The 144179-nt window shown below is 40.3% G+C and overlaps 1 protein-coding gene across 5 annotated transcripts; it reads left to right on the top strand.

Moving 5' to 3' along the window:
* Window positions 1-29244: 29244 nt before the first annotated feature.
* On the top strand, window positions 29245-81024 carry LOC308558353 (cyclin-Y-like protein 1). 5 transcript variants are annotated; one of them, XM_081139969.1, is made up of 12 exons: window positions 29245-29394; window positions 31190-31285; window positions 33681-33873; window positions 45327-45401; window positions 46702-46736; window positions 52734-52834; window positions 55958-55993; window positions 58345-58396; window positions 59245-59364; window positions 62722-62888; window positions 73687-73849; window positions 80929-81024. In XM_081139969.1, the coding sequence occupies exons 4-12, from the start codon at window positions 45395-45397 to the stop codon at window positions 80977-80979; spliced, it is 732 nt and encodes a 243-aa protein (XP_080996095.1). In that variant the 5' UTR covers window positions 29245-29394; window positions 31190-31285; window positions 33681-33873; window positions 45327-45394; the 3' UTR covers window positions 80980-81024. The 5 variants fall into 5 exon arrangements, with proteins under 5 accessions (XP_080996095.1, XP_080996091.1, XP_080996094.1 ...); XM_081139965.1 differs by lacking the exon at window positions 80929-81024 and adding an exon at window positions 75001-76308; XM_081139968.1 differs by lacking the exon at window positions 80929-81024 and adding an exon at window positions 75001-76308 and having other exon boundaries at window positions 33681-33779.
* Window positions 81025-144179: the final 63155 nt, after the last annotated feature.

Here is a 144179-nt window from a genome sequence, read left to right on the forward strand (position 1 = left end):
GTGTAAAGCTGAAACTGGCTTCTCAGTAAATTATTGTTAAGAATGGAAATAAAGAAGAATACCAAAAAATGAAAATAAATCAAAAAATGAAAAATGAAACTAACAGTTTAATTTTAGAGGCTGGGAGGAATTAGTAACTGTACTCTCAGTTCAGGTCATAGCCCAGCTTTGAATACTGAAACAGAAAATACCCAGAAAATGGTGACAATGTGCTTCAGGTCTTTCCCGCTACCATCCCAAGGTTCAGCTATTTAGAGTCTTCCACAATGAGATCTAGCAATTGTACCTTTCTACCTACATTTCTCCACTCTTACCCTCACTCTCATAGCCTCCCCAACCACCAACTCTTCCCATCCTTGCAGGAAAAGGTCATGATTTAGCAGGAAGCAAATGTCATAGTAGGGAAATTCATATTCAAATTGATTAGCCAAAGTAACATTCTGAAGGCAGCTGAAAAAAAATACTCCTAGTATAACTGAATACTAGAAACTGACGTTTCATATATACTACCAGAGTCCCTAAGAACCAGGGAGATGGACAGTTCTGCTTATGTGAAACAAAAGAGGGGAAAAAATGGTTTGGAAACTATAGAATTGACCAGAACTTGCAAGGAAGGGATATCCATGTGCCATTGGAACTGACAAACTATGTGATCTACAAGAAAATTCTGCGTCAAAGAGTGAAATTGTTTGGCAGCCCCATAGAATGCAGAAAGATATATCCATTGAGAAACAGTAATAGGATGTGAGGATAGTCTGGGAATAAAACAACATGGTGGGGGAGCGGGCTAAAATAAAACAAAAAGGGAAATGAATGCAGGGATGCCCAAAATAAAAAAAAGTGAAAAGCAAAATTCAGGTTGCAGAAAATCAAAACAGTAATGTACAGAACAGCTATTCCAAATGCAATGGTTAAAAATAAGTGAGTATAATGAAAGGAAGTGCAGGAGATGAGAAGGGCAGATACAACAGGCCGACAGACAGGGGGCAGGAGGGGTAGAGGGGACAGTTGCTTCCCAGCGAAAGGGGCCTGGCTGCCCGCAGGAAGCCACTGTTCTGCTGTCTCATCCAACCATTAAGATTAAGGGGTAAAGCACAGGGAATATAGTCAATAGTATTACGATAACTCTGTTTGGCTCCAGTTTGAGCACTGGAAACATCCAGGGGAACACTATGTAAAGTATATGATTGTCTAGCCACTAAGCTGTACACCTGAAACCAATATAAAATAAAATTGAGAGAGAGAAAAAGGTTTAGAGGACCAGGCTCTCACCTTGATGGGAAATTTGGGGAAGGGGATAGTAAATTCACCTCATTGTGGTATTATAATCTAATGCCTTGGACAGGTAACCCTGAGTAATAAATATTTGAATGCAGGAACTAAAATAACAATATGGAGAGGCCATATTGGGCTAGGGAATGCAGCTTCATTTTGGGACTTTAGTTAAGCACGTGACTTGGCAATTTGTGGAGACTTTTCTGAGCCATGGGCCTGATTTTTACACTTGTGGATCTATACTTTTAATATCTTTAGCACAGTCCCATAGAGCCTTTAACATGTTGAGGTCACTGAATCTGTAGTAGTTTGGTGCACAGACAGGGACTGCTATATAGATGCAGAGTTGTATTTGCCAAACCATAAATCTGTGACTCATGGGTGTCACCTCCCTCAAGCTATATTGAAGGCCACAGCAAACATTCAGGCTCTGGAAGCAGCATGAGGGTCAGTCAGGGTCCTGGACACAGTGTGGCCTGAGCAGACGTTGGCCACTTGGGTACCAACAAGCAAATGCCAGCCATGGTGGCTTCAACCCAGCACCAAGTAGCTCTGGGGCGGAGGCTGCTGCAGCCTGGACTTGAAGTTCACAGGTACACTTGACCTGCTATTACAAATCTGAGTGAGCCAGGATTAGATGTTTCCAGGTGGGGGTGGGCCCAACAATATTTACTGTAAGGCAGCTGAGTTCTAGGTGTACCATGAAACATTAGTGAAGTTCTAGGTTGCAAATGTTAGTGTTGGTTTCTGAGGGATCTGGGATTGCTGAGCAGATGAGTGGGGAACTGATGGTAACAAAGACAAACATGGAAAGCATCACAATGTCTTTTACAAACAAGGATACCCTTGTGCTATAGACTGAATGTTTGCGCCTCCCCTAAGTCCATATGTTGAAACCCTAATCCCCAATGTGATGGGTTGGGACGTGGGGCTTCTGGGAAGTGATGAGGCCAGGAGGGTGCAGGTCCTCCTGCGTGGGATTGGTGCACTTTTAAAGGGCACCCCAGAGAGACCCCGCACCACCCTCTGCCACAGCAAGAAGATGTCCATCTGCACATGAAGCAGGAGGCAGGTCCTCACCAGGCACAGGCTCTGCCCACACCTTGATCTTGGACTTCCAGCCTCCAGAACTGTGGGAAATAAATTCCTGCTGTTTGTAAGCCACCCAATATGTCATATTCTGTTGTAGAACCCTGACCTGACTATTAATATAATTTAACATATGAGTGAAGGAAAATAATAAGATCAATCTAATAAATAGTGAAAAGCAATAGATAACAGTAAAATTCATTTCTATGAACACTTTTAGTAAACTTGAATTAGAAAGTCAGTTTCTCAAAAAAGATAAATATCTGCCTGAAGGACCTTTAATAAAGATGATGAAGACACTTCCCATGGAAATCTTACTTCCCTACATATTCATAGAAATGGAAGGTAAAGTATATATTTTAAAAACTCAAAAGACTGTTACCCTCAAAAACATGTAGCAATTGAGGCGAAGATTGAGGAGCAACTCATCTCATTTCAAGGAGCAAAAAAAAAAATGGCCAACGGCTGCCTGAAACTCAGCTCCCGGTGGGAACAGGATCTGAAAGTGCCTCTGCAGAGAAGACAGAAGTCTCTGCGCAGAAGGATTTCAAATAATTTCCATAGACACGCTGCCCTCAAGCAGGGAGAGGAACTGCCCCTCCTGGAGTGTGGGCCGCACGCGGGGAGCTCCTTCCAAGGAGCACAGCACACAAGGGGCGAAAGGCTAACTTACGGTGACGAAACCTGGCCAGGTGACCAAGGTCAGCAGTGATAAGTCGTGTTCGTAGTATGTGCCCTTTATATAATGTGACGAAAATAGCACATTGCCTCTGCAGTCTTCCTCCCCAAACCCATAGCTCACTCCAATCACCAGGAAAACAGCAAACAGTCCTAACTGAGGGGCGTTCCACAGAATCCCTGACAGCGCCCCTCAAAATTGTCAAAAACCAGGAAAGAATGAGAATCTAGCAATCTAGAGGACAGGATTGAATGTAATGCGGTATCTTGGATGGGATCCTGAACAGAAAAGGCATATTAGGTAAAAATGAAGCAACTGTAAATAAACTGTATTTTATTAATAATCCTGCATCATATCTGTTCATTAGCTCCTTGGAGTGCATCCCACATGTAAATAATACGTAAACGGGGTGTCAGGTATATGGAACCTCTATTATGTTTGCCATTTTTCTGCAAATCTAAATTTATTCTAAAATAAAAGTGATCCTACATTTTGGGACAACTGTCCCAAATCATGACCAAATTATTTGATGACCAAATAATAAAAATAAACAGTGCTCCCCACCTGCCATAACAAACTGGTACTAGTTCCCAGGAATTAAAGAGTTAAATGTAGAAATTGAAATTACATTTTATTAGAATAAAATACACATGGATATATATATATATATATATATATATATATATATATATATGGAAAATATTTTCTAAAGATAAAACTAAAAGTAATAAAAAGATGAACTTATAAATATTAATAAATGTAACCATATAAATAATTAAATTGATGTATATATGAAATTATAACATGCAAATTTTAAATATTTGCCATATAAATGCAACATGTTAGTTTCTTTAATATACTATACACTTTTGTGAATCAGTAAGAATAAAAAAATATATCCAAATAGAAAAATGGGCAAATATCAGAGCACAGAGGTACAATGTACCAAAAAAGATATGCAAGTGACCACTACGTATACACTGACAATTACCATCATATGTAATCAAAGACATTTTAATTAAGAGAGAAGGGAAAATATTCCCATTTTGTTAGCAAGGATAAAAAGCATAACACCAGCCACTGTTAGCAGAGGCGTGAGGAGGCGCTATTCCCATACACTGTATGAACACAGTTAAGGTTTTCACAAGCATTATCTATGTGAAAGAGAATTATCTCTAGTTTTAATTAGTAAAAATACATGACTAAACCAAGTTGCAGAGCTAGTTCTGTACCAAATTCTTAACATCTAAATGGTTAAAATCTGTTAGAAAAGACTGCTACTGAGATTTTTACCAGTTTCCTTTAAATAACAATGCTAAGTATCTGGTTAAGGAAGGTAATTGCTTTCAAGTACATATGCCTCCCAACAAACACAAAAATTAACTAACATTTGTACTATGTGTTTTCTTCCAAAACTACTGTGGGCTTCAGGTTTTCCTTCTGTTTCTGTTATCAAATAAATTTGCCAGAAAAATCAAAATACTTGACATAGCAAAGGCTCACAAGTTTGCATTGCTGAATGAAAGGGTGGGTGGGTGGATGGATGGATGGATGGATGGATGGATGGATGGATGGAAGGACGGACGGACGGATGGATGGACGGAGGGATGAATAAATGGACATATGAATTAATAAATCAAACATGTTTCTTAAAAACCTGTGTGTTACTAGCATCACTCAAAGTCATTTTCTTCTAATCGTAGCATCATAATTATTAAGCCACAGATAACTGAAAACTCTTATCAACAAAAAGACAATAAAAAAGGCAGAAGCAAAACCTTAGAGTTAATTTCATTATAAAAATAATTTTAACAGTTACAATTTCTCAAACTAAATGAAAATATATTCTTAAAAGAGAAATTAATAGCTGTGCTTTGCATTAAACACTAAAGTCTTCTATGATAATAGTACAGATATTTTGTTTAAATGTAAAGGCTTTAAAATTATTTGAGTAGAGTTCCAAATATATTTACATAAATCTCTAAATTGATTTACATCTCAGTTCATAATATATCTAAACATAATATGACAGGTTTTGAATATTTTGATGAATGTTTCATATATTAAAGAAATTTAAAGTTTACTTTAGAATAAACAGTCAATACTTTCCAAAATAGACCATAAAGACTACACAGACATCCTTTTGATCCTCATGAGTATACTTTATTTGTCCTTGAAAAAAAAATATCCAATGTACCTTTCAGAATGATTTATTAGATGTTATTGTTATGGTGTTCAATATTGTTCAATACCGAACTACTATACTGATTACCACTCTCCACTCAGCTTTAGTTCTATCATGTGCTTTTATTTACCTCCTGAGGCAAAAACATTTTAATTGGTTTAGAGAAGCTTGAACTCTCCTTTATCAATGACAGATTTTATCAAAATGGAACTAACCCAGGAGCTGCAGTCCCAGCGCACAAAAACCATCATCCACTTTGGGACTCTGAGGCATAAGACTTATAAACCCACAGTGAGAAAGAAAGCCCCTTTAAAATATCAGGACTTTTTTAAAGATATGCATATAGATATATGTACACACATACACGTGCACATATATATGAATGCATATAGGTGTATTTAGTACTCAGGTATAATTTTTCAGAAATGTTAAGAAACATCAAATATGTTGGAATGTCTACAAAAGTCTTTAACATATCAAAAATGGTTTATGATTCTAACTTAGGGAAAGTAAATGAAATGACTTAATGTTTCTCCTATCTTGTGTTTTTAATTATCTACATATTAAATGTATAGAACACTGCAGTCAATTTTGAAATAATTTACAGTTACGGTAAATCCTGATAACTGCATAAACTTAGGAAAATGGTGCCTTATTTTAATAGGTTTATATTTCTTTAAGTATTCATTTCACAATGTTTCATTATTTATGAAAAATGGCACAAGAAATAATTTGCTTATTGCACAGAAATTGTATTTATTTAATAGATTTTAGTCCCATAGGATTTCACTACTCCAAAAACTAAACTTAAACTGATTTGCACCGAGGCAAATATTAATCATATTGCACGTGCAAAACAAATACTAACCAGTGACAGACACCCACTTTTGTGCTGTCACTTTATATAATTTTATTGTGATAAGAACACTTAACATGAGATCTATCCTCTTAACAAATTTTAGGTATATGCTGCAATATTATCAAAAGAATAAAAGATAAGTGTTGGCGAGGATGTGGAGAAATTGGAAGCTTTGTGCGCTGTTGGGAGGAATGCGAAATGGTGCAGCCACCATGGAAACAGTCTGGAGGCTCCTCAAGTAATAAAATAGAACTGCCGGGGGATCCAGCAATCCTGCTTTGGGGTATTTATCCAAAAGAATTAAATTCAGAATCTCAAAGAGATATTAGTACTTCCCTGGTCATGTTAATTGCAACACTGTTCACAACAGCGAAGATGTAGAAACAACCGAAATGTCCATTTAATTATGGGCTGTCACTCTTGTCAAGCAAGGTGGCACGAAACAGAACCGCTAGACACAGAAGGGCCAGGAGAGATAAAGCGACCTTCTCTCCACATTTCCAACCTCTCTCTACATTTCCAGCCTCTCTCTACATTTCCACCCTCTCCCTACATTTCCAACCTCTCTCTACATTTCCACCCTCTCCCTACATTTCCATTGCAAAGAGGCATTGCCTTTCCTCGCACTGAATTCTAGTGCCATTGGTAAGCTATAAATAAACCTAGAGGGCACTCTGTGCACTGGAAAGGGCAAATGGGTTGTTTAAAGTGGGTAGTAGCTGCTGCCCTGTCAGTAAATTCTCTTAGTTTATCCCTCGTGCAACTCTTTCCTAATTCTTATTAAGCACTAATTTTTATTGCTCTCTCCATTATGGATTTGACTGGGTTTTTTTTTCAATCTCTCTATTCCAAGCTGAGCAAAAGCCCTTGAGAACTACAGACATTGATCTTAATGTTTCCCCTGCAAAGCTAGAATGTTTACTTGCACAGAAAGTTCATTCTAAAGTCACCTCCTATTACCTAGTTGTGTTACAAGTAACACTGAATTATTTCAGTGAGTTGGTGGAAGAAAGTATTCTCTTCTAAAAGGCAAACTTGCGGAATAGGTAGAAATGTAGGGTCGCCTCTGTAACGTAATATGAATGATACAAAAATGTGTTTCACTTCCAACACATAAATCCAGGGCATTCACATATCATCCCCATGCACTGAATATAGGCATGTACCCAGAGACTGCTTTACTTTGCATTAATAGATATTCTTTGTTAAAAGCGCCCGGCCGGGCGTGGCTCAGCGGTTGAGCGTCGGCCTGGAATCCAGGCGATCGGGGTTCGATTCCCGGTCAGGGCACATGCCTGGGTTGGGGGGTCCATCTATGACGCTCTCATCATTGATGTTTCTATCTCTCTCTCTCCCTCTCCTTTCCTCTCTCTGAAATCAATAAAGATATATTTAAAAAAAAATAATAAAAGCAAAAAAATTTCTGTGAAAGCACACTTTCATGGACAAACCAATCAAGTATTTACAGGCTGCCTTCTCTCTGCTCAGCTATGCACTTGAGCCGTATGAAAGATGCAGACAAAATGTAAAATGCCGTTCCTGCTCTTTAGCAGTAGCTAATAATTTGGTTGGAAAAATCAAGATGAACCCATGAAACAACATCAAAAAAGGTCATATTACTTGAACTCCTAACCCAACCCTCCCAACCAGGGGTCAGCAAACCTTTTCTGCAAAAAGGCAGATAGTAAATATTTTAGGCTTTGAGAACCTAAGGTCTCTGTCAAGACGGCTCATCTCTGCCATCGTAGCAGGAAAGTAGCCAGAGATAATACTCAATGATGAGTATGCCTGTGTTCCGATAAAACTTTATTTATAAAACACTTGGTGAGCTGGAAGTGGTCTGCCAAGGTAGTTCACTGCCCCTAAGTCCACTTAATAAATGTGCTTACACTGTGTTAATAATGACTTGGGAAGATCAAGCTATTTCTATCTCTTTATTTTTCATTAAAATATATTTGACATACAACATTGTATAAACTTAAGGCATACATTATGTTAATTTAATACATTTATATACTGTAATATGATTGCCACTGTAGTGATAATTAGCGCTTCCATCACATGCATGATTATTCTTTCTTTTTAGTGGTTGAAACAAGTTCTAGTCTCTTAGCATGTTCAATGATTATCATACAGTATTTTTGTCTATATTCACTATACTGGACATGATCTCTAGGGCTGATTTACTACTCATTGCACATCTGAATCCTTAAACAACACGTATGACTTATCCCCCCTACTACTTACCTCATGGCAACCACCATTCTACTCTGTTTCCATGAATTTGGCTTTTTTAGATTCCACATATAAATGATGTCCTAGAGGACTTGCATTTCTCTGTCTGACTTCACATAAAGTGCTCAAGATCCATCCATGTCGTTGCAAATGGCAGGATGTCCTTTCTGATGGCTGAATAATGTTCACATATATGTGATGTGTGTGTGTGTGTACGTGTGATCGTCATTCATTTATTTGCTGATGGGCACTTGGGTTGTTTCCGTATCTTGGCTATTGTGAATAAAGTTTCAATAAGCATGGGGGTGCATATAGCTTTTTGAGATCCTGACTTCCTTTCCTTTGGGTATATACCCAGAAATGGAGCTGCTGAATCGTATGGTAGACCTATTTTTAATTTTTTGAGGACTCTCCATATTGTTTTCCATAGTGCTTGAACCAATTTACATTGCCCCCCAATAGTGTACAAGGGTTCCCTTTTCCCCACATCCTTGCCAACACTTATCTCTTGTCTTTTTGATGGGCATTCTAATAAGAGGCCATGATATCTCATGATGTTTTCCTTTGCATTTCCTTGATGATTATGATGTTGTGCATCTTTTCATATACATTGTGACTATTTGAATGTCTTCTTTGGGAAAATGTCCATTTAGTTACTCTATTTTTTAACTAGATTGTTTATTTTTTTGCTATTGGATTATATGAGACCTCTAAGTATTTTTGGACACTGACCCCTATCTGATATATGGTTTGCAAAAATTTTCTCCCATTCTGTAGGTTGCCTTTCCATTTCAACAATTGTTTCTTTTTGCTGTACAGAAGCGTTTAAGTTTGATGTACTTCCATTTGTTGATTTTTGCTTTGGTTGTTTGTGCTATCGGTGTCATATCAAAAAAATTATTGCCAATACCAGTGTCGAAGAATTTCTTCCTATGTCTTCTTCTAAGAGTTTCATGGTAGTGGGTATTAAGTCTTTGATACATTTTGCATTAATTTTTGTGAGTAGTGTAAGATAGTGGTTCAGTTTCATTGTTCCAGATGTATTTATCCTGTTTTCCCAACACTGTTGGTTAAAGAGACTATCATTTCTCCATTTGTTATTCTTGTCTCTGTTTTTGAATATTGTTAATCACATACATGGAGATTTAATTCTGGGCTCTCTATTCTGTTCCACTGGTCTGTCTATTTTTGTGCCAGTACCATACTGTTTTATTACTCCAGCTTTTTAGTACAGTTTGAAATCAGGAAGTGTGGTATCTCCACCTTTGTTCTTTTTCCTCGGGATTGCTTCAGCTCTTTGGGGTCTTTTGTGGTTCCACATAACTTTTAGAATTTGATTCTATTTTCGTGATGAATTACTTTAGTATTTTGATGGAGTTGTGTCAAATCTATAGATGGCTTTGGGTAGGAAAAACATTATAACAACATTTTTTCTGATCCCTGAACATGGGATGTCTTTCCACTTTCTTATGTCTTCTTTGATTTGTCTCAGCAAAGTCTTGTAGTTTTCATTGAACAGATCTTTCACTTCCTTGGTTAAATTTATTCCTAGGCTTTATTGTTTTTGATGCTTTCGTGAATGAGATCGTTCTCTTTGTTTCTTTTTCAGGTGTTTCATTATTGGTGTATAGAAATGCAACTGATTTCTGTATGTTGATTTTTATATCCTGCAACTTTACCGAAATTGTTGATTAGTTCCAATAGTTTTTTGTTTACCTTTGGGAATTTCTATATAGAAAATCATATCATCTACAAACAGTACCAATTTTCTTTTTTTCCAAGTTGTATGCCTTTTATTTCTTTGTCTTGACTAATTGCTCTAGCTAGGACTTCCAGTCCTATAAGGCATCCTTGTCTTGTTCCGGGTCTTCAAGGAAAACCTTTCACTTTCTCTCCATGGAGTTTTTTAACTGTGGGTTTGTCATATATGGCTTTTAGCTTGCTGAGGTATGTTCTTTCTATCCTCAGTCTGTTGAAGGTTTTAATCATAAAAGGATTATTTTTCTGCATGAGCAAGATTTTTAAAATTAAGCCCATTTTATCAATTTTTTTTTAAATTTTAGGGATGTGATCTATGTGCCCTCTTCAAGAAAACTTTTCCTAACCAATGCCACAATGGAGCCATGTTAGAAGGACACAAGAGCCAATTTTAAGAGTTTTTAGCTGGCCAAACTTGTGACAGTTTTGAGCACTGAAAAAAATGAGATGATATGATTGTTGAATGTTCAATAAAACATTGAATAAATACAAATTTGTGAATCCATAATAATACCAACTAAAAAGGGGAAAAAATTAGAAAAAAACTTAATTGTTGCATTTACATTGGCTATTTGAAAATTTGGAATAAAAGGGGAAGATTAAATATATGTATCTCTGCCTTTCTAACAGGGACTGTATTTCAGAGAAACCATATGACCCGAGAGCGTGAGGGAAAGCTCCGTCTCCGTAAGAATGCCAGCTAATAATCATGGAAGAAAGGGTAAAATTAGAAAATAATCTTATTTTGCAATGCCCAATGAAATTATGTAGTTAGACAATAATTACAAATTGATTTTAAAAAGCATTACACAACGGAAAATTGAAAAATGCGTGCCAAAGTGCACCGTGTAAATTATCTCCTGGTTGTAAAGTAAAATTTTAATGTCTAGTGAAGGGACAAGGCTGCCTTCTTCCTAACGTGGTGGCCAATTTTTAGTTCCAAAGATGGTAGGACAACTGGGTATCTTGTGTTTCCAGATGCAATGCACTATGAAATATGCATCACTATGACGCTACCTAAAAATGTTTAGTATCTAATCAAGACTTGGAACTAAGTCTAGGTTACAGGAAATACGAGATATTGAGTTATAAAGTTAAATGACCTGTGAGGAAGATATGAGGCAGTGCTCAAAAGGTCAAATTCCTGTGTCATGAATTTGTTTTTGAGCAAGAGACTTAGGTATTGCAATCAGATACAATATATGGCCCTGGATTCAATAATGTTCATGAAAAAAAAATCGTGAAAAACATTGGGGAAATTTATGGATTGGCTTTTAGATGTCTATGTGGCAAAATGTTCTTGCTTTTTAAAAATGCAATTCATTTTTTTATGTGTAGGATGTTGTAACATTAATACATTGCTTTTAAATGCAACAAGGGTTAAAAAGAAAAATGCGCCCTCACTCCAACTTCCCCACACTCTCCCATGCTCCCATCCCTGGCCCACTCTCTAGCACATATTGTATTGTTTCCTCTGTGACAGTTATTAACTAGAAAGACTTGGTTGGTTGGTTGGTTGGTTGGGTGGGTGGTTGGTTGGTTGGGTGGTTGGGTGGTTGGTTGATTGCCGCTCTAACTCCTCCAGAATGTTAAGTTTTAAGAGATGTGGGATCTTGCCTTTCATATTAACAATAGTACTCTTAGACCTTAAATAATACATGGCACACATTAGATGCTTAGTAAACATTGTTAAATGTTAAAAAAAAAAAAAAAAAAGCACACTTGCACTAAATTACAATTAACATTTTATTTGTGAAAAACCTTTTGAAGATTTCCTTTGCTTAGGCCAACAAGTGGTTTCTTGTTGAAATATGTTGACAAAATTGGGCAGGGGGTGCTTTTTGAAATTAAACAAATGATTGTAATTAACATTGTGTACTACCGGTTAACAAACAAAAAGGGTAAAAGATGTGGGATTTTAATTCCGTGTTATTTGAAATCACATGTGAACAGTCTGCTGTGCGCTGCTGGAAGACACCAAGATAAACTTCCAGGAGCTGAGTGTTCTAGCACCTGTTTCTGAGCTATAACCTGTTTACACTCCCTTAATAAGAGGAAACTCAATGTTTTCAGAAAGCCAGTACATGAGAGTTCTAAACATATCCTGTTGGAATTAAATCTTCAGTCCTAAAAATAAAGCTTTCAGTGCTCAGATGAAAGAAAATTAAAACATTTTATTTTTAAAAATATGACACTGAAAATCATAATCTAAAGTAACTGTATCAGTGTGAATAAGAACATCTTTTCTATCTACAGGAGGCATATATTAAATTCAAGATTATATTTAAATTTATAGATTACAGAGACTCTTTGGCTCAAAAAGTACTAGTAATAGATTTTTGTCATATATGGACTGGATTCCAGGGAAAACTAATAATAAGACCATATGCTTATCATTTGATGACTTGACATTGAAAAATCTGCCTTAAATAAAAAAGGCCACCCAAAGAAATCCACTAGTGACATGTCTAATGGCTTATTCTGTATCTCTAACTCTAATCAAAACATGGAGAACTAGAAATAAGCATCATTGATGCTTCCATTGCAACAAAAAAGCACTGTCGCATGAATATATTTTCCAGGTTACAATTTCTTACAACCAGAATTCTGATTCACTTCTATGTTTCATTGTCATTGAAAGGGGAGATCATCAGGAGAGGAATAGAAACACACAGGGTGAGAGCTAGTCAATAATGAGAAATAAAATCAATCTGTCCCCCAAGCCATAGTAACCTCATCTATTCAACAAATATTTAGTGAGCTCTGCTACTTGCCACACACTACGTCAGGAACTGAGTACAAACAACAAAAGGAACATGGTCCTTGTTCTCAAAGGACATATATTATAGGGGAAACTTCCCTGTTCTCATAGTGTGTTCCAGCAGAAGCTACAAGAGCGGGGCAAAATATACCCTAAAGCTACACAGAAATAGATCAGGAAGTCAAGCTTTTAATAATAGTGTTTCCTTAAGAGGCACAGGGTAATCTGCTGTATAATCTGTTAACACTATGGTCCAAATGTGTGTGTCCACCTGAAATTCGCATGTTGAGATCTTAACCCCCCACTGGTGATATTACGAGGTGGGACAGTATGGATGGACCTGGAGAAAATTATGCTAAGTGAAATAAGCCAGGCAGAGAAAGACAAACATCACATAATCTCACTTATATGTGGAATCTAAAGAACTTAATAAACTGACGGACAGAATAGATTCAATGACATGGAAGCACAGATCAGACTGACGAATGTCAGAGGGATGGAGGAGGGCGGGTGGGTGGACGGGGAGAGATTAACCAAAGAATTTATATGCATATATGCACAACCCAAGCACACAGACGATGGTGGGGAGAGGGACTGGGGAGGGGAATGGGACGGGGTGGAATGGGTCATTGGGGAGTAAAAGGGACTTTTGTAATATTTTAAACAAAAATAAACAAATAAAAATAAAGAGGTGGGGCCTTTGGAATGTGATTAAGTCATGAGGCTGCAGCCCTCATGAATGGGATTAGTGCCCTCGTGAAAATGATCCCACTGAGCTCCCTAGCCCCTCCCACCATGTGAGGATACAACCAGAAGTCTGCAACCTGGAAGGGGGCCCCCATCAAAATATGACCATGCTGGCACCTTGACCTTGGACTTCCCAACTCCCAAAAATGCCAGTTGTAGTACTTTGTTATAACAGTCAAATAGACAAAAAACAGTTGGTATGTTAAATGCATGTATCATTTGGTGATTGATGAGGCCATGTAAAAGAAAATATTTATCAAAGTTTAAGGCATTACACAAATATGAGGAAAATATTAGAAAGAGTCAGTATCCAACTTATTTACTGATGTCAGTATAATTTTGATCAAAATTGAGCAGCTTAAAAATACCATACACCTAGCTAAAATACACAAATGTACCAAGATAAAATTAAGCAACTAACATACCAAGATCAAATAGAGTTTGTCCTAGGAATACAAAATACCTCAATATAATTTACTATATACCTTGCTGACCGGCTGTTTCGAGCCAGAACTTGCCCATGCGGCTGGCTACTTTCCTGTCCCGACTGGTCAGTAAGGTGTTTAAAATTACTTAAATTAATGTAAGTGCAGACACGAGTTATCTCATGATCGGTCAGCAAGGTTTAATAAAATCATCTACATGGATGCCAAAAGGTTTCTGAGGGAATTAATCATCCATTCAAAATAGAAGGAAATTATCTTGACTTGATAAAGACTATCAGAGACCAGCCCTGGCTGGGTGGCTCTGTTGGTTGGAGTGTTGTCCCCACACCAAAAATGCTGCCGGTTCAATTCCCAGTCAGGGCACATACCTGGGTTGCAGGTTCAATCCCCAGTCAGGGCACATACCTGGGTTGCAGGTTCACTCCCCAGTCGGGGCACATACCTGGGTTGCAGGTTCACTCCCCAGTCGGGGCACATACCTGGGTTGCAGGTTCACTCCCCAGTCGGGGCACATACCTGGGTTGCAGATTCAATCCCCAGTCGGAGGCATGACCAGGAGGTAGCCGATTGATGCCTCTCTAAAATCAATAAATCTCTCTCTCTTTCTTCCTCTCACTCTAAAATCAATAAAAACATATGTTTGGGTGAGGATTTTTAAAAAAAAGTATCAGAGACTAATAGCAAACTCTGTACTTTAACAGTGTCCACTCCCATGTTTCCAATATGAAAAATAGCACCTATATTCTGGCTTAATTGTGAGAACTAAATAAGTTCATGCATTTGTACCAATGCTTGATGCACAACAGTCTTTTAAACCTTTTACAGAGACACTGAAGCATGCAACATGATTATGTAGATAAGACGGAAAATTTAGCAAGGTTTCAGGATGCAAGATCAATATATAAAATAAGTAGCATTGCTATATAATAGCAATAAATAATGGAAAGATAAAATATAGAAATATAATATCATTTAGAAATAGCATTTTAAAAAATGAAATATCTAGGAATCTAACAAAAATATGGCAGATCTCAAACCAGAAAACTAAAATTACTGTTGATAGAAATGAAACATCTAAATATTTTTTATTAAATTTATTGGTGTGACATTGTTTAATAGGATCACATAGGTTTCAAGTGCACATGTCTATGAAACATGATCTGTATATTGCATTGTGTGCCCACCCCCCCAAAGTCAAATCGTCTCTGTCACCATATATTTGGCTCCCGTTTACCCTTTACTACCTCCTAACCCCTTTCCTCTGGTAACCTCCATACCATTGTCTGCATCTATGAGTTTCAGTTTTATATCCTGCATATGAGTGAAATCATATGATTCTTAGGTTTTTCTGGCTGACATATTTCACTTAGCATAATAGGCTCAAGGCCCATTCATGTCCTCGCAAATGGCAGTATTTCATCTTTTCTTATGGCTGAGTAGTATCCCACAGTATATGCTCTGTACCTCATCTTCTTTATCCAATCCTCTATCAAAGGACACTTCTGGGGGCTCCATGTCTTGGCCACTGTGAATGAAAAACAGATCAAGTTGATTATATGTCTTGTTAAGGTATCTCTTCTCCCTTAATTGATTTTGGATTCAACACAATATTAATCAAAATTCCATCAGGCTTTCTTAAATAAATTAGCAAGCTGATTCTATAATTTATAGGAAAATGCAAAGACCATAGGCTAGGACAGAAACTCTTAAAGTAGTAAAACAAGAGTGGAGTAATTATGCTACCTTATTTCAAAGGAGTTATTGATATTAGTTATTCTGTTAATTAATCTAGGTTGTACCATAGGCCATAATAATAGATTAACAGATTAATGAACCAGAATAGAGAGTCCAAAATGTATCCATCCATGTAGGGTCAAGTGATTTCCTACAAAAGTGCAAAACATTTCAAAGGGGAAAGTAAAAACTTTTCAAGAAATAGTACTATAATAAATGTCACTCCATACTCAAAAGTTAATTTGAGATCAAACATACACAAAAATTTTAAAATCTAAAAATATACTAAAATAAAACATAAGATGTATTCACAAAGATAATCAAATATTTTTTAAAGTAAAAAAAAGTATTAATCATGAACAATAAGAGTATTTGGACTTCATTAAAATTAAAAACCTTTTAATAAAAAGACGCCATTAATAAAATAAGTATAGAAGCCAGGCTTGGAAAATATATGCTCAGCACATATATCTGGAAAGAAATCATACCCAGAATATCTAAGGAATTCCTACAAATCAACAGTAAAAATATGAACAACTAAAATTTTTTAACAGCAACAGAAACTCTGCAAAAATAATAAACCAGTGGCAAATAAACACAGGAGAAAGTTCTCCAAGTTCTTAATAATCAAAGATATTCAAATAAAAAAACATGAGATGCTACTACTACACACTCAACAGGATGATCCAGATTTAAAGACTAGCAACACCCTGCAATATAGGAATGTAAAATGCAATGACCACTTTGGTAATTTCCTACAACGTTAAACATTTAGCTACTCAATATCCCATCAATTTCCTCCCAGTATATTTATGCAAAGAAATCATCATCATCATCATCACCATCATCATCAGGGCAGCCTTATTCATAGTGGCCAAAATCTGGAAACAAACTATCAAAGAAGAATTAGGAAACATATTATAGTTTATTTAATTTGTACCATGGAATACTATTCAGCAATGAAAAGAAATAAACTATTGAGATATGCAACAACATACATGAATCTTGAAAATTACTGATCAATGAAAAAAGCCAGATATAAAAGAATAGATACTTTATGATTTTATTTATATTAAGTTCTAGAACAGTCACAATTAACTTTTAGGGGTAGCATTCGGGCAAAGGAGATCTTTTTAGGTGATAATAATTTTCTAGATCTTGTTTTGAGTTAACATTGTGTAAAATCATTAAACTAATACTTAAGGTCTATGTTTTTAAATTATATGCTTCGAAGTATCAGAAAATATATATAAACCAATACATACAAATATGTTCTACAGGAACATTGTGAATATATTTAATGCCACTGAATTGTACACTTATAAGCGGTAAAAATGATGAAAGTTGTCTTGTGTATATTTTATTGCAATTAAATATATTTTTAAATATACTACATATGTTACAGCAAATAGTCATGAATTTACCCAACACTGATACCTGTGGTCACAATGAAAAGTAATAGCGAAGGGTGAGGACCCAGAACCTTTACCAATAACCTGTAAGCTTCACCTTTTACCTGTAAGCATCCAACACTCTCATTCATAGACTTGTGTTTACCACGAGAAAAATGCAAAAATAATTACACGGTGAGCAACCCTGGATCTCTGCACCTTTCAAACTTTTCCGTCTAGCAACAGTCAAATATCCCAGCAGTAAACAAGCCTAAATCTGAGCCAAAACTATTTCCCCACCGTCCACCCTGCCCGTTCCCTTCCTTCGGCCCATTCCCTTCCCGCGAGCTCCCTTTACCGGCAGGACAACGTCTACAAGGAACCTCTGATTGACTCAGCCCACAGTCATCTGCAAGTTGGAGAAATGCTTTCCTAACAGCTTGGCCAGTGAGTTTTCTGGAGAAGGGAAGGATGTTTGGTGTCCCCATGAAGCTTCAAGACAGAACGAAGTCCTTGCTTTTTACTTGTGACTCTGGGGCTCCCCGGAAGGTTCCACTCTTCCACTGGCCTACACCCCTTCAGAGGCAGAAACTTGCCTCATACACCTTTTTCCTTCACGTTTCTTTTTTCTTTCCCCCTTCCTCTTCCTCTCCTTCCCCCTCCTGCTCCCCCTCTTTCTTCTTGGTTCTGATTGTGAGGCCTCCACTAAGAAGTAACACTGATTCCAGAGGGAGCAGCTGAGACGCTGAAAGGCTGAGAAACACTCCTGACAGCCCAGTAGACCAAGGGGAGAGGCACTGAGCGTGGGACCCCCACACTGGGCAGGGGGGGCTTGTTTAGGTTGGGAACCCAATGCTACGTTCTGCCTGCTGAGAGGTAGGGTGACCTGGAAGCTGGGCCCGCCCAGGAAGCACAGTTCAGCTTCAGAGCATCTCAGTCTCTGAAATTGGACTGAGATAATCCCAGATTGCTAGGGCTCTCAGGGGTGAGGCAAAAGCACACGTAAAGCCCTCTCTGGGTGAAGATAACATCATCCAGGGCCTCAAATTACTTCTATAAACAATTCTGCAACTGCAATATCCGGCACAAACTAAACAGCAGCTAAGCACCAAAAGAGTCATGAACACAGAAGAGAAATGAGCAGAAATGTCACACCACATAATCAGACCCAAAGGAACTCCAGATATGTCAATAAAACACAGATTTTAAAGTAAGAAGGAGTCCATCAAGCAAATGGTATTTCTGTGCATAAAAATCACCCTTAACAAATGACCTTAGCAGGGGGATCCTAAGAGACATGAAAAGTCAGGCAAGAGTCCGGAGGTGCTTTGTCTGTATGTCCTGTTCCCGGACTGAAGGGAGCAGCCTCGCAGGCCTTGGGGTGAGACAGCCATGGGAGTGGAGAGGGTGAAGGCCGCTAATGGGAACGGAGGAGGGGGAGTGAGATATGGACTCTCACATTGCCCACGCTCTGCTTTAGGCGATGTATCTAAAGAGGGGTACCGGTGTCTGTGTCTTTCTCTGGATACATTTCAGGATTATTGACCCAGAACTTTAAAGCTTGAAGGGTTCTCCAGGACTTGAGATAGGACAGCACTGGGAGAAATACAAGACTTACAAAATGGTTTTGGAGTTAGAACCATTGAGAAGATAGTAGTTTGGGTATCCCCCAGCATTCAGAACCCCCCATAGCACTATAAGCTTTACTCATCTGAGCATCATCATTGCCTACTTCACTGTGACCTTCATGATACCTGGAGCTACGTCTCTCTCACTGTGTTTTTCCTGGTATTGAACAGAGGCTCTCCTTAGCATAGTTTGATGTTAATTAAATTGAACTATATCAAGGTAGCCTACATGAAGTAATTCAAGCCAGTGAATAGAGTGGTATTCAATTCAACAATTATTAATAACAGCTAATACTTATATAACACTAATATATACCAAGCACTGTAGAATTTTACATATATTAAATTTTAAGGCCCATTATAATCCTATTTCATAGGTATTTAGGATCCCCATTTTACAGAAAATAAAATTGAAGCACAGAAAGACTAAGTAATTTTCCTAGGTTCAAATGACTAGTAAAGGGGGTGGAATTTGTATTTGAATGCAGGTTGTTAGGCCCCAGAGCCCAAGCTACTAACCACCACTTCCAATTCAATGGGAAAATATTAAGGATTCAATCCTAGATTTCTTCTTGCTAGATGATTCCCATTATACTAGACTGTCTCTGACTCTGAATCTTGTTCTCATTGCAAAAGGCTCATCTTACATATTTGTATTTGCTCTAAAGCTATTTACTTAGAAGGCTAAGCATTGTATTTATATTTAAAGCATACAGAAGTGTTGTGCTGAATCAAAGTGCGCTGTTACCTAAATGAGTTGCTTTTTAGTAAAAACAAGTCAGTTCCATCTTAACCAACTGTAACAAAACCAGCTAAACTGGTGATACTTTCTCACTCCATGAAGTTTTACTAAAAGCATGTTTGATTGGTTTTCCAGCTATACTAAATTAATTTTTGAAAGGATTTCAGATTTTCCTAATTTAAATGTGGTGTATTTTGCAATTACAGGACACAATGTGTGCAATGACATACAGTTTACTCTGTCATTTTGTAAGTGGTCTAGTGACTTTTAAACGGTCTAGTGACTTTTAAACCACTGGTCTCAGTCAAGAATCCACTGCTTAGAGTGGGTGTTTTCCTGTTTGAAGGCTATTGGAATGTTTGTCGGAATACTAAACTGTATTTTCTATTCTACACATACATATTTTTAAAGACATTAATTTGCTATGTCAGCATGTCAATTTCAGGTAAGTATCAAATATATGCTTCATATCTGTGCTTTGATCAAATCAATATGTATAAAACCTTTTATTCTCAAATTTATTTGGACATCAATATTCTTTTTAGCCAGATTTGTTACCTACTTGAGTTTAATACAGAACATAAAGAGAATTTTCACAAAACTAAACCACCATTTACTCAAATTTAACCTGAAGGATGTATACTAAGGCACTATAATATTTGAAAAAATTGCATGTTGCGAGCACTGCACAGTGAAACCAGTTGAAGAAATCTCTCCACATTACTAAGACTGATACAAAAGGAAAGCATTTTAGTGAACTGAGAAATGTATTCCTTTATGCGATGAAATATCTCATTCGTGCAACTGTGGCCCTGAACTCTATACGAGGTGGACAGAGATGAAGAGCAGTGCCATCTGTGGGACTCAGCTCGCCCATATTCCAGCTAATATTGTACAAGCAAAGGCTTTCATGGGCTCATCATTTCTTGTCACCCATTGCAGTTCCTCAAGGTCAAGATTGCTTTAATTGCAAGTAAATAAAATCAAATACAAGTCAAGCATGACTACAGTAGGCATTTGCTTGCTGACTTTATGGCTTTCTTTAAGCAGTGTGCATGTTCCACAGAGATAGTACCTGCATTATCATAAACAGTGATTACTGTACCCCAGTACCTTCCATTCAGCCTCCAGAGCCACTCTCCATCCCTCACCATGGATACGATGGGAAGTCAGCCTGTAAGGACCACGGCGACGTGTTTGCCTGCTCCATGCCTTGCCGTTGGGTTGGCCATTTGGGAGCCCTGCAGATGAAAGGGACAGGGGAGTTGCCTCGGGATGGTCGTATCCCTGGACAGATGGCATGGTTTTCCCCAAAACACATGATTTTCTCCTTGTAATTTCCAGCACCTCTATCTCCACCCTTCCCTTTGATCCTGGGGGTGGCCACATCCCTGCTGATATTAGCCCCAAGGTGCTGCCCTATCTCTTGAAATTTCTCTGCACCCCGCCCACACCTTGTCTATAGGCCTTTCATGAAACATACACCCTCCCAGCGAATTACCCCAATCTGAGTGTGCTGTCAGATTCTACTGGGGGGTCCTGATTTATAAAATTAAAATAAGAAAATATATTTTGTCCGGCCAGGCATGGCTCAGGGGTTGAGCATAGACCTAGGATCCAGGCGACTGGGGTTTGATTCCCAGTCAGGGTGCATGCCCGGGTTGAGGGCCTGATCCCCAGTCGGGGGCGTGCAGGAGGCAGCCGATCAATGACTCTCTCATCATTGATGTTTCTATCTCTCTCTCCCTCTCCTTTCTTCTCTCTGAAATCAATAAAAATATTTTTTAAAAAAATAAATAAAATACATATATATACATATACACATACACACACACACACACACACACATATATATATTAAGCTCTCCAATGATAAGAAAGAGTCCCTGCCTCTAAGGCTCTCAGATGGATAAGTTGATAATTGTACTGTCTTGTCACAAGTATGATTATGAATAAGAGAAAGGGTATTATACAGACTCAGTCTGGAAATACAAGTGAAAGTTTCTTGTCAATATAGAGACTTTGTTTTTTTTTAAGATGGAAGAAACTGAATCATTTTATGACTTACAGGGAAGGAGCAAATTCCAGGAAGAGATGCCAGAGTAAGAACAAAATTAAGGTGTCATAAGCTAATTGTGTATCTTTTTGAAAAAAAAAAATAAAGAAGATGTTTACTTGGATGATGGAGGGTGGAGTGTTTTAAGTTATTAAAATCAGTTTAAGTGCAGCAATCAAGAAAGACTGTATCTCAACCTCAGTATTTATTATCACTCAGCCATCTGTGACCAATAGTCCACACGGAATTGTTCCAAATTTATTCCCCAATATTAAATCTATGATAGAAACAAAAAACTGGCACCTTTTCAGTAGGTGAGCATCTGGACTCATTTTGAACAGGTAAGAACCAGATACCTGATATTTTAAATCTCAGTGACCATAAGGACCAATGTGAAAATATATTATTCTACTGTAATAAAGTGGAAAGAATTAAGTGAGTAAGCTGGGGAAATGCTGACTGGTTAGAAGACCAAAGGCCTAAAAATGGCAGAATACAATTTTGAAGATTTACTAGTAAAACAGCAAGCGGGGGGTGGGGGGGGTGGGGGAATGTTTAATTTAGGGTTCATCATCCTCAATAATTTAGATAGAAAGATCAGTCATTTAAAAAACTTTCTTGAAAATGCATTCTAAATTTTAATGTCTGCAAGTTAGACAATATACATATGGCAAAGGGGTGGAGTAGACCTCATTTTCAGAGAGCAAAATATTATTATAGGAAAATCTTTAACTATAGCCTCCCTCAGATCAAGGAACTAGGAGGGTGAGGATTTATCAGAAGCACCAGTTTGAGTCTACTGGCAGCAGCCCTGAACTGGGAAATCTACCCAAATGTCCACTTTTCCATGGGCCCTTAGTGCTTCCTCCCAACCCACCATAGAGGTCAGTGCAGATGGTCCTGTCGTGAATTACCTTAAAAACTACTTTGTAACAAACAGTGATGACTGTGGCCTATCTCCCATTCACCCTTCAGATCCACTCTTTTTAAAAATTAATTTATTTTTATTTATTCATTTATTTATTTTTAATTTTTATTAAATTTATTGGGGTGAAATTGGTTAATAAAATTATATAGGTTTCAAGTGTACAATTCTATGATATACATCATCTGTGTGTTGCAAGTGTGCCTTAATTGTTACCTATAAAAGGGAGAGAAGAAAGAGATCCGTCTGCCCAGGCCACAGAATAGAAGCCAAGCAGCCTCCAGGCTGCTCCCCCCCGGAGTGCACTAGAGACCGGCTGGGTCCCCCTCCCAAGGTCTTATGTTGAAACCTAATCTCCAATGTGATGGTGTTTGGAGGTGAGGCCTTTGGGAGGTGATTAGGTCATGAGGGTGGAACCCATAGGAGTAAGATCAATGAGCTTTTAAGAAGAGACCCCAGAGAACTCTCTTGGTCTTCTGCCATGTGAGGACACGGCGAGAGAAAGGACGCCTATGAACCTGGGAACAGGCCCCCACCAGAATCTGTAGGTGCCTTGATCTTGGACTTTCAGCCTCCAGAACTGTGAGAAATACATATCTGTTCCTTTTTTTTTTTTTTTAAATCCTCACCTGAAGATATATTTATTGATTTTTAGAGACAGAGAGAAAGAAATGTTGATGAGAGAGAGAAACATCAATCAGTTGCCTCCCACACTCACCCTGACCTGGGATCGAACACAAAACCTGGGAATGTGCCCTGAGCAGGAATCGAACCCCCAACCTTCTTGGTGTATGGGATGAAGATTCAACCAACTGAGCCACCTGGCCAGGGCATGTCTGTTCTTTGTAAGCCACCCAGTCCATAGTATTGTGTTCTAGCAGCCTAAACTCTTACAGAGCGCCCTAACTCCGAGGTCACGCTCGCAGGAGGGCTGGGGATTCAGATGCCAGGGGAAGAGGGATCTCAAGGGCCAGAGGTGAAGGGTCCCATGTGAGAAGGCAAATCCTGGGCCAGTGGCGCCTGATGACCAAGGGCAGAAGCAGGCCAGCCAGGGGTGCTCCTGGGGTCACTTCTGACTTCGCCGTCAGGAGCTGAGAACATCCCTTCTTCCCTCAAAATGCAATGGGATTATCTGCACATTTACCTTTGTATGACTTTCTATGCTAAGTAAAGCCTGTGACATTTTTAAGGTCATAACCATATACACAACCATAACCCAAATCCATTCTAGAGAGAGTGTACCAATTTTCACTCCCACCAGCAGTTTATGAAGTGTTGCCAACTGTGAGTAGTATCCTTTTTTAAAAATTATAGCTAATAGGTAAATTATTGTATCCTATTATTATTATAATTGTGTAAATCTAATAAGATTAAAATTGTTTTTGATTTACAGTCACTTGTAAGGCTGTGAGTGTGTCAGTGTTTGTGTGTGAATCAGTTTTTTTACACTTTTGTTCTTTTTAATTGGGTCTATCAGTATAATATCATTTCTTTACAAACCAATGTCATGCCATGCTGAGTATAGCGAAACTTAGTCATTAGGTTGTTCAACAAATTACTTTCAGCTGTTTTAGGAGGTTTAGAGAATGCACAATATTTACATTTTGACAGAGGAAAATTATGAATGTTTCCTCTTTCCTTTCTAGGTTAATAAGTCAAAAGACGTAAGAAATTTGTATAGAACTACCCTAAGTTTACTTTAAGGTAACCAGTTTAAAAATATTTTAGAATAAGTATACAAAATTTACTTACTCCAAAAAAGACTGTACCTACACAGCACTTTTCTTTCCTTTTCAAAGGCAAAGTATGGGAATAAATTCATTGTTCTAAACAATGAGTAGTATTGCTACTGTCTTTTTATAATTTATGTCAACACAATACTTTTTCCTTCCTTGTAAGGGATCCACAATCATTTTGTATTAAATTTTCTTAACCATATAATGTTTCTGAACAAGTGAAAAAGATATTTTAAGACACTTAAATATCTTTCAAATGTTCCCTCCAATTTTTACTGTTAAATCCTGAAGTTTCTGATTAGTACAATGTTCTTTCTTACAACTATTTCTTTAGAAGGAATAAAATTCACTGTGAACACATTAGTGCAGTGCTAATGTACATAATTTCAAAGCCATTGCTGTGTTCAAAATAATAGACTTTCATACTATAACAACTTAGCCACATGAGACATTCTGACCCTTTCATTCACCGAGCAACCCCTATGAGCTGACACTGTGGTCTGTGGTTATAAACAATAATGAGATAAAAATTCTACAATCAAAGTGCGTATGATTAGAGTTATCAGGTTTAGCAAAAAAAAAAAAAAGCGCAATTAAATATCAATTCCCGATAAACAATCTGGAGTACAAGTATGTCCCAAATATTTCATGGGACATATTTATACTAAAAAATAAAAAATAAATAAAAAAATAGTAGTTCATCAGAAATTGAAATAGCACTGGACGGACAGTATTGTATCTGGAAAGACAATTGTGACATAACAGAAGAGTGGAAAAAGCCACTTTCTTGTAACAAATATCAGCAGCCGTGTCAGTGCCATAAACCAGGAACTGGACCGCGCTGCACAAGCTGAGAGGTGGGAGAGCAGAGGACTCACTGAAGAGGGTTTCTAAACTGGGTCTCAGGCAAGCACGTCAGAGTTAGACAGATGACAATCACTGATGTTCCAGAAAGGAGGGAAAGTATGAGTAAAAATGAGTGGGAACAAAAGGGCCCAAAATACCCTGGTACTGTGGTTCATTTGGACTGGCAAAGAAGTTTATACTGGGAGACATGTAAAAAGGAGTTCCATCAACAACGTATGTAGAAGTTCCAAGTGATAGATTATGAAGGAAATACAGCATTACAATTTTAGGATAATAATTAGAAATTTTAGGGTATAATAGTTCAGTAAGTCATTGAAGTTAGTGGTATTTCTGGCAGGAAGGAAAAAAAAGACTATAGCAAGAGTAATGGCTCCCTCTACTGTTTGAAAGCAGAAAAATCCTCAGTTGATATCAAAGATAAATATAACGGTTTAGACAAAGGCTGAACATTTCATTATAAAATATCTGGTAATATTGGCAATATCTTGGAATATCTTCATTTAAGCTAACAGGTTTTTTTTCTTTTTTACTATATACTACAATTCATAAACAAATCAGTGACAAAGTACTCAAAAAGTTGGGAGATTCAAGACATTAAATAAAAAAATAGTAAATTGCTTAAAGAAAGCTCACCAAAGGTCTTTCATCCTTACTACAATGGTCTTTTCTACATAATCTGACTTAAAATCAGAGAAAACAGTAAATCTGTGATTAGGTGCATGTTCTAACTACCTAGAAGATAGCGGTGCATAAATAAGACTCACTCTGCGAGCCTGTGAAAATTCTGTTTCTATCCCAAATCCACTAGAACACAGATGCCACGAGAGGGGCTGCCAGTCTGCACTTTAAACAACTGCCCTCAAATGATTCGGTGACGTGCTTCTCCCAGGTGTATCTTCCTAATAAACTAAAAGTCCTCGGCTGCCAACTTGTTGCGCCGACTCTTGATTACCCTCAATTAGTTAGCACCACCTGTTTAACAAAAGTGACTCGCTCCCTGTTGTCTATTAGATCAACTCCGAAAGTCCCCGGGCAGGAATTCAGGCTCTCCACCAGCAGGTCTTGTCTCATCCACTCACACCCGGATCCGAGGCCCATTCCAGCCCCGCCTCCTTCTCGAGCACCCCCACTGCCCCGCCTCTCCCTGCAGAACCATCACCCTTGCAGGAAAACGTGACTTCTGCTTTTCTTTTAGGGCTTAAGTCTCCACATCTCCTATACGGATTTCTACAGCCTCCTGTGGTCTGAACTCTCCAAATGCTACATGTTCATGTGTCAGACTTGCTCCTGAATGCCGTGTAGTATTTACTGGTTTCTGATCAATTTATAGCCCAATAAAATGTGTGGGCTTCCCTGGCACAATACATATATGGTTAGTTCACCTGAAACGCCAACACTAAAGCACTAGAAATGCCAAATAAAAATTAGTAAATATCCTTTTTAATACATCAAAGACAATACTTTTTAAAAATAAGAGAAACAGGATATTAACCAATTTTTTAAAAAAATAAAAAATACCAGGCATATTTGACACAGAACCACAGTAATTGGAAAATAAATGTACTTGCTACAGCAGAAGCTCCCAGAATATTCAAACTTTAAGGCTACTATGATCACTCCTTTGACGTAAAATTTTTGTCTGCAATTGTCTCCACTATCACAAGCTAGAACATCAAGCTATTCTGATCATATCTATTATATTCAGGACTGAATTTCAGCCAGAGCCCCACATAGAGCATGACATGTGGGATAGATACGGTAACAGCTTGTTACTTACTTTCAGATTACCAAACTGCCTTGAACTAAACACTCTTATGTTGTTTACAAGCATCAATTTGACGTGGAAGCACCAATTATCCTTTAATTAAATAAATAAACCAAAACAGACAAGCGCAAATATGCCCGCTCTATCTAACAAGGTTACGCACACTAGTTGTAGTCGTTTTCTATCTCTACAAAGCAAATTACTGCACACTTAGTGGCTTTCAACAACACCCATTTATCATCCTGCAGTTGGAGAGGTCAGAAGTCTGGGATAACATGGCTGGGTTCTCTGCTTAGGGCTGAAATCAAGGTATTAGCTGGCCCCTCTGCTTTCTGAAGGATCTACAAGAATTTATTCATGTCGTTGGCAGAATTCAGTTTTTTTGCAGTTGTAGGACTGAGGTCCCCATTTTCTTCTTAGCTGTCAGCTGAGAGCCACTTAGCTCCTGTAGGTCGCCCGGATTCCTTGGCATGTGGTCCCGTCTTTCTTCAAAAACATCAATAGTCCATTGAATGCCCCTTAAGCTTTGGATCTCTGACTTCCTTTTCTTCCACTACTCAGTGAAAACTCTGCTTTTAAAGGGTTTGTGAGATTAGATGATCAACCTTTTGCCTTATAATATATTCATAGGAGTGGTATCTCATCACATTCAAAAGTTTCACCGCACACAAAGGGGAGGCTTTACAAAGGAGAGGATCATTGGGGTTTCTTAGAATCTGCCTACAACATATATCAGTGTAGCTATACTTTGTTTTAAAAAAAGATTGAGCACATATTTATTAATTCAACAAACATTTATAGCACGCCCAACTACCTACCAGGTGCTGTTCACACAAATATAAATTAACCACGGTCCCTGCTCTCTAGGAGCTTGACTTATGAATAGATCTTTGCTGTGACGAGTAAACAGAGACTGTAGAGATTCAGCGCGGCGTAAAGGAAGGAGAGATGGGTCTGAATCTTGAGGGAGGATTAGCTGGGCAGGAGCATAAGATGATGAGATCTAGCAGCAGACAGGTCACAGAGGGCCTTGCAGGTCATGCTAAGGAAGTTTCACTTTATTCCTTAAGTGAGGTGGAGCCATTGATAGTTATTAATTAAGAGAATGATGTGAGGTTTCTCCAAACATCTGACACCCGCACTATGAAATTATCACTAGCAATAAACAGTACAATACAGCTGCAGCATACGCAGACTGACTCACTATTATTGTTACCACATTTAGAAGTGAATCCTAATGGCCTAGTGGACAAAAATGTTAGAGCAATATTCAAAGGAACCTAATTTATAACCAGATTTTCGGCTAGGCACTGGGAAACTCTGACTCAGCCTGGCAACTCCTCCATCACTATTCTGTGACAAATTTCTAATTTATCATAATTTACTATTGTTATACTTCCAAAATTCCATGACTTTTCCACCCACCCTCTGCCAGGCTTTTCAACTACCCACAAAAAAGGGTTTTCTTTTATAAACTAGAATTAAAGCTTTGCACACATTTTTTTTAAAAAACCCTGTACATTTTATACCTGCTGTTGCTTTTTGAGAAAAGGTTACAGAAACCTCAAGTAAACTTTAATGAGTCGGATTTTCAGGTCTCAGTGGATTTCTGTCAGGAAACAGTTGAGGTTTTGTAGTGAGCGCGTGGCTGGCATGAATTATCACGTAGGTGTGCCCCATTCCACAGACATCGCCCTCTTATTTTAAACAGGAGCCAAGTTACAGAGGTGGAATTGTTACACGTCACCGTTCTCTCTCTAATAACCCTAAAGAGCGAAGTATGTAGAAAGTCAAATCCCTGCGTCCTAGCTGTGGTCACCATTAAGTTTCTTCTTGTCCACAAAATACACTGTTTTCAAAAAAAGTCAGGGAAGCTGTTCTCCAAAGGAGGGAGGGGGATAGGCAGTTCCCAGGGGGGTTTCTTAGAGACTTCCTAGGAATGTCCTTGGGCATTTCTGGACACCTTGAGGACTAATCCCTCAGCACTGTCCCCCACCCCCATTGGCACCCACTAGATTGTCTCTTCCTCCCCCCCCCTCCTCCCGCGCCAAACCCTCCCCCCCACTCCCTCCCCCAGATGCGGGGAGTGTGGGCCTGGGCGGGTCCACTTGTCACCCCCCCACCATGGTGCCTGCTGGGGTGAGCCTGCGCCCCCTCCCGCTGTGCGCCCCCTGCCCCCCTGCAAACATTTAGTGCCCGCACCAGAGCCCCTGGCGCGCGCACAGGCCCCGCCCTCACTGCCCCCTCTCCGTGCGTGGAACACGCGCTTGCGCCCCGCAGCGCGCCCACCGCTCCTCCCGCAGTCGCCCCTCCCCCAGCGGCCGCGGTCGGTTGGTGACCTTAAGGGGCCCGAGCGCAGTCCCCGCCCAGCCCCGCGCGGCTGTGGGCGCCGGACGGAGGGGCCCCGGGCGGGAGCCACGCAGGGGGCCGGCTCGCAGCCCAGAGTGCGGGCTTGGTGCGGGGGAGGGGCGCTGAGCTGCACAACCTCTGACCTGAGCCTGGGGGAGACGCCGCGGGGTGAGTACAGGCGGCTGCACGGGGAGGCGGGAAGGCGCCCCCAGGAAGGGCTCCCCTTGGCCTTCCTGGGGGGGGGGCGGCGGAGAAGGGGCTCCCAGCCGCGGGGGAACCCCAGCAGCCTGCACCTGCTCCTGTGCCTGCCCGCCAAGGGCGCTGGCCAGGGCGGTTTTGCGGGCGCCCTGCCTGGGCCCCTGGGAGCTGCGGGAGCTGCACCGGGTGCTGCGGAGGAGGCGGCCCGCCCGCCCCACTCCCTCCTGCAGGGGGGCTGGGGCGCGGGAAGGGGGGCTTGGAAAACCCGCTGCCCGGGGCGCCCCAGGCAGGGACCAGCTGGGCCTGTGCCTCTGCCTGGAGACCTGCTTTCGCATCCCTGCCAAGTCCAGGTCCCTCAGGGTCGCCCCACACGCCCAGCCAGGCCGGCTTCAGGAATCGGGTAACTCTTGTTCCCGTTCATCCCACCTAATGAACGTTCCTCTCCATCAGCAACAACACAGGTACAAAGTCCTTGAGAAGTAGGACAGCTGCTGCCCTGAGTGCACCTCCCAGCGCCAGCTCCGCTGGTGGGGGCGCCGGCCTCTCACAGGCAGGGTTCTAGTAGCTCCTGTTCTGTGCTTGAGGCTGCCAAGAGCCTTTTCTTCCTGGGACAGTATCAGCAAGAAATTCAGTCCGCTAAGCACACTTCAGTTAGAAACAAAGCTTTGCCTGAGCGGGTTTGGATTAAAGTCGAAGAAGCCTATGCAAATAAGCAATAAATAAGACGAATCTCCGAGTAAAAGAGTTGGACACAAGTGTGGAGGGAAAAGCCCTGGGGAGATTCATAACATGAGCCATGGCACCACCTGCACCCAGAGCGCCTGGCAGCCCAGGGGTCCTCACAGTCCCACCTTGGGGAGCAGGCCCAGAGCGGCTCAGGAGGAAGGTCTCCACTTAGGGAGAAGCATAAGCACATGGAGACAAGGCCATGCCTGTGACTGATTGTCGGGGTCATCTGTAGGCACCTACCTTACGCACACAAGTTTATTGAGTTATTAGTAATAACAGGCAACTTATGGTATAAAACAAGATTTTAGCCATTTCTCTGTTCAAAGGGAGGAAAAATTGGCAAGAGTAAACATTGACTTGTTTTGCTGGATGGATCGGGGTCCCCAAGACCCCAGGTTTGCTGATTCCTTAGCAGATTCTTGGCTTTGATTTATTACAGGGAAAGGACAAGGCAAAATTTGCAAAGGCTCCAGGGGAGAAGTCCCGGGGTATCAGGCGTTGGCTCCCAAGGTCACCTCTCAGGGGAGCACTTAACTCCCAGCACCCAGTTCTGGGGCACCTGAAATGCTGCCAGCAGGACTCAGTGCCCTGAGATTTTGTTGGGGGCCCATCCTCTGGGCATCCCATACCAGCATACAGCCAAGTTCCAGAGCCACAAGGAAAGCCCGTGTTTCATACAAACCGCATTGTACAAACCATTAAGGCACAGGGGGCCCCTCTTAACTAAATGTGGTGGGAACCTTCTGGAAATCTAAGTTCCTAGGTGCCTTTTGGGCCAGCCTCTGGGATGGCCTTCCGAGGACAGGATGGCTGCCTTACAAGTCTGGCCTGGTTATTTCCAGGGTGTTGGGGACGGAGGAGGTTAAACCTGTTACTCAAGTCAGTTTTTCTGTAGATTTTCTTTCTGTTGTTCTGTGTAGAATCAAAAGGTGGCTAATTTTTCTCTCTCACAGCTGGGTTTTTCCAAACATAAAATTAATTAACTTAATCATTTATTTAATTTATTTTTTGAAATATGTTTTTATTTATTTTACAGAGAGGAAGAGAAAGGGAGAGAAATAAACTTCGATGTGAGAAATATGAATCAGTTGCTTCTGTACACGCCTCAGTTGGGATCTAATCTGCAACCTGGGTATGTGCCCTGAGCAGGAATTGACCCAGCGACCTTTTGGTGCATGGGACTACACTCAACCAACTGAGCCACAGAAGCCAGGGCGACTTAGTTATTTATTGAGCACTGTGTGCCAGTACCTCATGTAGGCTCAGGAAATTCAGCTGGAGCAAGACAACTACTCAACTTTGAAATTTCAGTTTTTAACTGAGGCGGGTTATTTCTTTTTTTTTTTTCCAATTTATCTTTATTGTTGGAAGTATTACACATCTACCATTTTTCCCCCCATTGATCCCGTCCCCCCTATACCCCTCCCCAGGCCTTTACCCTGCTATTGTCTGACTCCAAGGGTTATGCAGCTATGTATATAAATTCTTATGTTAGTCTCTCCCCAGTCTCCCTCCTCCATCTGTTTTCCATCTAAGATTCTTCAGTTTACTCCATACTTCCATGTCTCTGAATCTATTTTATTTATTGGTTTATTTTGTACAGTAGATTCCACATGAGTAAGATCATGTGACACTTGTCTTTCTCTGACTGGCTTACCTCACTTAGCATAATACTCTCCAGATCCCACCATGCTGTCTCAAAGGAGATCCTTCATTTTTACAGCTGCATAGTGTTCTGTGGTGTAAATGTCCCAGAAGATACTTGATAGGATTTCAGTATTTTTCAACTTGTAGAGACTTGTTTGGTATTCTAACATATGGTCTATCTTTGAGAATGTCCCATGTGTACTAGAGGAGAATGCATATTCTTCAGCTTTAGCGTGACGTGTCCTGTAAATATCAATTAAATCCATCTGATTCAGTGTGTCCTTTAGAGTCACTGTTTCCTTGTTGATTTTTTCTCTGGAAGACCTATCCAGTAAAGTCAGTGGGGTGTCAGATTCCCCTACTATGACTGTATTGCTTTTGACCTCTCTTTTAAAGTCTTCTAGAAATTTTTTAGGTTTTTTTCCAGCCTGTGTGACTCGTTGGTTCTTAGTTGGGTGTCAAGTAGACAGCATTTATTTGGGTCTTGTTTTCTTATCCATTCATCTACCCTGTGTCTTTTGCTTGGAACATTTATTCCACTTATATTTGTTATTATTGATAGGTACTTATCTATTGCCATATTATTTCTTTATGCCTGTGGTTTTCATTATCTGTTTCAACTTCTTATTACGACAGTCACTTTAACATTTCTTGCGGTGCTGGTTTGATGGGGATAAATTCCTTTAGCCTTTTTTTGTCTGGGAAGCTCTTTATTTCACTATCTATTTTGAATGATAGCCTTGCTGGGTAGAGTATTCTTGGTATGAGATCCTTGTTTTGCATTACCTTGAATACTTGATGATATGGAGTTCAGAATACTGATTATAATGATGCTCAACAGCATGAAAAAAGATATAGAGACTATGAAGGAAATTAAGAATGACATAGTAGAAATAAATTTTAAAAAATTGGAAGCAATGAACAGCAGATTAGGGGAAGCTGAGGATCAGATCAGCGAATTAGAAGACAGGGTGGAAAAAAATCACTCAGGTAGAGAACCAAAAAGAAAACACAATTAAAAAACAGGAATATAGTTTAAGAGAGCTGTGAAACAACATGAAATGTAACAATATTTGCATCATAGTGGTGCCAGAAGAAGTTGAATGTAAGCAAAGATTAGACAACCTGTTTGAAGAAATAATGGCAGAAAGTTTTTCTAACCAATGAAGGAAACAGTCACACAAGTTCAAGAGGCACAGAGAGTCCCAAGCAAGAAGAACCCAAAGAGGCCCACACCCAAACACATCATAATTAAAACGCCAAAAATCCAAGGCAAAGAGAGAATCTTAGAGGCAGCAAGAGAAAACAAGTTGTTACCTACAAAGGAGCTCCCATAAGGCTGTCAGCTGCTTTCTCATCATAAACTCTACAGGCCAGCAGGTTATTTCTTTTAAAGGGGGTATATTAAAGCCAGCTAGCCAGCTAGCCAGCTAGATACCATTAAATATGTGAACTCACCACAGAGACAAAGGGCATTTTTTTCTTCTGGTATTTATTTAATAAACTTAAATAACACTTAATAACACTTAAACTTAAATAACACCTAAAAAGAAATGAAAGGAAAAAGGAAATGAAAAAGGAGGAAATGAAAAAGGAAAGGAGAGGGGAGGGGAGGGGAGGAGAGGGAGAGGGAAGGAGGGGAGGGGAGGGGAGAGGAGAGGGAGGACCCTCCTCTAACACTGCAAGCCTGTCTTAGAACTGGTCTCATAAAATGCCCCGAGATTTGGGACTGTAATCACAGTGGATATTTGGGGCTGAAACTGACCTGTCCAATAACTATTAATGCCCTAATGGTATGCCAAACTAACACCCTTATTATTTTTTTCAGAGCATCACATCAAATAAATTAAAATTCTCATGTCAATTGACTCACTTGGCAGAAAGAAACCTGCACACTGTGAGAAGAGAGAAGATGGGAGAAGAGTTCAGAAGCCTTGGAAAGAGACAGGTGGAAGAGGCACCGGACAGTATACTAAAATGTGAATATCAACACCATCGACTGCCCCACTTCCTAACAAATCCAGATTATAATTTTCTCAATTTGGGAATGAGAGCTGTTCCACATCAAATCAGGTATAGTAATTAGCATTTTTGTTTCCGTATGCCTTAGAGAATATGATGATGATCAGCTCAGCTCAGGAAAAATGTGCATACTACTTGCACACAAAATCCTCTTCTGTAAGGACCACTAGTTATAATGCTCATTAGTTATAATACTATTAGTCAGAATTCCCATATTCTCTGTAATCCTGATCACTTAACTGCTGGAAAATCTTTCTTATGTGTAATGTAGTTTCATTCTATACCTTAAGCCTCTTCCACTGTTTCTGTACTGTTTGCTTCAGAAAAGATTATTACATACCTGCTTGTATAAAATTTTCACATATGCTTACAGAGGGCTATGAAATTTTATCATGATTATTCCTGAAGTTGAAACTTTTCTAATCTTTTCTTACAGATTGTGGCATAGAGTGCTAGTTACTTTCCAATAATCAGTTCTCCCTTCTGTGTTACTCAGTTATATGATTACATTTTTCGAGCCTCTCTTGCAGCTAGGTGTGACCATGTGACTAGACTTTAAGCCAGTAATATGTAAGCACTGTGCTATGTGGATATTCTGAAAAAAATGTCCCTTATCATTTTGCCTTGCTGTCTGGAATGAAGACAAAATAGCTGGAGATCAATAACCATCCTGAGCCATGAGTTTGAGGTGTGATGGGCAACACTGTGTGTTGACCCTTCTACTAGAAATAAATTTTATGAGAATAGGCACCTTGTTTACCTTGGTCAAAGCAACATCCCCAGCACCTAAAAATGCGTGTAGTATGTGGTATAGGTTCAAGTATTGAATGGATATTGAATGAGTGAATGAATGAATTCACACCATACCATGTAAAACACTGATTCATAAAGTCCTCCCAGGGGATATTCAATCATCAGCAGCAAAAGCAAGGTCTCCGTTTCTGTCACAAAATCAAACTTTGCCATAAATCACATCACTCCTATTAGCTTCCCTTTGCTCTCCCAGATTTGCTACTGTTATAGAAGGAGAGGATTTTTTCTTACTGTTCTGCAATGTTTTCTTCAACCAAAATATTTTAAAATCTACTTTCCTAATAATTTTTTCTATTATTTTTTTGGCTTAGCAAGTTTTAAAATTTTTAATATTCTAGGTCATGCATTTCTTTCTGTGTGTATCTGTTGTTAAATGCAGGCACTACTTTGTCACAATATCTTAGGTGTCCTCTCAAGTCTACAAGAGTCATCCAGAATGGTATCTAATGACATTCCTAGGACATTAGACAAAAATATTATCACCATGGAATACGGTCACTAGGTCCTAAGGATTTAACTCCATGTTGTTTCCTGAAACTGAACTTCATTGAGCCCTTTCCCACTCCACTGTGGTCCCCACATTTTAATACATTGCTTGTTCTTGTCACCAAACCTTACATATATCTTTTAAACTATTAAATATTAATAATCTCTGCTTGCTTGATTTTTGACCTCAGTTTTCCCTCCTGCTGTCCTTTTAATAAAGGGGAACACTCCCTCTGCTCCTTTTTTGTTTTCTTTTTTGGCACCTATGTGATGTAAATGTTCACACTTTTTTCAATTACATGTCATTTTTGTCCTAATTTTTTTCTCTACTCTTCTCCAAAAGTTGGTGCTATTCCCGTTAATTATTTGGGGAAAATAATTAGCCTGCTTTTCTATTTCTGTGAGATCTATTTATGGTAGAGCCCCTTGGTTTTCCTCAAAGTTCTTTTGAACCCACCCAGCTTTGAGGAAAGATATTATTTGGGTTTTGTTGGATACTTTCAGCTTTTCTGAAGTACACACTTCTCGACACCTCACCCTCTCCTTCCCAGGGGCTTTCCCTGTAGGAGCCTATTAAAATAAAGACAGAGGTCATCCGATGAGCTCTTCCTAAGTCTCTCCTCTACTAGAAATGTCTCTGTGGCCGCACAGGTCATGCTCCTTCCTGGCCTCTCCGTCCTTCCAGAGCTCGTCCATCCCTGCTCTGGGTGCATCCCTCCTGCTCACAGGGGCCTTGCTCCCTTCATTCCCCCGGCTCCTCTAACTTCTGTTTTTTTCTCCATTGCCTCTTATCCTTTAACATATAAATATACTTGTATTTTTCATCTAAAATTAAAAATAGCAGTGTAGAGGAAAATAGTAGTGTATTTCCTTCTAACTACTGCCACATCTCTCTTCCCAGCCAAATGTTGGGGAAGAGAAGCCCTCAGTTGCTGTCTTCACTTCCTCGCTTCCTGTTCACTTCTTCACCTTGATGCTGTAGGCAATGGCCTTTGTAGCTTTCCTGCCCTCCTGACAGCACTGGACTTGGTTAGGAAATTATGTATGGAAGCTGAGACCTGGCCAGATCTGTGCCCTTGGTAAGGGGGTGGAGTGGGTGCAGGGCAGGGCAGGGGCATCCTGAACCACTGCCTTCCCTGTAAGGTGGGTGCCTGGAGGGAACTCTGGGCGGAATGGGTCCCTCGTAACCAGGTGACCACGGAATGTGCTCTGGTTGGCTGGTGCCAACCAGGTGAACTGCCTTCAGTTGAGAAGCAGCTGTGGAAGGAGGAGGAGCTTCGGCTGTGCTCTCTTCTTGCGGTGGCTGTGATTCTCAGCAGTTGTCTGATCTCCACACCTTTGGACTAAGTCAGGCTGCTCGCCGTCCTCACAGACTAGTCAGCTCAGTGGAGGCGGTCACAGCTGACAGCAGCGGAGGGCGGCAGCAGGGGCACAGCCAGGCCTTGAGCCCTGCCCAGGGCCTGGCAGCCCAGTGGCCCCTGTGCTGTACAGGGCTTTGCGATTTTTGGGAGTTGGGGGGTGGGACTGTTGAGTGAAGGGTCCTCATGGGGAACAAACTGTCCTGCTGCTGCCTGAAGCCCAATGCCAGCCCCAAGCTGGGCCAGCACTCTGGGTGGTGGCCTTGGGAATATGAGACTCCTGTGTATGGGGGGGGCTCCAGGAACTCAGTGGCAGAACCACCAGCCACGGCTGCCATGGAACTTGACGACTTAGATTTCCTGTTCTGTGATGGCCACCCTATCCTGCGCCTCAGTGACGTGGAAAAGCCCGATGGTAAGGAGGTGGCGGGTGTCTACTGCTCTCAGAAGTACCTCTGTCCTGTGCTGACCCCAGGGTCCCCTAGCAGAGAGCCACCCCCTCAGGCTCCTTGCCTGGAGGCCGCTTTCATGGAGCTGGCTCTTCCTGGTGTCCCCACCCCTTATTCCCTTCCCGTCCTGTCTGGCCAGTTTCCTTCCCTGTTCACTACCCAAACCCCCCAGTTCGTACTCCCAACCCAGCCTGAGACACTCCAGGCCTTGGCCCTTCCTGTTTATGCCTCTGTTTAATGTCTCTTGGGCCTCTGTGAAGACTTTTGGGTATATTTTCTCCTTTTTGTCAGTGAAAACTTGAATACCCCAACTTCAGAGTATCCATCCCATCTCCCTCTCCTTACTTATCCATAAGGTACTTAAGTGAAGGAACCAGGTAGGGGCTGGGGATACCCTGGCTCCCACCTGTTAAGATAGTTGATACTCAGGACAGTTCACCTGCAAAGATGTTAGAGTTGATTATTTCAATTCAAAATAGACAACTGACATGGACTCTATGTGGTTTTCAGTTGCCTGCCTAGAAGCTGCTTTATTCCTCCCAACTGTAATTTGAATACAGAGGGAAATGGTGGGAGAGGGACTTGAAATTACTGAGTGATGTGTAATATGCTGCCAGTGCTACAGAGAATAGTTGTTTGTTTGGTTGTTTTTTTACACAAAGGAGAACCCTCTCAGTCTGATTATTTTAATATATTCACTTCGACACAAATATTTCTTCAGTCTTACTTCAGTGACTTAGCAGAAATCACTTTCATATTGCCTGTTCTAAGGAGGGGTGGGGGTTCACAAGAGTGTTGGTCAAAAGTTTCAAAGGAGAAGAACACATAGGTTTAGACTAATTTGTAACAAAGTCTTGGGGGTTAAGACATCAGAGCGTGCACAAGAATGTTCGTCTCCATGGCTCCCTCTAGGTCCTCTCCCCTCCTGCAGGGAGATTCCTGTCTAACTATAAGACTGTTCAGGTGACAGTTCTAAAGACCAGGTGCCTAAAGGGGTTGGGGACGAGGCAGGGGAGGGGGAGGGAGAAGAAGTGCTTGTGTAAAATAAGCCTGGGTATCAGTGTAGCTAATGGAGACTGTGGTTTTGAAGTAGAAAACATTCACAAAGATGTTAAAACCCCACTGGTTCATTTGCTTCATGTAAATGCCAGAGATTATTTCATAGAGCAAATGTACTATAGCTCTTACTCTATTTAATTTAAACTTTAGTTGAGCTTTTAATTTCTTTAAATGTTAGAATAATTAACCGTGTGAATTCACCCAGATGGTGCACATGGCTTTGTAACTGAAAAGTACTCGCTTTTCAGAATATTCAAATATTGTGAAGTAAATTAACAAGTTATGTGAATTAATTAAGTGTACCTTTAAACACATAGCAAGTAAGTACCTGTGAAAACTTCTGCTCGCTCTGCTTGGCGCTGCCAGGTAAGCCCCTGAGTGATTTTATAAACCAGTTAGTGTATGGGTAGTGTTGGATGAGAGGCTAAAGAGGACCTTGATTTAATTCTTTTAAGGTGTACAACTCCCTTCCATGTATATCTCCTTTGGCCCTTCTAACTGCAAATAAGGCCCGTGTATACTCTCCCTCCATTGCTGCCGAGGAAACCGAGACTTAGACTGTGAAGTGACTGTGGCACAGCTGCTGAGCAGAAGAGGCTGACATGCAGGTGGAAATGTGCCAAATTCAGTTTCTGTGGTGCTTACAAACTCTTTAGATTGCAGCTTATATTTCATATTTCTCCATAAAGTGAGCCCATTTTAACTTCCTCCCGTCGTGATTACTCCTGCTTGAAATCACTGTATACAACTCAGAAGCAACGGCTGCTCCCCCTGTGTCTATAAACTCATCACAGTGGGTAAGGGTCAAAGTAGAAGTCACGGGGGAGCAGGAATTTCCCCGGGTGTGAGTTGATGTGTTTTAGGGAGTGTGTTCCGACGGCCTCGGATGGAAGCCGACAGAGCTCTGGACGCAGAGGGACCTTGGGAGAAGCTGGTGAGAGGGCAGGTCAAAGACCAGGGAGTGAGCACAAGCCTGTAGTGAGTAATGTAAACCAGAGAAGCTGGAAATACAGGGTTCAAAGTATAGAATTGCCTTTTATATTGAATGTGATAGTTGTTTTATTTCAACTTGTTTTTCATTTGGGGCCACATTCAATAACGTGATGTGAGAAACCTCAATTTCAGCATTTGCCTGTTACTAAGTTTCCATAGAAACAAGGTGAAAATAGCAAATGTAAAGTCCAAGGACACTGAAAGTTTGCTTTTAATGTCTTTATTTCAGACAATTTCATATTAATTTCCCTGGAAATAGGAAATACCTACTTAGATGTAAAACATTCTGGCTTTTCTGTGATGGAGAATTGAACCATGTGCCCCTTACACAGAATCACGCTTGAATGATGCTCTGCCTTGTTCTTCTGGAACAGAAGGTGGTTTCTTGAAGTCATTTCCAGGGGATATTCTTAAGAGCCTAGTACAGATTTCAGACAGACTTAAAAGAATTTGTGTAGCACCTTGCCTTTATCTAACAGTATATTGAATATAACTGATGGTGGCCTCAGTAACACAAGAAAGACACTAAGGTCCTGTCATCCAGTGTTGTTATTACTCACCAACTGCTCACACAGCCTTTCGTGTCCTGACCTCATGAGCTTTGCTAATTTGCTGGCTCAAGGTGCTCTCTCAGGGGACCCTTCCTCCCGCTGCCCCTGAGGGGTGCGTAGGAAGGAACTGGCAATACTATGAGGAAAAACCTCTGGGCAGCAGATCTTCACTCTTTCCAGGAGCTATTTTAAACCCTCTTTTTTTCGTGACAATATTAATAAGCATTTGATGTAAAAGACTGGAAAATACAGAAAAGTCGCTGGCTTATGCTGAGAACACCCAGAACGTTTATTAATATTTCGGTGTTTATTCTTTCTGAACCTTTCTTACACATAAAATACAACATTTGATTTTACAAAAATGCAGTCACTGTTTGTGTGCTGCTTTATAGCTCTTTGGTGTAAAGAGAAGTAATGACATAAAGCCCCTGGACCTGTGCCTGACCCCTGGAGAGTGCACTAGGCTGTATTTCCAGTCAACTGCGTGGAGCTCTGCTGCAGGCCTTTTCATAACTGTCCCTGTACGTTCAGATGGTTGGAGCATCACTCAGGTGCCCAGTCTTTAGGATGGGCCATGGTCCAAAGTTGAACTGTACACAGTCCCATTATAATGCTTTATTTTGGGGACCCAGATAAAAACAGATGCATTGTACTGACCTGTAAACAGATGATATACTTTCATATAACTAAATTAGGATGTCATTTTGCACTTAAGGTATTTTAACAGTAAATGTTCTTATCCCAAATTAACGTCACCGTTGGTTTTTCAGTGGACAGCAGAACTCTTTTAGGTTTTTTGTGGGTTTTGTGTCTCTAATTCTGAGTAACTACTACTCTAAGATCTGAAAGAAGTGCTGATCTTAGATGACAAATCTAAAGATTGCATTTGGTAAAATCGTAAGAGTTATAAGAGAATTGGGAGAAACTTAATTGACTTGGGGTACACTGAAATAGATATTTACTGGACACCATTCCAGATGCAGGACAAACAGTGACAGTCAAGGCCAGGCTCCCACCCTAGGTTTCTACATTCTAGAGGATCCTAGGCGCAGAGAGCACATGGACAGTCAAGAAAGTCAAGGTTAAAGACGGCTGCTCTCTTTAGTGACATTGAGCCGGTCTGAAAATGAGGGAGCCCTGTGAACACGCTCCATGCAGTTCCTCAGGTGGGGGTGCGCAGAGTGCAGGCCACGAACAGGCACGGGGGGGGGGGGGGGGCTGCGGAGACTGACGGGCGCCGGGAGGAGGAAGGCGGTGCATTCAGACCTGCATGCCCGTGGGCCTTGACAAAAAATACGAATTTTAGTCTAGTAATGGGAAGCCACTGGAGGATTATATGTAGGGAAATGATGCTAATTGTATAAAGAGAGAGGAACAGCGAGGGAGAGAAAGAGAAGCTCCAGGGTGAGAAGGGGGGATGCAGGGGTGTCAGGTAGACGGCGGGCAGAGTAGCGCAGGGGAGTCAACCGTGGATTGAACAGAAAGTGTAAGGGCCTAAAATGGGCTGAGTTAAGGAAATTAAGTAAATCTAAATGTAGTGACACAATAGGAATGACAAGTCACAGAGAAATAAACTGGTACGTCCCCACTTTAGACTACTATGGAGCTATAAAAAATAAAATATCTCTTTCCTGCTATGTGGTGATCTCCAGGATAAGTTACATGGAAAAGGAAGGAGAGGACATCCAGTGATGTACATGACAAAGCAGGGGAAATATGTATTTGCTTATTTAAAAAAATGCTGAGAGAAATTCCTGCTAATTGTGTGACTTTGGTTCCTTTCCCTTCAACAGGCAGCCAAGGCTCACATTTACTTAAGATGACGTGGGGGTGCTGGTTAATGAGCGGGCACTTCATACACTTCCTGTGAAATGATGCTAAATGTTCATATTTTGCTTTTGAATTTATGAAAGCTTTTTTGTCATTTCTTGGTGCTCTATATATAGTACATGAATTCCTCTTGCATTTCATTTCACCCTTACAGTGTTTTGAGTTCAGTAATATAGGAATTATATCTGTTTTACATGTGAGAAGACAGGCTCTGAGTGGTATAAATTCAGTTTTCCGAGGTTTGAACATCAGGCTTGATGGAGCAGGAATGTGAATTTCAGATGGATGGACACAGGGGTAGGACTGATAGAGTGACATGTCATGTGATCAGCTTTGGGGATACTACCTTTTTTCACACACCCTTTTTCTAGTGTATTAGAGTAATTAAACTTCAGGGTTAAAACAGTAACATTATATAATTTGAGATGAAATGGAGGTAAATTGTTACTCAGGAATGTTCCTAAAAGTCCAAGACACTGCGCAAAGTACCTTTAAAAATACATAATGGAAGAACGGTGAACTTCACTGTGGGAACTGTCACGTCTCAGTCACAGTCACTGACACGTGTTGAGGACTCAAACAAGGCAGCCCTGAGATCCAAGGCGAGGCCGCTGCAGAGGGGGTTTGGAAGCCAGAGCTGGGAGGGGCAGAGGCTTCCTAGGAAGCAAGGCTCAAGGAGCAGCAGCCTGGGGGACCCAGGGGCTCACCCTGTGCCCTTGGGTGGGGCAGCCAGCTCCAGGCCAGGGGGAAGGAGCCACCTGCCTGGGGGGAAAGTGCAGACTCAGAGAGAGAAAATCATTAGTGTATAATCCACTTGTTAGAGTCTAAATTTCGTGTTATGGGTCAGGAAACTAATACAATGTATAGTAAATACAATGTGTAGTTTAGGGGATAGAGCAGTGAGTACATGCAGGAACCTTAAGTGAACAGGTGCCCAGCAGTTGGCCTAGAAACTTCTGACATTTCTATTTCATTGGAATAAATTGAAATCAATATCTTTCTGAAAAATGCTGCTTAAAACCACACTATAAAATAGTGATGCAGTATTTGTCATTAGCAAAAAGTGGAAGTTATATATATATAAAATTGTTGGAGGCTATAAACAAAAAATATTTTATGAAAGGCTCATGCAAATTAATAACCTTAGGGTTCTCGGGGGCACAATACATACAGTACCTGTAAACAAAAGGCAACTCACCAAGGTAGAAATAACACTGTTAACTGTGGTCAAACCATATAATCAAAGAAATGCAAATTAGAGACACTGTGAGGTTCCTCATTCACATAACTAGGATTTCTTTAAGTATTAAAGCTGGGGTGGAAGCTAAAACTGGCATGCTTGGTGGCATTATACTCTAGTGTGCCCTCACCTGTTTTAGAAAGCAACTTAGTTGTATGTATTATGCCATAAAAACAATCAAACCTTTTGGTCTAGTCATTTTATTTTAAAGAGCTTTTCTAAGGAGATTCAAAAGATTGTTTAAAACCATGGACTTGTATGACCAAAGTTCACAGAGCAAAATCCAAGGTACTCCTTGATTCAGGACTGAAGTGAGCTAGCTTCTCAGAACTTGTCTCAGTTCTGCTCCTGTGGATTTCTCCTGAAAAGGCTTCCTCCTCATGCTGGTAAAGTCAATGCCCAGAGCTCCAGAGGCCCTAAGGCTCCTAGAGGTCAGTTCTGCCTTTCTCTGAGGTTCTTGGGAGGTGCCAGACCAGCTGGGATTGATCGGCCAGCCCTGGGGCATGTGCCTGCCCTAGAACCTGGTGTAGGGTAGGGGAAGCTTCAGCTTTTTGTTTGTTTGTTACTTGAACTAATTTTTTTTCTGAATGTTGTCCTTTCTTTTATTTCAGCCTTCTTGATTTGTATATTTTGAGCCATAGCAGCACATCTTCTTTTGTGGTGTGTGTATAAGAGAGAGAGAGAGAGAGAGAGAGAGAGAGAGATTGTGTGTGTGTGTGTGTGTGTGTGTGTGTGTGTGTGTGTGTGTGTGTGTGTGTAAGCCCGCTGCTGCTTTGATTCAAGTACATACTTTTCCTGGGCTTTCCAATGAAATTTTTAATTAAACTTTATCATGCCATAGGCCCCAATACATAACATGGCAACTTCTGCAAACATATGCTGTTAGTTTTTATTCAAATTCAGTGTATTTGCTTTATTTTTGGTAGGAAATAGTGTTGAATTCTCTCAGGAGCCGGAGGTTAGGGCTAGTCTGATAGTCTCTCCCTCTCACTTTGTGCACACCTGAGTTACTTTATTTTTCCAAATTGTTCACATGGTCTCATATTTCAAATATGTGGGGAAAATCCTTTAAAATAATTTTATGAGTTTTTCACAGCAAACTATTGAATAGAATAGTGTCTCCAAAGGCAATTTAATAAACTTGAAATTCAGGGAAGGAACTTCCTTGAAGAACAAGGCAATTGGCTCAGTTATTTAATTTCTCTGCTGACGGGACTGTCAAAGCCGACGGCTCAGATGTCTGCTAGCCAGCCAGTCCCGAATGATGTTTGGGCAACATTCTAACTGTGTTAGTCAGAGGGGAAAGTCTTCTAGGTAAATACATTTGGACATGATGTTAGACTTTATTCATTACTATAGTTTTAACATATCAGTGAGCATTTTGATTCTCCAAGAACCAGGGCTATAGTCTATTTATATCTGAGCTCCCAATGCCCTTTTAAAAAACAGGACCAGCCCAGCCGGGCATCGTTCAGCAGTTGAGCGTCGACCTAGGATCCAGGCAATCGGGGTCCGATTCCTGGTCAGGGCACGTGCCCGGGTTGCGGGCTCGATCCCCATTCGGGGGCTTGCAGGAGGCAGCCGATCAATGACTCTCTCATCATTGATGTTTCTATCTCTCTCTCTCCCTCTCCTTTCCCCTCTCTGTAATCAATAAAGATATACTTCAAAACAAAACAAACAAACAAACAAAATAGGACCATTATTATGTCATTTGGGGAATGTTGCCTTCACCATTATTCTATCAGGATCTTGGTCTCCTTTCTTACAATATTGGTTAAATGGTTTGAGGTGGACATTACTAAGGCATATCATATAGTTTGTTTTGTAAATGACAACTTTTTATTGCATTTAGTGGGGAACATTGTGTTATTAAAATTCAAGTACGTGTTTGGTATTCTTGCCTAAGTAGAAGATTATCCCACCTCGGTGCAAGGTGCGCTGCAGGGGACCTACTTTATGTGGTCTCAGCAGATTTCATGTTTGCAAGCAGCCCTATGATCAGGTCGAGAAAGAATTCTTATTGAAGCCCCAAATTAATCATGGGGCATGGAAGGAAGAAGTCAGAGTTTAGCTTTGGAAATTGAGGGCAGAATTAAAAAATCACTTTGACAAAAGTATAAAAATTCACCGTCATGAAAGTGTTCCTGTAGATTAGAGCACTGAGCTCTAATGCTGTCCTTTAAAATGCGCCACGATGAACAGCCCCAAGTAAGCCTCAGCTGACTAAGTAAGTTCATTATCTGAATGGAGTTAAAATCAGCCTACGTGTGTAAAGAACATTTTCCAAAAGCAGCTCACTTGATTTGGGCCTATTTGATGTATTAGTGGGTATCTGACACTAATTGGCCACAGCATAACTTGCTTCTTGAGACTGTTTCTGGAATTCGCTAGTCATATCAGCATAAAAGAGGGATGGTATTTCTGATTGATAAGTAGGAGGGGGAAAGCACATATATGATTCATCGATTATTTAGGTGCAAGTTAAAAAAAGTCTAAGACATAGCTTGGTTTATTCCTCATGTATAGAAAGATCCTGCAATTTTTAATTTCCCCAGTAGAGTTTTTATATTGTTGCCTTTACTAAAATTGTCTTCCTTCCATTATTTAAAAACTCTTTCCAACACCGTTTTAAGTGATTAAAATTGATGTATAGCTATTTTTTAAATTATCTATTTTTCTACTCAACTAAATCAGTATGCTTATTTCTCTTCTTCCTATACAGAGTGGTATTTACAGTTAATCCCTTCCGACCATCCAAGGGAAAGAACAATTTTCCTAAAGAAATATCAAATGGATGGTAAGTCAAGATAGGATTTAGGTCACACTTAGGTTTTTATTTGAAGAAATAAAAAAAAAATCAGTTGTTTATGTATGAGGATTGAATTTGTGATTTTGCCTTTATTTTACATAGCGCTCAACCAAATGCTCCATCCTCCCCACATCTAGAACTTTCCAGCTCCTTCCAGCTCCCTCACCTGCTGCAGGGCTGCCCGGGGGCATCAGAGCAGACAGGCCTGCGGGGCCCCAGAAGCTCAGCATCAGCAGGGAAACTAGTGTCAGCTTCCTGTGTCCTGTTTGTTTTAGGAAAAGAGTCAGAACTGTAGGATTTTATCACCTTGCTTGCCTGCTTATTTTCCTAACTGTTATGTTAAATCGTGTTTTCTTGCTTAAAAAGGCTCACAGGTTAAGCTTTTCAGTTGATTAGACAGCAGAGGCACAAGAAGGGAAGGCTCCAGTGTATCTGAATTAACGCAGCGCAGTAACAGTGGGGCTTTTTAACATGCCTTTTCATGGTACATGTGCATTTTGACTTTCTGGAGCTGATCGTTTTTGGTAGGATTGCTGTATTTCGGTTTCTTCCGGGACCATGGGCTGCTCTCATGTAGAGAGGGGGAGACAGTAAAGGAAAAGCTGCCTTCAGTCCTAGGAAGGTGCCTGTGATGCCCGCCCCACCTTCGAGGAGGCAGCGGGGGGCACAAAGTGCAGCCCAGGACCCTCTTTGGGGCTTTTAGTTTTCTTCTTTTCTTTGTTAGAGCAAAACAGTTTTGTGCATTGTAGGTGTTTAGTTAGGATAGCCACACTCATTTTACAATTTAAACTAGATGGGATCCTTTGCAAGATATTCTAGTTGGTTACCAGTCAGTGGTGCAGGATGCTTCCAGGGGCCTGGCCAGAAACTGGTTCTTGGAGCCGTCAACTGCTAGATGCTGGTGACTCAAGTAAAGTGGGTGTAAATGCAGAATTAGGAACCAGGGCTGAGCAGTGGCTCAGAGATGCAGCAGTTAAACTTGTTCATTAGCTGATTCTCACCCGGCCTAATTAGCTTTGCCTTTTCTTCAGTACATGGAGTGGCTTTGATTTGTACCTAATATAGAATCTCTCTTAGGTCAAAACAGTAAAACATAGGTCAAAGTTTTACTTTATGGCACTCCTCTTGCCAGGGGATTTAAATTATAAATTTTGGGGAAGTGATAAAAAAAAAAAAAATGGAGTGAAATTTGTCTTATTTTGCATGTTGGTATCTGTCAGGGAATCATAACTTTTGTTTCCCTGCAGCATATGTATCTGCATTGATCACTTATTCTTTTTATTCTTAGTGCGAGGAAAGAGGAGGAAGAGCTGTTCACACCACGTAAGTAAACACTTGAAAAGTTAAGTAAGAAATTAATAATCGGAATTAAAAATTGTCCGCCATGATTTTTTGAAGTTTATGATGGACCCAGTGTCATCAGCGTGGCCCTTTTTTGATAGATTTTCTAAGTCACTTCTGTTATCTTAATTATCAAACTTACATATTCAGGCTTAGTGATCCCCACCTTTTAAGGGTTTCCGACCTTTAAGTTAAATTTCAATAACATGTTTGTGATATAAAGATCTGCCTTAAATTTTTGCCTTAACTTTAATCTTGTTTTTTACAAAATAAACAACAATATACTAGCTAAGTCAATTTTTAGCACTATTTATTGACTTATTGTCATAGCAACTGAAAGCTTAGCTTTCTCAACTCCAGCATGGCCTTCTTTCCCTCCCTCTGCCCTCTCAACATGTAACATGTTTTTTATAAAATCAGAATCAATGTTTACATTATTATATTGTATAAATATTTTTTCCTGCTGAGCCATATAGTTCTGTGGCTGTGCCTCTTCCTTGTATACCCTTCATTCTTTTTCTCAAATACAGGGTTTCCCTAAAGATGTGTATGCACTTTGAATGATTATAAAGTCAGTGTTTAGTAACATACAGTTCAGTTTCAGAATTTGAAGGAATCTACAGAAAGATATAACTTTTTGGTCACTGCTTGATTTCAAACTATGACCGTTCTGGTCCAGGCACAGATGATAAAGGCAAAGCAGTGGAATCACAAACAGCAAGAATTATTTTGTGCCTTATTTTGGGCCCTCAATTTGTTGACTGTTGCTGGTTTTGTACCGTAAACTTTATCTTTTATGAATCCCCATAGAAGAAAGTCTGGTGGGTCTTTAGGGTAAGTTTTCTCTGCTCAAAGCTTAGTCTGTCTTCCCCATTACTTCAAATCAGTTAAACCTGGAAAGCAGTGGAAATTGAGTGTGTTACCAGCTGTTACAGTGTGTATACAGTTTTGGGACCCCTATGTGACTGAAACTTGAGCACTTCTCCAGGACAATCCCAACCCCTTCTTCCTAGTCACCATGACCTCACACAGCCAGATGCAGCAAGTAGGCTGGTCTCCCTGCTTTCAAAATAAATTTTTTTGTTCCTAACAATCTAGTAATTTGGCAGAGAAAGATGGCTATCAGACAGAAATACTACATTTATGCTACATTAACATCATACCTAGTAAATTTTCACTTTTGTGAGTGTGCAATTAATTTTTTGATTATATTCACTTCTTGTTTTCTAACAAATATTTTTTCCAAAAATCCTGTAACATTTGTCACAGGGCTGTCAAAAATATTTTCCATTTCCTAAACAGAGTTCCATGTTTTATTGGAAGCAATCTCCCCCCTCTTGTTATCCTAGTCTAGTAGAGACTTGCTTTCCCTAGGCCTGCTCTGTGTCTGTTTTGTGGCATATTTCTTTAAAGTCACCTGGGAGCCCACATAACTGTTCTCTTGTGTGGGGTCCCCTATGTCTTAGATCAGTGATTTTCACCCTTTTCCATCTCACGGCACACATAAACTAATTACTAAAATTCTGTGGGCCCAGCCAGCGTGCCTCAGCAGTTGAGCATCGACCTACGATCCCGCAGATCAGGGTTCGATTCCCGGTCAGGGCACATGCCCGGGTTGCAGGCTCGATCCCCAGTGGGGGGCGTGCAGCAGGCAGCCGATCAATGACTCATCATTGATGTTTCTCTCTCTCTCTCCCTCTCCCTTCCTCTCTCTGAGACATCAATGATGAGAGAGTTATTGATCAGCTGCAGCCCCCAACCTGGGCATGTGCCCTGACCAGGAATCGAACCCCGATCTCCTGAGCCACTGAGCTGCACCTGGCTGGGCAAGATATATTTTTAAAAACTAAAATAAAATTCTGTGGCACACCAAAAAATATATTTTTTGCCAACCTGACAAAACAAATAGGTATAATTTTGATTAACTCACACTGGACATCTACTGTTGTGATGGCTGTTTTCATTGTTTATTTGATAATCTCAGGGAAAAGAGATTAGTGTCTCTGCCTGAATAGTCAGGTATTGCATGTTTTAAAAATTCTTGTGGCACCACAGTGTCCTGCGCTTACACTGGTTGAAAATCGCTGTCCTAGGTGGTATGTTTTCCTCTTTCTTGTTACACTCCCTTGTTTTACTGGAGCACTTTTTCCAGGGAAAGGATACATGGACAGAAATTTTTTAGAGATCTAGCCTCTCTGAAATGCTTCCTGTTTAATAGAGTGTAGAATTCTAGATTGAAATTAATTTTTTCTGTTCTAAAAACATTTCTACTCTTTACTCACCACAGTTGCTCTTAAATCGGTTGACATTGGATGATACATTATATATTACCAATTTTAGTAATTTCCCCATCCCTTTCTTCCCTGGAAACTTTTAGAACCTCTCTATTCCTGGGATTCTGGAATTTATAATATGCTTTGGTATGCACTTTTCCATTTTATTGTGGCCTTCAAGGCTGAAGGTCTGATCTGCTTTCAGGGTATTGTTTTTGATTCTTTCATATATACTCTATTCCTTTTTTCTGGTATTCCCATTACTCAGAAGTTGGAACTCTCAGGCCAGGATTCCTGCAGGAGTCTCTAAGTTCTTCCCCTTCTTATTTCCCATTTTGTCTTTTTCTACCTTCTGGAGATTTCCTTGCCTTTATGCCCCAGCCCTTTCATAATTCTCTGTTTTGTCTATCTTGTGTTTAGTGTACAGTGTCTCTTACATCCTGTCTTTCTTTTCTAAGGCATTTCGTTCTTTTACCAAGACCATTTTTTGCCTTTCTGAGGTTAAGAATTACTTTTTTACATTTTCACTTGCTCCTGAATTTTACCAATCCCATTAATTTTCTTTTCTTTTTATGCAATAGTTTTATTTTACATAAGACAACTCATTTGCTGATACCATAGGTTCTAAGTTGCTCTATTAAAGTAATCACTCAATAAAGTGATGTTCTTAGCATGTAGATTTTAGGAAATGTTTTCAACTTTTGTTTATGAGTTCAGATGTTTTTTAGTTAAATTCATTGGGGTGACGTTGGTTAATCGGATCACATAGGTTTCAAGTGTGCATGTCTGTGATCCATGATCGGTATGTTGCACTGTGTGCCCAGCCCCCAAAGCCAAGTCACCTTCCCTCAGCATATATCTGGGCCCCTTACCCTTTACCACCCCCACACCCCTTCCCTCTGGCAACCACCATACGTTGTCTGTGTCTGTGAGTTTTCGTTTTATATCCCACACATGAGTGAAATCATGGGGCTCTTCGCTTTCTCTGACTGCCTTGTTTAGCTGAGCATCATGATACCCATGTTGTCGCAGTGGCAGTGCTTCCCTCTGCTTGTGGCCGAGAGCTGTTCCGCTGTATGTGGGCCCCGCAGCTGCTTCATCCAGACCTTTCCTGGAGGGCACTTTGTTTCCTCCCGTGCCTTGGCCACTGGGGATAATGCTGCAATGAGCAAAGGGGTGCATATATTTCTGCAAATGAATGTTTTCAAATTTTTCAGGTATGTAACCAGAAGGGGGGTTGCTCGGTCATATGGTAGCTCTATTCTTAATTTTTGAGGACACTCCCTACTGTTTTCCATGGTGGCTGGACCAGTTTATGTTTCCACCAGCAGCGAATGAGGGTTCCTTTGTCTCCACAACCTCTCCCACACTTGCTGTTACCTGTCTTGTTCATAGTCACCATCTGTTTTGCTCTGTCCTACTTGTTGGCGTCCCTCAGATGTGTGGTCGTCCCTGACCGCCTGTTGCTATCTAACTGGAAGCACTAGGAGTGAGCAGAAGTTTTGCAACTGACAGGGCTGCACTGCAAGAATTTGGGGGCGGATTCTGAGCCTGCCTTGGGTTCTGTAAGACACACTGGCTTCCTGACCTCTCTTCCCGCCACTCTCTATGGGCACCAAGGTTGTTCTTCCTCTCCTTTGTTCTTATACTGTGTATAGCTTTCTTTATGCCTTTAATTCTCAGGACATGTCTCTGAAAGGAAGGGGAGTGGAAATAGATTTGTGGTCAGTCCACAAATCTCAAATGTGTAGGTTCTAACTCAAACTTAGAACCTATATTTAAAACCAAAGTTTAAAGTTTTAATTTAATAAAATTAATACTAATCCAGAGAATATTTTTGGCTATTCTATTCTTAGCATACTACACTTTCCTACTATAGTCTTGGTTAAGAATTCTATTCAAACCATGCACTTTGCCGTATTGTCCCATTTATGTGCAACATACATGGAGCAGTTTTCATTAATGCATAAAGTGCTAGAAATTTTCAAATTAATAAAAAGTCATTAATTCTTAATATCCAAAATGTGTCTTGTGAAAAAGTAGAGAGAAAACAGTAAACTTCAGCTATTTTTTTTAATGGATTAAGATGAGACAGTGGGCACAATGGGCGGGGGCAGGATTTCAACAGGTACTTGACTTGATAGTAAGGTTTGGGTTGTCACTCCTTAGACTTCTAGGCTAATTATTTGTCTAGTCTTTGCTATTGAACTTTAAGTCTACTAAGTAACTTCTTCCCTTTCTTGCAAAGATTGTAAAAGTCCATCTGTCCTGCCATTTGTGCCGAGTGAAGGAAGATACAGCAGGATTTTTGTCTCTGTCCATTCTAGTGACCAACCAGGGGTTCAGATACCTGTGAACACTAAGTTTTCCGTAGTATTTTGGTGCTTTTGTTTTCTTTGTATTTGCATTTTTTATCTTTATCTTTGTCACTGTAGTTTATTGAGGTTGTAAGCCATCAATAGTAAGGTTTTAACCACGAAGAACAATTGTTTCAAATTTTCAAGCAAGGTGAGGGAAAAGTAACCTGGCAGCCAATATACCCAGGCTTTGCTAGGAGGCTTAATTCTGCCCCCTCTGGGGGATACTAGATACTTGATCCTGGAAGTTTGATTAGTTGGGAGGAGGCCTGGACTGATGGCAGAGTGTTCAGTGTTCCTTTGGTTGGATGAGACCAGTAGACTGTAAGTTGCTGATTTATTAAATGAACCCCACAGAGCTGTGAGCCCATGCCTAATTAAAAATTTTCAATGTTTCAGCACTAATATTTTCAAATACAGAACAATATACATTTATCGTAGAAAAAAATTTTAACTAGTGGAAAATGTGAGCAAATATCACCCAAAGTTTGACCAACTAGTCTATATTTTGGTACATTTCCCCCCTCTTCTTTTTACTCTCGTATATATAGGATTTGGTTATAAATTACTTTATTTTGGTATTTTATATGCCATATTACACTTGTATAGCAGTGCTCTTAAAAGATAACCTTCCATTTAGAATAAAAGTATTCCAGTGAGTTTTCACATTTCATGCCATATTTGTCTTTTTGAGATCCCAAAAGTAAATTACAGGTTAACTGCATAGCTTAGGGAACATATCAGAGTGTTAGCTGTAGTTAAAATATTTGTAGCTTGAAAGAATTTATTCCTCCAAAGAGTGATTCTTTTCAAATTATGCCCTCTGGAACTTTTGGCTAATGAGGAATAAGTGGTTTGAAGTAAAACATCTGAAACTGGCAAAATTGTGTTTTAGATAACATAAAGATATTTCTGATTATTGGCTAGTGGCAGTTTTTAAATGCTCTGTATTTTAAAAGATATCAGCTAGATGTTCTCCCTGTCCTGTCTTTGTGTATTTGCGGGAGATCCTGATGGGAAAGTGTGACCGCATGCTGAAAGCTGCTTTATAATAATATGGGAAAGGAAGGCTCATCTGAATTAGTTTATAAAAATACAGCAGCACCGATACAGTAGGCAGTTAGGCAGAGATGAACAGAGTCGGAGCGACAGGCCAGGTTTGTCACCAGGGTAGAACGCTTTTGTTCCTGGCGATGGGGACCTCGCCCCAGGGTGACCTTTCCTGCCCTAGCATATCACAAGTCATGCTGTTTACACCCCCTGACCTTTCATGTTTGATATTTTAACCAAGAATAAACACACTTTTCTAAGTTTAACTTACTGGGATGTTTTCTTCTATTCCCCTTCAGGTATTTCCAGATCACCACAGAGAAAAATATAGCTCATGCTCAACAATATTTTTAGACAACAGCACAATTTGCCAGCCCGAGACGAGAATCAGTGTGCAATGGTGAGTAAAATAGGCTGCCCGGGCTCAGTGACAGACACCTTATGCTACAGGCGTCCTACCCATGTGTGAGCTCATTTGATTGTTCTTTTCCATGATCAGGTTAAGAAACTGGTATCAATTATTATTGATTTCAATTTCCATTTTAATCTGAGAACATGGAAGACGGGAAAGCCAGTGAGCAAATATAAATTTCCCCCCAAGAGTATTCATCTTTACCTGAGGAAATACTGTGGCTGAGACGTTGTTGAACAAAATGCAAGGAGAGGTGCTTCTCATTGACTCTTTCTAAAAAAAAGTGTTTCTTTATGAGATAAAGGCCTAAAACCACATGTGCTACTCTGCAAGCTGCTCTTGGCAGGAGGACCAGCTCGGCCCCCACTGGCCCAGGGCATGTGCCTTTACACTTAATTGGAATTGGTCATATTTCCCCTGTTCTGTTTTTCCTGCACTATTTCTGTTTTAAAATTCACTTCTTCCAGGAAAAATGCACCAAACCAGGGTTAAGGAACAACTTCTCAAGGCTGATTTCTTCGTGGATAAAATTTGTTCAACTGAGGTTTTAATTTTATAGATGTTTTAAATTTAGTTATATATGTATATAGATATATAAATATACCTCCAAGACACTGTATTGATCCTATATAAGAAAATCAAAGCAGAAAAAGTGAGATTGGTGAAGTTTTGTAAACATAACCACAGTCAGGTCTATACTTAAGCAAACGTAACAGTGTCATGATGCTGCTGAAAATTATTCAGTAAGTTCTGTGAGCACCACATAGTCCACAGTTGCAGATGCACTTTAAAAACACTCTAAGATGAAACTTTGAAGCTACTTAAGAATGAAACAAAACCGAACCCTTTGGCATTGTCCATGGAGTATTATTAGCATCTCCTTGGGATATGAGCTGATTTTCCAGAACAGTTTGGGAAATGCTACCTGAAATATTAGTAGCCTCTTTCCTAATTTTATTTAGTCCTAGAAACATAATTTGTTCATAAACTTAATTTTGTTTCTATTGTATCAGCTATTTTACTAATTCTCAGTAACTTATACTTTAATTAAAAACTGGGAGTTCACAATCATAATACTGTAATTTTCTTCTCTCACTTATAACAGTAGTTGAGGTCAAATTGTGTTTCATCAAAAATTGAGCCCCATCCCTCTCTAAAGTCCTGAGCTTTGGCACCTATCACATAATCATTTAATCTTCTCATTCAGCCAGGACACTAAATCCAGGAGTAAAAAGACGACTCCACTCTGGCTGCATTCCATAGGTTCTTTTGAATTCAAGGTTCTGATGTTACAGTATATAATTCAAAAGAAGTTGTAAAGACTAACCTTGTACAGACAAGTATGTGTTATGCTTTTTTTCACCAAATTTATCTAATTTCTGGAAGTACAGTCAGTTTTCATTTGCTCTCATCTGGTTTTGAAAATGATAAGTACATTTACTATTTGTAAAATAAAGGTTTACTGAGAAAATTATTAGTAATGGTTTTGAAAAGATGTTTATTATGAGGCAGTAGTGCATTGTTCCCAATGGGGTGGGTGAGCCTTATTAGAATCACGGATGCAGCTTTTTTCAAAATGTGTGTCTCTAAACACACGCAGCCCCTGTCCCCTCCCCCAACACACTCCCTCTCACAAGCCTTTGATGAGCTGAGGAAGGATGGGAGGCATCATAATATGGAGAAAAGCATCCAGGGTGATTCTGATTTCAACCCTAATCCATGTGTTCACATTGCAATCACCTGAGAAGCTTTCAAAACAACCCAGAGTCATACCCAGTGCCCGTTAAGTCAGAGCATCTCAGGGCGGGAGCCAGACGGTTTTTAAAGCTCCTCTGAGGATCCCAATTACAGCCAAGCTTGGGCAGCACATTGCCTGGTGAGAGGGCAGGAGGGAGAGGCCTGCTGCTCACCATTGCCGGGACCTTGAGCAAGTCAGTTTTCACCTTGGTTACCTTACCTGTAAAATGGGTTGTTGAATTAAATGTCATCACAAGTTCCTTGGTTCTTTTCAGCTTATATGCTTCAAATTCTCTGATTTTAAAATCAACTTGAAGATGAAACTGAAGCCCTATAGAAGTACCCATTAGATACTAACAATGTTACAGGCCTTTTTACAAGTGCTCATATTCTATAGACCTAGTTATAAAATTCAATTTTGCTTTCCCTCAGTTATTTTGAGCTTCATTTTAGAAACTGAGAGCAAAGAAGAAAAGCATATAACTTAATCTACAGTATTCCTTTGTTTCATATTACACGGAATCTGTGAATGCCTTAGGAATACAGTACCTTACACAGTGCCTGAGGACATACATCTGCTCATTAAAATTGCACTTAAACTAATTTGGAAATAAATGTTATTAATATTACCCTGTATACTACTATGCTGCATTGTTGGCACTGCTTATTTTAGGAGAGTTAGACCTGTTGATTTTATAGGTTCTTATATATGCCCTTAAGTTTTCTAACAATTGTGTAAAAGTGATCTTAAATATTTTGGTTTGGTATAGAGAATTTTATTTACCTTTAGGGAAATGATGGAAGATGGGTGGGTAGAAAAACTACTGTATGGCTTAAATTTAAGCATGTGTACAAGCAGATCTATCTTGTACAGGATCAAAGATTCTATGAGTGAAGGGCAAATGACAGGAGAAATGTGTAATAACTTACATATTAAAATAACCAACCAGCCAGGCCGGGCGTGGCTCAGCGGTTGAGGGTCGCCCTGGGATCCAGGCGATCGGGGTTTGATTCCCGGTCGGGGCACATGCCCAGGTTGCGGGCTCGATCAATGACTCTCTCTTCATTGATGTTTCTATCTCTGTCTCTCCCTCTCCTTTCCTTTCTCTGAGATCAATAAAGATATAAAAAAAGAAAAACAACAACAACCAAAACATATCTTCTAACAGCATATTCCCTAGCATTTTGGTTTTCCTAATTTTGCTCAAAGCCAGAGAACTGCAACAAGGCAAAAAGTGCCCATGAGAAACTGTTCTGAATGAGGATTTCATGGCCACTGGGCCCTGGGAAGGTCCTTCCCCACCACAATCCCTTTGAAGACATGTCTTCAGACCTAACATGGACTCAGTTCTTCCATTTTTTTTCTCTCCACAGCCTGGTATTTGCAATATATTACCACATCAAGAAAAGGTGAGTTTTAAAACCTGTCTTGTTAGTCTAGCTAATAAACCGATAAGATACAAATATTAGTGTTAGGTGATATATATGGACATTACTGGAGTAAGCTGTAGAATGTTTTTATTACATTATTAAAGTGAATCATTTTTGTCTGAGGACTCAACCCTTAAGCTGTTGAGGATTTCAAAGAATATTTGTGTATGTGGGCTATACTGATATTTACTGTATTAGAAATTAGAAATTAAAATTGAGAATTTAGAAATGAGTCCCTTGTATGTTGAACCATGGTTTTCTTAGCACTGTGGAAATGTTGAGCTAGATAATACTTTTTTCTGGGGGCTGCCTTGTGCGTTGTAGGATGTTTGGCAGCATCCCTGCCCCTCCTCACTAGATGCCAGCAGCACACTCTTCCCGCGCCTCACGGTGACAACAGAGCATGTCTCCAGCCAGGGCGGGATGCTTCCTGGGGACAAAACACCCCTGATTGGGAACCGTAGTATGAACATAATATTTTCTAAAGGAGAGTTACTTTGCACAACAAAAACATTGAATGGAAATTGTGTCACTTATTTACATTTTTGCAAGTCTCCTTGTGTCTGGTAATAGAAGACAGCTGATTCCCATGTATACCCTGTCTTCAGTCATTTGTGATTACTTCAGTCATTGCGATAATTTGTTTTGAAGAAACAATGTGAACACCATGCTTCATGTAGCTGTATGGCTAGATAAGGGTGAATTTTTAAAGCCTCCAGATAATTGTGCATATTCTTTGATATTGTACCCAAAGCGCACAAGTGCTGGTTTCTTAAAGTAGTTTCAGTGGAATTTTAAACCATATCCATGAACTTGTAGTAAGGTCTCTATTAAATTAATATCCATTCAGATATCTTGTATGCTGAATGAATCTTTTTATTGTAAATAATTTTATGTTAATATTATACATTGGTCATTTGGAAAGCATTGGTTCACATTTCTTTACACAGTATTAGAAGTCACTGTTGTTAGTTAGCATCATATCACCACCAGTCTTCCCTGAAAGTCCCTTAAGTATTGAAAAGCTGTCAGGCTCACACAAAAAAGGTCCAAGTTTTCCCCAGTCTTGATTTTTAGCTTGATAGCTTGAATTGCGTCACTGGTAGCAAATATACAGGTTGTTTTCCTTGAAGTGAGATGCTCACTTTTCAGTTTTGAGAGAGTGACAGTTAAACTATCAAATAAAGATGTTATTCAATAAAAAAAGTCACTTGTTCAGCTCACAACTAAGTCACAAGTACTTTTCCTTAACAACCACTATTCGATATGCAGAAGTGCTTAATGCATACTTCCCCCTTACTCAGATATAAATAAGAATCAGCGTTTAATAACACCATCCTTACTGCCTTGTCAAGGATGTGCTCCAGTGACGCAGAATTTGTTTTTCAGCCAGTGGCCGTGAGGAACAGAGTGACTCCTAGCACAGGGCGGTGCCCCGGCCTTGACTCAGGCTCAGAAGCCAGTTTTACTGACTTTTCTTTTATACAGTCATTGCAATGTCAGTATAGACGCAGGCAATGCCTTAGGATTTCTATAAAAACAGTTTTGGCCTCAAGTTTCTCCTGAAACTGGTCTAGGGGAACCCCAAAGGCCTGTAAAACACATTTGGGGAACCACTGTGTGGAAAATTAAACTTAAAAACAGACTGGTTTTCCTGGCCAGTGCAGCTCAGTTGGAGCATCGCCCCAAGGGGGCAGGTTCCATTCCCAGGCAGGGCACATGCCCAGGTTGTGTTGTGGGTTCGGTTCCATCAGGCCACGTTCCTGGGTTTCAGGTTCGATCCCCAGTTCGGCGTGTGCAGGAGGCAGCCTTTCCATGTGCGTCTTTTCCCCTCACTCCCCCTTCCTCTCTAAAACCAGTAACTGGTCATTTTAAAAATAAAAAGGCAAGCTTTTAACTCAAACTCTTTAAAAAGGACAAGAAGAAACACACAATAATAATACAATATAGGAAACTAACAAGAGAAGCGAAACTGGGCAACATGAGTCTCGTATTCACATGCATGGCCCGCTCCTGCTCCGTGACGCGCTCCTGTGTGGCCCAGGGCGAGGCGGCAGATGGAGTCTGTCGGGGTGACCAGCGTCGCCTGTCAGGGAGGGTCAGCGCCTAGAGAGGCAGCTCTGGCTGCTCACTGTAGAGAAGATTTCACAGAATTGGATGTGCTGGGTAAAAAGAGGCCAGAAACTTCTTACGGAATCTAAGAAGAATTAGTGGGACTCTGTTGAACATTAAGCTTCTCCCTCCACCCCTCTCTCTACTCTCAGCAGATGTGTTACTAAGATATTCACAATTCCTGGATTTGTTTTTAAAATCACCTTCTTATTTTATAGAGATGGAAATAGATCCAAGGACATTTTTGATGAAAGGCTGCACCCGCTGACAGTAAGTATCAGTTGTATTGAGGTTGTATTTTTTCCCATATAATTATGTGTATTTCATGATGATTTGCTTAGAAATTAATCACTAGAAGAAAATTACTCTCTCCAGCTTGAAGTCAAAATTATCTTCCTTTGGTTTTTTCTTCACCTCATGTTGTATCTAATTCTCTTAACAAAAGGAATGTTGTATAGGAAATATATCAGTAAGAACTGAGCTTCAGCTTTGTATAAGTAGTGAGCTAAGGTGAGTAAACATGCCCCATCCCGAAAAATGTATGTTTTGAAAACACAGTTTTCAGTAGCATCAAACAATATGAATATTTGTAAATAAACCTAACAGATATGTGAAGATCTCTATAAAGAAAATTAAACAACTATTTAAATTTTGAATAAATTAGAATGGCAAAAGAATTTCCAGTTCCCATCTTCTGATGCCCTAGAGCAATATGTGACTGCTGCCTGCTGTTTAGCACGGCACAGCCTTAGGGCCCTGTGGGTACAGCAAACTGGAAACACATTTTCAGAGTTGGTTGCAGAAAAGTAGGACATGAGGATGAACAAGTCTTTTGAGTCTAAAGATAGTTTACATTTAGATAGAATTCTGTATGGGGAAGGTGGAAAGGAACATGTAACTTTTCTGAGGTTGTGCCTGCATTTTTCTTAAATGAGTATAGGTATTGAATCTCTATTGTTTTTTTAGGTCCCATTGTTTATATTTAAAAGACTAAAAGACATGTCACCCAATCAAAATTATTTTCAGGGGCACGTGGGCACAGGTAGGAGACAGCTCTCAGGAAAGCACTTCTTGTTTTTCTTCAGTGGATACTTACATTGCATTTTTCCTCCTTTCAGCAGGAAGCGGTTCCAGAGGAAAACTTTGATCATAATCCTGATCCTGAAACTATTTATGGATTCATTCGGCCTTTTTTCAGTGCCCTAGAGCTAACAGCTGAATTTTCAATAACAACTTTGGTAAGATAGTTCTTTCAGAACTTTATTAAGGGAAACCTATCAAAGGAAGTGAAATACACACATTTGAGCTTAATAATCATTATGATTTCAAATGCCGTTGCTTTTCTCATCCCAAAACACTTGCTATTAATGGCAGCAGGAGAGGTTTCCGGTGTCTCCCTCCACACCTCAGGAGACATGTGCACACCTACAAGGTGTGCTGATGGGGCAGGATGTTGGCAATAACAGAACCTTGTGGGCCCCCAGGCAGTGACCGGTTCAGTGTAGGTCTAAGCTGAGTCCCAGGCTGTATTCCCCAGGCAGTTCCAGTGTGTGTCCTGATTGGAAACTAGAGCCCTAAATTCTCTGTTCCGTGGATGATGGGTGTTCATCCATCCTTGCTGTCCTCTCGTGCCTGCCTGTGAAGTTGCCCAGGATTGGCGTGCAGTGGTGTCTGACAAGGCTTTGCTAGTTGCCTGCTAAGCTACAGCTGTGTGAGGACCTTTGTGTCATTCATACAGAATTCCTATGGTCAGATTTTATCATCTGGAATAGGTGGTCCTATTCTAGTGAGAAGTAATGGGATTGTACTAATTCCTGCTCCAGCAAACCTAAAGGGGAAAGTCTACTGCTTGGTCTGGAGGGAAAGATTCCTTAGGTCAGTGCCTCCTCCTTCAGTATTCAGTTCAAACCTTGGAGAGGCAGCCTGTGCTTCTGAATAGAGACCCCTCAATGGGCAACGGGTCAGATGCAGGACTTTTCATGGAGCCGCCAGGCACTTGGAGTGCTTAGCACATGCTGGAGAAAGGCAGGAGTGGGGCTCCCATGAGGGGAGCAAGTGATACAGGAGGGAGAGCATCTGGGTTGGAGGAGGCGAGTCCTTTGTAGACGAGTTAAGCTCGATGCACCTGCGAGACAGCAGAGTGGAGGTCTCCAGTAATCACTCGAATGCATGGAATTAGAGCATGGATCTGAGCTAGGGGTAGGGAATTAGGATTAGCTGTTCAAATGCAGAGAAAGCATGTGAATAAAAAGTGTACAGAAGATAGAAGAGTGGCATGAATAGGTGTTCAGTGGACATTTATGGAATGAGCAACTTCTTGGCAGCATTTAGCATTTTGACCACGCTCTCTTGAACCTCACTTATCTTGACTTCTTTTTGTTATTTTCTCCTTTGGCCACCACTCTAAGGCAGTCCTGGGGCCTTCTCCCTTTAGTGTGATAGTCCTTACAGATCTAAGTGCTGAGGATGGAGAGACCTCACTGAAGTGGGAAGATGAGGAGCTCTGGACTTACAGGCAGAGGGGACAAGTGCAAGATTCTGAGATGAGAATGTGTTTTTTGTGATTGAGGAACAGTGAGGTATGGCCATTGTGCTCTGAGTGGAATGAGGGAAAGAATGTAGGACATGAGGCCGTAGAAGGGCAAGTCCTATATTACAGGGCTTTGTAGCTTTCAGGCCATGGGAAGAAGTTCCATTTTTATTTGTTTGATGGGAATCCTTTGGCAGATATTGAGCAGGGGAGAGAAGTGCTCTTAGTTAGAGGCCGCCCTGGCTACTTTTGGGGAGAAGAGACTGTAGCTGGGAGTCTGAGTGGAGACCAAGAAGTCAGGAGGAAATAATAGTGACACAGGTGAGAAGTGACAAATAGGATATAGCAGTCTGATTTCCAGTGACAGGTGGAGATGACAAGAATTGCTAACCGATTGTACCAGATTAACTCAATTGGAGAGTTTTGGCCAAGCACTTAGACAGGTGGCAGTGCCCTATATGATGTTAGGGAGTACTTGGGGAATGGGGATGAAGAGCGCTGGTTTGTATGCCAAAGGCACCAATGGCCTTAGCAATAGTAGCTTCAGTAGAGTGTCAGTGCCAGGGGCAGACTAAAGTAGGTTGAGGAGAGAATGGGAGATGAGAAGCTGCATCAGGGCATTTGCTGTGAGCAACGTGAGGAATTTTCTCAGGGTTTCAGGAGGCAGGAGTGGAACAAGATAAGCACATTCACTTTTGGGCAATCTCTGGTGGACGGAGGATTCTTCAGAGACAGGTAATTGTGGGAGGTGTTCTTCAGAAGTGGGATGAGATTGGCTTCACTGATAGAAGAGTTTCAGTGAGAAGAGAAATCTCAATTCCACTGTCACAGGATGACATGTGGTATAAATTAATGAATAGTGGCACATAGGACATCTGCCAGTGAAGGTGATGGGAAGTTGAGAGATTGCCAACATTGTGTAAGTGCCTCTGATTACTCCCATAAAGTAGAAAGTTGAACCTTGTAAGGTTTATTCTTAGAATACTCGACAGCGCTGAGTTTTGGGAGACTGGTGAAAACTTTCACTAAAAACACATAGTGTTCAATAACCATTTGTGTTTTAAAATACAGTTGAGTTTGAAAACCTTTGGTAAATCTGAGCTGTCAATCTGATAACCTCAGACAGTAAACATACTCTTTAATGTGGGGACTTTCTTCTTTTTGTCAAATGGCACACATGCTCTTCTGAAAAGCATCCTTTGAGGTAACAAGTCACCACTTGCCTCTATAGCCTTTATTTAGCTGTTAACTTCACCCAATTCTTTGCAGAATAGACATCCAATATGTGAAAGAAATCCTGAAACCTCACCAGCTACCTGGCAGGTTTAAAGGAGGACCAGGGAGAGACACTGGCAGCTCTGTTACCACCTGAAAACAATAGAATTGACTAAGCTTCTGGTTGTGTGAGACAGAGATGAATTTCATGAAATGATAATGGAGGTGTGAAGCTTGGGGGATATAAAAAGACTATTCTTTGTATGCATGCGTGTTTTTTTCCAAGACACTAAGTCCAGGAATACTTGACAGCTTTGCCCTGCCTCACGCGTACCTGTCTGTCCTGCTGCAGCCACTGGGAGGCTGTCTTGACCAGGTTTTATCTTCTGCTTGTGCCACAAAAGGAGTAGTTACTGTGTAAAGAAGATACAAATGTGCTCAGTGTTACCAGGGATTTACATACTCAAGTGCTCTGTAAAATCGCCCCATAACTACCAGCCAGGCATGAAGCAGTGCACATGGCAGGCACTCAAGCATCTGCGCCGGGCCTGGGTGTGCTGCCCTTTACAAGTGGGATGGTAATAACATTCCTTCAGGAAGCCCTTTGCCAAGGTGTCCATTCATTCCTGTGACCAAAAAGTGGGCTGGGAATTCACATGGGCCAAGTAGGCAACAAAAGTATTTGGTTTGCAACTGTGACTTGGCCTCTGGCTTTGGCTGGCCCAGCAGCCTCTGTAGAACCTAAGAGTAAAAGGCGAGTCAAAAACAGATGAAATCTGTGGTTCCTAACAGTTCTTATCGCAGCACTTAAACTGAACTAGAGTCAAGGACCAGTGCTCTACTTTTGCAGATTTACTTAGAACGACTTACAGTTTATGCTGAGCTCGACATTTGCCCCACGAACTGGAGGAGAATTGTTTTGGGAGCCATCCTTCTTGCTGCCAAGTATGTGGATGACCTGGCTGTATGGAATATGGACTTTTGCCGAATCCACCCGGGCATCACACTCAAGGACATGTGAGTATGCAAGGTTTTGGTGAACTTTCTAACCATTTTCCAATACCTCATTTGCCCCCATAAAGTTTACATATTAAGAAGTATTCTTAAAGGTTCCATTGTGCAGAGAACTGAATGAGGCATACAAGTACATTCATTTTTCTATCCACATTTGCTATAACAATTCATATTCTTCACTAATCAGTAGGACTTCATCTGTTATTGTTGTAATAATCTCTGTGATAATTTGAAATGTATTTCTCTGATGGCTATTGGCAATCATTTTACAAGCTCACATCCTAAAACAACAGTGCTATTAATATCTTCATGGCTTTCTGAAAGCCGTCTGCCAGTTCCAGTCCTTTTTTCCCCCTATTTTTTATTTTTACTTATTATATCTTCCAATATTACTTTACATTCAATATTATTTTGTACTAGTCTCAGATGTACAGCATAATGGTTAGAAAATCATATGCTTTGCAAAGTGAAATCATGTGGTATTTGTATTTCTCTGACTGACTTATTCCACTTAGCATAATCCCCTCTAGGTCCATCCATGCTCTCACATATGGTAAGATTTCACTCTATGGGAAGATTTCTTTTCATGGCTGAGGAATATGCCATTGCTTTTTCATCCACTCATCTATCGATGGGCACTTGAGTTGCTTCCATAGCTTGAGTATTGTAAATAATACTGCAGTGAACACAGAGGGCATAGATTGTTTTGAATTCGTGTTTTGGGTTTCTTCAGATACATTCCCAGAAGTGGAATCACTGAGTCATAAGGCAGTGCCCTTTGTAATTTCCTGAAGAAACTCCATAATGTTTTCCACAATGACGGCACCAATCTGCCTTCCCACCAAAAGTGCACAGGTGTTCCCTTTTCCCAAATCCTCCTCAACACTTGCTGTTTGTTGGTTTATTGGTGATGGACATTCTGACAGCTGTGAGGGGATATCTCATTGTGGCTTTAATTTGCGTCTCTCTAATGATTAGTGATGTTGAGCATCTTTTCATATGTCTGTTGTCCATCAGTGTGTCCTCTTTAGAGGAGCGTCTGTTCAGGTCCTCTGTCTGTTTTTAATGGTATTGTTTGTACTTTTGGTGTTGAGTTATATATGTTTTTTATAAATTGTGAATAATAACCCCCTTACCAGATATATTGTTGTCAAATATGTTTTCCCATCAGTGGGTTGTCTTTTAATTTTGTCCATGTTTTCCTTTGCTGTGTTAAAACTTTGTAGTTTGATGTAGTCCCATCTGTTTATTTTTTTTTCTTTCACTTGTTCAGGTGATCTATCAGCAAAAAAATATTACTAAGAGAAATGTTCCAGGTGTTACTCCTTGATTTCTTCTAGGAGTTTTATGGTTTCGAATCTTATATTTAAGTTAATCCATTTTGAGTTTATTCTTATGTATGGTGTAAGAAGGTGGTCTACTTTCATTTTTTGGAAGTATCTGTCGAATTTACCCAACACCATTCATTGAGTAGACTGTCTTTACTCCATTGACTGATCTCTCCTCCTTTGTCAAATATTAATTGACCATATAGGTGTGGATTTCTCTCTGGGCTTTCCATTCTGTTCCATCCATCTATAGGTTTGTTTTTATGCCATTACCATGGTGTTTTGATTACTATAGGCTTGTAGTATGGTTTGAAATCAGGTTGCATGATACCTCCAACCTTGTTAGGATTTCTCTCAATTGCTGTGACTATTCAGGGTCTTTTGTGGTTCCATATAAAAATTTGGCTTATTTGTTCTACTTCTGTAAAATACACCATTGGTATCTTGATAGGAATTTTGTTGAATCTATAGATTGCTTTGGGTAGTATGGACATTTTAAAGATGTTAATTCTTCCTATCCATGAGCATGGTATATGCTTCCATTTATTTATATCTTCTTCAGCTTCTTTCTTCAGTGTCTTGTAATTATCCAAGTACAATTCTTTTACCTCCTTGGTTACATTTATTCTTAGGTATTTTTTGATTCAATTATATGTGGGATTATTTTGTAGTTTGCCTTTCTGATAGTTCATTATTGGCATATAAAAGTTCAACTGATTTCTGGATATTTATCTTACATCTTGCTACTTTACTGAATTCGTTTGTCGGTTCTAGTAGTGTTTTTTTTGGTGGAATCTTTAGGGTTCTCTATACACAGTAACATGTCATCAGCAAATAATGAGAGTTTTACTTCCTCCTTTCCAGTCTGGTTACTTTTGACTTTTTCTTACTGTCTGATGGCTGTGGCTAGGACTTCCAGTACTATGTTGAATACGAGTGGTGAAGGTGGACATCCCTGTCTTGTTCCTGATCTTAAGGGAAACTATTGCAATTTTTCTACATTGAGTATGATGTTAGCTGTGTGCTTGTCATATGTGGCCTTTATCATGTTGTGATATGTTCCATCTGATCTTACTTTGCCTTTGAAAGTTTTTATCAGAAATGGGTTCTGGATTTTGTCAAATTTTTTTCTGCATGTCTTGATATGACCATATAGTTTTATCTTTGATTTTGTTTATGTTTTGGTTTGTCATGTAAATTGTTTTGCGGATATTGTACCTACCTTGTATCCCAGGAATAAAGTTCACTTAATCATGATTTATGATCTTTTTAATGTATTGCTGAACTCAGCTTGCTAGTATTTTGTTGAAGATTTCTGTATCTTTGTTCATCAGGGATAGTATAGTACAATTTTCTTTCTTTTTAGTGTATTTATCTGGTTTCAAAATTAGGATGATGTTGGCCTCATAAAATAAGCTTGGAGGTCTTCCATTCTCTTGAATTTTTTGGAATAGTTTGAGAAGGATTAGTGTCAGTTCTTGTTTGAATATTTGGTAAAATTTACCTGTGACATCATGTTCAGGACTTTTGTTTGTTGGAAGTTTTGTGTGTTTTTTAATTATTACAGCTTTGATTTCATTAGCTGTAATCAGTCCATTCAGATTTTCTATTTATTTTGTGTAGTTTCAGAAGATTGTGTATTTCTCGGAATTTATCTATCTCTTCCAGATTATCTAATTTGTTGAAATATTTTTGTTCATAATATTTTCTTATAATCCTTTGTATTGTTTTCATGTCAGTTGTTCCTACTCTTTCATTTCTGCTTTTATTTATTTCAGTCCTCTTTCTCTTGATGAATCTGGTTAAAGGTTTATCAGTCTTGTTTATTTTTTCAAAGAACCAGATCTTGGTTTATTGATCTTTTGTATTATTTTTTTAATTTTTATTTGTTTATTTCCACTATTGTCTTATTATTTTCTTCCTTATACTTGATTTGGGCATTCTTTGTTGTTCATTTTCTCATTCCTTTAGGCATAATGTTAGATAATTTATTAGAACTTTTTCTTCATTCTTGAGGAACACTGGTATATGAACTTCCATGTTAGGACTGCTTTTAGTGTATTTAATCGGTTTTGGGTTATTGTGTTTCCATTTTCATTTGTCTCGATGTACGTTTCTATTTCTTTTTTGATCTAATTGTTAACCCATTGATAGTTTAGTTAAATGCTACTTAATTTTTTTAAATCTTCACCTGAGGATATGTTTTCATTGATTTTTAGAGAGAGAGAGAGAAACATTGATCACTGCCTTCCATATGTGCCAACACCAGGGATCGAACCTACAACCTAGGTATGTGTCCTGATAGGGGATCAAACCTCACCCTTTTTGTGTATGGGACTATGCTCCAAACAAATGAATAACCCAGCCAGCACAGTTGGATGTTATTCAGCCTCCATATGTTTGTGTGTTTCAGTTTATTTTGTGATTAACTTTTAGTATTTATACACTAAGATGCTTGATATGATTTCAGTTTCCATAAATTTATTGAAACTTGTTTTGTGTTCTAACATGTGGTTTATTGTGGAAAATATTCTCTGTGCACTTGAAGTGTATTCTGCTTCTTTGAGGATAAATGCTCTGAAAATATCAATTCAATCCATATGGTTTAGTGTGTCATTTAAGATGGGTGTTTCCTTGTTGATTTTCTTTCTGGAAGATCTATCCATTTATGTTTATTGGGGTGTTAAAATCTCCTCATGTGACTGGATTACTGTGGATTCTCCCTTTATGTCCATCAAGATCTGCTTTATGTATTTAGGAGCTCCTATGTGTGTGAATAAATGGTTACAAGGGTTATATCCTCTCGTTGGATTGATCCCTTTATCACTATTTAGTGTCCCTTTTATCTCATATTATAGCTTTTGTTTTATAGTCTGTTTTGTCAGATACAAGTATTGCAACCCCAGCTTTTTTTCCTGTGTGCATGAACTATCTTTTACCATCCGTTTACTGTCAGTCTCCATGTTTCTTTCATTCCTAGCTGGGTCTCATGTAGACACCATATATATAAGTCTTGCATTGTTATTCAGTCAGCTACCCTTTGTCTTTTGATTTGAGCATTCAAGTCATTTACACTTAAAGTAATTATTGATAGATATGTATTTAATACTATTTCATTCCTTATAACTATGTTTCTGTTTTTCCTTTCATATTCTTAAAGAAAATACTCTACTTTTCTTGTAATTCTGTTTTGGTATTAATGAACTCCTTTCATTTCTTCTTTTCTTGGAAGCTCTTTATTTCTTTTTCAATTTTAAATGATAGCCTTAGAGGGTAGAGTAGTCTTGGCTGTAGATCCTCCCTTTTCATCTCTTTGAATATGTCCTGCCTGTGCCTCTGGCCTGAAATGTTTCTGTTGAGAAATCAGTTACCATGATCACTTCCTAGATATTAGCATAGCCCCTGCACAAGGATGACATGCAAATTTGTCCAGCGTTCCATATTTTTAGACAGTAAAGCATGCAATAGACTGACGTATATCAAAAGAAAAGGCTGAGTTGGGAAGAGATTAAGCAAAGAACTTATAGGCATATATGCCCAACCCATGGACACAGAAAATAGTGCAATAAAAGCCTGGGGATGGGGTGTGTGTAGAGTGGAAGGGATCTAGGGAGGGGAAGGAGACATCTGTAATACTTTCAACAATAAAGATAAAATTAAAAGATAAAAAGGAAGGCTTTAACAGTAAAAAAAGGAAACCCAAAGAAATCATTTACAGTCTTTTGGGAGCTCCCTTTTAGGTAACTAATTGCTTTTCTCTGGCTGCTTTTAAGATTCTCTCTTTGTCTTTAATCTTTGCCACTTTAATTATAATTTATCTTGGTGTGGGCCTCTTTGGGCTCATCTCGCTTGGAACTCTCTGCACTTCCTGGACTCCTGTGTCTTTTTCCTTCACCAGGTTAGGGAAATTTTCAGTCATTATTTCTTCAAATAAGTTCTTAATTACACGCTCACATGCTCTCCCTCTTTTCCTTCTTGGATCCCTATGATGCTGATATTGTTACCTTCATGTTATCCCAGATGTCCCTTAAAGTATCCTCATTTTTTATAATTTTGTTTTCTTTTTGTTGTTCTGATTGTTTTCTGCTGCTTTGTTTCCAAATCACTGATTCAGCCCTCTGCTTCATCTAATCTATTGTTTATTTTTTCAAGTGTATTCTTCATTTCAGATATTGTATTCTTCCATTTTGACTGGGTGTGTGTTTTTTTCTGTTATCGTCTCCTGAGGATATTTTTCCATTGTTTTTCAGACAGAGTGGAAGGGAAGGAGGCAGGGAGGGAGGGAGAAAGGTGGAGAGAGAGAGGATCATTGATGTGAGAGAGACACATTGACTGGTTGCCTCCTTCATGCTCCCAGATTGCGGGCAGGGAGTCAACCAGCAACCTAGTTAAGTGCCTTTGACCAGGAATCTAACCCATGACCCTCTGGTCCTCATGATGATGCTCTTAACACTGAGCAAAACTGTGCAGGGCCTGAGTGGCTCTATTTTATGATTTCTACGTCCTTTTTTCATGCTGTTGAAGTTCTCACTAGGTTTCTTGAGCATCCTTATATCCATTGTCTTGGACTCTGTATCTGGTAGATTGCTTGACTTCATTTTATTTAATTATTTTTCTGGGGCTTTCTTCTGTTCTTTCATTTGAGGCATGTTTCTTTATCTCCCCATTTTTACTACCTCTCTGTGTTTGTTTCTGTGTGTTAAGTCATTCTGCTTTGTCTCTTTGTGTTGGTAGGGTGGCCTTATGTAGTAGGTATCCTGTGGGACCCTTGGCACACTCTGTGATTACATTAACTGGTGCTCCAGGAATGTTTCTTGTGTGAGATACATGAGCGCTTCTGTTGTAGTTTAGTCATGACTGCTGTTGGCCCATCTATGTGTGGCATTGATCCTCATGCTGTTTGACTGTTACGATTGACCTTGACCACAGTGTAAGAGCTGATATGCAGGAGTTTACCACATGAAGCAGAATTCACCTCAGCAGGGTCTTTGCTTCCTGAGATCTCCCTTTGAATGTGCTGCTTATGGAGCTAATTGAGTGCTGCTCTGATGTTGCCTGAAGTTTGCCACTGGGTGTGTTGGTTTGCGGCCTTTTGGGATTGACTCATGCACATCAATGTCTGACTCTGCCTGTGACTGGCCCTGGGCAATCATCTTGGAGCTATAAAGTGAGTCACAGTTTGCTGCTGCCCTTGCTTTGACTGGGAGTGCATGGGAAGGGCCAAGCTGCTCATCAAGGCCACCTCTTATCAGCAGTGAGCTTTGTTACAGGTCAGTGAAAGGTCCAAGGCACTTCACAATGCACCTTTACCTGCCTCCACTTGTAGGCTACCTGTTAAGTTGGGTCACTTAAAGAGTCTTTGGCAATACCATGTGAGGTGAGTTAGGTTCTCAGTGAGTCATCAGGTACAGGCAAGTGGTGTTCATCAGACTGATACATATTCAGTCTTGGTGCCAGTGCTGAGTCTCAGGCCACTCAGGAAAAAAATCCCAGAGTACATCAGGGCCAGTTGTCAAATGCTGGGTACCCGCAGGCTTTTTTGGTGAACTGATGTCTCAGGGAGTCATCTGGGGTCAACCAAACAGACCAAGATTTGGTGATGTGAAGGGACGGGTCTACACCAGTTGAACATGCGAGGGAAAATTGGCCCGACTTGAGGCTACACAATTCAGTCTGTCCTTGATTTAGCCGAGAGCATCTGGAGACCCCCAAGTCCAGTAGGGCAGGGCTCTTAGGATTCCAGAGGGTGGAACTAGTGGATCTCTTATTGGGTGAGGTAGCACTTATTAAGCTCTAAGGAAGGGGGGTGGTGAGAAAAGGCCTCTGACACAAGCCACAAAACTCAGTCTCGGACACACCCTGAATCTGCCCAGACCTCTAGTCCCTGGGCTCAGGTAGCTGAATTTTCTGTCAGATATGAGCTCTGCAGGGTGAGAGGACAGGGATCAGGAGGGTGGGATTATGCTTTCCCTCAGGCTGATGTCACAGGAGAAGAGTTCTCAGCCCAAGAAAGATGATGTCTGTGGGCAGTGGGGGACAGGGACTCAACACAGAGATCCTGGCATCTGTCCCTTAGCTCTCTCCCCAGAGCCACACATCTCAGTTTCTTTTCACTAGTCTGCACTGAGCCACCCTCCTTTTGTTTGTGCTTAGGGTAAGTGACCATAAACAAGGTTTTGTGTGCTGGCTCTTCAAGAGGGTGCCTGGGTTTCTATGAGACTTCTGTCTCTCCCTGGAAGACAGATCCCTGATGATTTTCATAGCCAGATGTTATGTGGGCTCCTTTTCCTGGCTCTGGTGCTCTGGGCTGGGGAGCTGGGCGTGGGGCTGAGACCCTGTGCTTTTAAAAGGAGACCTTTGTAGCTGAGATAGCCCTCTGGATGCTTGACCAGTGCACACGGGTGATGGGGCCAGCCCTTTTCAATCTCTGCCCTTCCTACCAGAAGCCTCTCGATGTGGCTTCTTCATAAATCCTTGGTTATGAGACTTCTGTTCAGCTAGTCTTCTATTGGTTATTCAAATTGATGGCTGTATATTTTAGTCATAATTCCAGTTTGGTCCTGGGAGGAGTGAGGGTAACTTTCACCTACTCTACCACAATTTTGGATCCCACTCAACATTTTTCTGTTGTCCCCAGTCCGTTTTTCAGGGGCATACATCTGGCCTTTGAAGTAAATTTTTGGCCATTGTTAATGGCCTTAGCGCCACTAGACTATTGAGCTGGTTCTAGCTTAAACCTGAGTCACACATAGTATATTTGCTTTTACTGGTCTTTTCCTCCATTTATCTAAAGTTCTGTTGTTAGACCATGATAGAAGATTAGCCATATATACAGGTTTCAGATACCTTTGCTCTCTCCTGCTCTTTAATGAGCATTTCACATGTTTAAAAACAGATCTGATGATTTAGGAAGGTCCTACCTCTCAGGCAGTTAGAGAAACATCACTGGCCTCTTCCAGTGCCCACCCCGTTTGAGAATTTTCAGGGGCACTCAGCAACCACAGCAGTGCTTTGTGGGAGGCCATGGGTTACCCATGAGGGTGCTCCTCAGAGCTGGCATGCAGAGATGGGAGTGGAACCCCAAACATCACAAGGAGTTTTGATCGGGCCACCACGGCTGCTGTGAAGGGCCCTGAAGGCGGTTGGCAGGATGAGCCCAAAAGGTATTTCCAGCAGACGGAGTGCCTGCTTGACAGTGAAAATGTCTTTGTGTAAAGGGGGTCCAATATCTGGTGATGAAAAAAGATTTGACTTTGAGTGGTCTGCACACAATGCCATATACAGATGATATATCAGAGAATTGTACGCTTGAAATGTATGGAATTTGATTAACCAGTATGACCTCAATGAATTTCATAACAATTTTGAAAAATGTGTTTGTGGGTGGCATTTAAGAAAATGTGAGAGGACCCCTCTAGATTATATTTAACATCATAGGAAATTGAGATGATGGTGGGCAGTAGCCAGAATTTGTTTCTGTTACCTTTGCTCGTTACTCTAGAGAAGACCCTTTCAGAATGACCAAAATGCATATTGAGAACTAAAGTGAGAATAGTTGTGATGAAGAGAAGGGGCCAGGGATTATCAGTAGCTTTCAACGTGGCTTTTGGTAGAAAAGCAGACTTTGATAATCGTGTAAACTGAGTAGTCAGAGTGGCCTTGCTGGTAGTGATCTTAGCAAAGGGTATGACAGTAAATAGTAAATTTGAAACCAATGCAATTACTTTTTGGGGGGAAGTTGCAGAAGCTAAAGTGACTTTGACACCACTGTCATCAGTCTTCCATCTGGTCCCTCAAGGGAAGGATAATTTGTGCTCAGGAACACTAGCTCCACCATGGTGGCAGCTGAAGTTTTCTAAAAACCTGCGACTCAGCTGGTGCGGCTCTGGTTCTAGTTATAACATCAGAGAACCTGCAGGGAAATGTGTGAGGTGTCATCGATGTGAGCTTCTGGGGAAATGGCTGCAGTGTCTAGGTACAGACCAGTTGTAGAGAATGCTTTTTGAGTATGAACAGAGAAACCCCAGGAGCTATGTTTATAACAGACTGCTTTTGTTTTTGATCTTTGGAAATTGGAAGACACTATAACCTTGTTTCATGTACATTGGTGTTATCCACCTGCTGTTGTCTCCTATTGGTAGTGATCTCCTTTTAGTCTAAACTGAAAAATTGGTGGCTATCAGCTTTTTCTTAAAACTTTCCAACATCTATGTGTCTTCTTAGAATATGATTTCCCAGGGACATCTGTAATATTTTAAAGAAAATTAAAATTAAAAAGTAAAAAAAAAAAGTACAAAAATATATATATATGATTTTCCTTCAAAAAATAAGTTGAACTGAGCAGCTGCTACTCAGAAAATTTGCTGTGCCTGTGAATAGTATGCCATTCAGCCATCTAGCCATTGAAAAACTAAAAAACAAACAAAAAACCAGATGCTGCATGATCTGTAGGGACCATGCTTTGCTTTATGATTAATCTCTATTAACAGGCATGGTGACCATAGGTAGGTGCTTTACGTCAAAATTAACATGCAGTTGTGATGAAAATGTAAATGGGACATGGAAACATAGATGAGACTGATGAATGTCAGAGGGATGGAGGAGGGCGGGTGGCTGGAGGGGGAGAGAGTAACCATATATACACAACCCAAGGACATGGACAATGGTTGGGAGAGGGACTGGGGAGGGGGAAGGAATGGGGTGGAATGGGTCACTGGGGAGAAAAAGGGACATCTGTTAATATTTTAAACAATAATAAAACGTAATAAATAAATAAATAAATAAACAAATAAACAAATAAAAGTGCATCCAGTTCTGTGAAAGTGACAGTTTCTCTCCCCAGTAAGGTTCAGGTGAACAGAAACTTGCATATGCCCTTTGACATTAGCCCCGTGCACTGGGGGCGGGGAGGGTTTCCCTGTCCCACTGAGTGTGGCATCTTTATTTATTTATTTATTAGAGGTGAATCCTTGTTGCCTCAAGAGTTGACCCTCTAAGATAATAGTGGCAGCCCTCAGTGGCTCCGTTTGCTGCCATGGCCATGTGCCCACTCCTGTGTTGGCACATCTCTCCTTTCATGAGCCCCTTCCTGGCACAGGCCTGGTGAGAAAGTCCGCAGGGTCTCAGAGCTGAGAAACAGCCCCGCAGCTCCTGCCGCCTGCACCGCAGCGGGGCCTGTGCGCGGGGAGGAGCGGGAGCCTCCAGCTGCGCTGCCGGGACTCTGGGGAACGAGCCCGGGCCAGCAGCACAGGGCTCAGGGGGACGTCCCCTCCTCCCCCTTGTCCCAACCTCAAGGTGCTGGGGTGCGGAAGGGCCCCGAGTCCCTGTGCCCTGGGTGCTGTCTGAGCGTTAGCGCAGCGGGGCCTCTGCTGTCTCATAACTAAGTCAGAGCAGCCTCGTGCTGAGACGGGGCCTGCGGGCGGCCCAGGGACTGACACGCCCCGTGTGGGTTTTGTGTTTTCCTTCTTCCTCAGAAATGAGCTGGAGACGCAGTATTTATTTCTACTCCGGTTTCGTCTGCACGTCTCTGCCAGTGTCTATGCCAAATATTATTTTGACCTTCGGTCCCTAGCAAGTGACCACAAATTGCCTAATGAATTTGCTTGTCTGCGAAAAGAAAGAGCACAGACCCTGGAGGTAAGGCTGCGGAGTCACAGAGTGGGGTTTCCACCAGACACCAGACACCATCTGTGGGTAAATCAGATCATGTAGGAAAATGAAAAGCTTTTTAAACTACCAGGGTGAAGAAGACTTACTAACTCTTTCACATTTTCCCGGTATCTTTTATGGCTGACAGGAAGAATCCCACTTTATAAGAAAATTATGTTTTCTGTGACCATGATTCAGAATATTTTAAATCAAATTTAATCTTTGATGGTTTTTTTGAAACTTTTTCTTTTTTCTAACCATATTTCAATAATTTCTTAAAATTGAGTCACTAGTCATATCTACAAACATAACCTACTTACCACCTTAACTCACTTTGCAAGTTCATGCCTTTTCTGTATATGTCACAGTTCAGTCCCGTGAGTTTGTTAGACAAGCTCACCTGAGGGACCTGTATTAATTGTGGAATGTGTGTTTCAAATACGCGGTTAGAAAGTACATGGGCTTTTAATGGAAATGGTAAAGTACATGGAACAAAGTCATATTTATGGCTTATGACTTTTGGTGATACAACAAAATTATTCACAACTGAAATGGACACGTTTAAAATGGACACTTATTGAGGGACTTCGATCGCACTTTAGCAAACGGCGTGTTTCTACCACAATTAAAGTGCAAGTGAAACAGTACCTTGTGGTGCTTCAATCATTAGATCTTTCCTACCTTTCAGGAAAGTACAGCAGAAGCCTGTCTCATTTAAATTTGCTTAGAGCAGATAATAGCTAATAAAGACTGGGTAGAATTTAAGTAGCTGAGTAACACTGATTTTCCCCCCGTGTGTTTATTATATTTAAGGGACCAAGTGCCCAGGCAACAGGTGATAGTGTTGTTAGGAGCCTGTCACGCCTTAGACACCATTGAGAAAACCCAAACTTTAAAATAAATCCTCCGTCCCCCTTTCCTCTGGCCATCTAATCACAGTCCCTAAGAGACTCACCTAGTGAATTAGCTTAGAGGAGAAGCCCAAGGGCTTGGCCGCGGAGACCGCAGCCCCCCAAGGGCAGGAGCTGTCATCTGCCTGAGGAGGCGGCATGTGCGGCTCAGCGGTGGTGCTTTCTGTGCTCAGGCTGGAACCCTGTGATTTCTAACGTGTCTGTGCTCTCTTTGATTTCTGCTCCTAGGCCATTTCCAGATATTGTGAAAACAAAAACCTGTGCAGGGCGGCTGTAAGAAAATCCCGCAGCTGCGATAACGTTAGTGCTGCGCAGCGGGCCAGTGCCATCTTATCCTAAATGAGGAGTGAGGGGCTGGGACATGGTGAGCCCCTCATGTGCCACGAATGGAGAAATGTCACCGCTCCTGCTCAGACCCAGCTAAGTGATTTCCTTTTAGGGGAGAAATGAGGGGAATTAACATGGTCAGCTTCTCATCTACAGTAACAAGGGCTGTGGAAATACCAAGGTTCCTCTTCCAGCAAGTTTAGTATTTCCTCTTAAAACAAAATGAAAATTTTCAACATCATGAGGAACTTTTTAGCCTAAGCTTAATTCATGAGCCTTAGTATTTTTCATTTCCCTTTTGATTATTTTAATTACTAGAGGATATTACATTTCTTTATTTTTGCTTTCTATTTTTGTTGAAAAGGGAAATGTGTCTCAAGCTTTTTTTAGAGTTCTCGTTAACCACCTACATAACATTGTCTTTTGAGTTTTGATGCTCGTTTAGAAAGCCTAAAGTACCTATTTCTACATACTATAGTTTTAAATGTTTTAATGTTTACTTTGATATTGTGGGGGGAGGGCCTTTTTGGACATCAGAAATTTTAGAAATATTTTTTGTTGCTCCCTAGTTCAAAATGGGCACTTTTTTTTCCCATTATGTGTTATTTCCTTTCCTCTTGAACTTTTTAGACATTGTTACTGTATAAGAATTATTTTAAAGTAATTTTGATTATGAGTTTTAATTTCAGTTTTTTCAGACTTTGAAGACTTCATTTTTTTTAAAATTGATGTTAGAGAGGTAAGGAGATGGAGAGAAAAAAATAGCTGTGGGAGAGAAATATCTACCGGTTGCCTCCCTTACAGGCCCGGAGACCAGGGATCAAACCCAAACCGGGTATGTGCCGTGATCAGGATCTGAACCTGTGACACTCCAACAACTGAGCCACTTGGCCAAGGGAAAGATTCCTTTTTAAAAGAAATTAAGTAACAACTCCTGTCATTATGAAAATCATATATTCTGTGGCCTTTATCCTTTGAATATTCTTATGCACTTGGCCTAAAAACTGCCAGAATGAACTCGTAAAATGGAGATTTCTGGTGGTACAGAAGCTAGAGGAAAAGAGTGGCTGTTCTCTTTTTCTTTTTAGGAACTATCTTGCTAGCAGGTGGCCTTTGGTAATCGGTAGTTCCAAGGGCTTATATTGAATAAGTGACTTATTCTATGTATAATGGATTCCATTGACTATCATCTCTGGAAATTATTTTTAAAGAAATTAGCCAACTGATTTCTAGAAAGTAAATTATGATTGTGATATCCATCTCGCTTTCCCTGTAGGACTATCTATGATGCACTGTTTCCCCCTTGAGCTAAAATGTGTCTGTGACGTCAGAATCTCCTCTCCTGCCTCGGCAGTTACAGTGGCAAATTGTAGGAGCAGCACATTGGCAAGGAAGAAATTATAAAATGAGAACAGTTCAATCACATCTCTTTTTCAGGCTTTTCAAGTATAAGCTTTCAGAAAATTTACCATTTTTAGAGTTGGTAATACAGTAGAAGAAAATGAGCAGAAAATATTCACAAGGATGATAGTAAAAAATGTCATTAATATTGTTTTAAATATTTTCTAGGTTTTACTGGGTTGCATGTAAGTATGTTTAATAGTTCACTAAGATTATCAAACTTTTGGCAGGAATAGCTGAACAAATTAAAATTTCTTTTAAAGATTAGGTGCTTAAAGCCAGTCTGTATTAAAATGTAAGGAAATAGTTAGGTTTTTCTGTAACATTTTTTCTTTGTATCTTGGAATATACTGCGGACTTACTGTAGACTGTGCTGTACATTCCGTCATGATAGGTTCCATGGCCTCGTAATACCTTAACTTTGGTTCTCCAGTAATTGGTGGGCATACTCTATTGAATTCCCCTCCGAAAAATATAGCTTGGTAATTTTCCAATTTACTTCGCCTCATTTTAAAAATGGATATGAATAATACCATATTTTAAGTTTGTGTTTTGTAATTGTATAAATTTGAAAAGGTTTGTTCGCTGAAAATTTGAGAATTTACCTTACATGTTGACAAATGAAATGAACTTACATTGAAATTTTTATTCCAGGTAACAATCTATTTGACCTCTTCTTCCCTCTTTCCCAGCTGTGTTCTTTTTCTCATGTTTTATATGTTCCAGCATCCTGCCTGCTAATCTTTTTATTTAGGTTGCCTCCTTTCTCTAAATTACTATATTTATGTCAACTTTTGTAGTGTATGCCAGTAAAATTATTTAATTAATCAGGCACAGAAAAACTAGTATAACTTGGGAAAGGGTAGATAGAATTTTTATTTGATCCTGAAGTTTTCCCCATTGTGAATACTACATTCTGCACAAACACTCATTTCATTGGCTTGTGTGGTGTGTATGGTTTTGGCTTCCAGTAATGCACTTGTTTGCAGTAATGAATCCTCAAGTTCAATTTCAGATTGTTTCCCACACAAAATTAAAACTAGACTTTAAAAGTCTAGAGTACTGTGACCTTTTAAATTGTAAATCAAAAAATTTTTAATTTTTAATGCTTACTGAATCATTTTCTTTCCCTAGTGAGAGTTAATATTTGAAAGTACTAAGATTTGCTTTACAAATGTATGTAAACATGTATGAAATTGTTCGTGGTGATAAATTGGAGTAGGTATTTTGATTCATCGTTAAAGATTAACTTTGGGAGCCAGCACTCTCTGGGTTGAAATCTCAGCTCTATTTATTGCTGTGTGCACTTGAGAGGATTCTTCTCTGTGCCTCAGTTTCCTCTTGTGCAAAATGAGGACTGACAGGGTGGTTATGAGAATTAAGTGAGGTAAGACCTGTAGAGCACTTGGGAAGGGGCCTGGCACTTAGAGAAGTGCTAACTAAGCATTACCTTTGACTTAAATGCTCTTCGACTTACTTGGATTTTTTTCAAATTTATAATTGTACCATATTACTAAACATAATATAAATAAGTTACTGAAAAGGTCTCAAAAGTTATATGAATTAGTGAGGAAAGAAAGCTGTTGTTGAACCCATGTAGTTTCAAAGCACTGTGCCCTTTTATACACATTTGTTGAATAAGCATTAAACCTAAAGATTTTATATTACAAAGAGAAACTATAGGTATAATGATTTTACGTGGATCTATGGCTTGAAAGATTATTTAAAATGCAGGACACATTACAATAATGTGTGAAGCACCATGACTGCCAGTATTTTCTCATATTTTAAAAATTTTCATAGCATAACTGAATTGACAAGAAGTGTTTATTATAAAATCGCCCTGCAACACTCAGTATTCTATTCATATAATTATAATCCTTGTAAGTAAGATGTTGAAATATAAATTTATATTATAATAAAATTGAAAGTAAAGTGAGGATTTTAAGGGAATAAGAAAAGAGGGAAAATTTTGATTGCTTAAAAGTGTTTGCAGCCTGCTGTGTGTATCTTGTGTCACTTATTTGCCAGGTGTGGTGCTAAAAAGTGTCCTTTATATATATATCTGACTTGGCTGTGGAAGAGCTTGTCTTTCAGAGATTTCATGGAATAATTTACTAAGTAATATTGAAACACTGAAAATACTTACCTTTTGGACACATACATTGCCATTTAAATCTCTTCATACTGGAGAAAGGTGTTTACATTTATATGCCTGAGTTTTAATCTGTTTTCAAATTAAAAAAATAATTTGTAAATGTGTACTTAAATCATTTAAATTCCTAAATTAACTATCAAACTACACTTTGTATAACATTAAAAGCTTTTTCATCATTACAGTGAAAAATAATCTTAGCTTAATGTTTCTCTGTCCTGAGTGAGTGAGTGTAAAGGTTTCTAGTGGATGTGAGATTAGGTTGTAGAGAGTCGGAAAACAGATCCTGTTGCCCTTTTCAATCCCATGGTAATGAATTTGGATTTCATATTAGCTGTAGTGAGGAGCTCTTGAAAGATTAGGCAGAGAAGAAAGAAGATCACTTAATATTATTTTACATGTAATTATCAAAATGTGATTAAAGGTAAAAAAATAAAGTCCATATTATTTTATGCATAACAACTTCTAAAATGTGATTGGTAAACACAGAGGTGCTAGATGTTAGCAATTTGGGGAAAATGTTGTAGGCTTTTAAACTGAACAGTTACTGTTTATTGAGGACCTGTTTCCATGAAGCAATCAGGTATGTTCTTTACACTTATCTTCACAGAAATTTTCTTGAAAGGATGCCATTATTTTCCCTCTTTTATAGTGGAGAAAATTTTAGACACAAGGAAAAATGAACTAGCATCACAGAGTTAGGATTCAAAACCATGTCTGCTTGGCTTCATTTTCCCAAGGTGTTTTCCATTATGGCTCTTTTCAGGGGGGAGGCGAGAGGGGGGAGGCTGAAAATTGAGGAAAGGAAAGCAATCTTCTAATCCACTGAGGGGCTGGGCTGCACAGCCTGACTTCTGTCTTCCGTGGGCTCATTTGTGGTAGTTCCTTAAGCGTGTTGACATCCCAGAGACCCGGCCTACACATGGAAGATTTGATCAAGGCCTTGGAAGGTGCAGGGGCCCAGGATACATCTTTTTCTTAGGAAATTCAGATCTGGTTTTTCTTTCTAGATCTGAAATCAGTTTTCAGTAATTCCAGCCTGCTTTGCAAACTCATATCCCTAAAGGCCACTCAGTTATGAATAATTACTGTGCAAAATGTTTTGAAAGAATCTGCTCCACATTTTACCGTTGTCTTGGCCATAAGAGCAGCTGACATGGTGGGGAGACCTGTGTAACAGAATATGGGGAGAGCTGGCTTACAAGCCCATGAGCAGAACTGATGGAAAAACTGAAATTCCTGTAGTTCAAGAAATAAAAAGTGAGCAAGGAGGGGGTCGGGCACATCAAAGCAGCTGATGCCACTAGAAGGGAAGCACCCAACTCACCTTCACTTGCATTCGCGCTTTTATTCAGATACTTGGACACGATGAGCAGGAAATTACACCAACCTGAGCTCCCAGCAGAGCAGCGGCCACTGTGGATGGACAGAGAAGACAGACGACAGCGGGACACACAGGAAGGAAACAGTCTTCGTAGAAAAACTGAAGAGGTGAGAGGGACATTTCAAGTGTGTGTGTGTGTGTGTGTGTGTGTGTGTGTGTGTGTCTTATCCTCACTGGAGGATATTTTTTCCATTGCTTTTCAGAGTGGAAGGGGGTGGGGTGGGGGGGAGAGAGAAACAGAAACATGGATGTGAGAGAGACACACTGACTGGTTGCCTCCCACACCAGCCCCAACTGGGGCCGGGGATCAAGCCTGCACCCGAGCTGCGTGTCCTTGGCTGGAATTGAACCCGGGACCCTTTAGTAGGCAGGCCAAGGCTGAGGCAAACCGGCCAGGGTGATACATTTAAAATATAAAGAGAAAAATTGTGAGCAGTATTTAATTTGTAAATAATTTTAGCTGTCTATCATAGTTCTTGATGTCATTTCAAGTCTAAATAATTTACCCACATTAATCTTTCTTCACAGCTATAATATACAAGTTGTTACATAAAATACTGAGAGTCTTACCACAAACTATATGTATGAGCCAGTGTCTGCTCTTAAGGAGACGATTGTGAAAGTTATAGACACCATTTAACCCCTGCAGCCCTCAGTGTGAGGTGGAGACTTTTTCAGTTTAGGTTTAGTAAAAATCACCCTGCAGAGAGAACCAGGCTGCATCCCCAGGCGGAGGGCAGGAGGGAGCCGCCCGTCCGAAAGCCAGGGCGACTCTCATTACCCGGGACCCAGTTTCTGTCAGGTCCTGACTTGCTCTGACCTGCTTGGTGGTGGAAACACTGCAGAGGCTTCTTGTAAACACCAGTGACAGTGACACTGTGCTCTCTAGGGATGGACGGCACGAGATGCTGCTTCTGGCAAAGGCCACAGAAGATGCTGAAGGAGAAGCTGGGACAGAGGGACAGCGGCGCAGAAGCAGAGGAGAGGGCGCCGAGAAGGTAGGTTTCCCTTCGCCTCTGATCTCGGCTGTTAGAGAAGCTTCTGCTGGTTTTGATTTTTGAAAGTACACTACACAGGACGACGACGGATCAGCTTCCCCAAAGATCTGCGTTATACGAAGCTGAAAGTTAGGGAAATTTTTACTATAGATCTGTCATTATTATATTTTGACTATAATATAAAAAGTATTGCACTATTATTTGATGCAACTACTTTTGAATTTTTCTCACACCATAAACTATACTTCCAATCCCTATCGAAAAATAAATTATATAAATGATTTTTTCTTACAATCAGAATTTCTTGGGAAAACTTCTCAATTGTTACCACCAGTTAATTTTGGAGTAGGTGCTTTTAATTTTCAATAATATATAATATTTTATGATTTAGAGTCTCAATCTGTTTTTTTGTTTTTGTTTTTTTATAAAATATATTTGTATTGATTTCAGAAAGAGGAAAAAGAGGGAGAGAGAAATAGAAACATCAATGATGAGAGAGTCATTGATCGGCTGCCTCCTGCAGGCCCCTTACTTGGGATCGTGGCTGCAACACAGGCATGTGCCCTGAAGGAGAAGGAACCCCGATCTCATGGATCCTAGGTCAATGCTCAACCGCTGAGCCACCCCGGCCATGCTAGAGTCTAAATCCGTTTAAGAGAAAAATAGCTTGTAATTCCAGTGCCACCCTATTAACTTACTGGTACATACACACACACACACACACATAATATTTCTCTGAATGTTCATGTATTCCAATAAATAAATAAGCTCATGTTGTTATGCCTCAGAGGCTGTTTTGTAGATTGCTTTTTTTTAATCCTCACCTGAGGATATTTTTTCCATTCCTTTTGAGAGAGCGTGGAAGGGGAGAGAGAGAGAGGAAGAAACATTGATGTTGGAGAGACACATTGATCGGTTGCCTCCCACACACACCCCGACAGGGCCAGGGACTGAGCCTCACCCAAGGAACGTGCCCTTGGCCGGAATCGAACCCGGAACCCTTCAGTCCTTGAGCCAGTGCTCTGACCACTGAACCAAACTGGCTAGGGCTGTTCTTCTTTTAAGTTGTTATATCTAATCTAAGCCCTTTAACATAGACATATGAACTTTAGAATCGGCTTCTCAATTTCTAACAGGAAATCTTCCCGACAGTTTCACTGGAAATGTGTTGACTCAGTAGATTAGTTTGGAATCAGTTGATCTCTGGATAATACTGAGTTTTCCAACTCATGAACCAAATATGTCTCTCCATTTATTTAGGTATCCTTAACTTTTCTTATCGATGTTATGAGTTTGTAGTGTACAAGTCTTACACATCTTTTTGATGCAATCATCCCTAGGTATTTCATAATTTTCACTATTATTATTTGTATTTTTTCCAAATTAGATGTTATAGAAAACCAATATTATATTCATCTTATATTCTGGGTTATTAGAAATATTTATTTAGTTCTAGTAGTCTTTTTTTTCAGATAATAATTGATATTCTACACAAGTGATCATATTGTCTGTAAAGAGGTAGTTTTATTTTTTCTTTTCAAATTCTCATCTTTTTTGTATTTCTTTTCTTGCCTGATAGCGTGGACTAGAACCTCCAGTATAGTGTAGAATAGAAGCTGTGATAATAAACATTATCAAATACGTCTTTGTCCCTCCTTTCTACAGACATATTAGGCTGCTTGATGCTGTCCCCCATCTCCCTGAGACTCTCTTCCTTTTGTAATTTTTTACTTTTTCTCTTTTTCTTTTAGATGGTTTCTGTTCCTCAACAAACATTAATTAATTTCTTCTTTTGAATTGTCTACTAGGCTGTTAATGTATCCATTGTATTACTGTCTCACACATTTAAAAATTTATTTAGGTCCTTTTTATATCTTTTATGTCTCTTCTTTGACTTGCGAATATGTGGGATATGAATATGTTATCTAAGTTAATGTTCTTTAATTCTAACATTTGTGTCATTTCTGGGTCATTTTTGATCAATTTACTCATTTTATGGGTCATATTTCCCTGCTTCTTGATATGCTTAGTAGTCTGATTGGCTGCCAGATACCATGAATTTTACTTTTTGGGTGCTGAGTATTTTTATGTTCTTATAAATGTCTTTAGCTTTTTCCTTGGATGTAGATAATTTATTTAGAAACAGTTTGATTGTTATAGGTCTTGCTTTTTAAAACCTGTTAGATGGAGCCAGAAGCATGTTCAATCTGGGGCTCCTTATTCCCGGTCCTGAGGCAAGGCCCATTCACTGCTCTACCCAGTGCACTGTGAGTGGCATTTCCCAGAGTGGCTGTTGAGAAAGGACATGATAGGTGGGGGAGGGGCGCTGTTCTCCCTGATCCTCTCGGATGGTCATGTCCATGGCCTTGGGTAGTTTTTTTCACACACATGCACTGATCCATTCTCTTGCTGAGTACACTGGGGATCCCTCTGAGGAGTTCTGGTTTTCCTTCTCTGTGCAATTACATCTTTTCTGGTGCATCGAAGATCAATATTAGTCCAGAGATTCACAGACAGAAGTCACATTTCATGTATTATATTATGTTTACTCAGAAATCCTCCGGTTGAAGATGATTTAGAAATTCCCTTGGCTTCCCAGGACAGCTGTGGATTAAGAGACCCTTTCTCATCTGAAACTGGACTAGTTCCCCAAATATGTGCAGTGAAGTAAATTGTGTTACTACATGTTAAATATATGTATTCATCAAGTTTGACCATAATTGGGATTTGTCCCTTACTTACTGCTCTCCCAAATTTGTACTCAGAGTAACCTTACAAGTCACAAGACAGGAAATACTGTTCATTTCCAATGTACTCTCATATTATAAATATTTGTTTTGCATTTCTAAGTAGTAATTTGATGTTAACCAATATATTTTCTTTAATGTTTTAGAAACAACCCCTTTTAGAAAAGAATGAACTCTCACAAGAAAATGGCTTCAAAAGAGAAGACATGGGAAAATATACATCTGATGACAGAGGACAAGATAGAAGACATTGTGAACGCAAGAACATGAAGAGTTGATGTGATTCTGTACAAACTGTTTTCCATGTATTTACATTATATTCTTTTGTAAAACTTTACTTACACTTGTTGTACTTGCTTTGTACCAGGCACTGTTCTAAGCATTTTTCTATTTCAGTTCAAGGTGATAAGCAGACATATATGCAAAAAACAAACAAAGGTTCTTGCCAAGTGTTTCTGTGGACAGGCCTGCCTGTACTGCAGTTGTAGGCAATTTCTCTGTATTTAAAATAATGCATTTTTTGCTACTGAAACTTGAAAAAGTTGTGTGTAAGATAATGGCTATTATATATCACTATAGTTTTCTGCTGTGTTGCCAGCCAGAAAGAATAATAGACAGAAGCAGAGAAAAACAAAGGGAAGAAGGGAGGAGGGGGAGGGAGGTAGGAGGGGGTGGGAGGGAGGAGGGGGAGGGAGGGAAGAGGGGAGAAAGAATGGAAGGAAAAAAGAAGGAAATGAAGAAAGTTTCAAGGAGGAATAGTCAGGACTTTGCTATGCCTGATCTCTACCAGCTTCCTTTTATTTATAATATTATAAAATATAGGGGATTTTGTCAAGTCAATTTAATTAATAATATTAATTAAAATTTCATGGCCTGAATGCAAAAAATGTAGACGTGTTTTAATTATCTGTGACGATGTAGTATCGGGAAGGACATGATCACGCTCCCTGCGGCTGCCATCAGAGCATCCCCTCAGTCCCCTCTGTCCCACTGACCCTGTGTCTAGGTGAGAGCCTGCCTGGGCCACTCCAGCCAATTACTGACTCCCCTCCACTGGCTCTTAACCTTCAAATCCATTTTGTAAACTGCTACCTATTGATACTTTTTTAAACTCTCTTCAAATTCTTTCTTTTCCTGACCTCAAAACTTAAAGATCCCCATGACTTTCAAATGAAGCTGAGACGTCTTAGGCCGCCATTCATCATGGTCATCGCCATCTAGAGTCCACACCAAATCTAACTTTCACTTTATTTCACACATTTCCTTGAAGGCAGCTCTGATCTAATCATTGTACAGTCAGGCTCTTGAGCCAAACTGCTGGAGTCCAAGTCCTGCTTTACCATTTTCTAACCAGGTAAATAGCTTGGAAAATTACTTCTCCAAGCCAGTTTCCTCCTAAATAATTCCTATAAAGTGTTTGAAAGATCTCGCCTTACGAAGCACTCAATTTATTTCATTGTCCAATCAAAGGGGACTACTGACCATTCCTCAAACACAAATTACCTTTCATAACTTCTGTGCCTCTTTTCCAATTTTCTCAGCCTGGACTGACGTGCTTGCCGACCATCTCTCCAGTCCTACAATTCTTTAAGCTCCACTGTAAATGAAACTCCAGAAAGTCTTTGGTAATAAACCTAATTGGAACACCCCCTCCTCTGAGTCCCTATAGAACTTTGCATCATTCTTTTTTATTTTTTATATATTCAAAGTCTGCTGTTCTTTTATTTTAATTGATCCTAGAGAGAGGAAGGGAGGGAGGAAGAGGGAAACATCAATCAGTTGCCTCCAGTATTTGCCCCGATTGGGGATGGAACCCGCAACCCAGGTTTGTGCCCTGAGCAGGAATCAAACCCGCCGCCTCTGATGTGCAGGGCGACACTCCGACCCGCTGAGCCACACCAGCCAGGCCTGCTCTGTGTCATTCCTGACACACTCACCCTTCCCGTGGCCTGAGTCACCCGCAGTGCTGTGGCCTCTGTGTCCTCGGGGCGCCTGGTGCCGTGTGAATCGGGGTCAGTGTAGACTAAGGCGGGTTTGCTGAGTGAACTGCCTCGGGCTGCTCGGCCCTGAGGGGTGACAGCAGTGTCAGGCCTCGGGAGGCACGTCAGTGACTGGACATGCCTACTCTTGTCAGCTTTGTCACTTAATAGGAAGAAGTTCCAGCAGACATTTTAAACACCTGTTACCTCAAATCCCCTTTTGAAGAAGGAGAATATAAATAATTTCACATATTATCGAGGTGACAGAGGCTCAGAGCACTTGCTTCACAAGTGAAATGAAGTTGTCCCTGTGCAGCGAGGCTGTCACCCTCCACACAGCAGACGGCTTCAGAGGGACGCGGAGAGAATGGGACAGGAGGGGACACCCTGCGAATCTGCCCCAGGGGGGACGACCGCGCCCCGTGTCCTGTCTCCTTCGGCTCAATGTAATGCACAGGGACCCACAGTGACCGACAGCCACCAGCTCTGTGCGGTGAGCGGTGCGGCTCATGCCCGCGGAGCGGGACAGACACACGGACAGCAAATCTCACCGCGCCGGTCACGTCATGTTTAAATTACGGAACCTTCACTCTGCGGGAGCCACATAAATCCATTTGTAAAGAATTAAGTACAAAGTCTTCTGTAATGAAAACTGAGAGCTGTACAACTAATGGAAATGACAATAAAGAACAACAAAGAACTCTGCTACGTCAACATCAGGGAAAAGAGTCTGGAAGTCAGATAAAAGAACATGTGAAGGAACATTTTTAAAAATCCTGGTATATAAGTAGAAGTCTGGAGGTGCTGTGGGAAATTGAAACAGTGCTATTAGCTCTAACATTCTTTTTTTCTTTTATAAAATATTATTGAGGTTTAAATTGGTAAAATTAAATACCTTGTAGAATTCAAATATTCATTTTTTATTATTTGTTTTAATATGAATTTTTCACATTAAGAATCACTTATATCTCAGAGTCACAGATTTTCAAGCACTTTTAACCACAGAAATGCTTTGAACAATGGTAAATTTAGCAATGTTAGAATAGGAATTATATAAAAGCCCGTATTACAAGCCACCTTTCTTTTACTACATTACATGTGTTTGGGGTAGGGAAGTTCTGAAACATGAATTTCGTTTTACTTTTTTGGTTTCCAGGGAAGCGCTTAGTCTCTCAGTTGCATAACCCCTCACTATAGTAGATTATATAATCACATGATGTGAAAAAATCATCAGATTCTTTTACACATTTCCAGATTTCCAGTCAGGGTTTTGTCAATTCCTTTTTTAGTAAACATTAGAAAAGAAAATAATTTTTAATAGTCTCAGAAATATCCATTGAGTAGTCTAGATATGCTCCTCCAACAATCACATTGCAGACGTATTTGGGAATTGCTTAATGCTACGCTTCTATGTTCTGTTTTGGATAAGCTGGAGTCCATGTTTAATTATTAATAAAACATATCAGGTAATAAGTGCATTGTTCTCATGACTATCATAGCCCCATAATCAATACAGTTTGCTCATTTACACAAAATGAATTAATTTATTATTGCATTTCACAGAAAGTAAGATGATTAATATTTTTTGTTTTTTGTTTTTTAACCATAAGTTTAGTTTAATTTTATTTTTGTTTAAAATATTACAGATGTCCCTTTTTCTCCCCAGTGACCCGTCCCACCCCTCCCTTCCCCTCCCCGTCCCTCTCCCCTCCCCCCACCCGCCCTCCTGCATCCCTCTGACATTCGTCAGTCTCCTCTAAGCCTCCATGTCATTGAATCTATTCTCTTCATCAGTTTATTAAGTTCTTTAGATTCCACGTGTAAGCGAGATCAAGATTCATATTTAAACAAAATGAAGTTTTATATAAGAACAAAAGGTCGTTGTCTATCCTCAATGTCAACCATTTTACAGGTACAGATCCTGCTTCAAAACCCTTTTCTAGTGAATTCCTAGTGAACAAGCAGAGGCAGCACATCCCCAGGCCCTGTAACAATTCCCTCATCGGCTGCGCGATGTGCGCAGGTCCTCAGCCAGCTCCGTCAGATGGTCCATGAATTGGGCCCCATCTGACTGGAGAATACGGCCTGTTACACAACAATTGTTTCTAAATGATGACTTTTAAAATCTATGAATTCACTCAAAACACATTACAAGATACCTATTCTGGAACTTTTTCTAATGTCAGAAATAGAAAATAACTGTTAATATATGTGTTTTTATCAAACCAAACCATTAATTCAAATAAAAGATATTATTCCATTATGACTGGGACTAGAAAAACAACAGTACAATATGTACAAAAAACTATATGTCACAAATGCAGGTGAAAGTAGATCCTCTTACAAAGAATATTTACAGAGACTCTTTATAACGCTGCATATGAAACGCCCAGAACAGCCGCGCTGGCCGCACGCTCCGCGCCTCCGGGGTTCGCCCCGAGCGCCCGCTTCTCTGCCCCGCAGGGCCGGGCGGCGGCGCCCCGGGGCCACTCGCGCCTCCGGGGGCGGGGTTCAGGGTCAGCGCCCCGAGGGGGCGGCGCGGGGGAGGGAGGGGGCCACTGGGGGGTAAACTTGACTGTGCCCTTCCCCCGCAGCCCTGCTGACCGAGCGCCAGGCCGGGCGGAGTGCGGGCTCAGGGGCCAGGGGCGCAGAGGTCTTGAAATGGAATCGAGGGAACCGGGGACCCCGAAAACAGAAACGCAGGGCGACCGGAGAAGCGTTTGAAAAGCTCCTTCCAGACCCCCTGGTCCTGCTTCTGGAGCATCTGTGGGAGCAGAAGCCCCCGAGCCCTAGAACTCCGCAAAGCCTCGGAAGGACATGCACCTCCCCCAGCAGGGCGCAGAGGTTCCCGTGGGTGGGGTGAGCTCATTGTTAAGCACAAATACACAAAAGCGCACAAAAACGGGGGGGAAGCTCCTTCAGGGGTCGGGCCCTGGGCATCCACCTCCCCGGGAGCTGGTGGGGAGCGAGGGCACCGGGCAGCACAGCTCGCCCCGGGCTGCTTCGAGCTGACCAAGGAGCAGATGGATCCATGCTGAGCCCAGCTGGTGGCCGAGCTGTTGTTTTAAAGGTAGTTTCCTGTCACTCCTGCCCCATTGTTTGTCCCTTAGGAGCCAAATGACTAACTGTGAGCCCAGAGCACCTGCGGCATCAGGCCTCTGCCCCGGCTCGCAGCCTGCACGTGAGTGGGCACCAGGGGCACAGCTGTCCTTCCAGGCAGCACAGCTCTCCTTGGCGAAGAAATAAAAATTTAAAAAAAAAAAAAAAAAAAGAAAAAGAAACACATAGAACAAAAGTGAAGGAAAAGGAATCCAAATACAAGGCGAAATGAGCTTTGGGAGAATGTTTCCTTGTAACTGGGCACCAGCCACTGTAGAATTACTCAGGATAAACGACATAAGAGACCAAGAAAAAGTGGGAACTTCTTTATTTGGAGCTACATTTGCCACCACCATGGTGTAAGAGTGATAAGATATTGGATGAAGCCGGCTGACATGTTGGGCAGTAGAAAAAAAAGATGAATTGGTATCACAAAATTTATACTGAAATTTATTCCGTATGCACATCCCCATGGTAAAGTAAGAATGAACATCAACTCTTACTTCTCATAATACACAAAAACTCATTCCAAATGCATCATAGATCTAAATGTAAAAGCTACAACTATAAAATTTCTGGAAAAAAATATCAGATAAATTCTTTGCCATCTAGTGTAAGAAAAGATTTCTTTAGAAATAGGCAAAATATTTTAACAGACACTTTACAAAAAAAAAAAAAAATCATGGGTGGTCAATAAGCACATGATAAGATGCTTAGCAAATAACTAGATTAAACATGATGGTCCACCTACACGATGGGATACAGCTCTGCAATGAAAAGAAAGTGAACAGCTGATACATGCGCACCGTGGATGAATCTAAAAATAATGTTCCTCTGTGAACTGAAATAGACATTAAAAGGTGTATATTACATGATTCCACTTACATAAAATTCCAGAAAATTGAAACATAGAGTGATAAGGGGCAGATCGCCGCTTGTCTGCAGCCAGGGGCAGGTGAAGGGATGGGCCACAAAGGTGCATAAGGAATCTTTCTGCCACGTTGGATTTGGTCTTTTTCTTAATTGTGGTAATGATTTCACAAGTATATTATTGCTCAGAATTCACAGAATCGTATACTTTCAGCCCGGCCGGGTGTGGCTCAGCGGCTGAGCATTGACCTAGGATCCAGGAGATGGAAGTTCGATTCCCGGTCAGGGCACATGCCCGGGGCTGGGGGCTCGATCCCCAGTTGGGGTGAGCAGGAGGCAGCCGATCAATGACTCTCATCATTGGTGTTTCTATCTTTTGCTCCCTCTCCCTTCCTCTCCCTGAAATCAATAAGGATATATTAAAAAAAAAGTGAATCACATACTTTCAGTGGATTATATGTACAAATTGTAACAAGAATTAGATAAAACAAATATATAAAAGGGTTTTGAACAAAGATGTGCATTGTACTACAATTTTAAATAGAAAAAATTAAAACATGGTTAATTTTCAATATGAATTTAGTCCAGTTGCCTAAAACAGTTCCACTAAAACCAGAACTTGTTCCTCATGTTCAAAGAGGCATTATCATAACTAAAGTTTATTAGACTGCCAAACTATCTTGGCCCAAGAGATCAGACTGCGTCTTTATGTTTTTAGAATTTAGTTTTGTAAATATTTAGAACAATTACATCAACCTTCCCTTTTTTATTATTGACATTAACCATTTACTGCTGTGTATTCCTTCTGTTATGAAGCGCATGTCCCGATACATGGCTTTTGGTTGATTCATTCTGAGCATTACAACCTGGTGGAGTCCACAGAGCTGGGACACAAGTACACCTGGGGCACAGTCACGCTCTGTTAGCCTCTAGCTGTTTTACCTTCCACAGGCTACTTACTCTCGCTGTGAAATGAGGCACTAAGAATTCTTATTTCAGAGAGATGTTGTGAAGAATTATTGAGACATGCCAATGATGCTCAGTAATTGTTCTTCTAACTTTCAGTTATTACCAACTACTGCTCCTGTTTAGCTATTTCATTTTACAGATGAGAAAACTGAGATCTAGAAAAGTTAATAGGCTGATCCAAGGTCATAGATTGTTGAGTTTAAAGCCTGGTTTACAATGGTTTATTCTAATTACAGTTACTTTGCTCTACAACATGTTGACAGACTAGCTGAATTCACCATTCCATCAATTGTTTAATCAAACTAATGAATTAAGACATACAATTAACTCATGGATAATTTTCATTCAGATCAAAAACACTCAGCCCCATAATTTAGAACAATGCCTTAATGCTTCTCCACAGGCCAGAAATACTCCACTGTTGAGTCTTGTGCAGAGAGATGTTCTTTACTCTATAGAAACATGAGAAGGTGAAAATCTCACTGACCCCGACTTTACACTCAGAAACCCTTCTTGCCCTGCAGTGAGAAAAGGGTTTCTAGGTAATCATTTGGGAAAGTTCACAGGACTCACCTTGTCGTTTTTTTAAAGCATCACAGATTTATACTGCATTTTGCCCAATGTCAGAGAACAATTATTTCATGTATTTCTTTTTGAACCACCTTTAGAGTTTGTTTTTGTATAAAGGAAAGGGGGTAATCCAGTTCATTACTTTGTTGTGGATAAAAAGGGAAGTGACTGTTTTATTTTTATTCTGACTATTTTTTAATTATTTTATTAGCATACCATTAGGTAACTTTAGTTGGAAACTTTCTACCAGGTATATTAAAGTATTGGATGGGTTTTTCCAGTGCAAGCATTTCATACACTAGGGTTTTAACATTTGGTCATGATCAAGAGGGTTGTTCATACTTTCCCTTTGCACACGAGTTCCCTCTGAGATTGAACCACCAACTCTACATATACTTGACTCTAGAAAGCAACTAAGAGTAGTTTACTTTTTTATCAACTTTAGAAGTGCAGTTTAGATAAATTTTTGATGTTCTAAGCTGATTCGTCATATTCAGCAACAATTAATTACATTTTGTGTTTTCAATTTTCCCTTTGCTAATATGTGCCAGGCTCTGTTATAATTAAATATATTTATAAAATTTTACATCTGATCATCTTCTGTAGATGATTATACAAAGGGTTCCAAATTTCAGAAGCTTCACTTTTCTTTAAAGTCTAAAATATGGGTACTTTAACTATGAAATAAAAGTTTGAAGAGAATATTACAACACAATTAGAATAATAGATCACAGTCAATTTTTTATTTTAAATATTCATTTTCTGAAAATTATATATTTCTAACTTGCTGACAGCCTATTTTAAACACTAAACAAACTATTTTACTCTCTCATGTATTTCTTTTATGTTTTATTTAAATTGTAAAATAGGGGAAAAGAAAGCTTCACTCCTCAGCTCTGACAAAGTGTTTCAATAAATGAGACAAGCAACATCAGTAATAAATAGAGCAGTTTCCTTCTTTACAGTAGTGACCGTTCACTCTCAGAGCCGTAGCAGTGGTGGAGCTCAGCAGCGGGTGTGGCGGGAGGGCACACTCCCTGGGAAGTCAGGCTGTCACTGTGTCAGCTACACTCTGCTGACAAGGGCACACTAAGGTTCCTGTGGAAAACACTTAAAGGCTTTCCTTTTGAATTCACCACTGAGAAACTGTCTCATTTCACTTGGTCACTGATATCCGCTGAGTGACAGAATGCGGGTCATTGCTGCTACTGCAAAGCAATTAGCTTTTACTTCCCAGTGTAGGCAGAGTCCAGAGTGTTGTTTAATGATAAACAGGAAGAAATGTCCTATATCCATAAGGCTGATGCAAAACATAAAAATTATATTAAATTTCCAAAGGTTATCACATTTCTAGAGCAGCGAGGGGTTGTGGGAATAGAGCATGTTCCAATATGATGCTCTCAGGTAATTTATCATTTTACACACACACACACACACACACACACACTCCCCTGCTTATCTGCTATCAGAAGTTAGACTACTATAACAAAGTTGAAATTTCCCAAAGTGTTTTCAGAACTAATTGTATTTTCTAGCCACCCTAAATCAATTAGGATCTACATTTAAGCTGAGTTTTCTAATGCCGTTGGTAACTGGAGGAACCACCAACTGCCCGGAAACTATGCGCCGGCTCCCAACCAGGAGCCATGTTCACACTCACATTGGGATATTAGTGATCTAGGCCTCCTCTGCTCATGGCTCCAGGTATGGGACCTGAATTTACATACAACCAAGGAATAGTATTGTGTTCACTTCTCCTGAAATATCCATAGTTTATATCTGTGTATCACCTTACAGTTTACATCACATATTTGCATATATTAATATATTTAATAACAATGTAGGATATGGGAAGAATTATTGCCTCACTTGAGATATGACCATTAATTTCAGAAGGGTAAGTAATAGGCTGACGTTACATATCTAATTATTTGCAGTCTTTGTCTTTGTTAGACTGTGAACAGGGTAAGGTCCACAGAAACTGTCCAAATAAGTCATTATCATAGTGTTGATATATAAGTTTGGGAAATAAATTAATGATAGAACTGAAACAAGAGCTTATAATAGAGAATTCGTGGAGAAAGCAGATGATTACAGAGGAAGTTCCACATGAACTTGTGTGTTCTCATCAATATTTCATCCTATAGCTTTTTATAGTATGGCTAGAAATACATTTCTACACATGAAAACCCAATTTCTCCCAATATAATTTGTGGAGAAATTATGTATTCTGAGTCTACTGAAATTCTTGTCAATTTGCTTGAGCTACCAAATTCTCACTAGATAATACTGATCAGAATTTGAATATCTCCAAAGTTGGACAGTGAGGACAAGTTCCAGAATTTTTCTGTAACTGTCAAATGGTACAATAAATGATTATAGCAAAGTAATAGATAACTTTAAAAGGCTGGTTCTTGATTTTCTATATCCCAGGGAATGATCAGTGTGGTCAAAGCTATTTTTTTAATAATAAGAATATAAGTTTGTCTTTTTCATACTTTATGAGTTTTCCAGATCACCTGATGGGTGAAATTACAAGAGACTAAATAAGATCTCTTCTGTGAAACCAAATGCAAAAGAGATTTTGAAATAATAAAGCAATGCCACTCTCCTTATTTTTTTTCCTTTAAATAAGGAAGTTATTTTTATAGTTCGTTAAATTTATAAAATGTTTTATAAATAACTCATAAATATATTTGTATTATATATGTTTTGTTACATATTATACATAATGCATAATTAAATGAATTACTAAATAAATATTCTAAAAAGTCTCCTTCTAAATTGCTATCATAACTATAGCTGGAACTTATCCCTATTAAGTTTTCAACACCCCCACTCCCTCCCCAGATGCGGGGAGTGTGCGCCTGGGCGGGTCCACTTGTCGCCCCCCCACCATGGTGCCTGCTGGGGTGAGCCTGCGCCCCCTCCCGCTGTGCGCCCCCTGCCCCCCTGCAAACATTTAGTGCCCGCACCTGAGTCCCTCCCACGAGCACAGGCCCCGCCCTCACTGCCCCCTCTCGGTGCCTGGAACCCGCACTTGCCCCGCAGCGCGCCCACCGCTCCTCCCGCAGTCGCCCCTCCCCCAGCGGCCGCGGTCGGTTGGTGACCTTAAGGGGCCCGAGCGCAGTCCCCGCCCAACCCCGCGCGGCTGTGGGCGCCAGACGGAGGGGCCCCTGGCGGGAGCCACGCAGGGGGCCGGCTCGCAGCCCAGAGTGCGGGCTTGGTGCGGGGGAGGGGCGCTGAGCTGCACAACCTCTGACCTGAGCCTGGGGGAGACGCCGCGGGGTGAGTACAGGCGGCTGCCCGGGGAGGCGGGAAGGCGCCCCCGGGAGGGGCTCCCCTTGGCCTTCCTGGGGGGGGGGGAAGGGGCTCCCAGCGGCGGGGGAACCCCAGCAGCCTGCACCTGCTCCTGTGCCTGCCCGCCAAGGGCGCTGGCCAGGGCGGTTTTGCGGGCGCCCTGCCTGGGCCCCAATATGTGAAAGAAATCACGAAACCTCGCCAGCTACCTGGCAGGTTTAGAGGAGGACCAGGGATGGACGCTGGCAGCTGCGTTCCCGCCTGAAACCAACAGAATTGACTCAGCTTCTGGTTGTGTGAGACAGCGATGAATTTCATCAAATGATAATGGAGATGTGAAGCTTGGGGGATACAACAGGACTGTTCTTTGTGTGCGTGTGTGTTTCTTTCAAGGACACTAAGACCAGGAATACTTGACAGCTGCTCGGACCTGCCTCAAGCGCTCCTGTCTGTCCTGCCTGTCCTGCTGCACCCACAGCAGCCACTGGGGGTTTCTCTTGATGACCAGGTTTTATCTTATGCTTGTGCCACAAAAGGAGTAGTTACTGTGTAAAGAAGATACAAATGTGCTCAGTGTTACCAGGGATTTACATATTCAAGTGCTCTGTAAAATCGCCCCATAACTACCAGCCAGGCATGAAGCAGTGCACATGGCAGGCACTCAAGCATCTGCGCGGGGCCTGGGTGTGCTGCCCTTTACAAGTGGGATGGTAATAACATTCCTTCAGGAAGCCCTTTGCCAAGGTGTCCATTCATTCCTGTGACCAAAAAGTGGGCTGGGAATTCACATGGGCCAAGTAGGCAACAGAAGTATTTGATTTGCAGCTGTGACTTGGCCTCTGGCTTTGGCTGGCCCAGCAGCCTCTGTAGAACCTAAGAGTAAAAGGCGAGTCAAAAACAGATGAAATCTGTGGTTCCTAACAGTTCTTATCGCAGCACTTAAACTGAACTAGAATCAAAGACCAGTGTTCTACTTTTGCAGATTTACTTAGAACGACTTACAGTTTATGCTGAGATCGACATTTGCCCCACGAACTGGAGAAGAATTGTTCTGGGAGCCATCCTTCTTGCTGCCAAGTATCTGCGCGACCGGGTTGTACGGAATTATCGCTTCTGCTGAATCCACTCGGGCATCACACTCAAGGACATGTGAGTATGCAAGGTTTTGGTGACCTTTCTCACCATTTTCCAATACCTCATTTGCCCCCATAAAGAATATTTATTAAGAAATATTCTTAAAGGTTCCATTGTGCAGAGAACTGAATGAGGCATACAAGTACATTCATTTTTCTATCCACATTTGCTATAACAATTCATATTCCTCACTAATCAGTAGACCTTTGTCTGTTATTGTTGTAATAATCTCTGATAATTTGAAATGTATTTCTCTGATGGCTATTGGCAAACATTTTACAAGCTCACATCCTAAAACAACAGTGCTATTAATATCTTCATGGCTTTCTGAAAGCCGTCTGCCAGTTCCAGTCCTTTTCCCCCCTCTTTTTTATTTTTACTTATTCTTTTTTCCAATAAGACTTTACATTCAATATTATTTTGTACTAGCCTCAGGTGTACAGCATCATGGTTAGAAAATCATATGCTTTGCAAAGTGAAATGATGTGGTATTTGTATTTCTCTGACTGACTCATTCCACTTAGCATAATCCCCTCTAGGTCCATCCATGCTCTCACAAATGGTAAGATTTCATTTTATGGTAAGATTTCTTTTTATGGCTGAGGAATATGCCATTGCTATTTCATCCACTCATCTATTCATGGCCGCTTGAGTTGCTTCCATAGCTTGAGGATTGTAAATAATACTGCAGTGAACACAGAGGGCATAGATTGTTTTGAATTCGTGTTTTGGGTTTCTTCAGATACATTCCCAGAAGTGGAATCACTGAGTCATAAGGCAGTGCCCTTTGTAATTTCCTGAAGAAACTCCATAATGTTTTCCACAATGACGGCACCAATCTGCCTTCCCACCAAAAGTGCACAGGTGTTCCCTTTTCCCCACATCCCCTCAGCACTTGCTGCTTGTTGGTTTATTGGTGATGGACATTCTGACAGGTGTGAGGGGATATCTCATTGTGGTTTAATTTGCGTCTCTCTCACGATTAGTGATGCTGAGCATCTTTTCATATGTCTGTTGTCCATCAGTGTGTCCTCTTTAGAGGAGCGTCTGTTCAGGTCCTCTGTCTGTTTTTAATGGGATTGTTTGTACGTTTGGTGTTGAGTTATGTACGTTTTTTATAAATTTTAAAAAATAACCCCCTTACCAGATATATTATTGTCAAATATGTTTTCCCATCAGTGGATTGTCTTTTTAGTTTGTCCATGTTTTCTCTTGCTGTGTTAAAACTTTGTATTTGATGTAGTCCCATTTGTTTATTTTTTTTTTCTTTCACTTGTTCAGGTCATCTATCAGCAAAAAAACATTACTAAGAGAAATGTTCCAGGTTTTACTGCCTGTTTTTCTTTAGGACTTTTATAATTTTGAATCTTACATTTAAGTTAATATTCCATTTTGAGTTTATTCTTGTATATGGTGTAAGAAGGTGGTCTACTTTAATTTTTTGGGAGTATCTGTCCAATTTACCCAACAACATTTATTGAATAGACTGTCTTTACTCCATTGACTGATTTCTCCTCCTTTGTCAAATATTAATTTACCATATAGGTGTTGGTTTCTTTCTGGGCGTTCTATTCTGTTCCATTGATCTATAGGTTTGTTTTTATGCCATTACCATGCTGTTTTGATTGCTATAGGCTTGTGGTATACTTTGAAATCATGTTGCATGATACCTCCAACCTTGTTTGTTTTTCTCTCAATTGCTGTGACTATTCAGGGTCTTTTGTGGTTCCATATAAAATTTGGGCTTATTTGTTCTACTTCTGTAAAACACCATTGGTATCTTGATAGGAATTACGTTGAATGTATAGATCGCTTTGGGTAGTATGGACATTTTAAAGATGTTAATTCTTCCTATCCATGAGCATGGTATATGCTTCCATTTATTTGTATCTTCTTCAGTTTCTTTCTTCAGTGTCTTGTAATTTTCCAAGCACAGGTCTTTTACCTCCTTGGTTACATTTATTCTTAGGTATTTTTTGATTCAATTATATGTGGGATTGTTTTGTAGTTTGCCTTTCTGATAATTCATTATTGGTATATAAAAGTGCAACTGATTTCTGGATATTTATCTTACGTCTTGCTACTTTACTGAGTTCATTTGTCAGTTCTAATAGTTTTTTGGTGGAATCTTTAGGGTTCTCTATACACAGTAACGTGTCATCAGCAAATCATGACAGTTTTGCTTCTTCCTTCCCAATTTGGTTACCTTTGACTTTTTCTTACTGTCTGATGGCTGTGGCTAGGACTTCCAGTACTGTGCTGAATAAGAGTGGGGAAGGGGGACATCCCTGTCTTGTTCCTGATCTTAAGGGAAACTATAGCAGTTTTTCTTCATTGAGTATGATGTTAGCTGTGTGCTTGTCATATGTGGCCTTTATCATGTTGTGATATGTTCCATCTGTTCTTACTTTGCTGAGAATTTTTATCAGAAATGGGTTATGGATTTTGTCCAATTTTTTTCTGCTTCTCTTGATATGACCATTTAGTTTTACCTTTCACTTTGTTTACCTTTTTGTGTTTCATGTAAATTGATTTGTGAATATTGTACCAATCTTGTATCCCAGGAATTAAGTTCACTTAATCATGATGTATGATCTTTTAAATGTATTGCTGAATTCAGTTCGCTAATATTTTGTTGAATATTTCTGTATCTATGTTCATCGGGGATATTATAGTATACTTTTCTTTCTTTTTAGTGTATTTATCTGGTTTTGAAATTAGGATAATGTTGTCCTTGTAAAATAAGCTTGGGAGTCTTCCATCCTCTTTAATTTTTTGGAATAGTTTGAGAAGGATTAGTGTCAATTCTTTTTTGAATATTTGGTAAAATTTACCTGTGACATCATGTTCAGGACATTTGTTTGTTGGAAGTTTTGTTTTTTAAATTATTACAGCTTTGATTTCATTAGCTGTAATCAGTCTATTCAGATTTTTATTTCTTTTTTGTACACTTTTAAGATTGTGTATTTCTAGGAATTTATAGATCTCTTCCAGATTATCTAATTTGTTGAAATATAGTTGTTTATAATCTTTTCTGATAATCCTTTGTATTTCTTTGGTGTCAGTTGTTCCTACTGTTTCATTCCTGCTTTTATTTATTTGAGTCGTCTTTATCTTGATGAATCTGGTTAAAGGTTTATCAGTCTTGTTTATTTCTTCAAAGAACCAGATCTTGGTTTATTGATCTTTTGTATTATTTTTTTAATTTTTATTTTGTTTATTTCCACTATGGTCTTATTATTTTTTTCCTTCTACTCGATTTGGGCCTTGTTTGTTGTTTATTTTCTCATTTCTTTAGGCATAATGTTAGATAATTTATTAGAACTTTTTCTTATTTCTTGAGGAACACTGGTATATGAATTTCCATCTCATGACTGCTTTTGGTGTTTTAAATAGATTTTGTGTTGTGTTTCCATTTTCATTTCTCTCAAGGAACCTTTCAATTTCTTTCTTGATCTAATTGTTAACCCATTGATAGTTCAGTTAAAAACTACTTAATTTTTTAAAATCTTCACCTGAGGATATGTTTTCATTGATATTTTAGAGAGAGAGAGAGAGAAACATCCCTCAGCTGCCTCCCATGCGTGCCCACACCAGGGATCGAACCTACAACCTGGGTAAGTGTCCTGATGGGGAATCGAGCCCTCACCTTTTTGGTGTATACGACTGTGCTCCAACCACATGAGCCACCCAGCCGGCGCAGCTGAGTGTTATTCAGCCTCCATATGTTTGTGTGTTTTTCAGTTTATTCTGTGATTAACTTTTAGTATTAGTTTAGTGTATAGTACTAAAAGTTAATTTAGTGTATAATACTAAAAGATAATCCAAGAAAATTCTTGATATGATTTCAGTTTCCATAAATTTATTGAAACTTGTTTTGTGCTCCAACATTCCATTTATTGTAGAAAATATTCTCTGTGCACTTGAAGTATATTCTGCTTCTTTGAAGATAAATGCTCTGAAAATATCAATTCAATCCCTATGGTTTAGTGTGTCATTTAAGATGAGTGTTTCCTTGTTGATTTTCTTTCTGGAAGATCTATCCATTCATGTGAATTGGGGTGTTAAAATCTCCACCTGTGACGGGATTACTGTGGATTCTCCCTTTATGTCCATCAAGATCTGCTTTATGTATTTAGGAGCTCCTATGTGTGTGAATAAATGGTTACAAGGGTTATATCCTCTCGTTGGATTGATCCCTTTATCACTATGTAGTGTCCCTTTTGTCTAATATTATAGCCTTTGTTTTAAAGTCTATTTTGTCAGATACAATTATTGCTACCCCAGCTTTTTTCCCGTGTGCATGAACTATCTTTTACCATCCGTTTACTGTCAGTCTCCATGTTTCTTTCATTCCTAGCTGGGTCTCATGTAGACAGCATGTATATAAGTCTTATATTGTTATTCAATCAGCTATTCTTGTCTTTTGATTCCAGCGTTCAAGTCATTTACAGTTAAAGTGATTATTGATTGATATGTATTTAATACCATTTCATTTCTTATAACTATATGCCTGTTTTTCTTTTTTAAAAAAATTTTATTTTTTTAAAAATATTACAGATGTCCCTTTTTCTCCCCAATGATCCACTCCACCACGTCCCATCCCCCTCTCCAGTCCCTCTCCCCACCATTGTGCATGTTCTTAGGTTGTGCATATATGCATATAAATTCTTGGTTACTTTCTCCCCTTCCAGCCACCCACCGTCCTCCATCCCTCTGACATTTGTCAGTCTCATCTGTGCTTCCATGTCATTGAATCTATTCTGTTCATCAGTTTATTAAGTTATTTAGATTCCACATATAAACAAGATCCTGTGATGTTTGTCTTTCTCTGCCTGGCCTATTTCCCTTAGCATAATATTCTCCAGGTCCATCCATACTGTCCCAAAGGGTATGAGATCCTCCTTCTTTATAGCTGCATAGTATTCCATGGTGTGAATGTCCCACAGCTTTTTATCCACTCATCTCCTGATGGGCACGTGGGCTGTTTCCAGATCTTGGCTATTGTAAACTGTGCTGCTATGAACATCGGGGTGCAAATATTCTTTCTGATTAGTGTTTCAGGATTCTTAGGATACATTCCTAGGAGTGGAATCACTGGGTGAAAAGGCGGCTCCATTTTTAATTTTTTGAGGAACCTCCCTACTGTTTTCCATAGTGGTTGCCCCAGTCTGCATTCCCACCAGCAGTGGACTAGGGACCCCTTTCTCCACACCCTCGCCAGCACATGTCATTTGTTGATTTGTTGATGGAGCCATTCTGACAGGTGTGAAGTGAGACCTCACTGTGGTTTTAATTTGCATCTCTCTGATGATTAGGGATGTGAGCATTTTCTCATGTGTCTCTTGGCCATCTGTGTGTCCTCTTTGGAGAAGTGTCTATTCAGGTCCTTTTTCCCATTTCTTAATTGGGTTGTTTGTCTTCCTCTTGCTGAGTAGTATGAATTCTTTGTACACTTTGGAAATTAGCCCCTTATCAGATTCATCCTTGGCAAATATGTTTTCCCAGACCGTGGGGTTCCTTTGTATTTTGAGGCTGTTTTCTTTTGCTGTGCAGAAGCTTTTTAGTTTGATGTAGTCCCATATGTTTATTTTTTCTTTGGTTTCTCTTGCCCTAGGAAATGTATCAGTCAAAATTCCACTACGTGGGATGTTTGTGACTTTACTGCCTATGTTTTCTTTCAGGATTTTTAAGGTTTCGTGACTTACGTTTAAATATTTTATCCATTTTGAGTTTATTTTTGTGTGTGGTGAAAGTTGGTGGCCTGGTTTCGTTTTTTTGCATGTATCTGTCCAATTTTCCCAGCACCACTTATTGAAGAGACTGTCTTTACTCCATTGGATGCTCTTGCCTCCTTTGTCAAGTATTAACTGACCATGTGGCCTGGGTCTATTTCTGGGGTCTGTTCTGCTCCATTGACCTATGTGCCTGTTGTACCAATACCAGGCTGTTTTGATTACAATGGCTTTGTAGTGCAGTTGTTGTCCGGGATAGTGATCCCTCCCACTCTGTTCTTTTTGCTCAAGCTGACTGCAGCTATTCAGGGTCTTTTTTGGTTTCATATAAATTTTCAAAATGTTTGTTCTAGATCTGTGAAATATGTTGTTGGTGTTTCAGTAGGAATTGCATTGAATCTCTAGATTGCTTTTGGTAGTAGGGTATTTTAATATTAATTCTTCCAATACATGTACATGGTATATTTTTCCACTTGTTTATATTTTCTTCTATTTCTTTTTTTGAGTGTCCTGTACTTTTCTGAGTACAGGTCTTTTACATGCTTCGTTAAATTATTCCAAGGTATCTTATTTGTTTAGTTGCCATGGTAAATGGTATTTTTTTTTTTTTTTAGTTTCTCTTTCTAAAAGCTCATTGTCGGAGTATGAAATTGCCATTGATTTTCGGGTGTTAATTTTGTACCTAGCTACTTTGTTGAATTCATTTATCAAATCTTATAGTACTTTGGTGGAGTCTTTAGGGTTTTCTTTGTACAATATCATGTCTTCTGCAAATAATGACAGTTTTACTTCCTCCTTTCCAATTTGGATACCTTTGGTGTTTTCTTCCTGTCTGATGGCTGAGGCAAGGACTTCCAGTACTATGTTGAATAAGAGTGGTGAATGTCGATAACCCTGTCTTTTTCCTGGTTTTAAGGGAAATGGTTTTAGTTTTTGACCATTGAGAATTATGTTGCCTGTGGGTTTGTCCTACATGGCCTTTATTTAATTCAGGTATGTTCCCTCTATTCCCATTCTGCTGAGAGTTTTTATCAAAAAAGGCTGCTGGATTTTGTCAAATGCTTTTTCTGCATCTATTGCTATGATCATATGATTTTTGTCCTTCATTTTGTTTATGTGATGTATCACATTTATTGTTTTGCAAAAATTATACCAGACTTGCAGGCCCGGAATAAATCCCACTTGGTTGTGGTATATGATCTTTTTAATATATTGCTGGATCTGGTTTGTTAGTATTTTGTTGAAGATTTTAGCATCTATATTCATCAGGGATATTGGCCTGTAATTTTCTTTTTGTAGTGTCTTTATCTGGTTTTGAGATTATGATGATGATGTCCTCATGAAAAGAGCATGGGAGTTTTCCCTCCTCTTGAATTTTCTGGAATAGTTTCAGGAGGATAGGTGTTAATTTTTCTTTGATTATTTCATAAAACTCGCTTGTAATTCCATCTGGCCTTGGACTTTTGTTTGCTGAGAATTTTTTTATTACTGCTTCAATTTCATTTGTTGTTCTTGGCCTGTTCAGATTTTCTGATTTTCCTGATTCATTTTTGGAATATTGCATGCTTCTAGGAATTTGTCCATTTCACTCATGTTGTCCAGTTCCTTGGCATACAGTTGCTCATAGTATTTTGTTATGATCCTTTGTATTTCTGTTGGTTCAGTTGTTATATTTCCCCTTTCATTTATGATTTAATTATTTGGGTCTTCTCTCTTTGTTTCTTAGTGAGCCTGGCTAAAGGTTCATGAATCTTATTTATCTTTTTAAAAAATCAGCTCTTGGTTTCATTGATGTTTTGTATTGTTTTTTCAGTCTCTATGTCATTAATTTCTGCTCTGATCTTTATTATTTCCTTCCTCTACTGCCTTGGGGCTTTTCTCGCTGTTCTCTTTCTAATTCTTTTAGTTGTGTGTTAGATGGTTTAGTAGAGCTTTTTCTTTTTCTTGAGATATGCTGGTGCTGCTATGAACTTTCCTCTCAGGACTGCTTTTGCTGTGTACCATAGATTTGGGGTGGTTATCTATTAATGTGTGTTTTTTTCCATGAAGTGTTGGATATCTTCCTTGATCTCATTGGTAATCCATTTACTGTTCAATAACATGTTCTTGAGCCTCCATGTGTTTGAATAATTTTGAGGGTTTTTTTATAGTGGTTGATTTCTAGTTTCATGCCATTGTGATCTGAGAAGATGCCTGATATTATTTCTATCTTCTTAAATTTGTAGAGACTTGCCTTGTGCCCTAACCTGTGGTCTATTTTTGAGCATGTTCCATGTGCACTTGAGAAGAATGTGTATTCTGCTATTTTGAGATGAAATATTCTGTAAATTTCAACGAAATCCATTAAATCTAGTGTGTCATTTAAAGTCTGTGTTTCCCTGTTCATTTTCCGTCTTGATGATCTGTCCAGTGATGACAGTGGGGTGTCGAAGTCCCCCAATATGATTGTGTTGCTTTTGATCTCCTCCTGAAAACCTACTAAGAAATTTTTTATATATTTAGGTGCTCCTATATTGGGTGCATATATATTTATAAGGGTTATTTCCCCCTGTTGGATTGATCCCTTTAGTATTTTGTAGTGACCTTCTTTATCTCATGTTATGGTCTTTATTTTGAAGTTCATTTTGTTAAAGATAAGATAAGCATTGCAGCTCCAGCTTTTTTTCATTTCCATCTACATGGAATATTTTTTTCCATCCCTTCACTTTCAGTCTGTGTGGATCTTTTGCTCTCAGGTGGGTCTCCTGGAGACAGCATATATATGGGTCCTCTTTTCTTATCCGTTCAGCTACCCTCTGTCTTTTGATTGGAGCATATATTTTGTTTACACTTAACATTGCTATTGATATGTACTTATTTAATGACATTTTCCCCCCTTATGTTGACATATTTTTTGCTCAATATTTCTTCCTCTTCTTAAAGCATTTCTTTTAGCATTTCTTACTAATAGTAATAATAACGATAATAATAATAATACAAATTAAAAGTAGAGACACTACTTGGAGATGAAAGGGGCAGAGAAAAGATTCTGAAAGGAATGAAGGGTGAGTAAAAAATTAAGAGTAGAGAGTAAGAATAGAAAAATGGTTGAAAAATAAAAAATAAAAATAAAGATAGAAACACAAACAAACAAAAAGAAAAGAGGATGAAGAATAAAAGGGGTGAAAAGAAGAAGAAAAAAGAGAAGAGAAGAGAAGAGAAGAGAAGAGAAGAGAAGAGAAGAGAAGAGAAGAGAAGAGAAGAGAAGAGAAGAGAAAGAAGGGGAGGGGAGGGGAGGGGAAAGAGGAGAGGGGAGGGGAGGGGAGGGGAAAGAGGAGAGGGGAGGGGAGGGGAGGGGAGGAGAGGAGGAGAAGAAAGAAAAGAAAAGAAAAGAAAAGAAAAGAAAAGAAAAGAAAAGAAAAGAAAAGAAAAGAAAAGAAAAGAAAGGAAAGAAGAAAAGAAAAAAGAAAAAAAGAAAAGAAAAGAAGAAAAGAAAAGAAAAGAAAAGAAAAGAAAAGAAAAGAAAAGAAAAGAAAAGAAAAGAAAAAAGAAAAGAAAAGTTACACCAATGGAACAGGAAGAGAGAGAGGTAAAGCGAGGGCAGGGAAGGAGGCCAATAAGAGACATGGGGAAAACAATAAAGAAAATCAATAAACTTATGAGTTATAATGATAATATCCCGGTAATAAAGCAGAGAATGTCAAGAAAATCTTTGTAATAGAACAAAAAACAAAACAAAGGAAAAAACAAGCAAAGCAAGACAAAACAATTTTTTTTATTAATTAAAAAATTAAAAACAATTACAAATTTAAAAAGAAAATTTTGTCTGTTCCATCATTTTCTATGAAATAATAATAAAAAATAAAAATAAGAGTCAACCTGCCGAGTGCTGTCTGGGCGGCTTATGCTGTCTGGGGCTCATTGTTCTCTATGCTGGTCTCAGGTCTCCTGAGAGGCACTTTGTGTTGGCCAGTGTCAGGGGCTCTCTAGGTTGTGCTGGGTAGTTGGCTTGTCTGAGCCTCTCTGTGGGCCACCTCCACTTGTCAGCTATTTTGCCTCCCCCTTTTGGTTGCCTGGTCTTACTCCAGAGTCCTCTGAAGAGTTTTCAGGGTGCAGCTGGCTAGTGTAGCTCAGGATATTGCTCCCCTTACTTAGAGGTTTCATTGTCAGGCACTCACTGTACAGAAGTTAGTCTCTGTTTATGGACATTTTAATGATTTTAGTTCTAATCCATGAACACAGTATATGCTTCCACTTATTTGTGTCTTCCTCAATTTCTTCATTTTTTTTATTCAAAATATTACAGATGTCCTCCCGTTTCCCCATTGACCCTTCCACTCCACACCCACTCCCTTCCCCAGGCCTTCACCACACTATTGTCTGTGTCCATGGGTTATACATACAGGCATATAAATTCTTTGCTTAATCTCTCCCCACCCACCCACCCCCACCTTCCCTCTGAGGTTTTTCAGTTTGATCAATGCTTCCATGTCCCTGAATCTATTTTGTTGATCAGCTTATTATGTTCTTTAGATTCCACATATAAGTGAGATCGTGTGATATTTGTCCTTCTTTGCCTGGCTTATTTTGCTTTGCACAGTAATCTCCAGGTCTATCCATACTTTCCAAAATGGTACGAGGTCCTTCAATTTCTTTCTTTAATGTCCTATAGTTTTCTGAATACAGGTTTTTTTACCTCTTTGGTTAAATTTATTCTAAGAAAACTTATTTTATTCTTGTTTCAATATTAAATGGGATTGTTTGCTTAGTTTCTGATAGTTCATTATTGATGTATAAAAATGCCACTGATTTCTGAATATTAATTTTGTATCCTGCTAGTATGCCAAATTCATTTATTAGATCTAGTAGTTTTCTGGTGGAGTCTTCTGTGTTTTCTATGTACAATACCATGTCTTCTGTGAATAATGACAGTTTTCTTTCTTCCCTTCTAATTTGTATGCCTTTTATTTCTTCTTGTCTGATTGCTGTGGCTATGCTGTATAAGAGTGGTAAAAGTGGACAACCCTGTCTTGTTCCTGTTCTTAAGGGAAACTTTTAATTTTTACTCATAGAGTATGATGTTGGCCATGGGTTTGTTATATATGGCCTTCATTATATTGAGGTATGTTCCATCGTTTTCCAGTTTGCTGAAAGTTTTTATCATCAATAGGTCCTGGATTTTATCAAATGCTTTTTCTGAAGGTACATGCAAAGAATAATGAAACTAGACTACCAATTTATACCATACACAAGAATAAACTCAAAATGGATAAATGCCGGAGCCTGCTGGCATAGTCGAATGGTCCTGAGGAAGGGGTGAGGATGGAGAAAAGTCAGACACAAAAAAGATGGGATCGGGAGGACTGCAGTTCGTGACTGCTGCAGTCCAGACTTTATTTTCCCAGCCCAATTTACACAGACACTGTTAATTTTGCTGAATAGCGCCCCACCCCGCATTCCTTCCCCTTGCCCGATACAGAGTAGTTCCTTCAAGGCCCTATGAATGCTCTTTAGAGTAAACACCCTGCCTCCTGCAGGAGCTCAGACCCTGGTAACTGTCTTTATCTCGGCTTCTAATGGGAACTTTTAGGGAGGATTGAGTCCTTGCTGGTATGTGGCTTGACTGCCCTTTGACCCTTCAGGCCCAGACCAACTTCCTGATAAGCCTTTCTGGAATTTCTGGCCGCAGGCTAAATTAGTATCGCCTTGGTGCCTCAAGGTCTGGGTCAGGGAGCAGGAGAGCAGATCTGCAGCTCAGCCAGGCAGCTCCTCCGTGCCTGGGGCCACAGCGGCTCCCCACAACTTAGATTCTCCCTTAAGGATTCGGAGCTGCCTTGACCTAATGCTGGACACGCTGAACACTGTGGGACAGATGAAAGGACCGCACTCATTTCAGCTTAAAATTACGGGCACAGAGGGGTGGGGCAAGTCCCAGCTGACAGATGCCAATGGTGGGGGACATTTTAAGAAGAAGAAGAAATTATGACAAGACAGGAGTGACCGCAAACTGGGGACCATGCAGAAAGGAGTACGGTATTCCAAACTGCTAATATTTTTTAAAAAACTTCCGGCTCTTCATTACATTACAGAATTCATCACACGTTTTGTAATTACTGAACGGTTCAACAACAAATTAGGAAAAAGTTTTAGGATAAATTCTATGCAGTTTTACAAAACATATTTGCATTTAAATATTCCATTCAAACCAATCTCTTGAGATTACCTATAAATACAAAGGAACTAAAATCAGATGATAGGTTCAGGCAGAGGAAGTTGGGAACGAATAACTAATACAAATTTGGGATCAGGCTACAGGGTGCAGTGAGTGTCCTGCTCCAGGAGCCGGCGGGGACCCCAGTGGACGGGGTGAGCGCAGGAATATCTGGGCCCCGCGGGCCCCCAACACTGATTCCACAGCCGGGGCTCCGTCCCTCCTTCCTCAGCTCCTGGGCCCCGGCAGGTCCCCCTTTCAACCCCCGGGGCCACTCTCCCCGCAAACATGACTCCCCTGCGGGTGGTGAAGCCGCCCTCACGCACTCACCTGCTCACCGTCCCCCTCGCAGGGAGCTGTCCCCAAGGTGGGGGAAGGTCGCCCCCAGGGAGCTCCGGGAGGTGGTCCTGCTCCAGGTCGAACCCGCGGGTGACCCGCAGCCTCGGGGCTGAGGGGAGGTGGGAGCCCGGGGGGAGGGGGGAGGGAAGTGGAGGTGGAGGAGGGAGGGGAATGAAGGCCGGATAGAGGGGAAGCAGGGGGAGGGGAGGCGGGGGGGAGGGAGGCGGGGGGGCGGGGTTGTGCCCAGGTGACCGAGACTAAGTCCCAGGGCACCGAATTGAGCGTTTGGAGATTTATTTGGCCACCGTGGGAGGCTCCGGGGCTCCTGCCCTAAACAAACCCGCAGCCCCAGCAGTGTTTGCGGGAGGCTATAAAGGCAGAAAAACAAACTCCTCTCTGTCTGGGAAGGGGAGCAGTTGGGTCGCGGGCGGGCGGGGAGCTGGCGGGGCAGCGCGGGAGCTGAGCCCGGCTCATTGACTCTCCAGTCGGCGTCCTCGGCGGGGCCGCTCCTCTGCGCAGGGAGGGGGGAGGGCAGCGCTTCTGCGGGAGGGTCTGCTGCTCTGGCTCATCCTAAAGTGGGGCTGCAGGGTGGAGGATGGGGCGCTGTGCTTCAGGCGGCTGGCCCGGGTCCGAGCGCACCCCGCCCGCCCCGCCCGGAGGAAGAGCCGCCCTCACCCTGAGAGGAGAAATCCCGCAACTTCAAGAGAAATGCCCCCCCCAGACCCCGGGAAAGAAAACCTTCGGGGATTTGCCCCCCGCCCGGAAATTCTGTTTGGGGGGCCTCCTGGGCTGGAGGCTGACTGTGGGGAAGGGGGACTTCCGTTCCTCCAGCGGGTGCGGGGCCGGGCCAGGCGGGGCTCGGGGCGGGGGCGCTGCGTCCCCTCCGGCCCTGTCTCCGCGCAGCAGGGAGGGTCGAGGAGGGAAAGATACTCACCTTCCTGCAAACGGAAAGTTAAAAAGCTGGGCAGCAATACTCATATCTGACAAATAGACTTCAACAGGAAGGCCACAGCAAGAGAAAATAAAGGTCCCTACATACTAAAGGAACGGATCCAACAAGGGGCGTAACCCTGTAAGCACATGTGCACCCCAGATAGGAGCACCTCAATATAAAAAGAACTTCTGCAGACGTTAATGGAGACATCGGCAGCAATGCAGCCATAGGAGGGACTTCACCATCCCACCCACCTCACTAGGTAGATCTCCCGGACAAAAAATCAGCAAGGGAACAGGGACTCTAAATGACACACTAGGTTAGATGCATTTAATCAACATTTACAGAACATTCCACCCCAAAGCCGCAGAAGAGACACTCTTCTCAAGGGCACACAGGACATTATCAAAGATGGACACATGTTAGGATACAAAACAAGTCTCCACAAGTCCAAGAAGATTTAAATCACATCAAGCACCGTCTTGAATACAGTGCCAGTGGGAATGCAGACTGGTGCGGCCACGGTGGAAAGCAGTGTGCAGTTTCCTCAGAAAATTAAATCTGGAACTGCCAATTAACCCAGCGATCCCACTTCTAGGAATATATCCTAAGAAACCCAGAACACCCTGTATTCATAGCAGCACAATTTACAATAGATAAGATCTGGAAACAGCCCAAGTGCCCATCAGTAGATGAATACGTTAAAAACTGTAGTATATTTTCTCCATGGAATACTATGCAGCTATAAAAAAGGATCTCTCACTTTTGAGTCAGCCTGGAGGGACCTGGAGAGTATTATGCGAAGTGAAATAAGCCAGCCAGAGACAGACAAGTACCACAGGATCTCACTCAGATATGAATCTAATGAACCAAACAAACCAATGAACAAAATAGATCCTGAGAAGCACAGAACAGACTGACAAACCTCAGAGGGAAGGTGGAGGTGAGGGGTGGGGAGCGATTAACCTAAGAATTTATATGCATATAAGCATATAACCTGTGGGCACAGACAATAGTGTGGTGAGGGTTTGGAAAGGGGGGATGGTGCTAGGTAGAGGGGGTCAGTGGGGGCAAAGGGGCATCTGTAATACTTTCAACAATAAAGATAAATTTAAAAATAACAACAAAACCACACCACAGAACCTAAAAGTATATCCCAAGGACAAAAACAACTACAAAGAAATCCTAAATTGAATCCAGTTATTTTAGTGTTAGTAAAACAATATTTGTATTGTTATTTTGAAAATATTAGATATACATATATTGTATGTTAAAGCAAATAAGTAATTATGTTGATGTTATTAGGATCTCAGGTTTTCAAGGTAAAAATACACAAATATTTTTTCCCCAAACATTTTTATAATTTATATATTTTTCAAGATGTTAAGGAAAAATTCTATAATCTTCCATTGATTTGAAAACATCAGTATGAATTCATGATATATTTTTCCCTTTGTATGAAAATATGTGTTTCCTAGTGTTTCCACTAAAAAGGCCTAAAAGAAATGATGCCTAGTGGCAATCACTGTCACCTAGATGGTGGTCTCTAAACACTATTTCCCAATAAAAGTGGCTAGACTGCCTTGCCCAGGTCTAATACAGGACACTTACAAAATGCCCCTTAAGTATCTTGTCATGCCAGAAAGAAAGGACCTATCAGAATACTAGGGCCGTATAAAAAGATAATTAACCAAGGGGGTTCCCCCTCCCTAAAGACGGGACAATTTAAACATGACTGCAGTGGATTAAATCACATATAACCCATGTGTTATAAATCTATACAATTCCATGAGTTCATAAAGATGCTTAACAAAAAGTAAAACTATAAACATTTGGAAGTAGCTCTTCTGAAAACTGGTGATGAAAGGGAAAGTATCAGACACTAATTCTGCTTTCCTCATAAAATCTGTACTTCAGAGTAATAATTGGATGACAAGGGAAAAGTTTATAGAAGAACTCCAGCTAATCAGAGCTAAAGCAATAATAAAAATGTAAAACTCATCATGTTTCAAGCCTTAATAACATAATGCATCCAAGCAATGAATCAAGGGATGCCAAAACCCTTCCAGGAAAGGTGGATCAGGTTCATTATGTTAATCTTTTGATTTTTGTGTATGTTTAAATGTTTCCATAATAAAAGTTTCCATCTTTAGGTTCCTTGTTCCTAGCATAGCACCTGGCATGTAAGAGTCAAGTTTTTTTTATTTTATTGTGACTCAGTTCAGTCATACCTTATCTGTTTTCCTCAAACAGCTTCCCATTTTTAGCTCTTTACTCATTCCACCCACTTAGGGCACAGCATTGAAAAAAAATCTGCCACATTGAGCACGTTGACCCGGCCCCTCAACCGCCACTGTTCGACGGGGGCTGTGGGAGCCCCTGGCTGCCATCGGGCTGCGTCTGGGATGATGCCGCAGCCGGTCATGGCCCGGGGACAGCCACATGCTGCGGGAAACAGTGCGCGGTAAAGGCGGCAGAGAGCTAGGGCCGGACAGTATGTATCTGTTGGCTTTGTTGGCCACAGGGTCTGTTGGAACATGAGAGTAGACAATATGTAAACAAAAGGAAGGGGTTGTGTTCCAATAGAGCTTTATTCACTGCAATTCAAATTTCATATACTTTTCACATATCACAAAATATTATTCTTCCTTTGATCTTTTACCAACATCTTAAAAATACAAAAAATTTTCTTAGTTCACAGGCTGTGCAGAAACAGCAGGTCAGATTTGAGTCATAGTTTGCCAACCACTGGCTTAAAAGATGGAAAGTCAATTATTCTTATTTTTGGGTTTTTGCTTTCTTACTGCTACTATATATTTTTTCAACCCACTCAAAAAGTGCATATTCCTAAAAAGTAGACCCCCAGCTCATGCTTTCTCAGAGCACAGGGATCTCCTGAGGGGCTGTTTTTAATCTCTCTCTGAGGGTGAATTCCAATACAAATCGGAATCTTCACACCAACATCTTTCCCCCTCATATTACCAGGTCTTAGCTCCCACAGAGGAGGTTATTATAACCAGGTACTGCAGTTCATGCTAAGGTATTCATTGGAGTCTTACATAGGATAAATTTTAAAAACCAAACAAACAGTTAAATAGAAGTTATGGAATTATGTGATTCTATCAGGTCACCACGAAGTGGAAAAATACTGGTAGAAGCATAGAATTTACACTGTGATCACGTTTTACGCATTTATGAAACAAGTGTGATTTGTAATATTTAACATCAATCTAAATACACTCACAGATTTACTGAAAGATTAGAAATATATTTAACCCCGAGGTACCAAAGAAGTTTTAGAATAGACTCTATTTTTATAATGTATCCTAAATGTCAGGGCTATAGTTTGAAGCTGTGTATCATGTTCTTCAATATTAGAGTTCTGCTCAATCTAAGTTTTGGGCACAGCAAAAAGTTGAAGTGTGGCTCAATTATGTTCCACTGAGATGCAAGAGAGCTTTAGCATATCAAGGATAAAGGGCTTCCACTCTTAAGGACAATCAGATCACGAATGGAATGAGCCTTGTGTTGATAAACAGAAATCCCAGGTATATAATCTACATCCTAAAGTCAAATTCATTCACAGAAAACCACTTGTACATATAGTGTAAGCTGCTGCTGTAATGAAAAGCAAGCACTTCTCAAAGTCCATAAACTTTAATTCACCACTTTCTAATATCTTTCCTATTGTACACCAAACATTATATAATTTTTCTATCATATGTCCTTCCCTATTAATAAGTGGATCCTTCTGGGGCTCTCTTGGACCTTTCTGCTGAAAGAATTACATTTTGCTCTGGGCTCTGAAATGGGACAGAATGGTCTATCAATTGAATGATCTCAATGTCCGTTCTGAACTCAGAGACACTTCCTATCCCAAAATTGTGTAGAACCATATTTCCCAATGTAGCCTCCCCGAGTTTCTGCAGTGAGATCATATAACAATGTCAAGATATAAAAATTAAATATTCTAAATTAAATTTTATAAAATGTTTTCCAAATTATGTAAATATGTAGTGATGTTCCAAAATTAAAATAACTTCTCTCAGTAATTTCCTAGTGATATAATTAAAGGATTATAACCTTAAAAAATTAAAATCCAAAATCTTTCTGTTGAAGTCCAAAAGGGCGAAAATGTAAAAAAAGTCCTGATGTCCTTGCGCATTACTAATCCAAAGAAATTAAAGTCCCGAATCCCACCTTAAAGGCCGGGGTCCTTCTTTGCAGCGCCTCCTTCTGCCCGACTTCAGTGAGATGAGCCCCCGGGTCTGCGTTCCCTCGGCAGCTGCGGCCTTTCCGGGGAGGCGCGCGCAGGACATCGAAACCCTGTGTGTTCACTGCGGAGCGGCTCGGGAGCCCCCTCGCAGGGACTCAAAGCATAAAAAGTTTACACAGCAATTGTTTCCCACGCCTACACATTTTAGAAAACAAAGCAGTCCCCAACTTCCATTCCAGTTATCACACATACAGTCACGGTCCAAAACCCAGAACTTAGTATTGTCAAAGACCATGCTAGAAACTCAGAAGGATCTAAAAAAGGAATAATGGTTCCAACTTCACCCACATGCTGACCAGCCCGTGATGCTTGCTGGGGCCCATGGTCATGGGAGACAAGTGCTGTCCATCCACCCGGCAGAATAGTGTCAGTCACTCTAGTAAGAAATGAGGAGCGCTACACGTGACAAAATGGGGGAACTTTACATCACGCTAAGTGAAAGATGCCAACCACAGGAGGCTACACAATGACTGATCCCATTTCTAGGAAATGTCAAGAACGGGCAAATCCATGGGGAAAAATAAAAGCGGATTTGTCGTGACCAGTAGACCGGGGAGGGGAGAGTTGGGCCTCAGGGCTTATATGAACAGGGTTTCTTTTTGGTGTGATGGAAATACTCTGGAATTAGGGAGTGGTGATGGTTTGACAACATAGTTGATGGACTAAAAATCACTGACTTGTACACTTTCAAACAGTGAATGTTACGTTACATCCCAGTTTTTTAAAAGCAATTGGGAGAAACCTCCCATAGCGGTTAAGTCTGACCCCGTGGGATTTACTCTGTGCAGCCAAGATGTAACAGGGACTGTAATTCACTCGCACACCCGGTTGTCATTTAAGAAATTCCTGCCTTTGTCTTTAAAGTGCGCGGTGGCCGCAGGCCCGGGGTCGGGCCTCACTGAGAGTCTCCCCGCAGCCTTTCCAGTCTCAGCTTTGACCTCGCGCTGCGGGCCCGCGTCCTGGCGCCTTCCCGCTGCAGGGCGCTGGGCCCCACCTCGGGACGCGGTCTCCACGCTGTCCCCGAGCCTGTGCTGGCCCCGGGCCACAGCGTCGCTCCGTTTGCTGTGACTTCCTCAGGCAGGGAGCCTCCTCCCCAGGGAAGGCTGTCCCGCCCGCGGGTCCCCACGGCTGTCCCAGCTGGAGAACTGCAGCCAGTTCTGGGAGGAAATTGCCCTGCGAAGTGGCCCCGGCGGCCTCCCGTGTCATCCCCGCCGCAGGGGTGTCCCCCGGCCCAGGCCTGGCGCCCGCGCTGCCCCGTTTCCTCCGCCGGCAGCTCCAGCGGGACGTCCCAGGAGCCCGCTCAGGGGCCTCTGCCCTTCCCTCCAGCAGCGCCGCGCCCTCTGCCGGCCTGAGGACTTTCTTCTTCTTTCCCATTGATCTTTGCTCGAGACGTTTTTCTAATATATTCCTTTGGATCTTATTTTATGCAGTTTTCCACAGTGAGATGTGTGGGAACAGCAAGCTCTGCCCCTACCAAAAGCACCTGCTATTGAAACAGATTTTATCCACAACTAAACTTCCCGGATTAGATACCCCCCCAGAAGAGATCATCCCATCAGACCATCTATAAGAAAATCAATAACCCAGTCAATATACTCTTTCCTTTCCCTCCCTCCCTTATAGTTCATCTTTTCTGTGTCTTCCCTCCAATCTTAACCATAGTTTCTTGAACCTGTTTTCCCAGGTTACAGCATACAATGAATGGTCTCCTTAGAGTCACTCATTTTTTTAGGTTTAACACTCATCTAACCTGACTTCCCCTTTCAAACCTGTCCTGATATTCTGTAGCCCATTCATCCATGTTCCAGCATGTATCAGTACTTCACAAATTTTTCCTTTTAATACTTATCTAATGCCTCTGGGGAGTTTGTGGATGATAACTCTTTCATTGGGTATAGAACTTTTTATTTTTTGTTAATTCTCATCTGAGGGTATTTTTCCCATTTATGTTTAGACAGAGTGGAAGGGAGGGAAGGAGGGAGACGGAGAGAGAAACACTGATGTGAGAGAGAGACACATCGATTGCTTGCCTCCCACGCTCGCCCTGACTGGGGCCAGGGATGGAACCTGCATCCAGATCTGTGCCTTGACCAAGAATCAAACCCATGACCCTTTGGTGCACAGGCCAATGTTTGAACCACTGACACACACCGGCCAGGGCTAAAACTATTCTTTTAGTAAAAGTATCTTTTCACTAAAAATTAAAACAGCACACATATAGAAATGCTGTACACAAAACAGTTTATCATTAATCTTATAACAGCAAAGAAAAATCATTGATATTTTTTATGACCCAAATGATATATTTATTTTTTTATTTTATTTTTATTTTTATTTTTTTAAATATATCTTTATTGATTTCAGAGAGAGGAAAAGAGAGGGAGAGAGAGAGGTAGAAACATCAATGATGAGATAGTCATTGATCGAGCCCGCAACCCGGGCATGTTCCCTGACCGGGAATCAAACCCCGATCGCCTGGATCCTAGGTCAATGCTCAACCGCTGAGCCACGCCTGGCCGGGCGATATATTTATTTTTTAAATGGAACAAATGTTAGGCCAGTGTACTTCAATACCACTGCTAATAATAAATACGTGCGTGGACCACACACACAATGGACTAATGGACTGTAACCAGCCTGATGTTGACCTGGATCCAGCTCGGACACGGAAAGGAAAGTCTGGACACTGGCTTTACTTTTAGCTCCACTGAAATCCCAGCTCCACTTCTCTGACTGCACTAAGGGAGATGGGGCTTTGGAAACCCAGGGATGTAATTCTGTGGAAATAAAGCTTCTTACCAAATCTCATCCTCCTGTGGGGGCCTCCAGAAATGCTGCTTCCAGCGGTGCCCCAAGACCACACTTCCACCGATAACAATTTGTTAGAGAGCCAGAGAAAACTAACACACTAATAAAGGACACCTACTTTTAAAAACCCACTATCTACATAATCATAGAGAGATATTCTGTTTTTCCTTTGCAATTTCAACAAGAAGTGGATACCAACTATTCTCCCACCCTTTTTTAAAACCCTGTTTGCATAAGAAAAATAATATTCTAGGCATTGGAAAAGAAGAAACAAAACTATCACAATTTATAGATTACATGTCTGTTCATGTAGAAAATCCAAAAGAATCTGCAGATAAAATATTCAAGTAAGAAAAAATGAGAGTTTTGCAAAATACTGAATCCAAGCTCAAAATGCAACATAACAATTTTATTTCTAAAAGCTGGCAAGAAAAAGAAAATTGATTTTTTAAATGACATTTATACTAGGATCAAAAGTATTAAATAATTGCGAATAAATCTAAAAAATATATGCAAGATCTCTATGGAAAATATTTTTAAACATTGAGAGTTAATCAGACAAACTATTAAATAGTTTGGAAAACTCAATATTATACATGTCTTTTCTCCACAATTTATTTACAGATACAATGCAATTCCAATCAGAATCCTTGCTGTATATTTGTAGTGCTTGACAAGTTGTTTATAAAAGGTTTTTGGAGCCCTTTCCTGCTTCCTTCTCTTCCAAACATTTTGGTTCAAAGGCATGGGGACAAAGGCAGGGAGGTGCGGTGGCCCAGAGCGAGGTGCTGGAGCCCGGATGGAACGAGGAAGGTGTGTCTGGGAGGGTCCCCTGCACAGTGTTGGAGCTGGAGCCAGAGCACCCCGAAAGGCGGGCGACATGGCAGGAGGGGTCAGACAGCAAGGTCAGGGGGCACCCCGCAGGCAGGACAGCCCAGCCTGGCCTTCAGAGCTGACAGGGTAAGTCATCTGCAGAAGAGGTGGCCCGGCACGGGGTGAGGAAGGATGGGGTGAAGAGGGCACATGCCTGGAAGGGACAGCAGTGGAGACAACCCAATGTGGGGGTCACAGTCCAGGTGGGAGGGAGGGGACACGTGCGAAGGGGCAGGGCGACAGAGCTGGTTACCAACAGGAAGCCTGACCCGATAACCAGATACTGCGGATGGGGCCCGCTTACTGCCAGAAAAGGGACTAAGAATGGGAAGGAAACAACTAGCATGAACCCTGCGGGATTAGATTGGGGAGAACTCCTGCTTTTCAATATGTTTCCAGAGAACTGCAGACGAATGTGCGCGGATGCACGTGTCCATCTGAACACACACGGTCCCTGCTGCTCTGAGGGACCCGTGAGCAATGACAGCCCGGGAGCAACGCGCACCCCCACAGCCAGCGCCGGGGCCTTGGTTTCTAAACGTCCTCGCCCCTAAGAGGAATCGGGGCTTTTATGGAAAAGGCTGATTCTAGGGCTGGGCAGGAAACCACAGGGTGAGCCTGGAACATCCTGTTGCCCAGAGAGCAAGGAAGAGCTCACGGGAAAATGAGGACAGGTCAGAAAGACAGGAGGGCACCCCGAAAGGCCACCACGGGCCCAATCGGGGGGAATTAAGCACCAAAACAGTCAGCTTTCCCTTCTCCCTCGTGCCCACTTGTCTTTAACTGTCTCGGTGCAGAAGGGATGGCGGGATAAGGGCCCCAGCACCTGGCAGACAACATGGTGCCAGCTGATTCCAGCAGGAATCATCGGCGGGCGCTGTACCAGCTGCGAGAAATTCAGAGGAGGGGCCAGGTATTGGCACCGCTCAGAGGACCCCGCACAAGGGATCTGTGACATACAAAACATAAATAGGAACTTCACTGTGGGCAAGCCTGGCAGACGCTTCTTAACCGCACGCTCCAGGTCAACAGCGCCAGGCCTGGAGCCGAGCGTGTGCCCCAGGTCGGCTGTGCTGGAAGATCCGCGTCGCTGCGGGACGCGCCCGCCCGGACGGCATAACCTGAGCTGCGTGAGGGAGCTCCACGCGGCCCCAGACGGGAGTCCACAGAATAACTGCCTGCACTCTTCAAACTGAAAGTCATGAAAAGCAAGGAAGCCTGAAGACTGTCCCAGATGAAGGAGACTAAAGAAACGGGACAATGGGCACAACACAGCGTCATGGATGTTCTTTGACTATAAAGGATATTACCGAGACAATAGGAAAATCTAAATGATATCCAAGATTAAATATTAATACTGAACCAATTTTAATTCCCCCATTTTGATAATTATACCGCAGTTAGGTAAGATAATTCCGTTTTCATAGGAAATGCACACTAAAGTACTGAGGAGTAAAGAGGCATGTTTGTAACTTTCAGATTTTATATATGTGTGTGTGTGCGTACGTGTCATACCTACATTTATATTTATCTAGGAAGAGAGGAGGGAGGAAGGGTAAAGCAAATGTAGTAAAATGTTAGCATTTGGGGGATGGTACCCAGGAATTCTTCCTACTATTCTTGCAGCTGTTTTGTAAGTCTGAAACTGCCAATACAGAGTTTTCTAAAAGAAAAATAAATTGAGAAAAATTATTTTAACAAATTGTAACCCATTGAATAAAATAAGCCATGAGCCTATATTGATAATGAGTCAATCAGAAGTGTAGGGAAGAGACCGTTGCATAGTCCCAAAGTACTTCCCTATAAAACACTAATTGCTTGTAAAGTGAGGAGGGAACATTACAGAGGAGAAACCAAGCAGGTACCACCCTCCCTGACCCACATTAACATCACCAAGAATGGAGAAGCAACAGTGTAGGGCCCACCACAGGACACAGTTAGAGGAGTAGAGGACGACTTCTGTGATGCTCGGGCTAAAAATGCATAACCGAAATCTCATCATAAGGAAACATCAGAAAAATCCACCCGAAGGACAGTCTACGTTACGGAGCTTACTCTTCAAAAGACTCAAGGTCACGAAAGTCAAGGAAAGACTAAGGGCCTGCTCCACACTGAAGGAGAGGAACACACACTACAGCTAAATGCAACCCAGGGATCTCAACAGGATCCTTTTGCTATAACAGACACTACAGACAAGTGGCAAAAATGGAAAAGAATATGAGGATGAAATAATAGAATGTATTCGTGTTAATTCCTGATTGTGAGGGTGGTCTGGTAGCAAGTGGAAGGTACTGACTGGCAGGAAATAAACACTAAAGGAATCGGGGTGTTGGCATAATGTCAGCAATTTACTCTCAAAGGGTTCAGGGGAAAAGAGTTCTTTGTACTAAAACTTGGAGCTTTCTCTAACTTTAACACTATTTCTAAAAAATAAATCAATAGAAAAGGGAAGAAGCCTTAGGCAAACTTTATTTCCCCACAAGGAAAGATCTATGAATCAGGGTCTAAAATGACATGCGATGAGTCTAATGGCAATATAACTAACAATTGTAATACATCCCAACATTGATGGCAGCCACAGCAGCAGATATAAAAGTGATGTCTGTCTAAATCTTTAGGATCAAATATAGTGATAAAATTGGAATAGATAAAAAAGCTATCAATTAACACCACTAAAGTGTGAATGACATTTTGGTGGTTTGGGTGTGGTTTAAACAGCTGGTATTTGGGCAGTTCCAGTATGTAAACCTCCATAGTGCTGGCTTTCACTTAGAAAACATGCTTGAAACTTAGATGCCAAGAAACATAGTTTAAAATACTATAAATTTTCATCACACACATGATCCAATAATATTTTTCTTTAATAAAGATCTCACATGTTATGCGTTTAATGGAAAACAATTATTGAAATGTTATGTAAACAGTCCAGTAAATAAATTTTTACTATTTGTTTCAGATCATATAATTTTTCTTCAAAATCTGTGCATATTCTCGTGACGTTTTCACAAGTAGATCTTGATGTGAAGTTCACTGAGTAACGGATCCTACAGGATAAGCTCTAAAGGATTCAGATTCAAATGCAGCAGCACCTGGAAAGAAAAGGAAAATTATATTCTTTATCTACACTACCACTAAGTATAAGTGTTAAGAAGAATGAAAACATCTGTATATGACGACAGTGCACAGCACAAGGTTACTGTGGCCTGTGGTCTGCCCGAGGATGCACACGGGATGAAGTGCTACTGTGGACACGAACAGCAGTGTGCTGGTTGCCAGAGGGAAGGGGGTGGGGGGCGAAGGGGGGTCTTAATATATGGTGATGGGAGAAGATATGACTCTGAGTGGGGGCACACAGAGGAATATACAGATCTTGTAACAGAAACCCACCCCTGAATCCTATGTGTTCATATTAACCATTGTCACCCCAATAAGTTTAATAAAGTGTTATATATAAAACCAAACCAAAACAAAAATAAACAAAACAGAATTGCTATCATGGCTAAGTAGCAGGCATCTGGCTGCCTTGAGGTTCATTCATTCACTCAACAGCCACACAGTAAGGAGCACGGCAGGCGCTGGAGTTAGAGGGGAAGCTGCTCAGGCCAACCCTGGACAGTCACCCGCTGTAAACTGAACAGACGGATGAGCAGGCAGCTTCCACTCAGCGCCGCATGTACCGTGGCGAATATAAAACAGGGCCCCACCGGAGCACACAGAAGGGACGTTCCAGTTGTGTGTCAGTATGGCTGGCTTTTGGGGAGCGGGGATGTGTAAGTTGATACCCGAAGGACACGGGAAACCTATGCCAGAAAGAGAAGGGCAGCAGATGCCAAGACTAGGGGTGAGGGGGGCTCCTGTGGAGCCGAATCGCCTCGTTTGCCAGACGCTGGAGCAAAGGGGCGGAGGAGGGGAAGTAGCGCCTAGAGACAAGCCTGAGTTATTTGGCCAAAACAATGGACTTGGTGTTTTTACTCCATGCAAAGGAATCTGGAGATTTTCCTGAGGGTAGAGGTAAATGACTGACAAAGTCAGTGACTGGAGATCTAAATGTCGCCCCCGGGTGATAGCTATGAGAACTGTAGCTGCTTCACTAAGTCCTGGTCCCTGGTCAAAACCTGAGAAGTGGGTGACGCCCAGATTTCTGGCAACAGTTTCAGCTGACATTCCATCAGCATCACAGAGGAAAGGAAGGGGGTGGCCAGAAAGGGGAGATGCACGGCCGGGCTGGGTGGCTCAGCTGTAGGACTGTCCCTTGCAACTAAAGGTTGCAGGTTCGATTCCCATCAGGGCACATACCTAGGTGTCCGGTTGCTCTCGGGTGGGGGCAGGAATGGGAGGTAATCAATCGGTTTATCTTTCACATCAATGCTTCTCTATCTAGCTCTCTCCCTCCCTCCCTCTCTCTCTAAAATCAGTAAAAACATCTCCTCAGGGGAGGATTTAAGAGAGAGAGAGATACACGGAGTTTTGAGGTTTCTAAAGGCCACGGGACACGATGAGAAGATGCAGAATAAGGGGATCTTCCTCACGCTGCGCTTTCACTGTTCACTTGCTTTGGACAAGAAAACATGTGGTGCAGTCAGTGCCTGTCACCCGGACATGGAAAATGCCCTTCCCCACTTACAGTGTGTTTCAGAAATCAATGATGTTTCAATTTAATTAGCAAATTTTGGCAACATACCTTCTTTTAGTTTTCTACTTAGAGTTTTTTTCAAGCTCCTGCTGCATCTGCAGGAAGTCAAATATATTTATACTCTTTCAGTTTAATAAGAGACATTATTATAGGAATGAGAAAGAGCTTATGAAATGCGTCCTTTAAATAATGCTTTTAGAGACTAGACCTAACTTGGGATTGCGTAAACAGAAAAATAATCACATAAATAAAATAATTTTAGATAACAGAAAGCATGTATATGTAATGCTATTGAGATTAACCTGATAAAAAGCATAATTAATCTTGGTCTATTGAATAAACATAACTTCAGAAAAGTGATGTTTCATCCCATTGGTTCAAAGAAGTTCAAACGAGTCAAGTCATATTTCACACTGAGTGCATTACTTTGCAAGTCTTAGAAAAACTGCCCTTTTTAAAAGTTTTGGGGCTTGTTTTCCATTTTAATGAATTTTTCCTTAAAGTGACTTTTCTATTCTTATACTTTTAGAAAACTAAAATCTCAAAGTATGTTCTATGCCATTAATTTTTCAACCTAAAATGACAAAAGCGGTACTGTCATAGGTCATGTGAAAATTCTACCAGCAAAAATAAATAAATAAATAAAGCTACTTTGCTGTCTGTTCTATGACTGAAACATTTCTTTCTAGAAATTAGGGATAAATTTGGAAACATTCAACTAATTATAATTATAGTCTTCTTCACTATAAAATGTGTGGGGATATTGCAAATGGTATTACATATCCCAATCTAGAGTATTCTTAACTTAAGCCTTTCCTGTAAAAGGTATCTTCTCCCTAAAAGCCTGAAACAGGGTTTAAAATACTCTGCTAAACATAAACACTGTGGCGATCATGATAATGTGATACCCAATGCCTTTCCAAATTTTAGGTGTGAAGACAAATTTGTTGCCTGAGATGTTCCCCAGTATTTTCAGAGGCTGTTCTCCGTCACACTTTACAAGAGCATGAGCGACAGGCCTTATTACACGGAGAGGGTGGCAGCGACCTTGCTCGACAGGCCTTGTGGTACTAACTCAGCACCTCACAGAGAGAGGCCTTTACTGAATCAATTTCATGTTACCATTAATAAACAATATGTGCAATGTAAAGCACATTTTTACACAAGTTGAATTAAGAAACCACTAATGTAACTACCTTTTCCCCAAAAAGCACTTTTCCTAAATATTTTACTTCTGTGACATTTATGCTTATTTCTAAGTGAGGATTCTGTTCAGATGGTGGAAGGAGCTTGAACTCCAACATTAATAAGGAGAACACATCTGCAATTTTATTTATATTTTTCCATTTACCAAAAATATAGAAAGGTGGGGAACTTATGCACATAAAAACAATGCATCGGCAACTTTAAATTCAAAGGACTTATAATTAGAAGGATTTTTCTCACTACTGGTAGTTCTCAAACTATATCCCATAGGAATCTGAGTTTCCACTGGGGACAAGTCAGGACTGCAGAGCCTGAGTCTCCATCCCTCCTTTAGCTAGACAGCTCTGAGTCTCTGTTTTATATAATACAGTTTCATGAAGAAAAAATTTTTTTAAAGTTATAGTCCTTGAAAGAAAATTGTTTAAGGTGTGAAAATCACTGATTTAGTCCAAGTCCCCAATTCTACATCAGAGTCAACAAAGGCTCAGAGAGATTATAGGTCGATCGCCCAAGGTCACGAAGCCAACCAGCTGCAGGCAGAAGCGGGCTCTGCGTCTCCCTCCTGAGCCTCGGGCTCCGTGGCAGCTGCTTCCTCACACTCAGGAGAGACACACGGGCTTTAAGCAGAACTCAGAGGAAACCAATGCGGGAACTTTGCCGTGTGGCTCAACAACGTTTCGGAAGGGGACGCGAAATAGCAGCTTTCTAACTAAACTGCACGTTTCAATGTCATGAATAAAAATCAAGGGACGGAAATTAGCATCATGTCTCCTCTTAGGAGCGGCCGGGACACTCGGTTTATAAAGCGCAGGACAAGAAACGAAGGAGAAAGTCTTCAGTTAAACCGAACAAGCTGAAATGGAGGAAATTCTTCCTTAAAAGAACGACTCCTTCCCCTCAAAAAACCTGGTTTACCAAACCCATCAAGACGTGAGTGATCCATGTTGTGGGTCCCCTGTAGCAGAATTTAAAACCCGCAGCAGGTCTCTGTAGCACCTAGCACGCTGCTGTCCCACTTTCTCATCCTCAGTCGGTGTGAACGACAGACACGCGCTAATTCCCACGGTGATTTAACCATCAGAAAGGGCAGGGCCCGCCTCCCTGCCTTCCTCCCACAGGAGGACCTGGGCTCTCTCCACCCGCCCCTAGAGCAGGGGTTTGCCTGGTGGGCGAGTCCGAGAGAAGGAACTGAGGGCACTTGCCTGCTCGGGGCTCTTCCTGGAGAAGCTGTGTCGCCCAAGGGCCAGCAGTGGGTCCCCGCACCTCCCGCTGAGCAGCCTCAGGGGATGCTCAGGGAACCCAGCGGGAGGGCGGCTGTCTGCCCGCAGCCCCTGCTCTCATCTCAGAGGGGAAGCGGGTGTCACTTGCCACCTTCCCGCCACAGCTCCAAGAAAGGTGACTCCACAACCCTCACAGAAAGGTTTTCTTCTTCCCCGACTTCTACTTAATGTGCATTGTCCGGAACCCAACAAAGGCTCCCCTGCTCGACACACTAAATGGTCCACACACCAGGCCCTCAAAGGTGGGCTTACTGGAACGCGCAGGAGAGGCAGGGTGGAGGGAGAACAGGGACAGGCCCATAGCTGCAGCAGGCTGAACCCACAGCCCCAGCAAACCCAGTAGTTGCGGATGGGTTAGGGTGCAGCCCCCACACTGCAGACCAGCAGAGGGCAACAGTCCAGCAGCATTCCTAGCCCCACCCCAAAATCCAGGTCCCTGCCCAGTTGCAGCAGTGCTCACACCACCACAGACCAGTAGCAGCAGCAGAGACAAGTCTCCAGCCTCCTGGCCGCAGCACTGTGCTGCCAGTGGCCACGGGGAATGAGGCCGCAGCTCAGTGGGCTCACAAACTAGCTCCCCTCAACTGGCCACATCCCCCTGCCTGCCACGCTGGTGGTGCCCTGAGACCCAGGCAACCCGGATCCAGCACCAGCACCCACCACCCTGGTCAGCCTGCTGCCACCACTCCCATGTCCAAGGCTAAGCCTCCCACACCTTGAATCACTGCACCCCCTCCCCAAGCTTAAGTAGCACAGTGAGAGAAAACAAATCCTGTGCTACAGCACCACCTACTGGAAAACTAAAGAAAGACCCCAAGTTATCAACCTGCTGAATTGTGGAAACCAAATGTCCCTAAATAAGAAAAGTGTTCACTACTTCAAATGCACCAGCAGAGAAACAACCCATTAAGCAGCATGGACCACCAAGGTAACGCTAACAAAGAAAGAAAATGACAGTTCTCCAGAAAGAAACTCAAAATAACGGCTGGTTGTGATACAAATGAGAGAGAAATCAAAATAGCAGTCATGAAGAAACTCAACAAGACAAAAGAAAACTCAAAAGGCAGTTCAATGAGCTCAGAAATAAAATGAATGAACAGAAGGAGTACTTTACCAAACAGGAGAAAACTATAGAATGAACCAAACAAATTCTGGAGCTTAAAGAACTCCATAAAGGAGATGAAGAATGGATATATTAATAACCATGATACACAATGAAGCCTAGCTGCTATTTCAAGACTCCCTATCATTGCCATCTTAGTCACCAGTCATTCAAGTGTTGGCAAGATATACAGACATAAGTGACCCTCATTTTAAAAATTCAAATATATCGGCAAACATACTGCTGCGAGAGATGTCTGAGATTTTGCTGCCTACGTTTTCTTCAAGGATTTTCATGGTTTCACAACTTAAGTCTTTTATCCATTTTGAGTTTATTCTTGTGTATGGTGTGAGTTGGTGGTCTAGCTTCTTTCTTTGCATGTCCCTGTCCAATTTTCCCAGCACCATTTATTAAAGAGACTGTCCATTGTATGCTCTTGCCTCCTTTGTCAAATATTAATTGAGCATAAAGGCTTGGGTCCATTTCTGGATTCTCTGTTCTGGTCCACTGATCTATATGCCCGTTTTTGTGCCAGAACCAGGCTGTTTTGATTACAGTGGCTTTGTAGTATAACTTGGTATCTAGTATTGTGATCCCTCCAACTTTGTTCCTCTTTCTCAAGTTTGCCGTGGCTATTTAGGGTCCTTTTGGGTTCCATATAAATTTTTGGAGAGTTTGTTCTAGATCTGTGAAATATGCCACTGGTATTTTAATAGGGCTTGCACTGAATTTATGGATTGCTTTGGGTAGTATGGACATTTTAATGATGTTAATTCTGCCAACCCATGAACACAGTATATTCATTCTTCCAGTTGTTTATATCTTTCTCTATCTCTTTCTCTCTTTTTAACATATCCTTATTGATTTCACAGAGAGGAAGGGAGAGGAAGAGGGAGAGATAGAAACATCAATGATGAGACAGTTATCATTGATCGACTGCCTTCCTCACACCCCCTACTGGGGATTGAGCCCACAACCCAGGCATGTGCCCTGACTGGGAATCGAACTGAGATCTCCTGCATCATAGGTCAATGCTCAAGTGCTGAGCCATGTCCAGCCAGGCCTCTATTTTTTTTATCGTCCTATAGTTTTCTGAGTACAGGTCTTTTACCTCCTAGGTTGTTTATTCCGAAGTATCTTAAATTTTTTGTTGCAATGGTAAATGGAATTGCTTTTTTAATTTCTCTTTCTGAGAGTTCACTATTGGTGTATAAAAACACCGAGCCAGTGGAGCTCAGAGGTTGAGCATCGAACTATGATCCAGGAGATCGCAGTTCGATTCCCAGTCAGGGCACATGCCCAGGTTGTGGGCTTGATTCCCAGTGGGGGGCATGCAGGAGGCAGCTGATCAGTGACTCTCTCATCATTGATGTTTCTATCTCTCTCTCTCCTTCTACTCTTCCTCTCCCTGAAATCAATAAATACATATATATGTTAAAAGTGCCTCACACTGATCAGAATGTCTATCATCAACAAATCATTAAGTGACAAGTGTTGGTGAAGATGTGGAGAAAAGGGAATCTTAGTACACTGTTGCTAGAATGTAGACTGGAGCAGCCACTATAGAAAACAGTATGGAATTTCCTCAAAAAATTAAATATGGAACTGCCACTTGACCCAGTGATTCCACTTCTAGAAATATATCCTAAGAAACCCAAAACACCAATCAGAAAGAATTTATGCACCCTATGTGCATAACAGCTCAATTTACAATAGCTAAGATCTGGAAACTGCCCAAGTGCCCATCAGGAGATGAGTGGATAAAAAAGCTGTGGGACATTCACACCATGGAATACTATGCAGCTGTCATAAAGGAAGGATCTCTTACCCTTTGAGACAGCATGGAGGGACCTAGAGAGTATTATACTAAGTGAAATAAGCCAGTAAGAGAAAGACAAGTATCACATGATCTCACTCATATGTGGAATCTAATGAACAAAATAAACTGATAAACAAAATAGCTCCAGAGACATAGAAGTATAGAACAGACTGATGAATTTCAGAGGGAGGTTGGGGGTTGGGTAGTGGGGAGAAGGGAGACATTAATCGAAGAACTTATATGCATATATGCATAATCCATGGACACACTCAACAGTGTAGAGAAGGCCTGGGGTGGGTGGGCCAGAGGGGGCTGATGCTGGGTGGAGGGGACCAGTGGGGGGGGGGAAAGGACATCTGCAATACTTTCAATGATAAAGATAAATTTAAAAAGTAAATTAATTAAAAATTCATATATCTCCTTAATTTAACTATTTAGAAAATGTACAACTGCTCTGCAAGACATTTTATAAAAATTGAAATAAAAATGCTATAAGTAAAGTAGCAATTAAGAACATTCTCTCACATAAGAAGATGACAAAAAATGTTCACTTAAAAACAGAAATTAATCCTTTTAGTATTACAAGATTATTTAATTCATAAAAAGGGTTCTTGAGGCAGGAGTCCCCAAGTTCTATTTTGTAGTAGAATTTCTAGAGGGTACAAAATTATTATCAGCATTTTCAACAAAAAGTGTCTCCTGGACTGGCATCGTGCCAGGAGTGCTGTGTAAAGATCTCTCCTGTTGGTTCTGCTTGAGAAGTTCATTTTTGACCTCTGCCATCCTCTCCTTAGTCCTGTGAAGATTGTAAAAAACAAATGCTTAGTATTTTATTTTTCCCTAAGTGACCTGCATTTTTTTAAGTAGCCACAACAGTAAACGGAATTTCCCATTTTAACAATGAAAATGTGTTGGAGCAGACCTTCTATATTCAAGTATAGGTTCTAAATTGTTCTAGAGAAGCACTATGTTTCTAGGGAGAGGGGAGGGGGTTCCTCACTAACAAGTAATCCAAAGCAGGGAGGGGAGAGAAATGGCTGTGATGTGGGCGCTTCTCAGGTGACACTTGCTGCCTCCTGGAAGGACTGTACCTACAAGATTCTGGAGGATGCCCTTGGGCATATCTAGTGAACCACTTGAGAGGTTTTTTAAAATAATCCCTCAAAGACACTGTCAAGCATTTGCTTTCACCACCCCTGTACAATACACTCATTACCTTGGAGATTTTAAACATTTCCCATGGACGCATAATTTAGAGCAACAACCTCTATGGGAACAAGACAGCCTCGCTGGGGATCAAAATGAACGAAAACAGCTCCAGAGGCCATCAGCTTGTAACACTGTTCCCAAGGCACCGGAGCTGGGAGCCGCCCTTTCTGTCTCCCCGCCCCCCCTCGGGGCTCCACCACATTCTTTTTAGCAACTGTGTCAATCATACCGCCCTTCACCCCTGTTCATCTTTCCCCATTTACCCTGCGTGCCTTTGAGCAGAAAAACTATAAAGGATAGTTTGTCTCGAGGCGGCCTCCAGTGATAATAACAAAGGTCACAGTGAAGAAAGTAAATTTACCCAGCGCCAGAATGTGCCCAGCACTTAACCCTTTCAGTTTAAGTTATTTTCCAAAAGTAGTTAAACTCATTAATATTTCTATTTAGAGTAATTACAACATGCAACTTTATAAAAATATCGCTGTCTAAATTATAAAGCTTCAAAAACAGCTTAAAGACTAGTACATCATGTAGGTTAACTTAGGAAAATATTAAGGGGGGGAAAATAAAATGGGGAAGAGATGCAAACTGTCCTGGACAAACATTTGATAGACAAGTTCATTTACTAACATAATTTTCCAAAATTATACTACTTAATTAGCTTCCATTTCTACTAATCTCACGAACCTGGCTTGATAAAAATTATGCTTTAGAAACTAATTAATGAGGTAAATTTATTTTCTTTGATTTTGTGTTTTGACTTACTCGAGTAATAGACTTTGCAGTGACTTTGTCCATTGGTTTTCTCTCTGGTGGAGTTGGTTATATTTTTCCAATTTGGGAAGTTCAGATTCCAGATCTTCAATTATGGGTTCCAACTCCCTTCTTAATGAAGCTTTACTATGTGGCTTTTGTTGAGGTAATGGATCCATCTGAAGCAAATAAGAAGGATACATTTTTTAAAAAAGTATAATTTGAATAATTATATTTGTTTCCTTTAATTTTGAGTCAATGATTCACAGAGCAGCTTTAAACATGAAACTAAGCTAGTTTAAAATATTATGTCAACTAAATTAAATCTAAATTATAAAAATAAAGTTAAATCTTTCTTTTTTATTTAAATTTTATATTGTTAACACTATTGTAGATGTCCCCCGTTTTCTGCCCCTTTGCCGCCTCTAACCAGCCCCCACCCCCCTCCCACCTTGGCCATCACCACAGTGTTGTCCGTGTCCATGGTCTATGCATAGATGTTCTTTAGCTAATCCCTTAACCTTCCTTTCTCCAGGCCCTCCGAACCCCCTCCCCTCTGACATCTGTCAGTCTTGTCCATTTATCCGTGCCTCTGGTTCTATTTTGTTCATCAGTTTATTTTGTTCATTAGATTCCACATATTAGTGACATCATATGGCATTTGTCTTTCTGACTTGCTCATTTCACTTAGCATAAAATCTTTCTTTTACTAGTACTCATGCATTCTGATAACTCAAAAAATAATAGAATCAATTTATTTTTAAAAATTGAACAACAGAACTTAATAATAGTATAATTTTTAAATCAAAATTTTTACTTTTCTTCCTTATAGTCTTGTTTTACATCAACTGGTCTTAAAAATAAAATGATCCTCTAGTAAAAATCATTCTGAATGGTCAATTTAGTGATAATAATGATGGAAATTAAAATACTGAAATGAGAAACATGCCACCTTCCTTCCTGAAATCTACAGAACAAATTGATATTAAGGGAAGTGGGGGAAACACATACAATGTCTATGTCCAAAGTGAAATTTGCAGTGAAATGAAATAAAGCACATTAAAGATCAAGAAATTAACCTGTAACAACAGATAGGCTTGTTTTAATTTTTTGTTTAAATGCTTTATTTCTCCCTCGCCAATCGTCTGTTCATACTGTTCTATTTTTTTTCTGAGCATTTTTGCTTTTTGTTTCCACTTCTGTTTTTTATCCTCTAGTTTTTCACATTTCTTTTGAATTGCTTTCACTGATGATAATGTCTGTTGAAGTGTATTTTCTTCATCCAGATGTGCACATGCTGAAGATGCAGGTTCCAGTATTGCTATGAAATCATCAGTCTGCGTGAATGAAATAATATAGTTTGGTTATGAAGCTGTGGACTGAGAATAGTCTTAATTCAACACCAGTTAATTCTGATAGTTTGAAATGAATTCAGTTGCAGTAAAATGTTATCCGTACTGTAGTACAGTCTTAGAATGTGGAACCTTGGATTACTCAGAATCAAGACCAAAGTTAAAACAACCAGGAGTCACAAACATATATTTACTGGCATCATATTTGCCACACAGAGTCTGCAGTTGATTTTATACTCTTTTTTTCTGTGACTGTTTCATGTCTTTCCTCCACAAAATGACTATATGTCACCTCTTAGCAGAAAGTCTCTTACCTCTTCCCCCATCTTAACTCTTCATAATTTTTAAAGAAGTGCAGGGATATCATTTTGAGGTATTTAGGACTGAGTCAACAAATGCATCCCAAAATAAGACTTTCAAAATGAGACTCTAATTAATGAATCTTCTAAATATGGATTCTACAAACAGTTGATGCTCATTTGAATTCCATTCCAAGAAAAAATGATCCCATGGATTGCGGAGAAATCACATCTCCCACTGTAAAAGTTTAAGCGAGATGAGCCCTAAAAAAGTGGGGCTTAAATCAATAGTGAAATATTGAAATTCTTTGTTACTTCCCACAAAATAAGGGACCATACTAAACAAAAAGAATAGCACCGTCAACAACAAACCTGCTGGAATGTCAGTGATAGTGGGAGGAAGAACCTCCTTAGAGATGATGATTGTTTGCTAAGACAAGGCGAGTGAGGCAGTTACTGAAACATGTCTACAACTCCTTTGCACTTCTCCATGAAGCAGTGCTGGCCTTAGTCACTGCTTTCTAGTGAATAGAATGTGGTGGACCTGCTGTGTGACTTCTGTGTCTGGTGACACAGCTCCCATCTCACTCTCTCGGGAAGTTCACCCTGAGAACCTGGCCACCCTGTTGTGAAGGATGAAGCAGTCCAGGCCGCGTAGTCAGTCCTCGTCTTGGTGGCAGCTGAGTCTGCCCCAGCTAACGTCCCAGCCAAAAGCCTGCTGCCACTGACAAACAGGTGAATGAATAGCCTTTACATGAGTCTAGTTCCCAGCTTCAAGTCACCCCAGCTGATGGCAAGTGGAAAAGAATTGAGCTGGCCTCACTGCAGATTTGCGAGCAAAGTAAATGCTGTTTTAAAACACAGGGTTTAGGGGTGGTTTATTAAGCATCAATAAATAACTGGCACAGATACTGATATTAAAAATGGAGTGCTGACACACACATGAGGGGGAATGCCTTTGAACAGGAGGTAGGTGGATCCAGAGATAATGTATAGAGGTGTGACAATGAAAACCAAAAGGGCCTCCAAGAAACAGTGAGTGGAGGCCTCATAGCCCTGAGGCGGCTGACAGCAAGCGCTTCTGGACAAGTGAGCAAAATGACACTGAAACAAGGATGACGGGATTCTCCCTAGGAAGCCCTGAAAGTGAAATGCACTAGAAAGATGAGCTAAAGGAAGACTATTAAATGGCAGAGAACCTGAACTTACCGGGTTCCAATATCCATTTCCCATTTAGAGCTTCTCCCACATGTCCAATGGTCAAATAATGCTAAAATACACACATGGCTTCTGGGTAACATCAAATCCAGGGTGTTCCAGGAAAGCATGGTCTAAGGATGAAGCCAAGACTTATAAAACCCTTAAGACCTCAGAAAGACTTATGTGGTGCCTCAGATACCTTTAAGGATTTCCAGAATGTGAGAGTTTTCAAGGCACTGTCCTACAACACCTCCAGGAAGCCCAAGGTGAAGAGCTTACCTTAAAACAATGTGTGAGGGCGGCTTTTCTAATGGTATGAACACCAATAAAATTCACAGGAAACTCAAAGCTTCTAAGAGAACTGTAGTAGCAAAACCCCTGCTTGCTCACTTGGACTAAAGGAGAACAAGACAGTGCACAATAAAAAGAGGCCTGTGGGCCTTAGACATTCTACAGGGAGGAGGCGGGCTGAGAAAAGAGCTGTAAGCACAGGTCAGCTCTTAAAAGGGCTCAGGGAGAAGAGCCAAGGGCCCTGGAGAAGCAGTCCATGGTTAGGACAAGTTTTCCTCTCCTCAGTGAGGAAATAGAGAACATTATGAAATCGCTTTAAATCTCAGTAGTAAAACCAATGCAGTGTCCTTCAGCACCATTTACATACAATTTCCTTCTACCTTACCTCAAGCTTGTTTGTAAGGGAAGGTAAGACTGACTCATCTTCATGTCACACCACAATGTTTCTCCATGAAAACAAATAGGCTTTACATTTTTGAGATTTCAAATTGAGACATTTCCAAAGAGGAGAGGGGACAAGCCAGGTGTGACCCTTCTCCTCCCTGGGCAGTGAAACCTGCCGGTGAGTCTATGAATTATGAGTTAATCACATGAAGTAGATGCCAAGGCAACAGATCTGTTACAGGGTTTAATGGAAAAGAAGCGAAGCAGGAGGCGCTGGGTTAGAGACTAAAGGTTGGAGTGGAGAGTAAAAGGAATGGGTGTTATCTTTGTGAGCCTACTTTCCCCTCCTGTCAGAGTCAGCAAACACAAGCTGGCCACGGGCTTTATCAGGAAGCAAAATATCTCCACGAAAGGAGCGTTAAAAGCATCCCACTACACTGACTTTTTATTATTACATAAAACAGCTGGTAATATGCAAGATGACTGGGAAAGAGCACTCATAAAATTTGATTTGGGCCTAGCAGAAGGACAGACTTATCAATCAATGAATTAGAAGGGGGAATCCAAAAATTAACCCTCACATTATGGCCAAGTGCTTTTTGACGAGGGAGCCAAACAGTTAAATCAGACATGAATGGTCTTTTTTAACAAATTGTGCTGGGACAACTGGATATCCACATGCAAAAGAGTAAAATTAGATCTGTACCTCCTACCATACATAAAAATTAACTCAAAATGTAAAAGCTAAAACTATAAAACTCTTAGAAGAAAACATAGGTGTATATCTTCATGACAGGATTTGGGTATTTTTCTTAGATGTGAAACCAAAAGACAAAAATAGACTAACTGGACTTGGTCAAAATCAAAAGCTTCTGTGCTTTAAAAGACACCATCAAGAAAGTGAAAAGGGGAGCTATTGAATGGAAGAAATATTTGAAAATCCTTTATCTAATAAGGGATTTGTATCTAGGATATATACAGAACTCTTACAATTCAATAATAAAAAGACAATCCAATTAAAACTGGGTGAAGGGATCGAAAACACAGGCTTTCCAAGAAGATACACAGATGGATAGTCAGCATGTGAAAAGACGGTGGACATCACTAGTCACTAGAAAATCACAAATCAAAACCACAATAAGATGCCACTTCACACCCACCAGGATGGCTACAGTCAAAAGACAGGCAATGGCAAATGTTGGCAAGAATGCAGAGGAACAGGAACCCTCATACATTGTGAATGAAAATGCAAAATGGTGCAGCTACTTTGGAGAAAAGTCTGGCAGTTTCTCAAAAGTTAAATATATGATCTAGCAGATCCATTTATAAATATATTCCCAAAAGAATGAAAACTTGGATATGAATGCTCATAGCAGCATTATTAACAAAACCAAAAGTGTCATCAAATGATGAACAGATAAAAAAATGTAGTTGCTCCATGCAATGAAATGTTATTCAGCAATAAACAGAAATGCAGTACTAGTGATACATGTTGCAAAATAGATGTTCATTGAAAACATCATGCTAAATATAAAATGCAGTCACAAAGGACCACATATTGTGTGATTCCACTGATATGAAATGTGCAGAACAGACAAAACTGGAGAGACTGAGCGGACAGTAGTGGTTCCTAGGGCTAGGAAGGGTGTGGAAGTGGAAACGGGCACAGGGTGGTTGCTAAAGGGCACAGGGTTACTTTTTAGGGTGATGCAAATGTTCTAAAATGGATTGTGATGATGACTGTAACTCTTGGAATATAGAAAAAAACCACTGAATTGTACACTTTAAATGAGTGAACTGCATGGTATGTTCATTATATCTCAATAAAGTCGTTGCCAAAAAAGATTTTAATTTGGTGCTGGTGCCTGGGGTCCAGTAATGGTATGCTTCTTGCCAGGGTTCAAAGCACAGAAGAATTAACAGTATGCCCTTTTTATAGAAAAGTGATAAAGAAAAAAGGCTGTCTTGTTCACTGATACCAAGTTCATACAATTAATAGAAAAATCTGTATTTCACTGCTCAAAGAATTGAATGATATGTATTTCCCCAAGGTAGGTGATTTTGGGGTCCCAAATCTGATTTACAATTACCTTCTGTTTTAACATATTAGTCCGAATTTCCATTTCAGTTAGATTTGGTTTTAAATCTTCAGGAAAACTAAGCTCTTCATTTTCATGTTCATTTAACTTCCTTTGTGTAATGTTTAAGAGTTCCTTCAATCTGCAGAAACGTACAAAATGAGTAAGTCCAATTCTTTAAGAGTAAATATTTGATAATTATTTGAACAGATACTATGTTCTATCATATAAAATAAATAAATCCATAAATTATGATCCTCTCATTTGTTCCAATCTAATATTGTTTGAAAGCATACTATCTAAATTATAAATGTAAGGTGAAAAATATTCATGGCATATGTGATACAGAGTTAATATTGAAACTATGCAGAGTTCTTATAATTAAGTTATTATTAATATTCATGTTAGTATGTCAATATAAAACATGAAACTATTATTAAATATCAACTATAAACCAGAGATCAGTTTCCAAAGTGAAGTAGAAAAGCATAATTACAAGTGAATGTTTTGAAGAGACACAAAAATACCTTTTGGTACCTCCTGACGACAATCTACAAGAAGAAAGGTCCCAACAAAACATCAAGGAGCTCATTCAAAATAGAAAGAGAAGCAGGAGAGAAACATCTTTGAAGTCTGACTTGAAGGCAGAATTAGAAAGGGGCAGGGCTTTAGAAGAAGGGAAGTCAGAGAGAGCATGTGTAGCAGTCTCTTCAAGGCAGTTTTAAGAAGATATCTTTGCTCGCACAACATTAACAAAATGAAAGGGATACAAAGCAGTGTAGAGAAAGATAGTGAAATGAGGGGAAAACACTGGTGAGGATCAGAGAACAAACTTAAGTGCTCGGTAAATAAACAGAAAGGAAGCCATGTGGGGATTCCCAGACACTGGGGAAAATCCCATTATTTTTCACTAGTGGTAAAAACATGATTATACAACTTCTTTAAGTCATACAGACATTTTTGTATGTGTGATATATTTTATAACTAAAAAAGGAGAAAGAAACATAAGCCAAATCAAGAGAATTTTTGATGTTGTTAAACAATGACACAGGGAGGCTTTTAGATATTAAACTATTTGAATGCTGAAGGGAAAGCACACTCACGACTGAAAGTAGGAAAGGTCACCAGAGAGCAAAGACATCTTGCAGAAGTAAAAATTCAAGGTAGACATGAAAAGTGCAGTCGACAGGATATGTAAAATGCATCCTCATTATTGTTTTAGGAACCACTAAAGAGTAAGTAGAGCCCAGCCGGGTGTGGCTCAGCGGTTGAGCATCGACCTAGGATCCAGGAGATGGTGGTTCAATTCCCAGTCAGGGCACATGCCCAGGTTGTGGGCTCGATCCCCAGTCAGGGGCATGCAGGAGGCAGCGGACCAATGACTCTCTCATCATTGACGTTTCTGTCTCTCTCTCTCCCCCTCCCTTCCTCTCTCTGAAATCAATAAAGATGTATTTCAAGAAAAAAAAAGTATAGTATTTTGGCCCTCAAAGCAGTTTCAGATTGTGCTGTGAGTTTCTCAAGTAAATTTTTAAATAGGATAATTTGTTTAATTATGAAAATTACACATAGGAAATAAATTTGGATTTTGGTTTTAATAAAGTAAGTGGCAGTTAAATCTTAATTGAAGGTGGAAATGGTCTGAAATATTAAAACCTTACCTAGTGAACTCTTTCTCCAGTTCACCCATCTTCTTTAATCCTTCACGCAGGCAAGACTGCAGGAAGAATTTTAACTCAGTCCATTCCCTTATCTGTTTCTTTTCATGCTGAATCTGTGAAAAACATTTTTAAAGTGAATTATTTTTAAAAATCTAAACACTCCCTCTTCTTTCTTAAAAATATGATTTCTCATGAGTTCATGAATAATATGTGTAGACAGGTTTATAAAACATAGTAGACAGGTTTATAAAATCTAGTTTATAAACCTGGTGCTTATAAGGACAGATTTGAAAAATAATGACCTCTTACAGCAGCTTAAATTGACTTTACGGTTTCACCATTTTTTGGTCTGGAATTTAAATTGCCAAAATTTGCTAAAACAGAGGTTTTGACATATAAAATACGAAGTCTTAAAAAAACCCCAAAACTTTAAGAGAATGGCTATATTGACATTTTAGTTTCTAAAGCTGTCCTAGAAACATTTTCATTAATAATTGAACATATTCCAGGTTTTATTAAATCGAATCTTACTAAAATAATCTTTGAAAAATTCCCATGCAAATCTGACTTTAGGATGAGATGCTCTCATTCTCTGTAAGCTTCTGCCGTAAGTTTCAATCTCTCCTTCTCTGTTAAACACTTTCTCTTTAAACAAAGTTTGTCTTCTCTATATTGAATAAAATCATAGCTTTTACTTCATCCTTGTAGCTTTTCCCATCATCCTGCTCCCCACTTCCACTCAACGCTAGCATCTTTAACGCAGGCTCACCCCCAGGCTCCTGCTCTCCCCACTCCTCTCCTTTTACAGGAGAATCCACTCCAGCCCTGTAACTGCCCCAAGCACTTCCTGAGGCTCCTTTAGGCCCTGTGCTGCTTTACTTCCCACAGCTACTGGGAACAAGGACCACACACCACCCTCTGGGCCTCCAACCCCAATTCCTTTCTACATGATGGACAGTCCTCGACTCTTTCTATTCCTTTTTAATTTATTTTTACTCTTTATTTTTTGTTTGTTTGGAACAAAGTGGTAGCACGTTTATTTGTCTTCACCCTGTTGAATGCCATGAGCTAGAGCTACACTGAAGTTGAGGGGAGATGTAACAAGTTTAAGAAACTCAATACCTGGTTTTATAATTCAATGGTCTTTGTTTATAGCAACACATTAAACTAAAGATATGCGCTAGAGACTGTATACTTAGCACATGAAAATAAGTATATAATCAATACAACAGAAATTATGAGGAATTCCTAAGAGACAGAAAGCTGACAGGCTCAAAGCTGATAGGCTCGAATCGCAGACACATGCACAAGAGGAGGGCTCTGAAGGAGGAACTGGGGGAGCTCAGTCAAGCAGCGGATAGACAGTGCTCACCTAAGACAATCTTTTTATTTAACCTTTTTTTATAGAAAATTTCTAACACAAACAAAAGAAGATAGAATATTATATTTACCCTCCAGAGGTTCATCACCCAGCTTCACACTTTTCTTTATTACTTTTTATTCTTTTTCTACCTCACTTCTTTTTTTTTCTTTCCATCACCACGTATCCCCTCTATGCCCCCTTCCAACTCCCCCAATCCCCTCACAGCCCTGCAATCACCACCCTGTTGTCCGTGTCCATGAGTTCTCTCTAGCTGTTTTCTTTTTCGCTCCATCCCTACACCCCCCTCCAATACCACCAACACCATCAGCAGACAAGTACCATATGATTTCACTCATAGCTGGAATTTAATGAACTGAACTACTAAGCAAAACAGAGACAGACTTATAGATAGAGAGCAGTCTATTCCTTTCCTAAAATTCAGAGTTCCTTAAATCTCAACACTTCAGACCAGATTCCCTCAACATTTCCAGCCCTGACCCCTTTGCTGAGCTCATCTGTACTTCTCTTCCTCCCTTCTAGCTCCTCATAGACAATACCCTGAACCACACACTCATAAACCATGATGTGACAGGTCACCTATGTAGATAGCTAATCTTGTACGTTTTATGTTGATTCTTATTGGTGTTACTTTGAGTGTGCTAGTGTTCTGTTCTGATCTTGGGGGCACCTTTGTTAACCAGCATTCTGTGTCTTGATTTTTCTCTTAAAATGCAAATGTTCTTCACGAGCATCAGATTATCAATTATTTGCCTTTAAAAAATAATAATTTCCTATTCCATAGAGACCTGACCTAGGGAAGTCTTCTGACATTCCTTTCACATGCATACTCAACTATATTGTTTGAAGACTTGAGAAAGCTAGAGCTATCTTCTTGCCAATTCAGACTCTTCACCTCAACACTGTGTTGATCAAATATCTGGGTTTGAATCCCAAGTCTATCGGTGATATAAAGTATTTAATTTTATTCTAACAATAGTTAAGCTCAAATATTTCCAACTTATATGACTATATCATATAATATCATATACCCATATCATATAATATACATCACGGACAAATTTATACTTAGAAACACAAGGCTATCTCTCATGAGAAAAATTAAAACAATGTAAAATTAAGGGCTAAATTCTCCTGTACAGAAGAGATGACAAGTGCTTAAAAGAATGAGGTCAATGAGAGTTCGAACAGTCAGAGATCACTTCATGGAAAAGGAGAGATTGGGAGCCAGGTCCAGATAGATGTAGGAATAAGCAAGAGGAATAGAAACTGAAAACACAGAATGGACAGCATGAGTAACAGCAGAAAGATGCTGACATCAGCCCAATTATCTCAGAGGATAAAGTCCAATGGCAAGGAAATAAAAACATATGTTCACACAATGACTTGTACACTAATCTTCACAGTAGAATTATTAACAGCCAAAAAGTGAAAACAACACAAAGTGCCTTCAACTGATGAATGGATAAATGGTTGAGCCACACAATGAAGTATTGTTCAGCAATAAAAAGAAATAAAATATTGATATGTGCTATAATGAGGGTGAACCTTTAAAATATTACATTAAGTGAAAGAAGCCCATCACAAAGGACTGCAACTTGTGTGCTTACATATACATGAAATATCCAGAATAGACAAATCAACAGAGGAAAAAGCCTGGTGGTAGCCTGGTGCAGGGCAAGATGAGAAGCTGGTAGTGACAGCTAAGAGATGTGGAGTTTGTTTTTGGAGTGATAAAAATATTCCATAATTGATGGAGATGATAGATGCACAACTCTCTGGATATGTTTAAAAGTATTGATTTGTACCATTTAAATGGGCAAATTATATATGTAAATTATAGCAATACAGCTTTTGTCAAAAAAATCCAATGGTTGATCTAGATTTAATTTTCTTAATTGTCTGACGATTTCCATGCTTTCATAATATTCTGAGAGGAAATGAAGGATATGCCTACTTCAACCAGTTTGTATAATGACCTTCCCGTACAAGTTATTTCAAAATCTGTAAAATAAATACAGATTCTCTATCTATTCACTAAAATGAAGGTAAGAACTAAAACAATTTTCTGGAACATCCCATTAAGCATTATCCTTTGATTTTATCTCGCTGCCTCATCATGATAATGGAGATATCACTAAAAATATTGTTTAGTAGAAAGAAAAAAAAAGCCCCTTGACTTCTATGAAAAACACTGCATAATTCTCAACTTTCCTAAGGGTAAATATTATAAGAAAAAACACAAAACACAAATGGCAGGATAAAAGCCAGGGTTTAAGAAATAAGTGCACTATAAAGATAATAAAATTATAATAAATTAATTACAATAAAAATAGAAAAGAAAGCTGACCATGAAAAGTAGTACCCTAAAACACTCTATATTGTTTAACCAGCTGTAGATGAACTGATGACATGTTAAATTTCATACATACTTGACTTCTGCTTTCATCTAATTCTTGCTTTAACTTCTTTTTCTCATCTTCTAAATTCATACGAGAGGGTGATTCAACCTTCTGTGAAGCCTCTAACATAGATAGTTTATTTTTGGTATCAGCCAGGTCTTGTTGAAGTTGTCTCACCATTGCCTAGTAAGATATTTCCGTTACTGGTTTTAGAAATCACATTTTAATTAAATTATGTTAATAATTATAACTTCACATACAGGATAGGGCTAAAGGTTACAGCTGTGAGTACATGAAACACAGTTTACTTTTGTATTGTTATTTACTAATTATTGCATTACTCTCCATACGAACAACTGTAAACCTACTTTTGCCCACCCTGGATGTACTTAGAGTCACATATTATTAACATAATATGTAACTGGGAAATATCACCACATACATCAATTCACCTTCTTTTCCTCATAATGGACAGATTCCTGTTTGCTTAATCAGGTTAAAGACACAGAAATGTAATCCTCCTGCCTAATCAGTATTAGGTTACTTAGACAGCTGATTCAGCCCCTCTCTCAAGCCCCGACCCTCTTCATGAATCTCAAAACTTTACAATCTACTGACGTCCCAAAGAGAAATGGGTATGTAGGTGGATCAAGTGGTAGTAAGTTCAACATTGTGGAACATTTTTCTCTTTTTATTTATTTATTTTTTAACCAGAGGCTTCAATGAACTTCAGAGCTCCTCACACATTCAATCCCTTGCTCAAATTCTTCCAATAGATTCCCATCATAATAGAAAGTGAAGTCATTCCAATGGCCTTCGAGGCCCTAGGTAACCCGCCCTTGCCCTCTCTCCCTGCTACACATAAATCCTGCCACCGTCACTAGTCTGAAATGGAGATCCAATGTCAAATTAAGAAATCACAGAGAGTTACAACTCTCTCTGTATTGGACAAACTTATTTCCACATGATAGTAATTAGGCCTTGCCATGAGAAACATGATCCAATCACTTGTAAAAATATTCAAAGAAAATTGTAAATAGTAGTGGAAAGTATAAATTTGCTAAAACTCATCACATTTGTCCCAAATTATGATTTAATGAAAAGTAGATGCCTTTAAATGAGCTGAAGGGTCTCATGAATATATTACTTGAGACTGAAATATTCCAAATTTAATTCGAATTCAAAATAACATTATACCAACTAAAATGTATATAAGAAGCCACTGAAGGAAAGGTACTATGAGATACATCATCTGCACTTCAGTTCATCTGGAAAATCTGAAATAGTGTCAAGATAATCCACTTAATTGAATCTTAATTTCAAAATACTCATTTTAGGTATGAACATTTCCATTTATCTGCTTGCTAAAGGTATTAAGATGTGGTGACAGAAAGATTAAAATTATTATTGTATCAGTATAAGACTAAATTTTAATATCAATCTATATCTATTAACAATCTATGGCTTAACCTCTTAAAATTTCATAGGCAACACAAAGTCTTTACTCAAAACAAAGCACCTCTCAGACCTAATGTTCAGTTGCTGGATACAATGTCTTTTAAGCTGATGGAGCAAACACATTTATAATCTATATATTTTTAATATTCAACTAGATTCACATTTAACCATCATCAAATATTACTCTGAATTTTCTTTTAGGAAATTGGAAAACTATTTATCTGTCTGGATACTTACACGTTTTTCTGCTTTATCATTTTCATACTTATATATTCTTTCTTTTAAATGATGCCATTCATTGGTTAACTCCTTATTTCGGTCCTGTTCAGCACGAAATGTTTTTCTGATCTCCTGAAGCTGATTTAGGATATTAACAACTGTCTTTTCTTCACTGTCAGCTTTGCTGTGAGCATCATCCAGCTGCTGTCGAAGCAACATATTTTCACTTTGTAGTTGACATAACTTCTCCCTTAAGGATTCCTGCTCTGCAATGTATTTATTCACTTTACATTGTTCACTTTGATACACATGTTCAGTTTCTGTCTTTTGGCCCTTTGTTTTGCTTAGGTCTCCTTCTGCGCCTTTTAAAATCAAGGTCTTTTCTCTGGGAGCATCTCTTGTGTGATGAAGCTCAATTTCTAGGCTACTGAACTTACTTTCAGGTTTAGAAAGTTGTTGAGAAAGAATCTCATTGCTTTTCTTAAGGTCAGACATGTCAAAATTCATTTTGTCCCGGAAACAAAACCATTCATCTCTTATTCTCTGGAAAGCAAGTTGTAGGTCTTTCTTTGATGTCTGACATTGTTCACGATCCTGTAGAGCAGTAGCCAGTCTAGGTCGGTATGATTCAACTTCTGCTTCCAGTCTTTCTCTGTTTTGTTTTTCATTCTCCAGTTCAGAGTTGAGCATTGCATTCTGAGCTGTCAGAGCCTCAAGCTGTCCATGATATTGAAATATTGTTTTTGTTAATGTTTCTTCATTCAGTTTTATTGTCTTCTGAAGATGGTCATTCTTTTCTTTGGCAATTGCAATGTCCTTCAAACATTTCTTTTCCATTTCCAGGTTCTGATTTTTTACTGCAGCTATTTCCATTCTTAGAGCAGCAATTTCATCCTGCAACTTGTGAATTTCAGGCAACAGGCTTTCTTCTTTTTCATACCTATCAGAAACCTAAGTAAAACAAAGGAGACTTGTAGCTAACACTCATTGAAATGACATATCATGATAGCCTCTGAAATTAAAGAATAACCTATATGTTTATATAAAATAAGGCTGCAATAAGTGGATATCCCTCTGAAAAAAAAATAGAGTTGGATCCAACCTCTAACTTGAGACAAGCATAAATACTCCAAAGTTCAAAAATTTAATAAGATGATGAATTTTTTAAAGTGAAAAGGAAATCACAAGAGAATTTTTAAGACTCTCAGTACTGGAAAGGGCTTTCTCGGAGTCACCTCAGAACAAGAATGTATTATATAAAAGATTAATAACTCTACACTTAAAATTTGAGTTTATAGTCTGAACATTGGCTACCCCACAGTAAGAGTGTTCATCCTGCACATATTAAGATAGACTAAATTTCCTAAAATTCTTTTTCCCCCCAAGAATATCTCTTAGGTATTCTACTTTTCCAGTACTTTCAAAGTCAGCTATAAAAACTACCTCCACTAATAACTGATAACCTAGGCTTTGTCCTAAGCACTTCTGCATCTATCAGTGAACCCATTCATTTATCACAATCTAGAATGGAGAGGTGAAAAGGATAAGCAAGTTCAGGTTCTTCCCCAGGTGCGCAGACTCCACAGTTTGTGCTCTGGCACCACCCACAGTTCTTCTCTAGTGTGAATACAGAAACACAAAAGAAGCCTCATCTATCAAAGTACAAATGGTGAATAGGATAAAATTTATAGAGCTCTTCTTAGAAAAGTCTGAAATTTTTTGTTGCTACAATAACTTTTATTTCTTGTTCATGATGTTTAAAGTAGTAATAAATGTAAAATGGGGGGAAGTACACTAAACTACTTTACCAGGAATAAAATACTTACCGATAAATTATCAGGTGAACTTTTACCTCTGTTTCTCAAGGCCAGGATCTCTGCTTTCGACGTGTCCATGTTAAGCCTTTGTACATCTTGCTGTAATGCTTCATTTACACATCCTGTAGATGTTCCAACACTGTAGGGGTCAGAGGAACTCCATTCTTCTATTTCAGATTCCACGCTTTTATAGTTACTAGCACTGCAATGATCTGCATATAATGGCTTCTGCAAGAAGTCTTGATTTTGCTTTGATTCCTTATAAGTATTTGTAACAGCATAAGTATCATGCCTTTTCATTTGAATCATGTGTTTTTTTTCACTGTGGCTGGCAATCTGCAAATCAAGATGACTTTTTAGACCACTAGACTGAGGAGTATGACTGACTCCTAATTTCCTATTAGTGGTATTTGCGTTCATATTTTTTGTCATCTGCATATCAAACTCTTGGTCTTCTTTCACTTTGGATGTAACTACTGGGTTCTTTACTTTGATATTTTCTGTATCACTACAAAAACGCTCTTCATTTTTGTTTAAAACATGTTCAGTGTCAGGTTTGTGATCATTTTCAGAGTGTAATTCCTTTTCGCTTAAACAAAGCTCAGAAGATGACCAGGGAGAGTCTTCCGGGGGCCCAGAGCATGAATGAGATGGAAACACATTTTTGAGGGTGGGTTCTTCTCCTCCAGGAAATGTCTGGAATACTTCAGAGAGAGGCATTCCAAATGCATCTTTTCCCCCACAGTCAAGTACTTTATTTGTCAGAAAAGAAGGC

Source organism: Miniopterus schreibersii, assembly GCF_964146895.1.
Source record: "Miniopterus schreibersii genome assembly, chromosome: 1".
Classification (NCBI taxonomy): Eukaryota; Metazoa; Chordata; class Mammalia; order Chiroptera; family Miniopteridae; genus Miniopterus; species Miniopterus schreibersii.

Bases quoted from the DNA above. Each gene is read 5' to 3' on its own strand.
- LOC308558353 (XM_081139965.1), top strand. The intron at 46,737-52,733 runs GTAAGTAAACAC...ATTCCCCTTCAG, and splicing joins GGAAGAGCTGTTCACACCAC to GTATTTCCAGATCACCACAG. The intron at 73,850-75,000 runs GTAAGGCTGCGG...TTCTGCTCCTAG, and splicing joins AAAGAGCACAGACCCTGGAG to GCCATTTCCAGATATTGTGA.